This window comes from Myripristis murdjan, chromosome 9, assembly GCF_902150065.1.
Source record: "Myripristis murdjan chromosome 9, fMyrMur1.1, whole genome shotgun sequence".
Taxonomy (NCBI): Eukaryota; Metazoa; Chordata; class Actinopteri; order Holocentriformes; family Holocentridae; genus Myripristis; species Myripristis murdjan.
This window is the reverse complement of record NC_043988.1, coordinates 36131113-36275291: the sequence shown is the minus strand read 5'-3', so window position 1 is coordinate 36275291 and position 144179 is coordinate 36131113. Positions and strand designations below refer to the sequence as shown.

General features: G+C 43.2%; 6 protein-coding genes across 7 annotated transcripts; 4 read left to right on the top strand and 2 right to left on the bottom strand.

Moving 5' to 3' along the window:
* Nucleotides 1-4921: 4921 nt before the first annotated feature.
* Nucleotides 4922-16581, top strand: LOC115364897 (protein FAM240B). Its single transcript, XM_030059572.1, has 3 exons — nucleotides 4922-4950; nucleotides 11944-12065; nucleotides 16476-16581. The coding sequence occupies exons 2-3, from the start codon at nucleotides 11944-11946 to the stop codon at nucleotides 16579-16581; spliced, it is 228 nt and encodes a 75-aa protein (XP_029915432.1). The 5' UTR covers nucleotides 4922-4950.
* A 2145-nt stretch (nucleotides 16582-18726) lies between these two features.
* On the bottom strand, nucleotides 18727-24843 carry srp19 (signal recognition particle 19). Its single transcript, XM_030059564.1, has 5 exons — nucleotides 24658-24843; nucleotides 23420-23495; nucleotides 21795-21866; nucleotides 21413-21521; nucleotides 18727-20106 (listed from the first exon to the last, which is right to left on the bottom strand). The coding sequence occupies exons 1-5, from the start codon at nucleotides 24693-24695 to the stop codon at nucleotides 19976-19978; spliced, it is 426 nt and encodes a 141-aa protein (XP_029915424.1). The 5' UTR covers nucleotides 24696-24843; the 3' UTR covers nucleotides 18727-19975.
* A 6328-nt stretch (nucleotides 24844-31171) lies between these two features.
* LOC115364881 (serine/threonine-protein phosphatase 2A catalytic subunit beta isoform) lies at nucleotides 31172-45980 on the top strand. Its single transcript, XM_030059546.1, has 9 exons — nucleotides 31172-31257; nucleotides 31454-31595; nucleotides 36232-36270; nucleotides 38260-38430; nucleotides 40708-40881; nucleotides 42297-42386; nucleotides 42804-42965; nucleotides 43701-43819; nucleotides 45325-45980. The coding sequence occupies exons 2-9, from the start codon at nucleotides 31494-31496 to the stop codon at nucleotides 45395-45397; spliced, it is 930 nt and encodes a 309-aa protein (XP_029915406.1). The 5' UTR covers nucleotides 31172-31257; nucleotides 31454-31493; the 3' UTR covers nucleotides 45398-45980.
* A 1149-nt stretch (nucleotides 45981-47129) lies between these two features.
* Nucleotides 47130-50048, bottom strand: LOC115365019 (vegetative cell wall protein gp1-like). The gene is made up of 3 exons (XM_030059729.1): nucleotides 50039-50048; nucleotides 48456-49928; nucleotides 47130-47233 (listed from the first exon to the last, which is right to left on the bottom strand). Exons 1-3 carry the CDS (start codon nucleotides 50046-50048, stop codon nucleotides 47130-47132), a joined length of 1587 nt encoding a protein of 528 aa, XP_029915589.1.
* shld3 (shieldin complex subunit 3) lies at nucleotides 47864-52842 on the top strand. 2 transcript variants are annotated; one of them, XM_030059547.1, is made up of 4 exons: nucleotides 47864-47975; nucleotides 49963-50303; nucleotides 50860-51377; nucleotides 51826-52842. In XM_030059547.1, the coding sequence occupies exons 2-4, from the start codon at nucleotides 50114-50116 to the stop codon at nucleotides 52027-52029; spliced, it is 912 nt and encodes a 303-aa protein (XP_029915407.1). In that variant the 5' UTR covers nucleotides 47864-47975; nucleotides 49963-50113; the 3' UTR covers nucleotides 52030-52842. The 2 variants fall into 2 exon arrangements, with proteins under 2 accessions (XP_029915407.1, XP_029915408.1); XM_030059548.1 differs by having other exon boundaries at nucleotides 47890-47975; nucleotides 49966-50303.
* Nucleotides 52843-54713: 1871 nt separating this feature from the next.
* On the top strand, nucleotides 54714-91841 carry LOC115364852 (phosphatidylinositol 3-kinase regulatory subunit alpha-like). Its single transcript, XM_030059494.1, is given in 18 exon segments — nucleotides 54714-54921; nucleotides 57094-57612; nucleotides 59257-59386; nucleotides 63401-63493; nucleotides 64944-65015; nucleotides 66648-66664; nucleotides 66666-66765; nucleotides 68238-68436; nucleotides 69125-69207; nucleotides 78450-78552; nucleotides 82867-82965; nucleotides 83677-83857; nucleotides 84702-84827; nucleotides 86853-86995; nucleotides 87777-87953; nucleotides 88522-88596; nucleotides 89193-89363; nucleotides 90345-91841. Coding segments are annotated over 17 exon segments (2151 nt in total). The 5' UTR covers nucleotides 54714-54921; nucleotides 57094-57420; the 3' UTR covers nucleotides 90535-91841.
* Nucleotides 91842-144179: the final 52338 nt, after the last annotated feature.

Sequence of the window (144179 nt, the reverse complement as noted above, 5' to 3'; positions counted from 1 at the left end):
AGGCGTGCGTGCTCTGCAGCGCCGGGGGCCGACAGCAGGAGGCGCCGTCATCCTCAAATATGTTTCCTAAAATTAAACACAGCACCGCTCATATCCACACTCAGCACATCCATGCTGCACGAGAGAAAATATTAAATATAATGAATAACATCAGAAAGGCGTGGCAGTAACGTGCCTGCAACATGAGCGCCACCTGGAGGCACACAGGTGTAATGATTTTAAAACGAGTACATTTACTTCTGGCGTGAAAACATAACATGAGCAGTTTGATATTTATAATTATGTATTTCGGCTAATAGGCCCGTCCTCCTGCTCCACCCTGAACATGCATATTTACATATTTACATGTCGACACCTTCCTAAAATAATCGCCTAAGTCTTTTTTTCAGGTTTTTCACAAAAAAATTCACCAAAAATTAACTGGATGATATTTATTGATAATTTCACTCAAAAAGGTTATAAAAAGATGACTACTGACATACTAAAAACAATGTCAGTCAATTTTGTAACATAACAGAAATAAATTGACTTAGGCAATTGTAATATGTTATATGCCAATATTATACTAAACCTCATCACTTACCAATTGAGGATGAGCCCTGGATCATTGAAATAACTTCACTGGCAGGGAAAATTTTCTTTCTTCTCGATACCGCTGCCATCCTGAAACGCTTAAAACAGCCTAAAATAGCCTAAATAACGTAAAATTGCCTAAGTCACATTTTCTTTTGATTTAGGCAAAATAAAACTGCCTAAGTCACAGTTTTGACTCACTCTTGATTTAGGCAGTTATACTTCCAGAGGTAGAATGGCATGACCTGTTCACCTGAGGATGCTGGCGATTTTACCATCAAGAGGAGATGATTTCGGCAAAATATTCATTTTTGACAAAAAATGACTTAGGCGATTATTTTAGGAAGTAGGGGTGTAACGGTACATGTATTTGTATTGAAAATTTTCGGTACTGGTCGTTGGGTTCGGTACAGAGGTGTGCAGCACAGGTGAGTTACCACACGAGGATAACAGGTGGTGGAACATAAGTTTCGTTTATATTTATCCGTATCCACCTGCAGCTGCACGTGCGAAACAGCAGAGGGCAGCAGTACACCGGGGAAGTGTCTAGTCTCTCGAAGACGAAGCATAATAAACTACATCTGAAGCCTGAGCACTGTTGTCATGGCTACGGCTGATGCTACCGAAACCGGCACCAGCAAGAAACCAGAGCCTGAAGAGCGCCCCCTGTCGTTTAAATCTCCTGTTTGGGAAAACTTCGGCTTCCTGGTCAAATATCGCAACAGACAAAGGCAAGTGGATAAAATGAAGGCAGTGTGCCGACGTTGCTCAGCTGAGCACGGGTACGTTCATGGCAACACAACAAACAGGCTATTCAATTTGAAACGGCGTCATCCAAGTGTGAATATCTCTGGTACAAGAAAAAAAAAAAAAACACCCTCGTGCAAACACAGCTGACTTCGGCATTCAAGCAGCCGCTCCCTACCATTCAGATCGGGCCAAAGCCATTACATCTGCCATCGGAGTTTTTATAAATATATGTTTTATATATTTTTTGTTTATTTGAGAATATTTTATTTATTGGAAAACTTATTTTATATGTATATTTTGTTTATTTGAGAATATTTTACCTATTTGAAAACGTATTTTATATATATTTTGTTTATGATGAGAATATTCATTGGAAAACTTATTACCAGCACTTGGCTGCAGTATTCTATTTTTTCTCTATATTTTGTATACTGTTACAATAAAGTTCCTAACAAACATAAAATTGCTTGTTTAAAGCAATTTTATGTTTTGCATTTTGTTCCCATACTGTATCGAAAATGTACCGAATCGAGACCTCAAAACCGAGGTACGTACCGAACCGTGATTTTTGTGTATCGTTATACCCCCATTAGGAAGGCGTCGATATGTAAATCTATATTGTCTTCATGTGTGTCATCATGCTGAGCACTTTCTGAACAAGTTCTTCCTGATGAACTCAGTTCAGAAAGCGCTCGGTGTGATGATCCTCACATGTTAATCTGATCAGTGGCTAAAGATCCATGATCACATCAGCTCAATCAGCTGCAGGGTAACTGATGATCAGCTACTCTACGAATATTGATTAGGAGTTACCAGCAGTTAGTTCCTCATTTGTTCCCACTACTCAAAATCGCGTGAACCTTTTTGTAAAGTGCTACTCATTTTGTAATATTTCGAGAAAAACCTTAAATATTCTCTGAGATTAAAGTGATAAGTTTATGAGGAAAAAAAACTCGAAACTTAAGAGATTATAAAGCGAGGATACCTTTTCTGTGCTTCTCTTTCTGGCTCCACCTGTGCTGCCCCCTGCTGGCCGTGTCTCAGGCCTGCAGCTGATCCCCTCAGCAGATTCTACTCTGACATGGGATTCAGGAACAAGGAGATCCTGCTGATCTGAGCCCAGAATCAGCAGATTGTTTTCCTCTGAATCGGCCCAAGTCACAGCAACGTCTCTTCAGAGTCCAGATGCTGAGGAGGAGGTTGGGGTTCTGGACTCAGACCAGCAGGATTTCCTTCAGACTGAAGAGAACAGCTGGTTTTTACTGTTTGTTTTCCTTGTAAATTTATGACTTCATTATATCAGAATTTTCAAGTTTTTTCTCATTAATTTCAGTTTTTTCCTCATAAAATTATGACTTTAATCCGATAATTCTCAATTTTCAGTCATTTTCCTCATAACTTTACCACTTTTATCTCAGAAAAGATCATTTTTTTCCCTTGTAAAATCTACGACTTAAATCACAAAAATTCAGTTTTTTTTTCCCTGGAATATTACATGATTTGAAACACGATGTTCGCCGTGGTGCTGGTGGGTTTTTTGTTTTGCTATCGGCTCGATGTGGCTGCTCGTTATTGCTTGACGGCTGCGGTTTGATGATCTGAGTGGTGGATTGTTTCGTCTTTCACAGCAGCCGTTTATCTGCACAGCCTTTAGCCTGTGGCATGTGCAGGATACCAGAGAGAGAGAGAGAGAGAGAGAGGGAGAGAGAGGGAGAGAGAGAGAGCTTACTATATGAATATATCAGGCGTGTATATGATATAAATATAAGGGCCCACTCCAAATCCCTCGCCGGCTCGCCCCCCCGGTCCCTGCGGCTCCTCTGGGCGGTGGCGGCCGCTCACTGCAGGCTGTTTCTGTCAGCAGAGGAGCAGCTGGAGCCCCACGGAGGCGGAGGACGCCGGGACGCTCCCCGGCCTCCGCGGGGCAGTGACGGACGGCGTCCAGCAGCTGCTCGGGACGCTCGGCTCCCTTCGCTGACCTCAGGACGGAAAGCCGCCGCCTCGATCACTGAGGTGCTGCTGACGGTCCATGACACGACCCAGGAACTCTGTGTGTGTGTGTGTGTGTGTGTGTGTGTGTGTGTGTGTGTGTGTGTGCGTGTGTGTGTGTGTGTGTGTGCGTGCACCCCCACCCCTCCTGAAACAAACTAAACTGCAGAGTAATGACCAGCGATGCCGCCATCTTGCAGGAAGTCCCGCCCTACATTCAAAATGCTGGTGTCCCGTGTCCCCAGCGTCTTCATTACCCTGCGTCTGCGTTCATGCGTGCCGATGATGTCGTCCCGGTGGCTTCACCGAGCTGTGAGTCCCAGCATGCACTGGGGCAGTTTGAGGATCAGCACCCGCTTCTCTGTAGGAAACTGATATAAAAATATTTAATGATAAGGTTAAACTCTGGTTGAAATCCAACCAAATGTGCGAACACTAATTTTTATATTTTAAATTGGTGATGACACAGCTTTTATGACTGTAATTTGGTGTAATTGATAATTTTTAATCATATATTGTAGATATTTGTATAGAAAGGCCCAACCAGGGACTGGGGTCGCAAACTAGCCTTGGCTATAAACATGTTTTATAACTTGATACATTGTTTTTTTTTTTTGTATTGTCCCTGTCAAATAAAAATAAATAAATAAATAAATAAAAAGGTGGTTTGTCTCCTCTGAGGTGGGAGTGAGTTTTTGTCCCAAGTGGACGAAGTCAAGCATTTCAGGGTCTCGTTCACCAAGTGAGGGTCAAACAGAGATGGACAGATGGAACGGGGCGGCGGCGGCGGCGGCGGCGGTCTGTCCTGGAGAGGAAGGAGCTGAGCCTGAAGACAAAGATCTCGATTTACGGGTCGATCTTCATTCCAATCAGGAGCTGTGGGCGGTGACAGAGGGAATGAGATCGTGGATATAAACGACAGAAATGGGCTTCCTCCGCAACATGTCCCCATTTGTGTTCTGGTCCTGAGCCTCAGAGAAGAGAATTAGGGATTATTTTGTCAGAGGCGACGACTTAATCTAGCAACTAACATCTGCTGCTAATCTCATCTTCTTACTGAGGAGATGAGCTCCCTGTGCCGCTGCGCCTCCATGTTGGAAGGAGCCGGTTGAGGTGGTTGGGGCAGTGAGTTAGGACGCCCCCCACCGGCCCAACATGGGACCCGGTCAGACAGTTTGATATCCAGAGGTATATAACACACCTTGATTCCCTCTCCGGCCAATCACAGCTGAGTATTCAGCCGGGTAACACAGAACTGTGACTATAAATAACTTCACACACGCCTTGTCTCCCACTCTTTATCCATCACTCTCTTTTCCTTGGATCTTTCCTCTTATCCTCCCCCTCTCTCTCTCTCTCTCTCTCTCCGCCCAGCTCTGTCTCTCACTCTCTCACTCGCTCTTTCTCTCATCCCCCTTTCCATTAGAGAGAGAGAGAGAGAGAGAGAGAGAGAGAGAGACTGGTGTGTTCACATCTACGATATTTATTTCTGCAGCTCATTGGCAGAGCAGAGGAAGGAATCTAGAACTGACACCACATCACACACACACACACACACACACACACACACACACATCACACCCGTCCGTGTCATCTCCCCTGCAGGACGCTCAGCTGAACCTCCTGAGAGTCTGAAAGGTTTGTTTCAAATCTTTTTTTTTCTCCTTTTTCATCTGTTGGTGAAATTTGTTCAACCAGCTGCTGATCATAAAATTACATTTTTATGTTTGGGTCATTTAACTGACTGTCGTATGCAGAGTGTGTATTCCACCGGTCAGGAAAGCCTTATCTCATCTGTCAAGTCGTGTCGCTGTAATAACCTGCAGCTTCAGTTACAGCCAAGCCCAAGCAGAGATTTCCTCCTCTGATGAATTATTAAAAAACGACAAAATCTTCCAAATCTGTGTGTGCTGCTCTGAGGCGGCAGCTGCTAAACAGACATGAGAACACTCAGTCAAACTTTAAAAAAAAAAAACAAAAAACAAAACACCGGTTTAACTTGTGAAATGATTCGTTTCTATTTAGAGATCCATTCTAATTTCCACAGCTGCTGCTTCACCTGCCTGTTCCTCAGAGCAGCAGGAGGCTTTCTGTGATGGTAAATGATAATAATAAATAATGATAATAATACTAATAAAGTGTTATAGTGGTATAATGTCAGAGCAGTGTGAGTTACACACATGTGACCTGAGCAGAGCAGACAGGTCGAACCTGCATGTGACCTTTAAACCGATAAAAACATAAAATCAGAGAGATCCCGGCTCGTATTTCACTTTGCAGTTTGACAAAAGGGCGTGGTGGGGATGATGTGTTAGGTGTTCATATTTATGGTGAGTGCTGACTGCAGCCGGCATTTTCCACCACATCACAGAGAGTTATTACACTGAATATTGACTGACTTTATCCTGTTTATTACTGATCCCAGTGAAGGCTTCTTTATTTGATGATGATGATGATGATGAAGATTATGATGATTAGCGGTAGTAGTTAGGTGATCAAATCGGTGAAAAAAAAAAGAAAAGTCATATCTAAGACTTGCAGACTTCTCTAAGAAAAAATAAATAATGTTTTCTGCTTGCATTAAATATGAGTGTTGAGGCTCATATATGATGTAAATTTAAATTTATATGCATTTATATATATTTAAGTATATTTAGATACGCAAATTTATTAAAAGCACAAATTAGTTGTGTTCTAATGACATAATAGGCTCTTTAGAGGTTCTTGACTTGCTGTTAAACGGTGTATTTTGTAAGTGTAAGTGGGGGCCGGGGGCCTCCAGGGGTCGTCCGGGGGGGCCACAGTTTGATTTCAGAGTAATTTAATTCACTAGAAACTGTTAGAGTGCAGAAAATGTGTGAGAGATCATTTGAACATTTTCTTCTTTCTGGTTTAATCTCATCAGGATTTGTCAAAGTTCAAATGTGACATCAACACAACAGGATTTTTAAAATGTTGTTTCCTCCTCTTTCCTTTATATTGTAAATGGTCAGATCAGTGATGCTGGACCAGATTTCTTGTGTTTGCCTTTCACACGTATTTAAGACTGAACACAAACCAAAATATGTCTGTATCAGGGTCCCTGCTGGGTAAAATCACTACAAATGGGGGTCTGCGATTTATCTGAAGTGAAGTTTGAGGTCCGGAACATGAAAACGCTTGAAAACCCCCTGATTTATCCCCCGTGCACTGCAGACACGAGCAAGGTCATTTTTCACTCCGTGGAACATGGTGTATTTGAACACATTTAAATCTTAGAGACCACCAGCAGTGAGTTCAGGATCTCAGAAAGTGATATGTACGATAATCTGCTTCTGCCAGCCGCCTGTAAAAGTCGCGCCTCCCATTTTACCTCTTAAATCAATGATTTGCTTTTTCCCACTGGAGTTCTGGGTGAGATATGCCCACTTGGTTAAGTTCACGGTTATGGTTGGCTGATGGCTGCTGTCAAGACTGTTTGAGTGAATTTTCGGAGCAATCACACCGTATTATGCCCAGAACTCTGGTGGGATTCATAATAACGTTTGAAATCACCGGAAAGGGGCATGTAAGCCTCAGTTTGATGAAAGCAGCAGCTCAGAACCAATGAGGACGCAGTCGCTTCACATCTGATGGACAATGAAATCGAGCAGAGTCATCATCATCATCATCGTCGTCATCTACTGGCAGCTTCACTGTTCAGTATTTTAATCTGCACACCTCTCACCTCCGTCGACGATGTGTCCGCTGATCTCACCGCCTTTTCCAAGCAGGGAAACGGCATTTAAACAGAGAGCCAACAACACCCACCGCTGCATCTGGCACACAGTCAGAGCACAGCCTGTTTGAAAATAACTGAGGTCATGAAATCACTGGGGGGGGATTCGAAATGCAGGACGTTTTTTTTTTTTTTTTTTTTTTTTTTTGGTTGCAGGACAAAGGGTTAAACTGCAGGACTGACCTGCACAACCTGGAACATGGTGGAGATTACACTCCTGATACAGGCAGCAGCAGCAGGAACAGAGGTAGAGGCAGTGTTACTGTAGTGTTATTGTAGTAGAGGCAGTGTTATTGTAGTAGAGGTAGTGTTATTGTAGTGTTATTGTAGTAGAGGTAGTGTTATTGTAGTAGAGGTAGTGTTATTGTAGTGTTATTGTAGTAGAGGTAGTGTTATTGTAGTAGAGGTAGTGTTATTGTAGTGTTATTGTAGTAGAGGTAGTGTTATTGTAGTGTTATTGTAGTAGAGATAGTGTTACTGTAGTAGAGGCAGTGTTATTGTAGTAGAGGTAGTGTTATTGTAGTGGAAGAAGTGTTATTGTAGTAGAGGCAGTGTTATTGTAGTAGAGATAGTGTTACTGTAGTGGTATTGTAGTAGAGGTAGTGTTATTGTAGTAGAGGTAGTGTTATTGTAGTAGAGGTAGTGTTATTGTAGTGTTATTGTAGTAGAGGTAGTGTTATTGTAGTAGAGGTAGTGTTATTGTAGTGTTATTGTAGTAGAGGTAGTGTTATTGTAGTGTTATTGTAGTAGAGATAGTGTTACTGTAGTAGAGGCAGTGTTATTGTAGTAGAGGTAGTGTTATTGTAGTGGAAGAAGTGTTATTGTAGTAGAGGCAGTGTTATTGTAGTAGAGATAGTGTTACTGTAGTGTTATTGTAGTAGAGGCAGTGTTATTGTAGTAGAGATAGTGTTACTGTAGTGTTATTGTAGTAGAGGCAGTGTTATTGTAGTAGAGGCAGTGTTATTGTAGTAGAGATAGTGTTACTGTAGTAGAGGCAGTGTTATTGTAGTAGAGGCAGTATTATTGTAGTAGAGGCAGTGTTATTGTAGTAGAGGCAGTGTTATTGTAGTAGAGGCAGTGTGATTGTAGCGTTATTGTAGTAGAGGTAGTGTTATTGTAGTAGAGGTAGTGTTATTGTAGTAGAGGTAGTGTTATTGTAGTAGAGGCAGTGTTGTTGTAGTGTAATTGTAGTAGAGGTAGTGTTATTGTAATGTTATTGTAGTAGAGGCAGTGTTACTGTAGTGTTATTGTAGTAGAGGCAGTGTTATTGTAGTAGAGGTAGTGTTATTGTAGTAGAGGCAGTGTTATTGTAGTGTTATTGTAGTAGAGGTAGTGTTATTGTAGTAGAGGCAGTGTTATTGTAGAAGAGGCAGTGTTACTGTAGTAGAGGCAGTGTTATTGTAGTGTTATTGTAGTAGAGGTAGTGTTATTGTAGTGTTATTGTAGTAGAGGTAGTGTTATTGTAGTAGAGGCAGTGTTATTGTAGAAGAGGCAGTGTTACTGTAGTAGAGGCAGTGTTATTGTAGTGTTATTGTAGTAGAGGTAGTGTTATTGTAGTAGAGGCAGTGTTGTTGTAGTGTTATTGTAGTAGAGGTAGTGTTATTGTAGTGTTACTGTAGTAGAGGTAGTGTTATTATGGTAGAGGTAGTGTTATTGTAGTAGAGGCAGTGTTATTGTAGTAGAGGTAGTGTTATTGTAGTAGAGGTAGTGTTATAATGGTAGAGGTAGTGTTATTGTAGTAGAGGTAGTGTTATTGTAGTGTTATTGTAGTAGAGGCAGTGTTATTGTAGTAGAGGCAGTGTTACTGTAGTAGAGGTAGTGGTATTGTAGTAGAGGCAGTGTTATTGTACTGTTACTGTAGTAGAGGTAGTGTTATTGTAGTAGAGGCAGTGTTATTGTAGTAGAGGCAGTGTTACTGTAATAGAGGTAGTGGTATTGTAGTAGAGGCAGTGTTATTGTAGTAGAGGCAGTGTTACTGTAGTAGAGATAGTGTTACTGTAGTAGAGGTAGTGGCATTATAGTAGAGGCAGTGTTATTGTAGTGTTACTGTAGTAGAGGTAGTGTTATTGTAGTAGAGGCAGTGTTATTGTAGTAGAGGCAGTGTTACTGTAATAGAGGTAGTGGTATTGTAGTAGAGGCAGTGTTATTGTAGTAGAGGCAGTGGTATTGTAGGAGAGGCAGTGTTATTGTAGTAGAGGCAGTGTTACTGTAGTAGAGGTAGTGGTATTGTAGTAGAGGCAGTGTTATTGTAGTAGAGGTAGTGTTATTGTAGTGTTACTATAGTAGAGGTAATGTTATTATGGTAGAGGTAGTTGTATTGTAGTAGAGGTAGTGTTATTGTAGTAGAGGCAGTGTTATTGTAGTGTTACTGTAGTAGAGGTAGTGTTATTGTAGTAGAGTTAGTGGTATTGTAGTCGAGGCAGTGTTATTGTAGTGTTATTGTAGTAGAGTTAGTGGTATTGTAGTAGAGGTAGTGTTATTGTAGTAGAGGCAGTGTTATTGTAGTGTTATTGTAGTAGACTTAGTGGTATTGTAGTAGAGGCAGTGTTATTGTAGTAGAGGCAGTGTTATTGTAGTGTTACTGTAGTAGAGGCAGTGTTATTGTAGTAGAGGCAGTGTTATTGTAGTAGAGTTAGTGGGATTGTAGTAGAGGTAGTGTTATTGTAGTAGAGGCAGTGTTACTGTAGTAGAGGCAGTGTTACTGTAGTAGAGGTAGTGTTATTATGGTAGAGGTAGTTGTATTGTAGTAGAGGCAGTGTTACTGTAGTAGAGGTAGTGTTATTGTAGTGTTATTGTAGTAGAGGCAGTGTTATTGTAGTAGAGGCAGTGTTATTGTAGTAGAGGTAGTGTTATTGTAGTAGAGGTAGTGTTATTGTAGTGTTACTGTAGTAGAGGTAGTGTTATTATGGTAGAGGTAGTGTTATTGTAGTAGAGGCAGTGTTATTGTAGTAGAGGCAGTGTTACTGTAGTAGAGGTAGTGGTATTGTAGTGTTACTATAGTAGAGGTAATGTTATTATGGTAGAGGTAGTTGTACTGTAGTAGAGGTAGTGTTATTGTAGTAGAGGCAGTGTTATTGTAGTGTTACTGTAGTAGAGGCAGTGTTACTGTAGTAGAGGTAGTGTTATTGTAGTAGAGGCAGTGTTATTGTAGTAGAGGCAGTGTTATTGTAGTGTTATTGTAGTAGAGTTAGTGGGATTGTAGTAGAGGTAGTGTTATTGTAGTAGAGGCAGTGTTACTGTAGTAGAGGCAGTGTTACTGTAGTAGAGGTAGTGTTATTATGGTAGAGGTAGTTGTATTGTAGTAGAGGTAGTGGTATTGTAGTTGAGGCAGTGTTATTGTAGTGTTACTGTAGTAGAGGTAGTGTTATTGTAGTAGAGGCAGTGTTATTGTAGTAGAGGTAGTGGTATTGTAGTAGAGGCAGTGTTATTGTAGTAGAGGCAGTGTTATTGTAGTAGAGGCAGTGTTACTGTAGTAGAGGTAGTGGTATTGTAGTAGAGGCAGTGTTATTGTAGTGTTACTGTAGTAGAGTTAGTGTTATTGTAGTAGAGGCAGTGTTATTGTAGTAGAGGCAGTGTTACTGTAATAGAGGTAGTGGTATTGTAGTAGAGGCAGTGTTATTGTAGTAGAGGCAGTGTTATTGTAGTAGAGGCAGTGTTACTGTAGTAGAGGTAGTGGTATTGTAGTAGAGGCAGTGTTATTGTAGTGTTACTGTAGTAGAGGTAGTGTTATTGTAGTAGAGGCAGTGTTATTGTAGTAGAGGCAGTGTTACTGTAATAGAGGTAGTGGTATTGTAGTAGAGGCAGTGTTATTGTAGTAGAGGCAGTGTTACTGTAGTAGAGATAGTGTTACTGTAGTAGAGGTAGTGGTATTGTAGTAGAGGCAGTGTTATTGTAGTGTTACTGTAGTAGAGGTACTGTTATTGTAGTAGAGGCAGTGTTATTGTAGTAGAGGCAGTGTTACTGTAATAGAGGTAGTGGTATTGTAGTAGAGGCAGTGTTATTGTAGTAGAGGCAGTGTTATTGTAGTAGAGGCAGTGTTACTGTAGTAGAGGTAGTGGTATTGTAGTAGAGGCAGTGTTATTGTAGTAGAGGTAGTGTTATTGTAGTGTTACTATAGTAGAGGTAGTGTTATTATGGTAGAGGTAGTTGTTTTGTAGTAGAGGTAGTGTTATTGTAGTAGAGGCAGTGTTATTGTAGTGTTACTGTAGTAGAGGTAGTGTTATTGTAGTAGAGTTAGTGGTATTGTAGTCGAGGCAGTGTTATTGTATTGTTATTGTAGTAGAGTTAGTGGTATTGTAGTAGAGGTATTGTTATTGTAGTAGAGGCAGTGTTATTGTAGTGTTATTGTAGTAGAGTTAGTGGTATTGTAGTAGAGGTAGTGTTATTGTAGTAGAGTTAGTGTTATTGTAGTAGAGTTAGTGTTATTGTAGTAGAGGCAGTGTTATTGTAGTGTTATTGTAGTAGAGGCAGTGTTATTGTAGTAGAGACAGTGTTATTGTAGTGTTATTGTAGTAGAGTTAGTGGTATTGTAGTAGAGGTAGTGTTATTGTAGTAGAGGCAGTGTTACTGTAGTAGAGGCAGTGTTACTGTAGTAGAGGTAGTGTTATTATGGTAGAGGTAGTTGTATTGTAGTAGAGGTAGTGTTACTGTAGTAGAGGCAGTGTTACTGTAGTAGAGGTAGTGTTATTATGGTAGAGGTAGTTGTATTGTAGTAGAGGCAGTGTTACTGTAGTAGAGGTAGTGTTATTATGGTAGCGGTAGTTTTATTGTAGTAGAGGTAGTGTTACTGTAGTAGAGGTAGTGTTATTGTAGTAGAGGTAGTGGTATTGTAGTAGAGGTAGTGTTAATGTCAGTGTGCTGCTGTCGTCCTGCAGATGAATGTGGCTCTCATCCATGACAAACTGTTCATCAAACAGTTCTGGGAGAAGAAGATCGACGCTCAGACGCAGCATGCAGACAGCGAAGAGGAGAGGAGGAGCCGCAGCGCGCTGAGCAAGTCAGTCCAACGCCACAGCATCACCTCTGACATCACGTCTCATGTCTGACATCACATCTGACATCACAGCTGCATCACGTGACACAGATTACATGACATTAGACGAGGCTCCATGGAGCTACATGATGTTACACGGTGCTGCACAGTATGACTTCACAAGGCGTTACATTATGTTACATGACAACGGTTTCAAACCTGCGGCGCTGCGAGCACAGCGCACGGTGTCGGTTACAAAACCCCAAACGAATGTGAATTAAGTTCTGGGAGGCATGTGATCATCCAGCAAATAGACACATCTAAAAACAGCCCGTCTCATTACAAACAGCCTCCAGGGCATGCCAGGACACACACATACACACACATACACACGTGGCACACACACACACACACACACACACACACACACTGACTGAACCCTTGTGGACAATCTTGTTGTAAAAGGTCTTGGTCATAATGATCGCTAATGACTGAGCTGTAAGATCAGCTTGGCTGTAACCTGAACTCACTTTGTCAACTCACTGACAAAAATAAAGCAGAAATGAATGTGCATCTAAACTAATAAAAATATACCATTGCAGCAATTCAGCAATATTAGCTTCTAGATTGCAGCCTTTTGAGTGTCAGACACTTTATAAAAGAAATAAAATAAATTCTGTTTGTTGCTGCATCTCAAGATGATGGCTCCCTGGTTTCTGATCTGATCAAAAACTCCCTCCCTCGCTGCCACAGCACAGAGAACACACTGCCGCTCAGTAAGAAGGTTTAATGGTTTTTCTGCAGTGCACTTTTTCACATTTAATCTGTTTCCATCTTGAGCGGGCCACAGTGGGAAAAATGACACCAGCGTTTGAAGCTTCCCTCATTGGTTTAATCCAAAGCAAGCATGCTCTCCTCATACTCTGGCCTCCGACATCAAAGTTCCTCTAATGCTGTCTGCCCTCAGAACATTGTAATGAGATTTTTGGAAGTATCCACCCACCCAGCCGCCCCACCATTTATTTATTAAGCCTATACCCCCTATAGCCTAAGCCAAACTATTAGCTCCGTCCCCCCTAACCCCACAGTTTTCTATTCCTCTATCCCGTCTTAACCTCACAGCACCTCTTCAGTCGATCCCGCCTAATTCCCCAGCTATTTATTACCCCCAACCCCACAGATATCTGCGCCCCCGTCCACTCCATCCCCTCTAACCCCACTGCTATCTGTGCCCTCCATCCCCTCTAACCCGAGCTCTAGTCCCCGCTAATCGTGTACGTATGTGTGACCTGGAAAAACCTGCTGCAGAGAGCCGAGGTGATAATCACACAGCGATGACTGATGACTGATGCAGCGACTCTGCACAAAGAAACAGAAAGTGCAGAGCGGATATGAGGCACAGAGAGCCTGAATATACTAGATCTGCCCCTGGTTTTATTCTCTGTCTGAGCGACACGGTAATGAGCCAAACAAACTCTTCTGTGTCTGAGTGTTTCTGTTTTCTAGCGGCACAATAATGCACATCTGCAGTGTGTTGATTTGTGCTCTTGTCCTGTAAAACATGATGTCACTTTCTTCGCCCGTATACGGGACTCTGTCTGCGCTTTTTTCAGTCCAACATAAAAATGAATTGAGATGTATGAGGATCTTAATACCTCGAACACATATCCTCAAAATGTGTAAGAACTCAAAAGTGTAAAATGAAAGTTGTGAAAATGTGAAGTCAGTCAGAATTTTATCCACTATCGATAGTCATTGAGCTAAAATTTGCATAACCCCTCCCACATCTTCTCAAACCCGTTCCCAGGGCAGCTTGTGGGTTGATCTGGACTTCACACTGACAGTCGCAGAGTTTTCTCAAGAATAATAATTACTAATTAATTACTGCTGCTGCCATGTCTTTCTATGATGCTTTGTTTTGGAGATTTAATCCGAAATATGACTTTTGACCTGTAGCTGACCTTGACCTTTGGCCTAGATAATCCAAAAAAAGGAATCAGCTCGTCTTTCAGTCATTATCTGTCCCTCGGTGAAGTTTCATCCAAATCCCTCATTTAGTTTTTGAGTTATCTTGCTAACAGACAAGCTCATGTAGTTATGTTTTTAACCTTCATTTTCCCATCATTAATACCCATATTTTGTTATGTCATGTGATTTTATGTCATCCTCTAAAGACGCATCGTCTTGTATTGAAGGTCCAGAGCTGATAACAACTGTTTTAGCTTCATGTCTGTATTCTGCATTTCTTTATTAGTTGAGTTAGTTTCAAAGCTGCGCTGAGAACGTATATAAACACAACAACCAGACCATGGAAGTTACCATATGTACTTTAAAAACTTACTAAAACAAAATATGTCATAAACTCATCTCATGTAATTCCTTCTTGCATTATTTTCACTGTGTTAAGAGCAGACTGATACAAGGTCCCATTCATTTTCACTGTAATGAGTGAATGGACCTGGACAGAGGATTAAAGCCTGACATGATGAGACCTTTTCAGGGCTCTCCAGACTGCAATCACAGGGGAACCTAAGTAGGCTCCTTGAGGAACTCCTTCAGGTTATTTCTGGTGCGATTTCCACAGCCCTCGAGCACAATGGGATTCTTTAAAGGTTGTCTGTCTGTCCAGCTAATTGTCTGCGTGTGTGTCAGTCTGTCCATTTGTTTGTCTATTTGTCCGCCTGTCTTCCCCGAGGTCAGGGGGATTATCAGCAGCTGAGGGAACAAATGGAATAATCCAGAAAATCCAACAGGAAGGTGGCAGAAAGACAGGACAGCTGAAACCAGAGATTCAGTTACACACACACAAACACACACACACACACACACACACAGCAACACATACCAACATGTGCGAGCATATGAGCATGCAATCATGCACACGATTCACTTAATAACTAATTTATGTACTGTCTTTGTCTTTGTCTTGCACACACACACACACACACACACACACACAAACACACACTTGCATATATATTTCTCTGTCTAACACACACACACAATCTCCTGGTAGAGACTGATAGCAGCTTATATTAGCTTATATTTGATTGATGGTGAAATAAAGGAGTGCAGTGAAATGCTGATGTGACGGCGATAACAGCCCAGCTGTCACCGAGACATCAGATCTGCTTGGACTCTGATGTCTTGCTCTGACACACCAGGAGCCGAGAGACAACACTGCAGCGCCGCACCGAGACACTCAACATCACACTCTCCTCCCGGGCTCTCGTTTCCTTCCCTGGCGTTTCTCTGAAATACTTTCCAAAATGCTGGAGCCACATTTCAGAGTGCAGCTCCTGGGACGCATCAGTCAGGATTTGAGGATGGTTTGGAGTATTTAAGCAAAGTTCTTATAAAAACACACCAAGATTTTCAAAGTTTATTGGTCAACTTGGCCATTAGGTCCGGCTTTACACGGTGCAGCTAAAACACAAATTCGTTGCACGTTGTGGAGCTGTGGTGGCCGTCATGTGTATCCCATGTGGGTTTAGTGACTCAGTACTAGTGTTAGTACTATTCTGTTCTATTACAAGTCACTTTTGAGGGGGATCCCAGGGTCTGTTTCCATGTAGCATATCTCACTCCTGATTGGCTGAATCAATTTAACAACTAAGAAAAGGTGGGATTTCCGGTGCAAACCCTCTTTTGGCTTTGAAAAGTGACGTTAAAAAGTTTTACCATCCCGGCTCAGGAGGCCTCCAGCACCTAGAACTGGACACTTTTTAATTACATGCATGTATGTTGCTCTGTGACGCTTCCATTCAAAAACATGAAATTAGGACTACAGCCAGGGGCGCTGTATAGTTAGGACAATTCCAAGGGCCCTTGCCTGACAGGGGCCCCAAAATATAGGTAAAAACTAATATAAAATTATTAAACCATCATCGAGTAAATATATCTATATATTTTTCATGGGGCCCAAAATTCCTGGCGGCACCCCTGATGACAGCTAACAATTCTTTTCCTTGTGGATTAATGTGCAGATTATTTACTCTGGATTAATGTGTCGCTCTATAAACCATCAGAAAATATTTTTAATAGCTCGTCTGGAACCCAGTGAAGGAACGAGGAACGAGGAACCAAAAATGGTTCTTCTATGGCAGGGGTGTCAAACTCGTGCCATGGAGGGCCAAGAGGCTGCAGGTTTTCATTCCAACCAACAACTCCACCAGGTGATTTCACTGATTAGTCCCGCCTCTCTGTTTGGAGGTAGGGTGATCAGTGAAATCACCTGGAGGAGTTTTTGGTTGGAATGAAAACCTGCAGCCACTTGGCCCTCCATGGCATGAGTTTGACACCCCTGTTCTATGGCATCACTCTGAAGAACCATTTTTTGGTTCCACCTTTATTTTTTGATTGTGAGTGAAGGTGAGCTGATCTCGCCTGAAAGTGGACTGAGAGCTTCCTGTGTGTGTGTGTGTGTGTGTGCAGGCTGCGGGCGGAGTGGCTGGTCCGGCTGGAGAACCGAAACAAACACCTGAAGAAGCTCAACGACGCCCGGAGGGTCCGGATGCCCAAAGCGGCCGAGCAGACATGAGCCGCAGAACGACGCCAGCGGCTCGTCTCTGTGTTTTCTCAAAGGAATAAAAAATGTTTTTGTCAATAAGTTTGTGGATCCAGCTTCCTGCTGTGTGATGGCTTGAGTGGCTTTAGCTGGTTCTTAATCTGTTTGCTCTGTTTTTAAGTTTTTAGAGCCACACTGCCAGGTTGCTGTGCAGGTTTACAGGATGGAGTGCCTTGCTCAAAGGCACTCTGTACAGAGATGTTGACAGATGACAGATGCAGCTGCGACCACGGAAAGGAAGGTAGAGGCTGGACAGATTCCCATCATGCAACCTGACAATGTGCACATCAGTTTTGTCTGGTGGCTGTTAGCATCTGTTCCTGTGCTTCTCAAGTTTTTTTCAGTCATGTTGAAGGAGGTGCTGCAGCACTCCCTGCTGAGGAGGGGTGCCGATTAATTTTTCCACAACAAATGTACTATTTGAAAAATTATTTTACATTTTAAAGAGCATACGATGAAGTGCCCAACCAAATATATATATGAAAAAATATATATTTAAAAATGTTTAGATAATTAATTTCCTGAAACATCAATCTACTGCACCTAATGCAAGGAAAATGAAAAACATGTAAACCGCATGCAGAGGGGCAATCACGCCAAGATGCATCACAAGACGCATGCAGCACCAACAAAACCATGGCGCCCCTGTGGCAATGCGTCCCTGCGTGGTCGCCTCATCATCCTCATGTGCGCACATTCCCCTGCAGGAGCCAAGGAGAGGAAAACGATGGAGAGGTCATTGAATCACTGAATCTCACTTTGGCGCCAGTTGTATTGGAGTCAATGGAGAGCGTATGAAGAAACTCATTACAATTCAACACATCTCAGTCGTTTGAGATTATTAGATTATAAATAACGCCAAACTGGAGGGATGTCTTCATCCCATGTCAAACGATAGAGATATGTTGAGTTTTAATGGTTTTTCTCCATGTGTCCTCCACTGACACCTTAACTGGCACCACAATGAGATTTAGTGACGTCATGACTTTTCCTTCATTTTACCCTCATTCGCAGCGCCCCCTGGCGAAAATTAGTTCCCGCGTGCATGATGTTGAAATATTCTTTAGCACCTCCTGACCAGAGAAAAAAGTAGAAAAACAACCCAATATGAATGTCTACAACCCAAAGATCTCTCGCTTACACAGTTTGGAGCCGGTGTTCTTCGCCTGGCCGTCGAGGTTTGGCCGAAAACAGATGGAGGCGAGCGAGTCCCCTTGTCTCTGTTCGGGACGACCCGCCATGAAATCCCTCAAGAAAACCCCTGAAAAATTCTGGTGCTCAGATGAGCTGGAAAAACTGGAGTGGCTGTTTAAGTCTGTGTACTTTAAACAAGGCAGGATGCTTCAATTAATATTTACTTTGACCTGTTATTGATATCTGTGATTTATGACTTTTGTCTGATGAATCTGCTGTAGTCGTCTCTTTGCTCTGCAGGGTCGTGGCGTCTTGTGAGTCCAGGCGGGGCGGGGCTACGGCCTGCGGGGCGGGGCTACAGCCTGCAGGGCGGGGCTACAGCCTGCAGCGCCACACGACGACATAAATATGATTCCTATCGTCCAAAGCCAGGGGGATCCGGGATCCTCAGAAACCTCAGGATCTCTTAAAATTTTAAATAAAGTTTAGTGGGATTGAATAAAGCTCAGCCGCACAGCAATCATGAACCCAGCCGTGGGGATTTGAACAGCGTATTAGGGCCATTGTAGAGAAAAGGGAGCAGGGTAATAGTCCAAGAATTCCCCAGATTGAAGTCGTATATCTATGAGGAAAAAAACCTTTAAAATTCTGAGATTTTAAAGTCACAAATTTACAAGAAAAAACTCTTACATTTCTTATACTTTAATCAAATTCTACTTTGCAGTGGGATTCAGGAACAAGGAGATTGTTTTCTTCTGAATCGGCCCAAGTCACAGTCTCTTCAGAGTCCAGATGCTGAGGAGGAGATTGGGACTGTAAAATTACTGTAAAATAATCTCAGAAATTCACAACTTTAATCTGAGTTTTTTCCTTGGAATATTATCCCCCTCCGCAGCTCGATGACTTTTTTTTTCCCACCCCTAACACACCGTTGCAGACAGAAAAGTTGTACAAGTTAAAGAAAGAAGAACAAACGCACCCGACTTGGAGTTTCATGCCACATATTTATATTTTTTCCAAAATTAAAAAAAGTCATAATCAGACTGACAACCATGGATTTCTGAAGCTTTACAAAAAAAAAAAAAAACAGGGTCCCTGCGATGTGAAACTCAGACACTCCCACAGACGAGCAGTGTGTGTGTGTGTGTGTGTGTGTGTGAACCTTTAAACAGGAAAATCAGGAGCAGTTGAACCAAACTCCGCCAGAAAAACAAAAACTCTGCGACTGAGAGCGCAGACGTCGACAAGAGAGAAGAAAACAGTCTCATGATTTTTTTTTGTGTGTTTTTTTTTTTAACACTAAGCCGTCCTACAAGTTTGGTTTTATTTTTCCTCTCAGCTCCTTAAAGTCCATTTTGACTGGAGCCAAAACGCAAAAACTGAACATTTACTAAAAATAAAACAGAACTGCCATCATAAAATATCACAGCTGTCAATCAACTGGTTGGTTCTAATCAGTTTGCTCAAATTCTCCAAACAGGTTAATCATTTCTATGTTCATTCTGATCTAAAATATAAAGAGTGATTACAAAATATGGTGCGTGTTTAACCCTTTGTAGCCTGGATCAACATCAGATTTCTTGTGTTTGTCAAAGTTGGTCAAGAAATGCCTTTCACGAACATCTGCAAGAAATGACTAAAATTATGCAAGAAAATGACCCAGAAAAAAGGCAAAAATATTCAGAAGCTATGTAATAATTATAATTATTATAATAACACAAGAAATCTGTCGATCCAGGTTTCAAAGGGTTAATTTGAACAAAGATGGACACCGTCCTCCATGGCTTCACATCTGCTCTCCCTCCGTCTTTCTGCTCTGCTGCTGTCGAACAAAAACCTCGTAACTCCACGACGCCTCTTCACAGGAATCAGAGGAAAATAACTCCGTTTCTCAAATCGCTGCCCGGGTGTTTCTGGAAACATCATAACGCGTTTCCGTCAACGTGTTCAGTGTCTTCAGAATATCGTCAAGATTTAAAGAGAAAAAAAAAACAGCCTCATTTTAAATAAAACTTTTTTTTGAAGCTACAGAGCCTGTAAAACAGAACATTAAAATTAGTTTTAAAAAAAAGAACGACTGCAGGATCAGGAAATATTCAGTCTGAGTGAAGCAGACAGAAGTGGAGTTACGAGGGTTTCGCTCTCGCTCAGGTCGGCCTGAACAATCAGCTGATGATGATGATGATGATGATGAAGGCTGGGAGGAAGAAAAGGCGGCGTGCGCTCAGCTTCATTATTTCTTCTTCTTCTTGCTCTTCTTCCCTCCCTCCCCCTGCTGCGAGCTCGTGTCTCCTCCTCCGCTCTTCTGCGTCCGAGTCTTCAGCTTGGGGATCATCTCGGCCACGTAAACCATCACCTCCTTACCTGAGGGAGAAGAGCAGAGGCCAGGTGAGGAGAGCCGGGCACACACAACATTTTTCATCTTGTTTGCTTCAATTTTGCTTTTGAACATTTGTGATCTTCACCAAACTGGAAAAAAAAAAAAACAGTTTTCCAAGAGTTAAGTGAAGGCTAAGTAAAGTATGGAAACTAATTTTCTGCCCACATGGCCACTAGCGATGGGAGAAAAAAATTTTTTTTTAGATGCATCGTGATGCGGACATGGGGCGAGCCGGCATCGATGCATTAATGTCAATAATCGATGCTTTTAAAATGATTAAAAAACGCAGAACTGAAGTGTATGAGCAGCGTCGCACACGACAGAAAACAGTCAGGTGAAGAAGTGAAGCTGAACGAGCTGAAGGAAACATCAGACCGGCTCCCTCTGCATTAAAAGTGAGTATTTGGAAATATTTTGGATTTTCTGAAGAGGAAGGGACCAAAGAGCTGGATAAGAGCCAAACAGTGTGGAAGTTATGTCACACAACACTGAGATATTTTGGCAACAAGAAATTACAATAAATAACAGTAAATTAATTATTTAGCGTTCTTTTTAATCATAGTTCACTACAAACACACCTTGTTTTAGTTGTCGCACAGTAAAAAAAAAAAATTGTCTGAAAAATGATGCAAAAAATGATTCAATCACAATCACAAAAATATGCATCAAAATGCATCGATAATCGCATCGTTGCCCTCATAATTGTAATCGAATCGAATCGTTAGGTGGCCAAAGATTCCCAGCTCTACCGGCCACACACAGCTGCACAAACATTCAACTGAGGATAAAATGTTCTTTACCAAACTGACATTTACATCTTAGTGAACTTATCACGGCATGGGCTGATATTTTTTTTTTTTTTAAATCAACATCTTAAAAAAGAAGCTCACATGCCCCCTGCAGTACTCCAGCGTACCACTAGAGGGATGCAGACCCCCATTTGAGAACCACTGGGTTAGTTTGATACCACGCACACAGGCAACAAGGCACACATTAAATCAGTTACTAATACATTTTATTTACTTATTTATGTTACATGTTATTTTGAAAAGGGGAAAATGAAGGTTTGAGTTGCTGGTCTAAACTGTACGTCTTAAGAAATTAAATCAATCTGCTCAGGTTTCAGAAGGATTAACCCTCATCTATTTTTGAACAGTTTCAGTCTGAGGACATGTGTGTGCTTTAGAATGTGCATTATTTATTTATTTGTTTGTTTATTTGTTTGTTGGGCCTGATCAGTAAAAGGTGTGTTATCGTCTATTCGATGAGGAAATGACGGGCTCTGCTTACGGGACGTGAACTTCTCCTGACAGAGGCTGCCGTCTTCCTGTTTGAGCTGAACTCTGACGCGACCTCTGAACTGGACGTCCCGGTTCCACTCCCGGGGGTGCATCTTGTTCTGCAACACACACACACACACACACACACACACACACACACACACACACACACACACACACACACACACACACACACAGCGTATCATGGCACTGTATATTAAGTTTTTATCCCCGGATGAGATGAAGTGTTTCCCTCCTGTGCTGAACGTTCACCATCTGAGACAAACAGGCAGTCGTAGGATTTGAATTTAACTGATTCATTTTTTTTTTTTATTCAATTTAATTTTTGACAGTTCCCCTCCCCCACACACACTGTGTGATGCTGTACCTACCTCCACGTAGACGTTCATGCCGGCAGCGGTCAGGACGTCTCTGATCTCAGCGCAGGACGGATTCTCCACCGCCTACACACACACACACACACACACACACACACACACACACACACACACACACACACACACACACACACACACACACACACACACACACACACACACACACACACTTTTAGAAGCTGTGTATTAAGAAAACATGTTTGGTGGCCGCAGACGTTCTTCACAGTGGAATCAAGTCCTCCACAGGAGTTTCCTAAAAGCAGCAGCACTGTTGTGTTTTCAGGACTTTGCCAAACTGGACGGAGTGACATGAACAGATCTGAAAGCCCCGTGGTGTGTTCAGGGGGCGTCTGACAACAGTAGACTACAGTTCTATATCCTTTTAATCATTATAACTATTGTTTTCTTATCATTTTATACATGTTTTCTTGCAAATTTTCAGACAAGTTATTTATTTTTGGTAGGGTTTGGGTTGAGGTTGAAAAGGATCATAAACACAGCACTTTTAAGGCTTGAGTTGTAGTTTAAATAGAGATGTTTTTGAACTTTTTCCTGCAAATGACAGATTCATTTTTTCCCCATTTTTGAAAGACAAGTGGAGTTTGGGTTTAGCACTCTGAGAATCATTTTGTTGAAGCTTCCCTTCCCTTCCAACCCGCTCTTCCTGTAAACGCCTTTAAAGTCCCTCCATTTTGGACACCAACACCCACATGAGAACATTTTGTCTGAATCATTTTCCAATGAAATTCACGAGCTATAAACCTAACATCAAGCATAAATGCCACAAAAATATTGAAAATATGATTAAAATGTTATTTGGATTTTTTTTTTAAATTAAAGCGGCCATTAAACTGTTGTTTTTTCCCCTCACATTTTGACAAATAAAACAGAAACACACAGCTCCAGCATCCACTCCGACCTCGGAAGTCCTCAAGATAAAAGTGCTTATTCCAGAAAGCTTCTAGCATTAAAGGGCCATTCCTGTGATTTTGAATGTTTGGCCCATTCGCTACAGCTCCTCCACAATATCCAAGCCAACAAACCATTTACAAAGTCCTGCAGGAGAACTTAAGATTTCACAACACAGAGTCAAACTGTGAGTTTGTGGTTGAAGCAGCCGCCTTATAATGTTCTGCTTCTGCGGCGAACAAAGTCCTCAACATCCAGAAACCACACAGCTGATAACTGGATGTGGAAAAGGAGGAGGAGGAGGGAGCGTTTTAATTTTAAAAAGTCCTGAAAACACAACAGTGCTGCTGCTTTTAGGAAAACTCATGTGGAGGACTTTATTCCACTGATGGAAAACTGGAGTGAAGAAAGTGTGAAGGCTCTGAAAGTTCATGTTCATATCGTAGTGGAATGAATGGAAACCAGCGGCTGGAGGAAAGGGAGGAGGAGTGATGTGGCAGCTCTGAAAGCCCACTGCTTGCTCTGGGAGGAGAGCAGAGGAACGTTCTGGAGAGGAAACCCTGGACATGCAGAAGCTCTGGGACGGAGCTTTAATGATCTACCGGGACCACGAGGATGATTTGGGGGTTTGGGCTTTTCGTCTGAAAAACCTGTAAAATAAATCAAAATGCAGCTTCATTCAGACTCGAGTGTGAAGCGTGAGACGTCACCTTCTCTGACGGGATCCTCCGTCCTTCAGCCAGAGTCTTCTTACTGTTGATGTAGACTGGGTACAGGCAGATAAACCTGAAACACACACACACACACACACACACACACACACACACTTGTTGACACAGTATCTGACAAATGTAAAAAGTGTACATGGGACAAACTAAGAAGGCCTGTGGGTCAGATGACATGACTTGCATTTTTGTCTCGAAATCTAACGCATTTCCCAAAAACAATGAAAAAATTTAAAAAATGAAGTTTGCATAATGTGACAGTGGATTTGGGCCACTGTGGGGAAAAAACAATTACAGATTCTGGAGGAGTGGGGGTGATATTTTTTTTTATTAAAAAACAAACCAAAAAAACTCACAATTTCTGAGATTAAAGTGGTAAATTTACAAAAAGAATAATAATTATGTATAAAAGTATTACTTTGTAGCTGAACTAAAGTGAAGATAAAGCCAACAAACATCAATAGGCTTTGTCTACTTACAAAAACCAAAATACTTTCTGAGTCATGTTTAAACAAATTCACACTTCGATTAATCTGATTTCAGGAAAGTTTTTAGTGCGTTAGGATTTTAATCTCATGTCGACTTCATCTGATAACCTGTTTAGCTGTTAACTGATCAGGGATTATAACCAATAATCGATATCCGAACGGGTAAATTTGAAGGGACTTTTACACGTCACGCTAGGCAGCAAGGCGGCTAAGCTAGCTAGCTGGAGAGCCCTGCTGAACCTCATAAGGAAACCCTGCCAGATTATAAAGTTGCACTGGGTCTCGGAAAGCGGATTAACTCGTAAAACGCGATTAAGAGTTTTGACTTAAACGTTGGATTCTGTTTGTAACTTCGGCGTGAACGTGATCCACCAAGGAGTTTTTATTCCGACAGAATTTCGACCTTTAAATCGGCTCTGCGTTCACTTCCACGGTCTTCTTCCCCTGAGCTGCGCCGCGTCGTGCCACATTAAAAGTTGATATTTTATCCACTTGCGGTCTGTTTGGTGGCTTTTTATACACGCCGAACTGAAGAGCTGTTCCTGGCGAGTGGAATAAACGTTTCAAAACAGTTTTCAGTGCAGGCGAATATAGTTAACTAATGTAACCCCGTTTGTTATATAAATGTTTGATGGACCCTGGCGTCCCGCTGCGTCCGTCAGCGAGCAGCGGCTCAGGACCCGCAGCATGTTAGCTTAGCCGTGGCTAACAGGCTAGCATTACGCATGGCCTCACCTCTCTTTGTCGGCGGGGTTTTTGCTCAGGTGAGCCATGGCGGCACCGCGGGCTTGTTCGTGCGGCTGCGGAGGAGAAGATCCCGGCCTGATGCAGCAGCTACGCTCCGGTGTGTGCCGTGAGACGATCAGCCATATGGCTCCGCACGCACACTGACTCCGACTGTTGACAACCGGCCGGGGCGCTCGCTTTAATGCACCAAGCGTCCCGGCCGGAAGCAGTGACCCCACCCGGCCAGCGTGGTCTCATGAATATATCAAACTAACCCACTCTAGTTAAAGAATCCCATTTATTATTATTATTTAATATGATTTTAAGCTCCTCAGAGAGAAGAGGACAAAATGAACGTGTCTATATTTAATTTTATTATTATCAATCAATCAATCAATCAATCAATCAATCAATAAATCAATCAATCAATCAGTCAATCAATCAATGAAAACTTTATTTATAGAGCACTTTTCATGTCAAAGGAGCAGCCCAAAGTGCTTTACATAAAAACACATAGAAACAATAAAAACAATGCAACACATAAAAACAATACAACAAACAATAGATATAAGATATATCCTCCCCTTCTCCCACACATAAATACACACACACACACACGCACACACAGACACACACACACACACACACACACACGCACATACAACACACACACACACACACACACAAATTTAAAAACACTAAGGAATTAAAAACACTGAGGAAACGCTATCCTACTCTCGCCACTTCGAAGTGAGGAAACACTAGAGAGAAGATAATCCATATTAAAGATTAAAATTCAGTAAATATCAATAAAAATTAAAATAATAAAAAAAAATAGGAGTAAGTAAAATACATATAATTCAGTTAAAAGCAAGACTAAAATGGTAAAATAATCAAATAAATAAAATCCAATTGAAAACCAGTCTAAAAAAATATATATATATATTATTATTATGTTTTATTATGTCTTGAACACTGCTGACACGCTGTCATTCCTGCTCCTTACACAATATATTTATTGGCAGTGTTTTTAATTGTCTTTTAATTGTCTTTATGTTTATATTATGTATATATATTATATTATATTATTATATTATATTATGTTCATATATTTATTGTTTTTATTGTTGTTTACTATTGATGCTGGTGTCGACGGAAGGCAAGACCTAAGATTTTTGCTCTTTTGTATATGTAATTTGATGAAGATGCAATAAAGTGAATCTGAATCTGAATCTGAATTCGGACACACTGAAAAACCTGCTAGAGGAGAGGCTACTCATAACCCACGAGTCCAGCCAGGAGCCATGGAGGCCAAGAGGCTGCAGGGTTTGTTTGTTTTTTTTTCCAACCATAATCTCCACCAGGTGATGTCACTGATCAGTCCGTCCTGTCTGCTGGAAGGTGATCAGTGAACTCACCTGCTGGAGTTTCTGGTTGGAAAAAAAAAAAAAAGAAAACCCCTGCAGCCTCCCCTCTTTTGGTCCTGCTTTCTTTGGTTAGCGTTCCCTCTTTGGATTTTGTATAATGTCCTTCACTAATTATTAATGGCATTTCACAGTGTCGTTTGGTTAGTCAGGTTGTACATCTTTCATCATCAGTAGCACTTTATCTTACTGCTTACTTAAAATGTATTTTTATTTTATTTATTTCCTTATGATTTTTCTTTAATTTTATTTTATTTATACTATTTTGCCACCTCATTCAATATCAGTAATTATTGCAATTACTTGGGTGTATGTGTGTTTATCTGTGTATGATTATATGTGTTGACATAAGTTCTGTGGGACTGTATGTATGTAGGCTATTTCTTCTTTGGTAGATGTTGAGTTTAAATTCAATTACTTTGTGTGTAATGCTTACTTCTTAGGAGCCACTTTTCCCTCCTATATTTCACTCAGGGGCGCAAATCCGACTCCACCTCTGGGGGGGTCAAGTCCTCAGTTTCTCAAGAGAGGGGGGTACACCAATATTAACCAAAGTACAATATAGAATGCACACGCTGGAATAGTCGCATACTATACACTACACCAGGGCTACTCAAACTGCGGCCCGGGGGCCACATGTGGCCCACGTGTTATTTTTATGTGGCCCGCCACGGTCATATAATAAAAATATTATTATTCTATCTAATTATTCACTTTCAGTCTCTGGACAATTCATTTCTATCACTAACCACAAGAGGGCGATAATGCATAGGCTATTGCGCTGATGTCATGAACCTGTTTTGACCTTTTGACCAGAAGTGGGCGTGCCTCACCTTACACCACCTCCCGTCCCCCGACACACCGCCTCCCAACGCACCGGCCACCGACACACCGCCTCCTGACACACCGGCCCCCGACACACCGCCCCCAACACACCGCCCCCCCAACACACCGCTTCCTTCATTGTGTATGTGACCGTGGGGCGCAAGGGTGCGCCGAGCTGAGCGCTGCGCCCAAATTGAAGATGTTTTAAGTTGGGCGCAGCGCACTGTGACGACACCTCGGCGTGTCCGTGTCGCGTGTATGCGAGAAATGATTTCAAAAGTGGAAAAGTTTGACATAGATATGAATATTATTTTCTAACTCATTAGGCCCATTTCCACTGAAAAGTTCCTGGTAGTGTTTGGGGGGCAGGAGCTGCTACAGGAACATCCTCTCTCTCGGCCCGCTCACCTGCCGTGTCTCCACTGAGAGGCCGAGGAGGAGGAAGGTTCCTGTAAAGTGACCGGCTCTGGATGTCAAGTAATCGTTGCGCGACCATTTTGACCTGGGCGTCAAAATTCGTGTTGTTAAAAAGCGTGTTGTTAACGTTAGCTAATGTTAGCTAGCACGTTAGCGTTAGCTTGGTAGTGTTGGTCGTGTTGCTAGGGACGTTACTGTTAGCTAAAGCTAACGCTAGCATCCCGGCTATTTTGTTGCTTTCTGTTGACGTCACATCTCACCTTGGCTGTGTCCGAAATCACTGTCTAATCGCTATTTAGTGCACTATATAGCAGTGGTGAGCGGTGATGTTTTTGTGTAGTCATGCTGTGGTCCCAATTTCATGCAAGTGCCCGCGAGGGCTCGAGCTCGAAAATTTTTGGGCATTTATTTATTAATAAAAACGCATAATATGGATTTTAACTATACTCAACTCGACAAATCGATTTTGATAGACACGCGTGTGCATTTTGCGCCAATGTTACCAACAATAATGTGTTGGAATTTACAGTGTAAATGAAAGTGGAAATTATTAGAACGGCTGGATGATGCAGTAATAACCAGTTACAGAGTCAAGCAAATGACACATGAACATGCTCACAATGTTACCAACAACATGTTGGAATTTACCATGAGATCAGAACTATTGGGACGTGCCACGGGGTGAAAACACACAGCAACGTCACCAGCTAGCCTACAAACACACAGCAATGTCACCAGCTAGCCTGCAAACACACAGCAATGTCACCAGCTAGCCTACATGGTCAATGAAATGACACACACACATGCCCAACTGCCCATCAGGCTACGCACCAAAGTGATAAACGTCAGAGAACTCCTCTTTTTCAGAACACCTGCAACAGCCTAAATCAATGAAACATGCCAGGTTACTCAATTGAAGTTGTATTTTCACCCATTTTGATTGGCACGATGCAGATGAAAGAACAAACTAATGTTAACGTTCCCGTACCAGCTAGCCAGCTAACGACGTTAACGGTAGCTAGCTGTCAGGTGAATGACTTGCTGTTGCCGCTGAACATTTTAAGCGAGCTGCTGCGTAGCTGCTCGTGTTGCACATGCGTCTTCTGAAAAGCTGATTCGCTTATTTTCCATTCAAAACGCCCACGGCTACAAAACTACTGTGAATACTCGGAATCACAGAGCACATGCGCATGTCAAGCTGTCAACTTTCCAGCATTTCACTAGCAAATTGAGATAGATACGTGTATATAGGCCACGGTTTGCAACCAAAATGATAGAAATGAGGTATATTATAAAAGGACACATAGGAGACCAACATTTTAAAGATTTTAATTGAAGGGCTTGGGCATGTGCTGCATTTATAGCTTATTATGACCGCTCGCCCCTGCTATATAGTGATTACATCATTTTGTAGGGCTGTCCGAATGTTTAGTGATTATTAATGTTCACTATATAGTGCACTGGATGTATCCCACAATCCACCGCGAAATGTAGTGGACATCCGATGGTCACTAACCGGTCACTAACCAAGCAATATATCCCATCATGCATTGCAGACCAGCCGAAGCGTTCTACCATTGAGTTCACCATATAGCCCACTACACTGAATTCCGTATGTAGTGAGTAGGGAGAAGTGAATGAGTGAGTGATTTTGGACACAACCCGTAAGTAAATCCAATCAGCACCAAGTAAACCCCAAGCCCCACCCAGGAGTTTTTCGGGGCCGTTCAGAGTCCCTACCCCAAGGCAGGGACATGTTTAGCCCTGTAAAGGTTCCTGAACTCTGTCCTTCGGGGTAGTTCCAGCGGTGGAGACACATCAACGGCCCCGGCCCCATAAAATTACCCCGAAGTTCCTGCGGTGGAAACGAGCCTATGGATGGGGGGTGGTGATTTAGTGATGTAGTGCCTTAGCATTTTTGACTGCCACTATGCTGTTGAATGTACGAAGATGCCTTTCAAATTCAAATAAAAACATTTGATCACAAAAAACCTGCAGCTTCTTGCCACTGCTATAAGAGTCTGGTCCAAACTACATGCAGACTTCAGCACAGGGTCAGATCTATCAGGTTTTGCAGCAGCATCCCCACACCAAAGCCCGGGCTCTCCCCAGGCAGAGGGGACCCTGGCTTTACACTTTGGCCAGAGAGAGGGATTAGCAACTTTATGGATATGTCTAATGACAAAGATCTTCTTTATTGTTTTAATGATTTGCAAAGAATTGACAGTATCCCCTCAAAACACGTCTTTCAGTGCTTTAAAAATTAGGAGTTGCATTTGAGCAGCAGTGCAGCGGCTCCCATGTGGCCCTCCTCTGTCCAGGCAGATCATCTTCAAGGTGGTTTCAATCTTTCCCTTTGTCGATCATCCTAAAGAATCCTCCAACAGCAGCCGAGCGGCTCGGTCTGGTGACTCAGGTGCAGAAGTCTCTGCAGATGGCTCGGAGATGTGTGCATGCATCACTCCCTTCCTGTTATGCTGCTTTACTAATAATAATGATGATTAGAATAATAATCCTGATTCATAGTGTTATCTCTATTGTTATCTCTATTGTGTCAAACAGTGTTTTAAACGTCTGTTTAACTGTGGAAAACTGGCATATGACCACAAGGGGAAAATATAGTTGTTGTTGTTTTTTTTTATAAATATATTTTTTAAATATGAGGACAATTTATTAAATATCTTGACCATCAATTATCAAGATGTTTGCTGAGTATCTGAAAATGAGCATGTTGTTTCTCTCTCTCTCTCTCTCTCTCTCTCTCTCTCTCTCAATTCAATTTTTTTTCTCAATTCAATTCAATAAAGCTTTATTGGCATGACTGTATCACATACAATATTGCCAAAGCATGTTTTGTTGAACAAATAACAAAGGAACATAGAAACATTAAAATAAAACAGAGCAATATTCACACTGTCATCACATGTAAAAGAAAGAAAAAAGAAAAACAGGAGGAAGCAGAGTGAGTGAGCAGGCAGAGCTTGGGTTGTGAGCAGACTGTCCTCATGTGTGGAGCAGCTTTTCTCTCAGGCTGTGACAGGCGTCCACATATTTTGCTGCTTCTCTCTCTCTCTCTCTCTCTCTCTCTGTGTGTGTGTGTGTGTGTGTTGTGTGTGTGTCCAGTCGGTGGTAGTAATGCCTTAAGCGCCCTAAATATTGGCAGAAAAAGAAGTGAGACGCATTCACTGACCTATATTAAAAAAAATAGTACAAATCAATAGGTTGCAGATCATTCGGTGCATTTGCCAAACGCTCTGGAGCGTTTCACTGCCTTGCTCAAGGGCACATCAGTAATATTTGTAAGGGACCCAGAAACTGGTTGTGCATGTTTCACTGCACACTGAGAACACAGTCAAGTCTGCAGCTCACCACTCTCACCTGAAACAGAACGGTGTGTGTTTGTGTCTAAAATTTTTTTTTTCTTTTCTGTAATTAAAATGGACAAAAATATTTTCTGTCAGTTCATGAGGGAGAAAATATAGGAACCCAATTCTACATACAATTCAGTCGTGAGTACTAGAACTTGAACTTTACAAAATGCTACAGTGCAATACCCCGGTGTATATATGGTATATATAGATGCTTTTTACATATGCTCTATTTAGCACGCTCTCAGCACTGCCCCCAACTGACAAAAGACTGTACTGCATTGTTTTTTTTTTTTGGGTTTTTTTTGTCTCATAATCTGCACTCTGTCGGTTTGAAGAAACGAGCTTACAGGGAGCGCCTGAACGCCGCACGGCAGGAACCGGCCTGCCTCTCTGCCTGCAGTTCCCTCTCTCTTCCACACGGTGGCGCCTGTGCGGCCATTCACTCCACTGTGAAATGCCCGGATGTTATTGTAGCTAGCTCCTTTAGCAAGTCGGCTAGCCGCTGCGACGCTGCTGCCTTCTGCCGCTACGCTCCGCCGCATCGGGGACTTTCGACCCTTTCGACCCCCCGGGTGACAACCACTCGTTTTTTTACACCAATAACTGTCGTATATGTATTTATCATGATAGAAGGTAACTGAACGGCTCGTTTCTTAAAGGTCTTATCGTTAATTTCGGATCCGATTTGGCGGGACTAGATCGGGCTAACAATACGGCGAGCTAAGGGCTAACGCTGCTAACGCGTTTTTTCTCACATCGCATCGGTAGGCAGCTAACACAGCTAGCTTAGCAAGCTACCACGGCTGTCATGGAAGACAAATCTTTCACTAAAGAGTTAGACCAATGGATCGAACAGCTAAACGAGTGTAAGCAGCTATCGGAAAACCAAGTCAGAACACTCTGCGAAAAGGTGAGTGGGACACGGGCAGGGGTTTTCATTTTGACCGGAACGGCCTTCCCCTCCGTTTGGCCTAGATTGGAGTCAGCGGGTCCGACTAAACCCTGGAAGGAAAGGGACGACCAGGCGGCTGTTTTCATCTGGTTTTGGCCAGTCATCCCGAGGCTTGCATAACAAGCTTTGTGTTCTCTCACAACAAAATCAAGGGTAATTCCATTCTGATTTATTTAAAAAGTGTTCATGTACGCCATGAGCTGTTCACCTGAGCGGACCCAACATTTTCTTTTATTGTCAGAGGACAGGCCAAAGAACCGCATCTTCCCATACCCACCCAGCAAGTAGTCGGACCCGCTTTTCTGTCAGGCTATTAATAGGCTTGCATTGTACGCAGCTCTGGATTAAACGTTTGATATTGTGTTTATTGAGATGTTCTCACCGCTAAACAGAAGATTGTCAGTAATAAATGAATGAGTAAGGATTCCCTCTGCGATTGAAAACATTGACCGACCATTTTATTGCACAAACTTGCCAAGCCTCTCAAGTTCAAACGTCACTTCATTGTAGGTTGCACCATAGGAAACTGGTTCGGTGGCTTTTCTGCATCGATCTGAAACGTCAGGTGATAGCTGTCTTATCTGCTAGTTCCTTTATTTTTTAGAAAACTGAGGCTGCAAACTGGTTTTGTTGCTGTAGGAGGAAAAATGTGAAGAAGAGGGTTGGGTCCTAGTAAATCAAACGAATGAATGAAAACAGTGTTTTTTTTTAGTCATCAATGAACGAATAATCTGTTTGGCCGATTATTCGGAGCTGACAGGACTGTTTATCTGGGCTGTGGCCGGTGGCACAGACAGGACTCTGTGCTCTGGCAGAGGGGGTGAAGAAACACACAATCTACAGGAATTACATAATATTATAAGTGCAGTTAACAGTAATGAAACAATTTTCTCAAAATTTAAGTCTGCAAAGTCAGTGAAAGTGTTCAGACTGTAAAGTAAATTTGGAGCAATTTTATTATATATGTATGTATATATATATATATATATATATATATATATATATATATATATGAGAGAGAGCTCCAAACTTTCTTTCTTTTTTTTTTTTTTAACATATTATTTATTTATTCATTTATTTACGGTTTAATTTTCAGTTCCAGATTTATTTATGAATATTTATTATTTTTTATTTATTTATGTAATTATTTAGATATTTGTTACTTTGGCTGAGATGGTCAGTTCAACTGTTTTCTAGTTTGTAGTAAAGACAAATGTAGTTAATTTCCGACAGTTTCATTTTTGAAATGTATTTACTTTTTTATTTTTTGCGTGGTGCGGTGTTGGGTTATACTAATTAATTGGCTGTCAGCCTCCAAATTATCTCCATTGGATCATCTGTTAGAAATCCACTGTCGGTTGACCTCTGCTGCAGGTGCTGTGATCTCAAAACATTTCTCACGGTTAAGGCTGCAGCTGATGATCATTTTCATAATTTATTCGCCATTTCATGTGAACACAAAATGAGAACATTTCTGTAGTTATGTTTAAACAGATCCCTTGTCATTAGCAATAACAATGTTATTTTGTTCTCTTTTTTTCCATCTGTTTGTTGATTTTGAAAAGTGCAGTGCAACAACAGTTACACAAACACCCAGGAAAAAAGCAGCAATAAAAGAAAAAGTTGAAATATAATATCAGGGTTTTGTTTGTGGACCGACTGCACAGCAGCTCCGACCAAACAATGGCATCTTAATTTTTTTTCTTTCTAGATTAATCCATAAAGAGAGCTGAAAATCAGTTGTTGTTTTTTTGGGTAATTTCATGGCAATTTTTTTAAATTTAATTTTATAGCAAATTATAAATGTGCTTGTAAAAATTATTTCTTTTTTTCCTTAAATTTTTTTTTTTTTTTTTTTTTTGCATTTTTTGGGGTAAATGTAATTATTTTTAAGGATAATTTTGTAATTCTTGTACGTCCGATTTGCATGTCATTGGAAATGAAAATGGAATCTGCATGTTGGTTTAAAAAAATGGATTAAGATATTTGTTATTTTTTTTATGAATAATTCTGTGAATAAAGTGTGAAAGATAAACGTTTTCCTCAGTCTGACCTGCAGCCAAAAATAAAAGCGCCCAAATATTAATGATTTTAACGATATTAGCAGAGAAAAATACTCTTAAAATGATTAATTCTTTCAACTGTGGCTATAGATATATACACACAAACACACACCACGCCCCTGTAGTTAATCAGGTAGATCCCTTTGAGATCAAGATCTCATTGTCAAGGGAGACCTGAGTTCATTGTATTAACAAAACAACAACTTAAAGTGTTCAGTATTGATTACAATAATGCCATAAAAGAAACCCAGTAAAAAAACAAAAACAAAAAAAAGTCAGGCTGCCCTCCAGCTAACCAGATGTCAGTTTGAAAGTTAATTAGTTAATTAGTTTGGCTGGAAACACAAGATGGAATTTGACTGATTATGGAGTTTCATGGTTGATAACTGATATTAACTGATGTTTGTTGTGACCTGCACTGAAACAATAACTGATCCATTAACTCTGCCTGCGGGAAAATGTGCAGAGGACAGTAACGGCTAACTTTGTAGATCGAGCGGTTTATTTGCTCCATGTCGGTTTAATTTGAACACAAAGGCCACTTTTACATTCTTCATCAAATATTTCTCTTTCTCCGCTGAAGTGCTACCAGGCAACGATCAAATCAATGAAACAGAAAACCTTTTCACATAAAACACATACATGCACTAAACAGCAGCCGCCATGTGGTGCTTGTCAAAGGAACAGTATCTGATAACACACTGCAGGTAAACACCAGTGACTTGAAATACAAAATAAAAACTTCTGGGCTCTGATCACTTCCTGTCAGACTTGGGCTTTATTTTTCACACTTAAGACACTAAGTTATTCATCAGTAAATTGAAAATAATTAGTTTTTAATGTTCACCGTGGTGGGTTGCAGCTGTAGAAGTGACATGATGCTTTACAACGTGTTTGGAAACGCAGCCCTCGTGCGTTCAGGCTGAGAGCTCAGCTGCAGTGAAAATGAGAGCGCTGCAGGTTTTATGGATATTCTGATGATGAGCCATCGCAGTGATCAGTTTGGTTATTGAAGAGGAAGCTGCATGGACTCCCGCCGCCGTGCAGCTCCTCACAACAGCCAACAGGAACGCAGCATGGAACTCAAAATAGAACCAACCACAAAAATAGAACATAAAGTGAGCAGCAGCAAACACCAAAATAGAATGTAAACAGTTTGTGGGCTTGATTTAAAAATCTAAACAGAGCAGAGTGTGTGACGGGACGGCCGGGGTCCCGCAGCAACACCTCCGCTGACGGGGGAGGAGGGGTTCAAAAACACCTGAGGAAAAAAACTGCTGCCACCAAATCAGAACTGCACCTGCTGCTTCTTTCCAAACCCTCCTGGATCTACCACAACCAACAGACTTTCATACATTCATTTTTACTTTTAAACTTTATTTAGTTACCCTCACAAGTGTCTGCATAAATAAAATGGATTTAGCTCTCCTAATACCTACGGGTCTTTCACCTTAAAAAGAAAGGCCTTTCATTTCCATATTAAATGGAAACTTTTAAAGTCCCCATGAAACGACCTCACATGACCTCTACTTCCTGTCAAACAGGAAGTAGAGCAAGCAAACAAGCAGTCTTAAACGGTGACATCATCCTGCTCTAGTGGCTACAAATTAAAATTTCAACCAATAAAATCTGCGCACATCTTTAAACGTCCTCTCTCATCCACCTGTCCCTTCAAAATAAAACTGTTTTTTTCCTCCCAAATCGATATCTACTTGTGAATGATGCTTCTCTGCATTGTACCGCGCCCAAAACATCCTGGTTTTACATCTGTTGAATCACATGTAAAAAACAACAAAAAAAAAAACAACAAAAAAACAAAATGCATACAATTTCTTCTATATTTTTAGTTGTGCTTACACACTCTCTTGGTAGCTGTTGAATATTATTTTTCATTTCAGTAAATTGCACTTTTTTTGTCACTGAGGGCAAACAGCCCCTTCAGCCACCAGGGAGACGATGATTCAACATTAAAGTTTATCATATTTCAGTAGAATCACGTCGTCGTGACACTGACTTTGGGAAATCATAACCGTGAAATTGATAAGCATATTTTTATTACAACAAGTTTGGCATAAAACATTTTAGGAATATTACTTGGCATTTTTAGCATTTGACATCACACGCAACTTCACCATCCAGTTCAGGGGGATGAACATTAATCTGACATCAATTAAAATTGTGTTTTTGCATTTGAGTCATATCCTGGTATTTTGATTTTGGAAAAAGAAAATCCTAATGACTGTCGTGACGTTGATTTCAACTCTGCTGTTCAGTCCAACACAGAAACACAAGCAGCAGGACCGTGACAACAACAGGAAACACACGGTGGCTCTTGTTGTTTTTCTGTTTGTGACAGGTGTGTTTCACATGGTACGGTGTCCTGTGAGGCCACAAAGGCCCCTCACCTTCAGAACAAGCCGTCAGTGTGGAGTTTAAATGAACCTTCTGTTGAGTCTGGTTGGAGCTTTTCTTGGCGTTGTGGTGTTTCTGTAAAAATCAAACACATTTCTGTCTTTGTGTCTCCCCTCCAGGCCAAGGAGATCCTGACCAAGGAGTCCAACGTCCAGGAGGTGAGATTTTCCCAGCATGCCCTGAGACGGTTATTGATACCAGCAGAGTGGAACAAATCATTATGAACAGATTTCCAATAGAGTGTAGCTGTCAGACAGGAAATAAGATCCGGGAAATGAGAGAACAAAACAGCAGACAACAAAATGGAGACAAATTCAAATGACATCTGCAGTATCTTTGATTTGTAGTGAAGGAAGAAAACTCAGAGAAATCCTTTAAATTAGGAACAGAAATAACCAGCAGTCATTGCTGAAGCTGCCAGTAACTGAGAATTTGTGCTGATGTACAGTAACTTTAAATTCAAGAGAGATATTAAACAATGTAAAATCTTTTATTATTTAGTGATTTATTTAAATAGCTAGAGAATAAACTGTTTACCAGTGTAAGCTGTTAACCATTTTTCAAAAAAGACAGACAGCAGCCAGGATCTCAGTTCTCTGCTGAGTCCGGCTCTAATTTGTAGCGATAAAACAAAACAAAGGGATGAAAATGAGAGCGGTGAAACATCCACGTGCAGCCAGGTGTGTACAGGTTCACAGTGTGAAGCGGTTTGTAGCTTTTCACTTAAAAAAACGAGAGGACAAGCCAAAGCAGACGGCCCAGTGAGCGGTGTCGACGCCACACAGGAGGCCAGGAGCTCAGCCGCCGCGCAGCCGCAGAGCTGCCACGACTCTGCTGACGTTCCCTCAGGCAAGGCAGCGCTCAGTTTCCGGTTTTCTCTGGAAAAGAACTGAAGAAGAGTCGCTTTAGAGCTGAACTTTAAACGCTTTAAAACCTAGAAGAACATCAGATTTCTTCATGTTTAAATGCATGTGCCTTTGACAGGCATTAGAAATAGAAAGATTACCTTAAAGTTACCTCGTTACCTGAGAGCTGCAACAACAAAAGAGAGAAAAATATTAGAAAATTCTCCCAGAAAAAAGAGGGAAAGAGGTCCATAAAACTATATTCATAATTATGTATGTTAAGTTATTTTACCGAAAAACACGTTTTTGGGTCGGGGATTAATTTTAATTTTCATTTAATTCTTTTTTTATTATTTAATTTTATTATTTTTATTTTCATGACTTTTTTACTTATTTAATTTTTAGATATTTCCTTGTTTATTTTTGTGTTTCGCTTTTTGTCAAATTAATTTTATTTTTTATTAATTTTTGAGGTCATTTTCCTTTAATGCATTGGTAATATTTGGGTGATGTTTTGTTTTGTATTTGCTCAGGATTCAAAGGGTTAAATTATTGCTGCATTAAGCTGTAAGAAGAACTTAAATGTTGCTCCATATCCTGTTGGTTATTTTTCGCTGTAACACTGCAGCGTGTTTAATGTCAACCCTGTTAATTTATTAATTATCAACAAGGAAGCTGACAGTCTGTGGTAATGAAAGGAGGTGTCGGTGAGAGGCTCAGATGGTGGAGGAGACGTCTGTTTACACTGAGCAGGGTGTTTATTCTGCGTATCGGCCGTGTAATTTGATTTTCCCTGATGAGGAAATGAGCGTGTCAACACGTTTGGGCGGTGACGCCTGACGGAGTGGACATTTTGAAACTGCACGCATTGAGCAGCTCGTTTTCATGTCACTGACTGAGTAAAGACACTAACCCTGATCAGGAAAGTTGAAATCCTCACAGAGTTTTGGAAATGATTGGAAATAATTTGATTGTCAGAGTATCAGTTTTCCAAATGATGCAGAATCTCATCTTTAAATGAAACTTTTTGTTTTAGGAAATGTGCCTTTGCTTCATTCAGATGATGAATCTCTCTGTTGGGAGGAAACCTTCCCCCTGTAAATCCCTTTAGGCAGACTGCAGGTCTTAATGGGCTCGTGGAAATGACTTCATTTATTTTGGAATAACAGAGTATGGACGGTGTTTGTGTGCTCATGTTTTGGATGACCCGTTTTTGAGTGACGTGATAAAACAGACGACGTTGGTTGAGTGTGTGTTTGTCTGACCGTCCCGTCCCGGCGGCGTGCTGTTTCCTGTCGGCAGGTGCGATGCCCGGTGACGGTGTGCGGCGACGTGCACGGGCAGTTCCACGACCTGATGGAGCTGTTTAAGATCGGAGGCAAGTCGCCCGACACCAACTACCTGTTCATGGGAGACTACGTCGACAGAGGCTACTACTCTGTGGAGACGGTCACGCTGCTCGTCACGTTAAAGGTACCTGTGTGTGTGTGTGTGTGTGTGTGTGTGTTACATGGAGTAACAGTCAGATATGATGAACAATACACAGCCAGTAATCTCTATTTTGTATTCTTTTTTCTTTTTCATCCCATTTATCATCCTCGTCTTGCATGATTCTCCATCACTGACAGATTGTTGTAAAGAGGGTTTTTTTTTGAGTTTCACTAATTAAGATTTTTATTGAAGCAAATTAAAACTAGAGGAGCTAATGTATGGGTTGCTTTCATTTTAGAGCTGACAACTACGGCAGAAATGAAAATCACAGTCGTCGTGGTCAATATTAAGATTATTATTAGCACAGTTACTCATTAAGGCGCAGCGCCCTCCTTTGCCAGGGAGGGGAATGCAGGATTTTCTTTTTTTTTTTTTTTTTTTACGCTAGAGAAAAAAAAAATGTGACTAACGGTGCAGCACTAGTTTATTGGATAATTTGATCACAATGGACTGACTGTTGTGTAGCACTTGTCAAATTAAACTTAGTTTTTTTATGATGACGTAAACAACACTTGAACCAAAAAAAAAAAAAAATCCTGCACATCGGGCTTTAACATCAGCAGAACAGTTGCGGTTAAACACCAGCAACATCAGGGGAGGTCAAAGGTCACAGTGTATAAGGGGTAGAACATTATGATGGCACTGTGTGAACCATTTCCATGTTCAGTTATGTGCCATGAGTTGTTGCAGCAATTTTTATGTTGATGCCATTTGTTACACAGATTTGATGCCAAATATAACCATTTTTGACCAGTGGACAGTCAGTAAAAATGGTCAAAAATGCCACATTAGACCTCCAAGAGCTTGGGCAGCAGGTGAACCTGAAGAGACGAGTCACCAGGTGCTGCCCTCTGAGCCGACAGGAGCCCGGCGCTGCTCTGTGCACACATGAGGAAGTGGCAGCTGATTGGCGGAGCTGCCTCCGTGCCTCTGGGTTTGGTTTTCCTGGGAAACTTTCCTGCGTCACCGAACGCCTCAGCTGACTCAGGAATGTGCTGGTGGTGGTGCGTTCAGGTTCACAGAAACTAGGGGAGATGGCAGCACTGATAGCAGTGTTTATCACATAAACACACTGTGGACGTGCTGCAGTGTGTGTGTGTGTGTGTGTGTGTGTGTGTGGTTGTGGTTCACTAACCAGGCCTGATCAGCTGAAACTCGGCGTGAGACTGTCAGTGCAGTTTACATGTTATGATCATTTATTAAACTGAATATTTGGTGCTGCAGGACGTTGTTGTGCGGCTCCAAGCTGAAGACAAACCGATCAGTCTGAGGCTGTTTTTGTCTCCAGCTGACAGACGATGATCCGCTCGAGGATCATCGTGCAGGATTTTCTTCTCTAATCTTTTATTTAGCGCTTGGCTTGTAGCTGTTTTCCCACAGGTGATCGGTGGAAAGTAAAGCTGGATATTATATCAATATTAAATCAATATTGTCAATATGAAACTAGATCTGCGGTGGGATTTTGGATTTGGTGTTACGACATAAATGTTGTTTTCCTGGTTTAAAAGGGATGACGTTTCCTGAACTTACTAGACTGAAGTAGACCGTTTGCTCTTCATCCACATCACCAGTGACAGTGTGGGAACGTGTTGTCATCACAATATTGTGGCTTTCTGTCAAGCATATTGTGATATTTGGGTTTGTCCTTATGGCCGAGCCTTAATGTAAAGTTTTTTTTCTTCATCTAAACTTTACATTTACATTTGCTCACATGGAACATCTTTATCCACCCAGCCAGCCAACATAAACGCTTCAATATCATCTGATTATCTGATTATTAATTGTGGAAATGATTTCATTGTGCAGCTCTAAAGGGAAGTGTGACTCATTACCTGGGGCAGGAAATGGGAAAAGGAGGAACAGCATTTTTAGAGAGTGGTGATAATATTAACCGTGAAGGTTCTCGAGTAGTGCTCGATGCCTCATTTGATATTTTAACATCAGTGAATCATTCCTGATCTAACAGTCGATCCACAGTCAGGAAGCTGCTGTGGTCCCTGTTCCCTGGCTGTTCCCATCCTTGTGTTTATTTCAGTTGAGAATTTGGCTTCATAATTTGCTCTCACCGTCACTAAAAACTCTCATTTTACTTTATACGTTTGTAGATGGTTTTTGGTCGACTTGTGTTGTTTCTGTTCTGCCTGACGACAGCGGCTGTACCAGTACCTCCTCTAATCAAGACCCTCAGGTAAACTTCATTTTGACAAATGCTTCTGTAACCTCTTGTTTTCTTCCCCTCCGTCTTTCTCCGTCTGTCAGGTTCGTTTCCAGGAGCGAATCACCATCCTGCGGGGAAACCACGAGTCGCGGCAGATCACGCAGGTGTACGGCTTCTACGACGAGTGCCTGAGGAAGTACGGCAACGCCAACGTGTGGAAGTACTTCACAGACCTGTTCGACTACCTGCCGCTCACCGCGCTGGTGGACGGACAGGTGAGACCCTCAGAGCGTCTGCACTTCAATAAAAACACAGCCGTAAAACCTAAGGGTGTAGTTTGCAGAAGTCTGCTACCGGACTGCACTATACTGAGAGGGCTTTCTCACTTTTTGCCCTCCTTGTTTTAGGGCTGGGCAATTAATCGAAAAATAATCCAAACCGACATTTAGGGCCCTTAACTGACATAATCCTGCCCATGTCGGTTATTCCGGTTACCACACCACAACACGGCACATCACAAAATGCTCCTGTTGTCATGGTAAACACGGCCCGTTCCTCCTCACTCAGGCTGCACACTGCAAACTTCCAGCAGTTTAAGCAGCACAGATTAAAAAGAGACGCCAAAAGAGCCTCACCGCATCGTTTAGCTCACAGCCAGCACACACAACAGAAGCTCACTGACGTCATGACATCATACGTCCGTCGCTCCGTGATTCTGGGTAGTGAATAAGAATAATATAGATATGATAATAATATATAGCCTAGATACTGATGGTTAATTATTGTACTACCACTACTACTACTACTACTACTACTAATAAAGATTATAATAATCATTAGGGAGCAAAAGTGTGAGAAATAAATATAGCCTGCTTAGTATGCAGGCATGCTATTTTATTATTAGTGCATATATATACTATTCCTAATAATAATATAGCAATAATATTACTTGAAATGTTTGTTTAGAAGAGATGCAGCTTTTTGTAGTTTGACGTTGCCGTTTTTTTTTGCAAAAGAGTCAAGCTATAATAATCGTTCATTAATCGTAATCGAGGTAAAATGTTCAATTAATCGTGATTTTTGATTTCTGCCATAATCGCCCAGCCCTGCCTTGTTTATGTACAATGAGGGGGGACAGAATAGTGGAAACAGCTGTCAGTAAAGTGCAGCACTAACTATGAGCTCAATGCCAAACACAGAAGTGAATGAACACCTCTGTTACCGTGACAACAAGACAAGCTGAGCATTATAGGCAGCAGGAGAGGAACCTTTAGGGCACAACAGCTGGATTAGATTAGATTAGATTATACAGGTGGAGCTGATAAAGTGACACTGAGTGTGTGTGTGCAGATACACCTGCCATGAAACATCAAGTTGCTGTACTGTAAGTGCATTAGCACAGGAGCGTTTAACATTTAATTACCTGATTCCCTTTGAAAAAGCCAAATTCAAGCAGGTATCAGTTTGTTGCATTTGGCTGATGTGTGTGTGTCTGTCTGAGTTTCAGAGTCTTGAGTTTGGTTTAGTGGAAGCTGCAGATTCTGTTTCCTTTCTGTTGGACGGCGTGGGCTGAGAATGAGACACGTTCTGTGTGTCATCTAATTATTCTCATGAGGCTTCTGTTCCTGTGTGTGTGTGTGTGTGTGTGTGTGTGTGTGTGTGTGTGTGTGTGTGTGTGTGTGTGTCTCAGATCTTCTGTCTCCACGGAGGTTTGTCTCCCTCCATAGACACTCTGGATCACATACGAGCCCTGGACCGCCTGCAAGAAGTCCCACATGAGGTACACACACACACACACACACACACACAAACACACACACACAAACTTAGAGATTAAATTCCACGGATTTCCACATGCAAAAATGAAAAGGACAAGTGAATAAGATGTCAGACATTCAGCTTCAAAACACAGGAAAACATCAGAAGACACAAAAAAAAGAACACTATTCTACATTTTGGGCCTTAAAGAAATGTGGAAATTCTGTGAAAGGAGCTTTACTTTGTTTGTTATTTTTATTTCTTGTCCATCAGAGTTTCCAGAATCATGTTAAGTCTGACTGACTGGATAGTTATAAATGACAAAGGGTCATGACGGCCAATTTATATCAGCTTCTTGAAACCAAACTGTTTCCATTCAGGAAGTATTCAGTCTCTCTCTCTCTCTCTCTCTCCCTCTCTCCCCCCCTCCCTCCCTCAGGGTCCCATGTGTGATCTGTTGTGGTCGGACCCAGACGATCGCGGTGGGTGGGGCATTTCTCCCCGAGGTGCCGGCTACACCTTCGGACAGGACATCTCCGAAACCTTCAACCACGCCAACGGCCTCACTCTGGTGTCCCGCGCCCATCAGCTGGTCATGGAGGTAACACACACACACACACACACACACACACACACACACAGACAGACAGACACACAGACAGATGGCCTGACAGGTGTGAATGCACTGAGAGTTCCTGCAATAATAAAAACACCAACAACCAATCAGGTTAGCAGGAGGGCCGCTCACCTCAGACATAAAGCTGACCTTGAGTCATTTTCGTGCATCCGTCCACTCGCCGTGACGTACCCAGCATGCACTGCACAGATGATATCCTAGCTCTGCATAGACAATGAACAGAATGTATCCACATGACAGATTTGGTGTGTGTGTGTGTTTGCACCTTTAGATCACAAGGGAACTCAGAAAAATTGTTAAAGGAAACAGAGCAAAGTGTACGTGGTGATCCTGCACTGCAGTCTGAAAATAGCAAAAAAAGAAAAAAAAGCAACAAAAAACAACAGCAACACTAACAGCAATATGTAAATAAATACGTAAGCAGTTACCATTCAGGGCGTGCAGCTGAAAGTGATTTAGAATAAAGTGAAAAAATGAGAATAAAATGAAAACAGGCATTTTAATACGAGTACAGACTCTGTGCGATAAAACCAGGCAAGCAAATGGAAAACAATTGAACGCTTGTGATTGATCTTTAATGATTATCTGAACATGCATCAAGACATTTTCTCATACATGACGCTTGATAGTGAGAACTGCAGATGTGAACAGTGAACCCTGGCTGATGATGATGATGATGATGATGCTGTTGTCCCTCAGGGCTACAACTGGGGCCATGACAAGAACGTGGTGACCATCTTCAGTGCTCCAAACTACTGCTACCGCTGTGGAAACCAGGCGGCCATCATGGAACTGGACGACACCCTCAAATACTCTTTGTAAGTTCATGTTCCTGTCGTGACCGACTCCCTCTGCCTCCTCCTCTCTGCTCTTCACACCAGTTCAGCACACATCAACAAACAGCTAAATTCTTCCCATAATGCTTTGTATTTTGGGCTGGTTGGGCATGAGCGCGGCTCAGAAAAAACGATGTGAATGTAAGGACAGTGAACGCAGCATCAGATACTCTCTGTTCAGCAGGCGCTGCTCTTGATGTGGTGATGATGATGTCAGCATTATGTAATTAACAAAGCCGCTATCTGATTATGTAATCGACATCTTTGTTCTGTATGAGAACCGATAACCATTGATTATTATTAGAGTTCAAGGTGTTTTAGTGGCTCAGGCAGACGGTTGGAGCTGGAGCGGCACTTCAGCATCAAATGAACCACATGAGTCAGGACTACATTTCCCAGCAGCCTTACAAGTTCACCATTAACACACTCTGGCTTTTGTTCTGAGTGTACACTTGTACAGGAAGTGTGGTGAGCTTTAAAAATAAATAAATAAATAAATAAAACACTCAGCGAGGTCTTGTAGGCAGGTGGTGAGCGACGGGACGCCCTGTTGTTCCCCAAAACATCAGCTCTGTTAATCCACTCCAGCCTTTTCTTTTTTTTTTTCTTAAGTCAAGAAAACATGTGAAAGTGGCTTTACCTTTGGTGATTTTACTTCTAATAACAGTTGATAGTGAATGTGTGTGAACGGGGTGACCTCGTTTCAGCTCATCAACAAGGAGCTGTCCTGTTTCTAAATGTTATATTGGAACACAGTTAATAAGGTGCTGTGAGGAGGCAGAGGCTCAGTGATGGGTTTGTACGGCAGCTCACAGCTGGCAGGACAGAAATCTGCAAAGCAGCAGTTTGGACAGCGGAGAGCGAGAAGCCACGACGGACACGGTGTGACAGCCGCTGGCGCTTTGGAGTGAAGCTACGGCAGCACGATAGGGACAAAACGTCATACCTCAACATTTGTGCCATATATCTTCATAGTGATGCGAAATCACTGCGGATTCACACTTACTTGAAATTTAAAGAGCAGCAACAGTGAAAATTGAGCATTCTTCCAACAAAAAACAAAAAAAAAACCATAATAATTCTCACTGGATGTGAAAATGCAGTTAGTATTTTATTTATGAGAAGAAAAAATAAGATATTCCTTTATTAGTCCCACGCAGGGGAAATTTCACGTATTACAGCAGCAAAGTGGATAGCAAGATATGAAGCATAATTTACACTATAAACAGTATATACAGATAATATAAACAGTATATACAGATAATAAGTACCAAAGAGCAATATAAACATTATAAACAAAGAATGGAGAAAAATACTATATGAACAGATCAGCAATAACCCAGTGTGATATCGTCCATATCGCTGCCTTTTCAGATGTTAATATCCTGCATGTTCATATCTGCGTGATGATGTCATGAGAGATGAAGCTGTTAAAATGTGCTGAGGTCTGAAGCCTGTTACTGACCCCGCCCCCTCTTCCCCCGCAGCCTTCAGTTTGACCCCGCCCCTCGCCGCGGTGAGCCCCATGTGACCAGACGCACTCCCGACTACTTCCTGTGAATGTCCAAAGCCATCCCTGTCCATCACCCATGAAGCTCCGCCCCCTTTGGATTAAAAGAAGAAGACGATGATGATGATACTGTACCAGGGAGAATAGAAACACATGATTTGGCAGAATTTGACGTAAAAGAGAAGCTAAACGAGCGCCCCCGCCCCCCCACAGTCGTGTTTTCAGTACGCTGTCATTAATGCAACACATTTACAACGATCTGTTGAACATATATTGTTTTTTTTTTAATACATGTTTGAAACTGAGATGATTAAAACTACCAACGTGGACCAAATGTGCCATATTCTGATCCTTTACAACATGTACAACGCGCAAGGTTTCTTTTTTCTCTTTCTTTTCCTTCTGCTTTTCTTTTCTTTTCCTCCTTCTTCTTTTTTTCTTTTTTTTTCTTTTGTTAAGCCAGCAATATAACCTTCCTACCTGACTTCACCACACCACATCTCATGGCATCTGTGCTTTTTTCCATTGCAAGATAATTAAAAAAAGGAAAAAAAAAAAAAAAAAACAGAAAAAAGATTGCTTTAAGTAGAACAGCTGTCATTTTTAGCTGTCAGGCTGCAGCCGGTGGTCATCTCAGCAAGTATAATACTGTAATTTGAATAAAGACAACGGATGTATGAATAAAATGTCCTATTGACAAACTACTGGCCTGTCGCTCTGCTTTCTCTTACTCCACCTCACTGTAGCCACGGGGCTTTTATTTTGAAATGATTTACTTTAACTCCCACAGCAGATTTGTCTTTGATTTTTTTCAAAGGTATTTTAAAAAAAAATTAAAACTTTGACAGATGAAGATGCAAAATTTTTTTTAACACTTTTGTCCTGAAATTGGTTTAAGTTTTTGTTTATTATTGAAAGATTAGCAATATATATTTTTTGGTTAAGTGTTTTTAGACCAAACTCGACACACATGAATATATACATTAAGAAAAAGCTCATTTACTGCCCAAACTTTTTGTTAATGAATCCAGAACTGAAAAGATTGTCATCACATTAATTCAGTCAAACTTAAAAAAAGATTTTAAAAAATTACCAGCTTTGGAGCGTCACTTTTTTCTTCTATTTTAAGATTGGATTTTTTTCTCAATGTTTTTAACAAGACTACAGTTAATACTAATATCTATATCTAGAAACAGACACACATATATATATAGAGAGAGACATTCACAAACAATTTCCCCTCATGGATCAATAACATCTTTCTGATATGATAAATATAGATATAAATATAGATAGATATGATAGATAGATAGATTGTATAGAAAATAATTTTATTTTCTATACAATCAATTAATCAATCAAGAGGGAACCACACTTTAATTTCATTATTCAACCTGTTGTATAATGACAAATAAACTTCCTTGTATCCTTGTATCCTTGTATAGATATAGAATGATAAATATAGGCAGTTATGTACATAAGGCACTTTCACAGGCCGAGGGTATTTTATTTATGTAATTTTTTTTTTTTTTTTAATGAATCCAAAACTGAAAATATTGTCATTACATTCATTCAGTTAAGCTTAAAAATTTTAAAAACAATAAAATGAAATAACCAGCTTTATTTCTTTTTTTAAATTTTATAATTATTGTTATTATTGTTGTTATTATGTTGTTGTTGTTTTTGTTTTTGTTTTTTTTAAATAAAAACTAACAGATAAAGACTCAAGTACTTTGAGCACACAGAAAAATAAACATCAGAAAGCGGGACGCCCCCTGCGGGTCAGCTCTGCGGTGGAGAGCGAGCGCCCCCTGGTGGTGAGGGCAAGTTTTTCCAGCAGCACCTGAAGGCACCGCGGGCCACAGCGGCAGCTCGTGTCTCGGAGCCTGAAGGCAACACCAGCAAATAAATACAGAAATACTTGAACATCACTGATCTGATTCCTTTTTTGCAGGGATTCCATGGTCAGTTTTTTCCCCGTTTTTTTTTTTTTTTTTGGCATCTCGATGGAAAACAGTCTTCAGTCCGTCCAGTTTGGCTGAACTCCTGCTCACTTTGTGCTCAGATAACTTTTCTTTTTCTTTTCGGCTGCATGAGGATGAAAAGACAATAAAATCTTCACTCGTGGCTCAGCGACAGAGACAGAGACTGGGGTGTTATCGGGAAATGTTTTCAGCAGCCATGCACAAAACTCTATGTAACATTAAGGAAGTCTGTTGTGAAAAAAAAAAAAAATAATGAAAATAGTAATACTTTAAAAAAAAAAAAAAAAAAAAAAAAAACCTTTGTCCTGAAATTGCTTTATTATTATTATTATTATTATTTTTATTATTATTATTATTATTATTATTATTATTATTATTATTTTTTTTTTTTTTTTTTTTTTTTTTACTTATTTTAGGGCTAGGACCACCCCACCACCACCATCACCACAATATTTTAAAGACATAATTTAAATAATATAAAATAATATAATATAATATCACTGTTCTGGGCATTCCAAGGTTATGCCAAGTATCGCGAGATCCCACTGCAAAGTTCACACAACTGCTTCCGTGTTAGCTTCTTGTAGCTAGCGCGTTAACTCGTTCGTGGCTAGTTGCTAATGGTTACGCCACAGATCTGAAGGTTGGTATTGAAACTTATCGATTTATCGGCTTTGATATTGTTTCTGATCAGTAACTACACGCGACGGAGCGGATAAAAATCAGCAGCGCCCGTTTTTTTATTGGCTTACAAGCTAGCTGGCTATGCTAGCTGTGTTTAGCTAGCATAGCAGCAGCGGCTAAAAACACAGCAGTGTGTGTGTGTGTGTGTGTGTGTGTGTGTGTGTGTGTGTGTGTGTGTGTGTGTGTGTGTGTGTGTGTGTGTGTGTGTGTCAGTTTAGTCTGAATTAGTTTTTAAAGCGGGTGTTCAGCTTCATGTTTTGAGGTTTTATTAGTTTGACTGTTTGTTTTAGTCCCGTTTTGTCAACAAAACATCATAACGTTACCACAAGCAACACATGCACAGCACAGAGGGAGTTAGTTTTTTTTATTATTTATTTATTTATTTATTGTAAAACCTCGTTGTTATTTTGATTTGAGGTGATGAAGTTGTTTTCCAGACTGCAGATCTGTGTGAGCTCTGGGTGACAGGAGGGAGGACGGGGGAGGACGGGGTGGGTGACAGGAGGACGGGGGACGGGGGAGGACGGGGTGGGTGACAGGAGGGGGGACGGGCGGGTGACAGGAGGACGGGGGAGGACGGGCAGGTGACAGGAGGACGGGGTGGGGGACAGGAGGGAGGACGGGGTGGGGGACAGGATGGGGGACGGGGTGGGGGAGGACGGGGGAGGACGGGGGACGGGGGAGGACGGGGTGGGTGACAGGAGGACGGGGTGGGGGACAGGACGGGGGACGCGGGAGGACGGGGGACGGGGGAGGACGGGGTGGGTGACAGGACAGGAGGACGGGGTGGGGGAGGACGGGGGAGGACGGGGGACGGGGGAGGACGGGGTGGGTGACAGGACAGGAGGACGGGGTGGGGGAGGACGGGGGACGGGGGAGGACGGGGCGGGTGACAGGACAGGAGGACGGGGGACGGGGGAGGACGGGGCGGGTGACAGGAGGACGGGGGAGGACGGGATGGGTGACAGGAGGACGGGGAGGACGGGGGATGGGGGAGGACGGGGGATGGGGGAGGATGGGGTGGGTGACAGGAGGGGGGACGGGCGGGTGACAGGAGGACGGGGGAGGACGGGGCGGGTGACAGGAGGGAGGACGGGGTGGGGGACAGGAGGACGGGGGAGGACGGGGCGGGGTGACAGGAGGACGGGGGAGGACGGGGCGGGTGACAGGAGGGAGGACGGGGTGGGGGACAGGACGGGGGACAGGGGAGGACGGGGTGGGTGACAGGGGGACGGGGGAGGACGGGGTGGGTGACAGGGGGACGGGGGAGGACGGGGTGGGTGACAGGAGGGAGGACGGGGTGGGGGACAGGACGGGGGACAGGGGAGGACGGGGTGGGTGACAGGAGGACAGGGGAGGACAGGACGGGGGAGGACGGGGTGGGTGACAGGACGGGGGACGGGGGAGGACGGGGTGGGGGACAGGAGGACGGGGGAGGACGGGGTGGGTGACAGGGGGACGGGGGAGGACGGGGTGGGTGACAGGAGGACAGGGGAGGACAGGACGGGGGAGGACGGGGTGGGTGACAGGACGGGGGACGGGGGAGGACGGGGTGGGGGACAGGAGGACGGGGGAGGACGGGGTGGGTGACAGGGGGACGGGGGAGGACGGGGTGGGCGACAGGACGGGGGACGGGGGAGGACGGGGTGGGGGACAGGAGGACGGGGGAGGACGGGGTGGGTGACAGGGGGACGGGGGAGGACGGGGTGGGCGACAGGACGGGGGACGGGGGAGGACGGGGTGGGGGACAGGAGGACGGGGGAGGACGGGGTGGGTGACAGGAGGACGGGGTGGGTGACGGGGACGGGGGAGGACGGGGTGGGTGACAGGAGGACGGGGGAGGACGGGGGACGGGGGTGGGTGACAGGGGGACGGGGGAGGACGGGGTGGGTGACAGCAGCTGGAGGTGAATCTGCTGGAAAGGACTGATGTTCCTCTGATTTCAGCAGGTTTGAGCGGCTCAGTGGCAGCAGAGCCTCAGAATCATGAGGAAGAGGAGGAGGAGGAGGAGGAGGATCCAACTGGCAGACATCTGAACCTCGTCTGAGTGTGTGTGTGTGTGTGTGTGTGTGTGTGTGTGTGTGTGTGTGTGTGTGCATGGAGGATGTGGTGCTACATCACCGTCCGGACTCTGCCTCTGGGCTGCGCTGTCTGCTCGACACCACACAGAAGCTTCTGGAGCCTTTCCCCCGGCGGACTCCGCCCACCTTCACGCCCTGGTTCCCGCCCTCCGCCGACCGCCGGCTGCCGATCAGACCGGGCCGAGCGGCGCCCGTCATCACGGCAGGTCGGCCCCTCACACACACACACACACACACACACACTGCTGGCATCTGATGGAGAAGTTAAAGTGATGAGTTTGTCTGAGGCTCTGAGGACAGGAGCGCCTCCTGTCCAGCCACGTTTTCAGTGTTGTTGCTGATGTTTGGTTTAAAGGGACAGTACAACCAGTTTAAAAACATGGCTTTTCTTCCGTAGTGTTATTCTTGATTTCTGTCTTCATTGTCCAGCAAGATGTGGGAGTTCCTAAAAGTCACCGGCTGTAATAAACCTCAGTCTAAATCATGGAGCAGGGCTGCTGGCTTCAGCTCCTCTTGTACAGAAACAATATTCTGGCAGTGCAGACAGAGCGTCAGCTTAGTGAAATAATCCCGGAGAAAACAGTGGATTTCTCTCCAGCCAACAGATCCTGTTGCTCTCGAGCGTTTGATGAGAACAGCTGTCAATCGAATGGGGGCGGGAGGGATACACAATCGCAGTATCTGTCATAATTGCAGTTTGATTTTATTACCACATCATTCAACCCTAATTTAATTTTTTTATGAATCATTTTTGGATTTCAGCCATCATCCAGGAAACAGCAGCAGAGGCCCAAACGCCTCGGGGCTCCTCGGTGTGTGAAAGAGCCGCAGCGCCCGTAGGATGGACGCCACAGACCGCGGGAAGAGACGACCGGCTCGCCTGTGAGCGCAGGCCGGAGCCGGCGGCGACTAAACCCCCTGAAGAAGACGAAGAGCCGGAGCTCAGAGACGTCCACCTCGTCACCGACAGACCAGCGCGGCCTGACCCACAAGCGGAAACACTAAAAAAACCGAACCGCCCCGCACCGGCGGCGGCGCTCTCTGGCCGAGCAGCGAGCGCCAAGTCTTCGCCTGAGAAACAGCCTCAGAAGGACGGCGGTGACGCGGGAGGCAGGAGGTCGTGGAGCGTCTTGGCGCAGAAAGGCACGGCGGCGTGGAGCTCGGTGTCTCTGTCCAGCCACTTCCTCGGGACGGTGTGCAAACACCGGCTGCACCTCCACCAGAGAGCCAAGTGGGTGATCAGCCAGCACAACTGCGGGGCGTCCCGGGACATCGAGCAGGTCAGGAGCTGCGAACACCCACCTGAAACACCTGTACCCCTGAATCACCCACTGACATCACTTTTTAAAGGGACACCTCACCCATAATGCATCATTTTTCTATCAAGTTTTCCTTCCAAAAACATCAGCCGGCTCGGTCTGTGCACGTTTCGCTCATTCGATTTTCCTCTCAGAAATGGGATTTAAAAAAAAGTTATTGGTTGTTTAATTTTTGTTTTTAAAATACATAAAATAGAAATACTAAGCATTTTTTTTTATCATGGCCAACAAGGGAGGAGTGAAATTTAAAAAAAAATTCTTGCTCTTCTCCCTGCTTCCTCCTCGTTTTTTTTTTTTTTTGTCTTTGTTCTTCAACTTTTTTCTTTTTCTTCTTTGCCTCTTTCCTCCCTTCTCCCCTCTCCTCCTTTTCTCTTGTTGTCCTTGTTGCTCCTCGTCCTGCTCCCTGCAGGTTTGGCGGGCGGTGAGCCGGGCGATCCGGAGCTGCAGGCTGCCCACCTGTAACGGGAACATCCAGCGCTCCCAGGCGGAGATCTGGCTGTTCTGCGACCTGCTGTACTCGGAGCTGGTGGGAACGTTCCTGAAGGACGAGCTGCGGCTGGCGGGCAGCATCAGCCTGTCCGTCCACAAGCTGGGGAACATCTTCAGCCTGTAGACGCCGCCGCCGGCACGGGCGCTGAGACTGAGGCGGCTGTCATGATGATAAGACTCACAATAAAGTAAAACCAGTTTACAAAATGCTGTGACAGACACAGCAAAAACAGCCTAACAACTTGAAGACATAATCACCATGTGAGGTTTCAACAGGCAAACCAAAGATGCAAAAACACAGAAAAGAGAAAACAGAAGGATGTTGAAAGATAAAGACAGTAAAAGATAAAAAGGCAATAGAAGCAAAAAAGCAAATATAGATTAATAACTAAAGCTACAAGAATAAAAGCAATAATAAATAAATAAAATAAAGGCAGGTCTGAAAAAGTGGGTTTTAAAAGAAGTCACTGACTGTGCGTGTCTTACCTCCTGAGGCAGGACGTCCCAATGCTGAGGGGTCCTGATGGCAAAAAGCTCAGTCGCCTCCCATGGGGCGGTGATATTTTATGATATTTTTCCTTTGTAATTTTTTTTTTCTCCCTACAGTGGCTCTAATACACGGATGTATTGAAGTGTTTTTTATCGGCGTCACTCTGGAAGCTGCAGTGATGAACTGAGCAGCAGGACGCAAACATCATTTCATCTGATGATGAACATATGAAGGTGTTTTTTTTTATGATCCACCTCCTGAATGAAATGAACTGAGAAGTGAGTGGAAACTACTGACGACAGAAGATTTTGATCTCTGTGCCTGTTTCTCCTCTGTGTTGTATAATTTATGGATTTGAGAATGTGTTTCTGTGTTAAAGACGTGTATCTTTCATATTGATCCATTCGTCACTTTTATGTTTAAATAAAGAAATATTTTTTTAATGGACATTCATTCTGTTCTTTTCTCCTGCCGGCGTCCATTGGAGAAGTTTATGGGGTCGCTGCCTTGCTCAAGGGCAATTTAAAGTGAAACTATATTTCATTAAAATTTCTCCTTCTAGATAAACTACATGGACTAAAGTCCTGGTCCACCTGCAGGAGCTTCTCTGAGCTCCATCCTGAACCCAGAGGCTTTAACATGGAGTTGATCCCTTTGCAGCAGAACAGCTTTGAGTCACAATTAATGAAATGTTAACTTTGATGCACCATCATTCTCCTTATTTTTTCTATGATCTTAACTTGGATATGCCCTTAAACAGTTGAGGCATTAATTTTTCTGACGTGAACCACCCAGTGGGAGATACCTGCAATCCATGCATCAAACAGCCTCTGCATGATGGAGATACAATAAGGCAATAATATATAAAAGCTGAGTTTATTGAGATGATTGACAGGGCTGCCGTCCAGCGTATTTTAACTGTAAAACGATCCCTCAGTAAACCAAACCTACTGAAGGTAAGAGGCCAAACTGAACGGAAATATGTTATTAAATATGTTATTATGGCACTGAACATTGTCTCACCAGCAAATATAGAGCGGCGTTTTGTGACAGAATGTCAGTCTTTTTTTTTTTCAATCACTTTGGGAGGTTCATGGGAAAATATAGACAGTCCCTAAACACATCCAATTCATCGCACCATGAGAAAGGCCGCATGGCTGAAACATGTCGGTGGTTTTAATGTATAAGCCCTATTAATTAAAGGCATTTTAACCTATTAATTCACTTGAGTGCCTGGATTTCTTTTTTTCCTTTTTTTTCCCCCTTTACATCCAATTCATGTTATATGTATTTAACAATATATGTGGATTAAAGCGGTTATTTTTAATCCTGTGAGCCGGGGGGAAGGAGGCTGAATGTTAGCATTTGGAGCTTCCAGCCAGGATCCAGCGACGATGACGATGAGAGGGAACACATCAACACACTGCCCTACATAACAGCGAGGGGGTGCATAATGAAGCATTTTTCCAAACGGGTGAACTGTCCCTTTAAACCCTGCATGTTCGTCTGACTGTCCGTCTTTGTAAAGCATCAGAGGTGCAGCGATGTGTGTTTTGCAGCAGTCACATGGTGAGGGAGACACCCTGGCTTTCACTGACAGAACTCAACACACACACACACACACACACACACACACACACATACATGTAAACTCATTTTCAAAGGGCTCCTTGAATATGGCAGGAATGAACTGGGTTGGGAGGGGGGTGTGTGTGTGTGTGTGTGTGTGTGTGTGTGTGTGTGTGTGTGTGTGTGTGAATACAGAGCAACCCCCCACTCTTTTGTTGCACTGCTCTCTTTTCTTTTGACAGCAGCTCGCGGTGCTTTGAAATGTAGGTTACCGGACGTGACGTCACGGCCGTGCCTCCCTGCTCTGCTGAAGCCCCAGATATTTACATGCAGGCCAGACTGTGTGAATGTATTTGAACAGCTATTTCAAATAAATTATTCAAAAACAAACAAACAAACAAACAAAAAACATATTTTATTGCAACTTTACGACGGGCTGCACCTCTAAATATATTCTGTCTTTTAATCTCGGCAGCCTGTGACACACAATGGATTTTATTTTCGAAAATGTAACCGGAAGTTTTATTTTGGATTATGCTCGCTTGACACCGTTATGCAACACGTCTTTATCTGTCTACTGATAACGGGTTACTGTTAAAAAATGCAGCAAATGCAAACACTCATTTATACGATATAATCTAAAATATTGTTTAATTTTACTTCGGTACTCTGTAATATTGACCCACATAAACCAGCTCAACGTGCCTTCGTCAAGGAAAACTTTTACTTTGACAATCCGGAGCGGAAGTGTTCGTGTGCAGTCGCGGCGGCTTGACGCGGGAACATCCTAGAAGCCAGACGGCTGATCCACGAGTGGCTCCGTCTCGGACATAATCGATGAAATAACGGATTAAAGTCGACGCAGGACATCTCCGGACTTTCGTTTTCGCTCCGCAGCTCCGTCATGGCCGCAGTTCGTCTCTCCGCCGAAGGTTTTGGCCGCGGAAACCAATAAAGGTGAGGCAGGGAGCGACTGGCGGAAGCTAAGCGGCTAACGTTAGCATCGGCGTGCATTGTCGCTTCCCGTTTCCTGGGGACATTTGTGCGCCTGTGTTTGTGTTTGTGTCGGTGTGTGTGTCGGTGTGTGTGTACAGTGAGTGTGTATAATGTCTGTTTAACTGTCGGTTATGGACAACATGTCGCTCTTCTTCATGAGGTTCTAGCTTCAAAGATGAACGCGGAAGTGTCGGTGTTATGGAAAATCATACGAACACTTCCCTGATGTCGGAGCTAAACACAGGACCGCAGCTCGTATGTGGTATTTATATTATGGCAAATATCTCGATACGCAGTGTGACTGTGGGTTCACACTTTTTTAAATTTTAAGTGTAACAACAGTGAAACTTGCGCATTAAAAAAAAAAACCAAAAAACCAGCATAATAATCAGAATCAGAATCAGAATACTTTATTGATCCCCAGGGGGAAATTACTTTTTGTTGCAATAACAACTCCCACTCAAAGTGTAAAGTAAAAAGAGCAATTAGTCAAGAAAAATAAAGAAAGGAATATACATATAAATATATATAGAATAAAAAGAAAGAAAAAATATATGTACAAGTGCAAACATGGACAGGAGTTATTGCACAGGTTATTGCACATAAGTGTGGTATTGAATATGGATTATTGCACAGATTATTGCACAGAAGTGTGGTATTGAATATGGTTTATTGCACAGGTTATTGCACATAAGTGTGGTATTGAATATGGGTTATTGCACAGAGGGAATTCCACCCGTATCGTCGCCTTTTGAGATATTAATGTAATGCATGTTCATATCGAGATAATGGTGTACTGTCCAGGAGTATCTTACAGTCTCATCTGTGCTCTGATTCTCCGCTGTTGACCAACACACACACACACACACACACACACACACATGTTGGTTTCCATCACTTCTGGGGACATTACATTGACTTACATTCATTTCCTGGAGATTTATCCTAACCCTACCCCTAACCCTAAAGTTATCTTAGCTTTAAATCAAGTCTTCACCCTAACATTAATGATTTTCACTAAGGGGACTTGCTTTTTGTCCCCATAAGGGAGGCGAGTCCCCACAACATGACTGTGTAAACAGATTTATGTCCCCACAACATTAGCAATACCAGGTACACACACACACACACACACACACACACACACACACAAGGGGAGTAAAACCGAGCCCTTCAGTCACACACTGCACCCTACAAAGTGCAGAGTGACACACACACATCCTCAGTGTGAGAGCATCTGACCACACACACACACACACACACACACACACACATTGAGCTGCTGAATTCATGAACCTACCGGAGGAATTACTATATTTGATTTAAATAATCAAAGCAGACCTTTGCATTTAAAAGCCTTTCTCTGAATAAAAATAAGACAACATACAGAGAATACTGGTAATTGTATTGTTTTTCTCCCTATAATGTACAAAACAAACAGAACTGAAGTTGTGACCCAGAAAGCGCAATACACACTGAGCCGTTTATTGAACCGTTACACTCTTGTGTGTCTGAAATTACATCTTTAAAACAGTGAAATATTATATATTATACACTTTAACAATAAACTTTACTATCCAATATGACATTCACTGGGAAATTAACAATTATAAATGTGTATAATTTAAATAAATAAATGGAACTACGTATTTAAATGCATTAATTACACTTGTAGTAATAGGAAAAACAAACAAATATTAATTTCTAAATCGCCTAAAGCATCTATTCCTGCATTATGTTCTGTAAAAATAAATAAATAAATAAATAAAAAAAAATAGACGCATATACCCTGATACTGATTATATCTGTGAAGGGCCAATATTGCACATACTTTGATATATCTTTATACATAATTCACATCTTTTTTTTTTTTTTTCAAATTTGTAAGGCATATTTTTATATTTATTTCTTTTTCTATTTCTTATAATGTAATTCTTCTCCTGAGAATGTGAGCAATTGCAGTTTGCCCCTCTGGTGTCAATACATTCTTTCTGATATTTGGGTCTGGCTGTGTTATTCAGTGTTGTATTATTTCTGTGGTCTTGTGTTGTGGCTCTCTGGCTGTTTATTGCTGCATCGCCCCAGTTTTCCCCCGTGTCGCTCATCAAAGATTTATCTGCTCTGCTCTTGCAGCTCGAGCCGCCGTCGCCCCAGATGTGGCCCTTACCTCTGCTGAGACTGCTGTTCATGAACGCCGGGGACGTTTCCGTCGACAGGCTGCGGCCCGGCCTGGAGGGATGACAGGACATTAGCGGACATGGAGACCCGGGCAGACGGACAGCTGGAAACGCCGCCACGCTCTGTTAGTCTGGACGCTCCGCTGCAAATCCCCACAGCGATCTCAGGCGAACAGTGAACCCTGGTCTTTTTAAAAAGTCTTAGTTTGTTTTTTTTGTTTTTTTAAAATTTGATTTCTCAGTGAGTCGGCGCACAGCCGTAAAGCCATCGACACATATCACAATGAGCTCAGAGGGCTTTCAGTACCGAGCGCTGTATGACTATAAGAAGGAGCGGGAGGAGGACATCGACCTGCACGTGGGCGACATGCTGCTGGTCAGTAAAGGAGCTCTGCTGGCGCTCGGCTGCAGCAGCGGCGCCGAGGAGCGGCCCTCCGAGATCGGCTGGCTGCCCGGCTTCAACGAGACCACGCAGGTGAGCGGGGGGCGGCCCGCTTCCAGATCTGTCAACTAAACATTTAGTCAATTGACGGAGAATTTTTTTGTAAAAACACCAACCATCATCTGATTCCAGCTTCACTAAAATCACCTGCATGCTAAAATCGTTCATCCATATCTCTATAAAATTATTATTTTGGCTTTTTTGGTTTAAGAACACATCACTTTGGGCTCTGATCACTGGGCCTAAATCAGTGGTTCTCTAATAGGGGGTTGCTTACCCCCTTGGAGTACTGCAGGGGCCCATGAGATTTATAAAAAAAAAAAAAAAATTGAATTAAAAAAAATACCAGCCAATCATAATTCTTAAAAAAAAAGAGGGAACATTACTGAAAAAGTTTGAGATCCACAGACGTAAATAATTGATCAAAATGGATTATGTGACATTCAATACAGTCATCAGTCTCAGTCCTGGTTGGGCGTTTGGGGGAAATTTCTGCTGTTTTCAAACAAACTTTGTGTTTGTCAGTTTGAAATGCGCTACAGTCCAAAACACGGAGGGTTTCCCCCTGCGCTTCACTTACAAGCTGATTTTCTTTTACAAGCAAAGACGTGTTGATCACAGGGAGGGCGGAAAAAAAAAAATCACCCAAAATCACCCAAGTTCATTTTTTTCTGCTTCCTGTCACAGGACTGTGGCAGAGAACAAGACCACCTACATTTTGCTCACCAACAGTGAGTGATGTAACACAGCGCACAGCCCAGTGAAATACAAGGAAGTGAAACCAAAGACACAGAATCACCAGCCGGAGAGACGACTTAACCCAAATAACTCTGAAGGATTAGACTCTGAGGAAACTCTGACAGAATCCATTCAAATCCCATTAATATGGAGCGAAAATGCATGTGGGTCAAGCTGAAAATACAGCCAGCGTGAACAACAAAATGACCCTGTGAACACGTCATTATTAATCAGAATATCATCAAACTCGTTAAATGGCCGAGTGCAGAGTGCAGGTTGGAGGAGCTGCAGTGTTTTCATGGTGAAAAGTGACAGAATAGGTGATAAATGAAGTGCTGAGGAGCCACACGTGATGAATGAAGTATGACCTGGCAGCTGTGATCGTCACTGCTCCTTCAACAGCTGTGATTCGGTTTTTGTGGGAAAAAGCTGCGAGGAGGAGGAGGTGTTTGATTTTAAGGAGCCCGGCCGCGTTTGTCCTCTTTCCTGAGGATCTTATCTCAGCGTGTGTTTCGTCAGATGACGTGTCTTTTCTCCTGAATCCACACCGCTGACTGATTTCCTCCTCCTCGGCTTTATCTTCAACGCTCGCCATTATTAGCACAGTGCAGGCAGCAGCTAGCTTAGATGAAACAGCAACATAAAAACACACCTTGAGAATTTCAAAATAAAGGTGGCGTGATCTGAAAGATGACGATGATGATTGATGGTTGCACTTTGCGTTGATCCTGTTGCATCGTTGAACGTTCAATTGATCGTTTGATATAGATCCATGGATCTTTACCACCCCAATGTTAACGTGGTAAAATGTTGGTATGAGGCGCAAAATGTGTCAGATGATCAGGGCTGATAATTGTGATCAATAATCAGATTGACAGGCGGTCTTGCCGTTGCTGTGGTTTCCTATCCTGATGTGTCTCTGTGTGTTTCTGCCGACAGGAGAAAGGCGACTTCCCGGGGACGTATGTGGAGTTTGTCGGCAGGAAGAGGATGTCCCCGCCCACTCCTAAGCCCCGCCCTCCCAGGCCGCCCTCTGCGGCGTCGGCGAGGGCCGACTCAGAGTCAGAGGGTGAGTAAAGAAACACCGAGTGGCACAGGGATCTAACAGACTGTTACCTGTGTTTTTGGCTTGAAGCCTTCAGAAGTCAGCATTTGTGACAATATAGATAGAGAGATAGATAGATAGATAGATCTTTATTGTCATTGCACAGTCATATACGGTATAATAATGCAACAAAATTAGGGCTCAGTGCTTTCGGTGCAGGGCAGAATAGAAAGCATCGTGCAGCCTGCTAGTTGAATAGCCGAGTCTCTGATATCAGAAAAATTCAACAGTCACTGAAACACTTGTTGGATGCGATGTGCAGGCGGCGCAGTTCGTCGATTTTGTTAGTTATGGACCCGGCGTTGGAAAATGTTGGGAGCCGGCGGCTTAAAGGGTCGTCTTTTCAGCCGTGCTACCGCTTTTGTTTTGTTTTGGTGTCCTCCGGAATGTCCTGGTAGCGATGAAAGTCCGGTGAAATTGGTGTTTCGCAGCGTCATCCCAAGCTCAAAAGGTCCTGATGACTGTACGCGTACATTGCCCAACATATGGTGGTGTTTTCAGCTAAAAACACAACCGTTCACACACACAAAAACACAGAATACGGCACCGAGAGTGGAGAGCTGTAAGCCGCTGCGTCTATGCGTGCCGCCCAATATTTAATATAAAGTAGTTTTTTTTTTCTTTTTTCTTTTGAACATGAACAAAATAAAGACATGAACAAAAAGTAAAGAGAAAAAGCAAACAACAACCAAAGAGCCAAATAAATTTGTCACGTTCAAAAGGCAGCGGGAGGAAGTCCCACCCCTTCACCGCACTCTATTCATCAATAATTAACCCGCTTCCAAACAATAATAATAATAACAACAACAACAACAATAATAATAATAATAATAATAATAATAATAATAATAATAATCACGACATAAACAAAACAGACCAAATACTAATAATATAATAAAAATAATAATAATAATCAAGAGAAGAAAGAAAAAATAAATACATAGGTACATAAAAATATTATACTATATAAAAGTATTTAAATTTAACCTTCATCACTCTGATTCAGAAGATCTCTGTCCCACATGAAAGGCAAACAAAACATCTGATTGACCCAAACTCCTGAGGAGCTGCACGTTGAAGCTGCTCGTGCTGCTGCAGATGAATATTCCTTTTATCCTTTTATCAGCAGCTCTTCGTCAGTAGATTTGTATTTAAGTTGGACTCATTCTGATGCTTATGGCTGTGAAGTTGCTGTTGACTCGCATCCAAAGTGGAATAAAAAAGGCTTTAACCCTCTGAACCCCAAGCAGTTTTGGGGCGTTTTCTGCTCCCCTCACATTTTGGCTCACTGTGGGGGCTTGTTTTTCACTGCAATTACAAGTGCTGCACCTCTATGGAAACAGCACAGATGTGGCTATCACCTGAAGCCATTCAAAAATGTCTTTCACAAGGTATGAAAGAGTTATAGTGCCATAAATAATAAAAAAATAAAAAGGGCAAACTGATTTTTTTGGATAATTTATTTTACAAAAATCGAGAAAAACTGGAATAAATGTACAGAACATTTTTTCAGGTGCCCACAAGTGTCACTGATCCAGGAAAAAAAAAGTAGGGCTCCACATGATTTATTTCCTGAAATATTAACATTTTTCCAACCTGTATAAGCTTAGGCGTTTTTACTGCCTTGCCCCCTTCCATGTTACTACTGTTGCCTACACACTGAAATTCAGTGAATTTTTGTCACACGACTGTTGGGCTCACCTGAATCAATCAAGATTTCTCAGATCCGCTGAAGACCGCAGAATTTTCTGTTTTTTGAATGATCTGGATTGAGTAAACGACTGTTTTTTGGCGAATTGTTGAATGAAGCATGTATAATAAAATGATTCGAATGAAAATCGCTTTTTTAGCCTTAGTTTCGTCCTTTTTTCTACCGCTAAACCGAAGTCGGACATGTTGCATTCAGGGACCGTCGGAAAATTCAAATTCCGACGAAAAAATAGGTTTTTAAAGCTTCCAGCTATGATAAACGGTTGAATTTTGGCGATTTTTAAAAAAATACATGTCTTTCTATCCCGCCCGCGGGTTTGGGGTTCAGGGGGTTAAAGGCTTAGATTTGTCTTGTTGAGGCCTGCAGATCCACTGAATGAGCGTCCGGTCCATCAGGTGACGTTGCTCTCACCTGGGCCGACCCCGATGTGAACACGCAGGGTGTGAACGCAGCCCGGGGGGGAACCGGGGAACCGGTTTACACCGGAACCCGGCAGAACCGCCTGGAGGAAAATTCATAGAAATTCAAGAGAAACACGGAGCAGAGATTCAGCCTGAGAGTGACTCAGAGCGACATGAACCACTCACTTCAGCTGTTTCCTGATTCTCAACCCCCTCAACACACACACACACACACACACACACACACACACACACACACACACACACAAACAAATGTACACAGTGTTCTGCAGCCTGTAATTATTCAGGTTTGTGGTTGCTGACTGAACAGATCTGAGTTCTGATCTGCCACTACCATCCTTACCAGAGAACACAGGAAGGAAGTGTGTGTGTGTGTGTGTGTGTGTGTGTGTGTGTGTGTGTGTGTGTGTGTGTGCGCATGTGTGTGTGTGTGTGTGTGTGTGTGTGTGCGCATGTGTGTGCCAGCAGCAGGGACTTACCGTACGCAGCTGGTGTGTTGTGATGTGTTTTTTGTCTTGTGGCGAACCTGCAGGGCGGTTTTCTGCTCAAATTCATGGCCGCAGCAACACTGTACACACACACACACACACACACACACACAGTTTTACCACTTTTACCCCAGGTAAACAGATTTTACAAATGTTTGTTTTCTTTTTTTTCATTGAGACTACCCACAGAAACTGGCTCTCTCAGAATCTCAGATTAGTTCTAATCTGAGATCTAATCTGCTTTAATAAACCCGAGTCCAGTGGTTCAGACTGAAGTTTAGTGCAGAATGAGTCTGATGAGTTGTTTGTAAACTCAACATTCAGGGATGGCCGCTCCAGTTTTCCTCTCCTAGGATGGCGACGGAGTAAAATGTCATGTTGCCGTCCTCGTTGTCCCGCCGACGCCGTCCTGTTGGACAGGAAACGGTCCAGCGTGGCGTCGCTCTTCATCCTCCTCCTCTCCCTCAGTGCTCGCCGGCGGCTGAAAGCTCAGCCTCAGATTCTCTCTCGCAGCTTCGTCCGCTCGCCGTTCTTCCTCGCCAAAGCTCCCTTTTCCACCGCCCGTGATTTTCGTAGCTTCCTATTGGTTGTGGTGCTGTCAGTCTGGCACCGTGCTGCGCTGTGATTGGCTGAGAGGGACACACCCGCTGCCCATCAGAGTCCCGAGCTCAGCAAAACAGGAAGATCCAGGCAGAGGGCAGGGCCTCTGCAGTCACACACACACACACACACACACACACACACACACACACACACACTGCTAGTGACAGTCGTGATGGAGAGGATTAGTTTTGTGGGAGTCTTTACTGTTTTTTTTTTTTTTTTTTTTTTAAATCCAAAAGACCTCTCCTCACTCCACAGCGCTCTAGCTGGTGTTCAGAGTTTTCACAAAGTCAGAGTTTGTTGTTTGCAGGAGTGAAATGTTGGATGGAGTCAAAGTGGAAAGAAAAAAGAGACGTTCTGTCAGATTTCAGCAGCGTCGCGCCGACTGCCTGGACCCGCCATTTTCACAACCACCAGCTCTTTTTGCGCCGTGTGTGTGTGTTTTTATGGAAATTCTCTCTGCAGTATCCAGTATCTCTGCAGTAACGCCACCATATGTTCTCACACACACACACACACACACACACAAACACACACACACACATTCACGGACAGTATGACCGCAAATCTTACATGAATCATGAAACTCCGCTTTTCCTGAAACGACAAAAACCTCTCAGATGAAAAGCAGCACTGCGATAACAAGTTTGAGTCTGTAAAGCTAGAGAATAAAACGTGTGTGTGTGCGTGTGTGTGTGTGTGCGTGTGTGTGTGTGTGTGTGTGTGTGTGTGTGTGTGTGTGTGTGTTTTGCAGGAAACTTGTTGCCAGACCTCCCAGAGCTGTTTGGACCCCCGGACACGGCCCCTCCCCTCCTCAGCAGACTGATGGAGGCCATAGAGTCCACAGGTGGGAAACACACACACACACACACACACTTTACAGACAAACCCTGTCTATGTAAATCATCAGAGGCGTTTTCAGACCCCAGGACGTGCGTCTGACTTTGAAGCAGAGACAGCCCGCGGGGCGTTACGTGATGCACAGCGGCCAGAAACACTCACACTGTGAAAGACGTGTGTAAATCAGCGGCAGGCACATCAGCTTCCCGCGACGACGACTTTTACAGCAGCCGTCGGCCCTTCTTTAAATCACGAGGCCCTAAACGTTGTAATGTTCACTAAGAGCCAAACCTAGAGTTAATTTTCTAGGCAGAATGAACGGGCATCAGAGCCGCATGACGGCGCCACCCAGTGTTCGTTGACGACCTTTCTATAATCGTGGATGTGTCGGCTGTTATTCATAAACTTCATTATCTTAACATCCATCCACGGGCCGTGTGTGAAGCCTGGACTGTTGCTGCAGAACCCAGAATCAGAATCAGAATCAGGGGCCAGATTCTCCAAAAAGTTCTTACTAATAATCTGAAGATGTTTCGTAAGAGGAAAAAATGAGAAGTTCATAAGAATGTTCTCAAGTGCTATTCCCCATTATTTTCTTAAGAACTGCACATTATCTTAAGAACTTCTTAATTTTTGCCACTTGCGAACTTCTCAACTCTCTACCTTTATGTAAACAAACAGCCTCGAGCTGCAACCCACAGCAGCTCCATCTAAAATCCAACAAAACAATATCCATTATAGTCTCAACTTTGATTTGATGTTATAAAAGTGTTTTCTCAAAAATTGAGATACATACTTTGTATTGGACAGCGATGATATTACTAACCTATTAGTTAATAGAATCTAAATATAATTGACACTTGAGTGGTGACTGGTGGCTAAACAAAATGTCCTCATATAGACTCAGAAACAATATATGTGCCTATATGTGTCTAAATACTGGTTTAGATATTAGGCTGAATTACAGTTTAGATAACGATTATCACTATGTTAACATATAGAGTGTAAAATTATTAAGGCATTACTACATTAATCTATGTTATATAATCAAATTTGGCTCTAAATTAATCAAAGATGTTTGAAAAATAGCTTACCTTCACACAGCATGTGGTTACTTAAGACGACCTTTACCTGTCTTAAAGTTACGATACTACTTAAGAAAAATAGTAAGATCATTTATTTCAAGAATCCCATTTATTTCTTAAGAAAAATCTTAAGAATAAAGTTGCGAGCATTCTTAAGATCTTTTGTTTGGATTCTTAAGATATTTTGTTTGTGAATTCGAAAATATCTTAAGATTCTTCTTAAACCCAAACTTAAGAAAAAAAATGGAATTTAAGAAGAAATTTAATCTTAAGAACCTTTGGAGAATCCGGCCCCAGATCCCTAAGTGGAAATTGGGTAACATGAAGTGCTGATATTGATGCTGATGCTGGTGTGTTGGTGTGTTGCTGCAGGCCTGGAGAGCTGCAGTCTGTACCGGAGCCTGGCCGGAGGAGCTCTGGACGCCCGGCAGCTGGCCGACACCGGTGAGACACACTTCCCGCCGCGGCCACACTCCCTGTCTGCCAGCGACGGCACGCACGATGCAGTTTGTGTTGTTTGGAGGAGCGGCTGTCACGCTTAAATGTTCCCCTCCTCCGATGGATCCTTTTCTACAGACGGGGCTGTAGGCTTTCCACCGATCTGATCTGATCGGCCGATATTTTGCATTTTATACAATTTGTGTGATCGGCTGTCTCGGCTGTAATGTCTTAATCCGCCGATCCGATCAATGACGTCATTGTCGTGTTGAAACTTTTTGCAGATGCTGCCGTTGCATTTTTTTATCTGCCTCATTTACTCCGAAAACGTTCCACACCACCGCCGTGTTAGTTTTGAGCCCTGTCACTAAAACCAAACCCGGCATTTTTAAAAGAAAACGGCAACAGCGACCGTGCGCGTTGATCATCGCTGAAGTTGGCAAAGTTGGAAAATGGCAAGCAAACCGGCACCGCGGTCAAATGAAGAGGCGGAGACTTTTCTGTGCTTGGCGGTGGAGCCACGTTGCTATGACGACTCCCCCGACGGCGAGGTGGTACTCAGTTGTAATGGAAAACCACCGAAACCGAGGCGAGGCGAGTCGAGTCGAGTAGGTGCTGGTGGAAAAGCGCCATATGTAATGGACAATAAAGTTTTTTGAATCTTGATTCAAACAAACATGGCGGTGGTGTGGGACTCCTTCAAGATTTGGGGCAAAGATTGTTAAACATTGGCAAAAAATGCTTGAGAATACTTTTGTTGATACTCAGTAAACGGTACATAATATACAGTTAATAAGCAAGTTATTTAAATAGACATATTGCTCCCTCATGTGATCGGATCGGTGATCGGTTTATTTAAACTCACTGATCGGTGATCGGTTTATTTAAACTCACTGATCGGTGATCGGTTTATTTAAACTCACTGATCGGTGATCGGTTTATTTAAACTCACTGATCGGTGATCGGTGTAAAGCCTACAGGGCTGTGTCCCGAGTGCCGGTTAAAGTAAACACGCGGAGTTAGCGCTGTGCGGCTTTACCCTCCGTGATTCTGCTTTGTAAAATTCAATTTAAAATTAAGTTACTTTAAATCCTGTATAACATCGATTGATATTAAGTCAGAGTTTTGATATCGTGAGTTAACCGGACAGTAAAAAACCTTAGAAACCTGCACGGATGTCAGATTTGTGTTTAACTGCTTGTGAGAGGCGCCTGAGCGCAGCCTCACAGGCGTTTTACCCCCGGAAACCCGAGCAAATGTCCAGGATTTCTTTCAGACGCGGGGCAATGAGCAGCTCAGCAGGACACTTACCAGAGGGTTTCTAGAAAATTACCTGGAGATTAACTTTAAAACAAACAAAAGAAACTTACCTGATCATTGCTAAATAATAATAATGATGATCATGAAAAAGGAGACAGATTTATTAACTAAAGATAGAAAACCAGAGATTCTCCTCAGGACTTTTTTGTTGCTTTATCTCAGCTCACTTCATCTGTTGTTGTTTTTTATGCTTTTTTTGGCTAAATTTCAGGTCATTTTCTCGTAACTTTTTCCTAATTTGGTACTAGATTTTTTACAAATCCCACAGCGAGCCGCCGTCAGGCCCCGCCCCTCTCACGGAGGTGTGTTTGTTTTCAGACCTGGAGCAGCTGGAGGGTGTCGTCTCTGTGTGACGGGGTGGTGAGGTTCCTGCAGGAGCTGCCCGGTCCCGTCCTGCCCGCCTCGCTGCAGACCGACATGATCCACGCCGTGCAAGGTCAGAGCCCCGCCCGGGACACTGAACCGGATCAAACCAGATCCAACCGGAGCAGACTGCATCACTCTACCACACACTGTCCACACACACACACACACTGTCCACACACACAGCTAACACCCCGCCACATCAGTGACCACCTGAGTCAAACATCAGTCTGATCAGTATCCTGACATGAAACTAGATCATGTGGGATTTCAGATGCTGTGATATTGTGACAGGCAGGCTGTTCTCACTGTGCCTGATGAAAAGCCCTTTGAGGCTAGAAATACATTTAATTTACTGGAAAACTCCCAGCGTCGCAAAGGGGCGGAACATTTCGGGTAAGAAACTTTCTGGACATTTTCCAGAGGAAGTTAAGCTGGGGGGTTTTGTAAATTTTGTTTTGTCATAAGCAGCCGTGCGTGCAAACCAATACACATTTAAAAAATGACATCATTGACTTTGATTTATTTGTGAGTACAACTTTAGTACAACCGAACAACAGAAACATTAATGACAGTATTTTCTCTTGAGCTTCTCCAGCCTCTGGCTTCTGCATGTTTCTGCATTTTCCCTCGATCCTTTCCAGCCGATGCTGGACACAGAACCAGAGAGCAGCTCTCCTCAGTCACAAGTCAAACTAGAACCTCAACTGGAACTAGAACCTTGTATGAAAACAGGAACGAGGCAGAGGAACCTCACGGCACCATGACTGATTAATCAGCTGCTCTGTCAACACGTTAAGATTTATTTTCTCCAGTTAAATTTTAACACTGCAGATCAAATACCTTCAGCCCAGCAACATCATCAGACCTACCTGCCTGGATACAGGCGAGACAGGTGCATGTGATGGAGGAGCTCCGCTGAATCTGCGTTAAATCTGGTTGTTTTAATCCAGATTATGCTGCAAGATGTTTTTTCAACTACATTTAAATTCCCGGTTACAGGCTAACCTGTAAATTTGTTCATTTCCAGTTTATTCCCATTAATTCCCATTAATTCTGATGGAAAGTTTCCAATTTGGAAAATTCCTGGAATTTTGCAACCTTAAATCCTCCAACACTTTGGACTAAATCCCCCAGACTGAGACCAGATGTTGGACACCATTTTCACCTCTGGACGTCCAGTGGTTCAGTTCCCTTTTCCTGTTAGCTTAGCATAAAGACTTGAAGTCTATGGGAGTGGTTAGCCTGGCTCGGTCAGCCTCCCAGCAGCTGTGAGGCGTCTGACTCACTCAGCGAATCACGAGGCTCTGAAATCCACGTCTGGAACTGGAGCGTTTTGAGGAGAAGTTAATCTGCGGTGGATCCTGTAGTCAGAGATTACAGCACCACCACCTGACCTCTCCTCACACCACTCCAGTTTAAAAAAAAAAAAAATCCCATGATGCATATTGGATGAGTCTGACAGCATCATAACCCAGCCGCTCAGTCATGCTAACCAAAGCCTCTGTGTGTTCACGCTGCTTCTCCTCCTCCTTCCCCCTCCAGAGGTGCGCGACCCGGAGGACTGCGCCCAGGTGCTGCGGGGCGTGGCCAGCTCGCCCGCCTGCCCCGCCCAGTACGGCCTGACGCTGCTCAGCCTGGTGCGCCACCTCGCCCGGCTCTGCCTGCACGCCTCCAGGAACCAGCTGAGCCCCCGCGGCCTGGCCGAGGCCTTCAGCCCGCTGCTGTTCAGACCGCCCGCGGGGTCAGCCTCACACACACACACACACACACACACACACACACACACACACACAGACAGAGTAGTCGAACAGTCAAGTCAAAGCTCTGGCAGCACACAGCAAATGTCGTGTCACTGGTTTTTATTTCATTTATGTCATTTTTTTTCCATTACCTTTACCTTTTGGCAGTTATTCAGTAACACAACACGTTTCCCAAAAAATAAAAAAAACATCCATAAAGGTTAAGTCAGTCTCTCTGTAAATAAAAACACCTGTGATAGAGCAGAGCAGTCCTGTGAGCTCGTGGTCACGAGGCGGCGTCAGGAAGTGAGAGAGACGATGACTCAAACCGTGAATCTCACATGATCGTCAGCATGAAGGAAACTGACTGTGTCTTCCTGAAACAGCGTTAGTGAGAAAATCACCTTAAGTATCCAGAATGACAAAAAAAAAACTCTTTGATTTTCTCAACATTTGAATTTATTTTGACTTCATTCTTTTAACTGATTTATCCTTTTACATTGATTTGATCACTTGTCTTTTTTTGGGGGGGAATTTAGTTTCAGAGAGGTGCCATATGAGTAAAGTTGTTCTCATAAAGTCATTAAAGCTTGGCATTTTGGTGTGTGTGTGTGTGTGTGTGTGTGTGTGTGTGTGTGTGTGCTGCTGTAAGTCTGTTAATCTGACTGGGTGTTTTGTTCTGTTCACCAGTTCTGAGTCCAGTTCAGATCTGCTGGTTCAGGTGCTGGAAGTTCTGATCACCAGCGAACTCAACATGAACCAGGCTGCACCAGGTAATACACACACCCCGTCTGTGTGTGTGTGTGTGTGTGTGTGTGTGTGTGTGTGTGTGTGGAGGGGCTACGTCCCGGCCCATCGTTGATTTGGCAGGTTCAGTTTGTGTGGTTCTGCTCCCCTCACTGGTCGGGTCACTGGTGTTCCTGGGCGAGCGCCGTGTGCCCGTCCATCTGCGTCTGAGGCTGTGAGCCTTCAGCTGCAGCGTCCGGTCACATGGGCTCTGAGGTCTCATGTGATTGGCCGACTGACCGTCTCTTATCCCTCGCTCCAGTCGGTTCCCTCCAAGATTCAAGATTTATTCGTCACATGCATGAATGTACAGGTACAGCAGCAGTGAAATGTAATTGCAACAACTCCAGCACTGTGCAAGTAAAAAAAATAAATAAAATAAATAAAAAATAATAATAATAATAATAATAACGATAATAATAATAATAAAAAATAAAATAGATTAAAATAAAATAAAAATAAAGATAAAATAGAAAGAATATATGACATTCCTATATACAATGAACAACCTGTATACAATATACAGCAATATACAAAAAGTACAAATAAGTAGAGGGTAAGTGTACTGTGTCAGTCGTCTCATGCAGAGCCGCCTCCTTCCTGTCGGATGAACTGAACGCTTCCAAACGTCATGATGATGTTCAGCAGGGCCGTCCTGAACGATTATTTTTCTCCTGATTAATCTATCAGCTATTTTTACGATTAGTCGATCAGTCAAATGATTAATTTTTCAAGTTATCTAACGTTTTTTTTTTGTTATGTGCCCCGTATGAACGTGCATCGTTAAGTTTCTCAGTCAAAGTGACCTGGTGCTGCTTTAACTCCTTCATGCTGCCGTGTTGCCGTAACTTCACGTTAGTTGGTCATCAGTGAGTCAGACTGAGGATCGTCCAGCTGTTTGCTTCCTGTCGTCCTCCAGCAGCATCAGGACGTCCCGCTCCAGCTGCTCGCTCGTCGCTGTGGAGCCGCTGAGGGACGCCGTCTCCGCTTTGCAAAGACGACCGAGTCTTCTGGCTTCTCTTTAAAAGATCTGCACACTTTTCAGTTCAGTTCAGTTTCAGTTTCTTTATTTACCTCGATGCCGTAAAAAACAACAATCACAAGACACAGAGTCTATACACAGCAAAAAAGAGATTAAAAGAAAAAAAAAGATACAAAAAAGGCTGGAGGAAGCATACCTTATTTGTCCCCCCCCCCCCCCCCCCCCCCCCCCCCCCTTTTCCAAATACAAGAGTACGCTCCTCAATGTCGTGTTTCCCCAAAAATGGGAGTGCAAAGGTACAAAATAGCGTATATAAAAAAAAACCTTCTGATGTGTCACAACAGTGAGTATGAAAGTTACAAAAAAGCACTAAACAAGTCAAAGTGCTTAGACTTTACTGTATATCAATGTAAAAAAAAGAAAAACAGTTATCATATCGCACATCACACCTGTACAGTACGACAAGCAAGTCAGCTAGTGCTTAACCAGCTCCTTTTCACGTCTCTGACCGTCTCTTTGGCTGTTTGGTGTCGCTGCTGCCCTCTGCTCCGTCTGAAAGGCTCGGACCTGCAGCCTCTGACGTTTTTTCCACTTCTGTTCATGAACGTCAGCGTCTGCTGTACGCCGTTTGTGTAAACTGCGTAATCGACAACAACTGGACGGTATGTTGTACGCGTCGACATAATTATGTCACCGATATAATCGATTAAGTCGATCGATCGGGACAGCCCTAATGTTCAGTCAGATGTTCAGCAGGAGAAAATCGACTAGTTGAAGGAGGCTGATTCAAAACAGGGCGACTCACCTGGCTCACCTGTCAGCTCAGTCCCAGCAGAACCGCTGCCTCCCACTCACACACACCTGGGAGTTGTGCGTCAAGTATTCATTATGCGAATAATTCATATGACGTCTTGTACACACTCATTTTCAAAAAAAAAAATAAAAAAACTTCCAGTTGGCCAGTGTGCGGGAATCTATCCTTCAATTACTTCAATGGACTGGTTTGTCCTTTTCCGATGCACCTGCCCGAGGAATAGATGTGCTAAGTTTTTTGCTGTTCCCCAAAAAAATAAAGAAAGAAATAAAAAAACCTGCCAGCTAAAGTAGCGTATCCTCCTGCCGAAAACGAAATGTAACTGGGTGTTTGGGTGCATTTGTGGTCAACTCCCAGGTGCCCCGTTGTGACGTGGGGCACCTGAGTGTCTTCGTTTACTCGGAGGAGAGCAGAGACACTAGAAAGACCGTCAGTCAGTTACTATAGTTCTGTATTCTTCATCGGTTTTTATTTTTATTTTGTTTTTAAGTTTTGATGTCAGTGCAGTCGAGTCTCCAGACGGGGTTTGCTGGTTCCAGTTGAGTTGTTGTTGCTGTCAGTGGGAGTTGGTTGTTTTATTCTAATCTGGCCGCTGTTTGTCAGAATAGCTAAGAGCGCAATATCGTTCCAGTTAGTTTTTGTTTGTTTCTAAAGACTAGTTTTTAATTTTATTTCAATGTACTAAAATGTGTCTTCACACCTAGTTTTAGTGTTTAGTTTAGTTATAGTTAATTACACTAACTTAGCCGTAGACAGCAAAACGCAGCAGAGCCTCTGACTCTGCGCTGCAGCAAAAGGCGCGCCCGTCCGAGGCGACGTCAGCGGGAACACGGGGCTTTTCCGTTTGCAGACGCCTCTGTAAACCTGAAGTAAGGTCAACACTTTATTACGTTCTGCTGTCGTTCAGTGATCACAGTTGTTTTGTTCACATTTGTAACAGCGGATTGTAATCTCGCACGCTGTGTTGGTAAATTATTTTTCCAGTCAGCACAAATTATTATCTATTTTTAGGGGCAAATCAAAGAGGGAAATGCCCACACTGTAGAACACTGGTGCAGTCTTTTTAATGCAAACGGAGGTCATGTTATTTTGGATCCGAGGACATTAACATTTTTCACTTCCTCTGATCAGAATGAGTCGCAGTCACAAGGCAAAGGTGTTGCTCAACTGCACGGCCTGAATGTCACATCCAAGCGTCATTCGTGCATTTCAGCACACACGTCATCTCTCCGCCGGCCGGCCCGCTGAACAGCACAAGGAGAACAAAAAGGCTTGTTACCTGATTTGGAAATGACGGCATAAACTTGTTCATATATTGAGAACAGGAGAAGAAATGATGGCCTGTCATTGGGGGTTTGCGATACAGACGCACTCAGAGTCGCTTCCTCTGTGAAACCTCAAACCACGCTGGGTCGTTCTGTACCGCCACAATAAACCAATAATAGCAACCAGCGGGTACAGATGGTTCCTAAAATAAATTCATCATCTGTACCATGGAACTGGTGTAGATTTTGCAAAATGTCGGCAGTGTCAGCCTCTGCGGGTGTTTTGACACAGGCAGTGTTTCGGTCGGCCCAGGTTCCTTTGGGCCTCTCACTCAGGTGCGCTCCAAAACGGCCGCCCCGTGGAGGTGGTCTCTGTACGGCTGCAGGTGAACTCTGGTGTCACCGTTTGTGATGTGAAAGGTGGCCGGACCTTGAGCCGCCCAGCTTCCTGCTCTACTCCACAGGTGTGAGCTGAAAAGGTTTAACTTACCTGGGCGTTCGTCTGATGAAGACCTCACAGCTCAGGAGGATTCATGTGGCCTCCTCCTGACTTAGATAGATAGATAGATAGATAGATACTTTATTCATCTTGAAGGAAATTCACTTGTGCTGATATTTGACTTTAGCGTATCCGGTGCATCAACATATTTTTTTCAAGTCGCGGCCACGCCTCATTTTCAAGCTCTGTCATTGCCTGAGACTGATAAATACAGACAATATGGAATAAAATGACCATATTGACCAGTCACACACAGAGACTATGGAAAAATATGCAAATCAACAGTAAAATCTCACTGATTGACCTAAAATTGGAAAAAATATTAATTTGTGGTGTTTTAATGGCTTTATATTATTTCTAAGTACAGATTTTTGTTATTTATAACCGATGCGTTACAAAGTGTGTACAGGACATTGAAAACACATCATCATGTGAATTTCATGTTTACCCGGTAGAACCCATGACATTAGGAAAACTCATTAAAAATGAAGCAAAAAAAAAAAAAAATGTTAATCATTTATTGAGAGACTTTAAACACTGAGTGGGCTCAAATTGACCGCAAACATAATAAGAGGGTTAAGAAGCACAGTTTTCCAAAGATTTTGATGGCAGATGGGAATTAGCATTGTGCTGTGTCTGGTGCGATACATTTACTGTACTCTGTTCCTGTTTTAAATGCACCATTAAATAAACAGAATTTATTAGATAAATATTTAGACTGTATATGTGTGTGTGCACACGTACTCAGGGACTCACATCTCACAATAGCACACACCACCAAAATTACACGCTAACCCATGTCTACTACACGAAACGGCCGCTGTCTCAGTAGAATTAGTGAAGAACCCATTTTCATCCACACACCTGGAGGTCAGAGGTCAAGGGACCATGCCAGTTTTTCCCCTCGCCAAAATTTAGCCGAACTTTGGGGCGATGTTTACTCCCCTTGCCGACAGCTGAGCACGACATGGTGCAGATGGATTCCTTAGGTCATCTAGTTTCACACAATACAACCTTTCATCTTATCTTCACTTTAAATGAATTCAGTTATAAGAGAAGATTAAAAAATGTACAAAAAATTGCGATACTTGTGTGTGTGATTAGCCGATTTAAATCAATTCAATGTAAGAAATAGCCTAAAAACAAGGAGTTTAAAAAAAATAGTCATACATAAGTGAGTCATTTTTTTAACTATAGGAATACCACAGGTGGAACAGTGTACCTGTCTGACTCTTGCTCTGGCTGTTTGCCGCTTTTAATCTCAAAGGTTTGTCGTGGGGGAAATGTGCTGTATTTAGTTTGATAAAACTGTAAAAGTCAATCTTACTTTTGTGGCCACCACAGCAGGGAAACGGCTAACCAGCAAAGGTGTTCACAGAGCATCACGCTTTCACTGGCGGGGCCGAACATCTCCATCTTAACAATGTCGTTTAGTCAAATATAAATGTGGTGAAACAAGGCAGATCAGCCACGAGGATCAGGAAAATGACACTTTGTTTGTGGAGATTGTTTGAGTAAAATCAAGATGTGAACACTGAAGATCAGACCGGAGGACTTGTCAACATTTTTCTGATGCAGGGTTTCATTCAATCAGCCGTCAAGACTCGTATCCGGTCATTTCTTCATCCATTTAGTCCGCCAGTCAGACACCAGCCGGCTAAAACGATGACATCATCCTCCCTGAGCATGAAGGATGCAGCAGTGGAGGAGGGGGGGTGGGGGGGTGGGGGCGTTGCCTCAGTGATATCACTGCCATCGCCGGATTGGCCGGGGGCGACGGTGATGTCACACATCTCCAAGCTGCTCTCCTGAGCTTTGAACTGAGAGGGAGAGAGAGAGAGAGAGAGAGAGAGAGAAAGAGAGAATACATGCAAGTAGCTGTAGATACTAAAAACTGAAGACGAGAAGCCAGACAGCGGCTGTTTAGGGTTCGTGTGAAGAAACTAGTTTGACGTGCCGTTGCTTTCTGCACAGATCTGATTTCCTGACCTGCTTCAGTTTCATGTGCAGCGGCAGAGAGAGGAGGAGGAGGAGGCACACGCAAAATAGGATATCTGGCAGATTTTTGTTGCTCTATTATCATTCTCCTTTTGTACACAACGTGCTCGAATGTACCGGAAAATATTTTAGACGGCGGGGAGACAGCATCAGGACGTCCGCGTGATTGACTGCAGGCGGATAAATCAGAGACTCGGGGAGCCATGAGAGACCCAGACAGGGATTCACAGAGTGGATCTGCTTTGCCGATCACAGCGGCTCAGTAGTGGCGTGGAGGTGAAGGAGGTGGTGGTGGTGGTGGGGGGGAGATGGAGCGAGAGGAGGCAGGGAGGGCCGAGGCCGAGCCGCCGCTGCGTGGAAGAGAGAAGATCCTGTGCTACATTAACATGCAGAGTCCAGGTAGGGCTGCAGGCGCTCAGCAGGACAAAGGACACCCAATCTCAGCCCTGTTTTCATCCTTCACTTTCATGCAGTTTCAAATGGCACAGAAAACAACTGCAGAGGCTTGTGAAGGGAGTGACATTTATCCTTAAGTCAGTTCTGAGTGTTTTTTTTTTTTTTCCATGCATGCACCACTGTCAGATTTTTTATTTTCTCATTTGTTTTGCAAAACCTCACAGACTCTTTCTCCACAGAGAGCAGCTGTGGAGGCTTGTGCAGGTAATCTGTCACTGTGAATGATTGTGCTCCAGAACGTGAAGAAGGCTTGACAGTAAATAATTAAAATCATCAAATAATCAACAGTAAATAATCATTTTAGTAGAAGCTGCCCTCACCGCGAAGAGCTGGCTTCACACAAGGCATCTTTCAGGCGCTGAGCTGCAGGCTGCAAATGAAACTTTTATAGCTCATACATCAAGGAACTCGGCCTGGGCCTGGGCATTTCGGCTTCATCCCTCCGTCCATCAACACCTCTCAAAATCTACAGGATGTTTACCATGAAATTTGCCGAGTACGTTCGAGCCCCTCAGAGGATGGACCCTATCCATTTTGTGGCCTCACAGCCTTTCCCGTCGTACCACCATTAGGCCAAAATGTCAACTTTTCACACAAGAAGTTGATATTGGATAAAAGATTGCCTTGATATGTAATGAGTGTGTTATGCTCCCCGAAGGAAGATTCCTCTTGATGTTGCTGGCCTCACACAGACAGGCTTTGTGGCTCCGTGTTTACCTGGTTGCTCGTAGCGGTGCAACGGATCATCGTTGATCCGTGATCCGTACGGATCCCTCTCCGCGGTTCGGCACACGCGTGGTCCGCGGATTGGTTGATGAAAAAAAAAAAGTTGTGCGCGTTCACATGAAGGGCGCAGGTGCAATCCACACTGGTCAAGCGCTGCGGTAATCATGGCTAGCGGAGGAGCAGAGGAACTTGAAAAACCTCCTGCATCATTTAAGTCGCATGTATATGAGCATTTTGGTTTCCCTGTAACAGACAATGATGGTGGAAATAGGATGTAGGACAGTGGCGGTTCTGCCTATGTTGCTGTCCTAGGCGAAATTACTGGCTTGCGCCCTTCCATGTTACTACTCCTACCGCGGCACCAGTCCCGCCTGGTGCAGGCCGGTGGCTTTTTTTATTCAAACAAGATTTTGTCCATATAAAAAGTAGCCTATTTTTCCAAAAAAGGGTCTTGAAAAAGAGGGGTCATCTTAAAATCAGGTTTTTTTGGAGTTTTTTTTTTTGAGGGCGCACTTTTCTTTTCTTTTTTTTTTCTTTTTTTTTGGAGGGCGCTCTTGCGCCCCCAAGTAGACTGCGCCCTGGCCGGTTGCCCACATTGTCCATAGCAAAAACCGTCCCTGGTGGACAAAACCATTACGGTGTGTAGGCACTGTGGCACCCGAAATTAGAAGGTATCACGCCTTAAATTGCACTTTAAGTTGTTTTTATGTAATTTAAAATTTTAATTAAACATTGGATGGACATTTTTAGTTGAATGTTTTTATTTAATGGGCAAACGTGTTTTACAAAATAAATGGAGGACAAAGTTATATTTGTCTTGTCTTGTCTTTTTTTTTTTTTTTTTTTTTTTTTTTTTTTTTTGCTGATCTGAAAAATTATCCGATCCGATCCGTGAGTTTTTTGATCCGTTGCACCCCTAGTTGCTCGGTTAGAATCTCTTTATTGTGAAAGATCATGTGGCAGACCCATCTGCCCTCTGATTGGCCGTTGCTACGCCACATCACGTTAGATTTGCATAAATTTGAGCTGTTCTCTCTGTGTTGCGTAGTCGCTCAGGTCTTGTCGCCAGTCGTCCTACCGCTCTCGGTGTCTCCAGGCTCATTTTCAAACGAATGACAAGCGGTCGCTCACAACAACAACAACAACAACAACAACAACAACAACAACAACCCCCCCCCCCCCCCCCCCCCCCCCCCCCCCCCCCCCCCCCCCCCCCCCCCCCCCCCCACTGGTCATGGAATTTCTTAAAACTCATGGACTTTTGAAAAGTCTTTCCCAGTCAGGGAATTAAATAAGGGTGGGGACAAAAATCAATAGTGCGGATGCGGGTGTATCACCGCAAATCAATGCAAAATTTGTGACGCTTTCATGACAGAGTGAGTCTGTCTGTCCCATTCTGCTGCAATAAAAGTGACTGAAAAGAGATGAACACAGTAATTAAACACTTATTAGATAAACCAGATGTTGAAAAAGCTTTCCATTGGGGACAAAACAATAATTTGCAGTTGATAAAATGTAAAAAATTGTAACACGTTATCGCAATAGTGTGCATATTGCAAAATATTTAAATTGCAATACTGCCATATTCTGACTTCAGTATTGTGGTAATATTGTGTTATTGGGCCTTGAGTATTTCCCTAGAATTAAATGAATTGTTAGCACAAGTCGTGGAATTTTTTTTTAGACCTCAGCTCCAAAAAAAAAAAAAACCTATAATAAATCAGTAGCTAGTTATTCATCAAACATAATTTTTATTCTCCATTGTGTTGATGTTATGTTCACTTCCCTGGCAGTAACACAGTAATAAACTTTAATACACCCTTTGAATCTGAAGTGTGCTTAAGGAAGGATTTTCATCGGGAAAAGTCCTGGAAATTTCAGGGAATTGTGCATTTGTCGCGGAGTGGGAGTCCTGGTGAGGTCATAACGTATAAACCCAACCAGTTCTCCCATTCACCCAACATGCCTGGAGCCAGTTTTTTTTTTTTTTTATGTAATTGGCTGTCGACTCCAGATGAGTCCAGCTGTGTTGACGAGCGTATCGAGTGTCCGTCCATCTCCTGAGTTTCCTGCTCGCCGCGCTCCGTGGGAGAGGAACTGACCTTTGGTGACTGTTTGCTTTCAGTGTCAGAGCAGCTGAACCTGCTGGAGCTAAAATGGCTGCCACTGGTGCTGGTGTGCTGGTGTTGGATCAGTGAATATAATGACAGCGAGCTGAGGGCTGTTTGGACTTGGGTAGATCCTGAGTGGAGGTGGGAGGGCTGCGTGGGCCGGCGCTGGCTGGGGAACATTCACCTGCTCCGGTTGTTGGAAAGCCAACATGTGAAGTTATTTTTGTGCACGGAGGAAAAAACTGGCGAAAAGTGTTTGATTCATCCTGACTTATCTCACAGGCTGGTTTCTTCTGAGGATTTCATGACTAATGTAGCTCTCTCTCCCTCTCTCTCTCTCTCCCTCTCTCTCTCCCTCTCCCTCTCTCTCTTTCTCAGCTTTGCCTCCTAAACCTGCGAAGCCGTCCACTCCAGTTCCCAGCAGCTTCAATAACAGTATGGCTCTGCAGGACTCTGAGTGGTACTGGGGTGATATATCCAGGTAATACACACACACACACACACACACACACACACACAGAATTTATACATGTATAGACCAAATTACAGAATTTGGAGCAGTCGAATGGTGATTGTTTATTTTCTTTCGCACAGAATAAAATGCCAATTACGGTTAGTTGCTATGGCGACCACACGAGTCAGTCGGGCTGTAAAGTGCGTCACAGCTGCTGGAGGACGGCGGGGATATGTTGTTCTGTGGCTGTCGTCTAAAAACAGAGCTAAAGCGGTGAGGCTGGAAATCAGATACAGCGGCGACGTTAGCATAACATAGCATCGCACTGTTAGCTCCTCCAGCCAAAACGTGCAGAGCAGCAAACCTGCTGCTCGGCATCATCAGACAGAGCCTGCGTTCCAAATCGCATACTTATACTTTTTACTTTTAGTAGGTACTGCAGCTGCCCTTACAAAGTATGCAGTTAAGTATGAAATATGCATGCATATGCATACTATTGGGACACACTACATACATCGTCCCTGAAGTCCGGCCCTCTCGCTCACTTCCGCCGCCGTCCGTAGCGGCAAATTTGAATGTTGTTGTCAAAATGCCGGTGCTGTTTCACACTGCGCTGTCCTCTGTCATATTTATTATCTTCTATCTTCCTGTCGCTTCTGCTGTCACTGAGCGAGTTTTGTGCGATATGTGTGTTTTGTTGTCGTCCGTATGTGGGCATGGCTTGTACACGCAACTCAGTCAGTGCGACGTAACGTCCACTGCACAAAGGATTGTGGGTCAGAATGGCCAGAGCAGCATGCTGAAATCCATACTGCGAAATCTGACCGGATATAGTAGAACATCCTGGTACTCTTGGCATACTGCATCTGACATACTATGTATTGGGACATACTAAATCTTTTTTTTCCCTACTAAATAGTATGATAGTATGAGTATTGGAACGCAGGGAGAGTCTCCATGAAACGACCTCACATGACCTCCTCCTCCTGTGAAGCGGAGCGTCTTAAACCAGGGTATCTGCGGGGCCTTGAAAAGTATTAAAAGGTGATAAATCAATTTTGGGAAAATTAAGACCCTTAAAAAGTATTAAAGTCTTATCACGACTTTATAACGTCTTAAATTTTGAAAGTATTTTTTCTGAATTAGCTGTCCAAGAGTTTGTGTCCCAAAAACATCGTAAAAGTGTGTGAATTTATTCATTTTTATTCAAAAACAAAGATGAACAGGTACATAAAAAACTAGGCTATCGTGGGTGCGTTCATAAATTGTCTCTGAGAGCGGCAGAGCGAGCGGGCGGGTGGAAATTCAGAAGCACAAAGTACGCTCTGGCGCTCCCAGTGCGTATTACGAACGCACCGTAATGTTAAATGAAGCCACGCGAAACATAATGGGAAAGTGCAAATTTGCAGCGTCCTGGTTGGAAATGCCGGACTTCGAAGACTGGCTGCAGCCGGTCGAGGGGAATGTCAGGGAATCATTGTACATTATGCAAGAAGAAGATAAGCATCGTGTCAATGGGAATTAACTAACTGAATTTTGTTGTGTCACAGTGGTCTATAGTCTTTGTCACAAACTAAAACTGTTAAGTTAAAAATATCACTGATGTAAATGGTTACAGCTTGAAGTGGCTGTGAGGTATTAAAAAATATTGAGAAGGTCTTGAAAAAGTCTTAAAAGGTATTAAAATTAACTTCAAGATTCCTTCATATACCCTGTAAACAGTGATGTCATCCTGCTCTGGTGGCTGGAAATTAAAATTTCAACAAATCTTTAAACTTCCTCTCTCACCCACCTGTCCCTTCAGATGTTTCTCCCCCAAACTGAGGTCCTGACGGTTTGCACCTGAGACTGATCCTTCCCTGCACCGTGGGCCTTTCTCAGTTCGCGTTCTTGTCTGTACTCGTGTTCTTGTGTTCTTGCGGACTCGTGCAAACGGCATCAGTCGCGACCCGAGTCCTGCTCCAATTCCAAAGTTCTCACCTGACCAAGTTCGGTCCAAATTCCCGGATGTGTTCTTGCTGCGCCCCTTTTAGCGAGGATGCATCGCTCAGTAGCCGTGTCCCAATTCAGGGTCTGCATCCTTCGAAGTCTGGGTCCTCCCCGTCAACCAAATGGGACGGTCTAGCCTTGGGAGTATTTCCAGGTCGCGTAACCGCCGTTCCCATGACAACAAACTCCGGAGACAGAACTGTAACGTTTCTTTCTGTCAGACAAGACAGAACAGGAACTGAATTTTGGAGTTTTGGTTTAACATAGATGGCGTTGGATGTTCAAATGAGTAAAAACCGAATATTTATAATGTGAAATCTGAATATGAATTCCGACTAGATGCTGCCGTCGCCATTTCAGTTAACTTTTTTAGATTGAGCAGCAGCACGCAAAGCATTTTGGGATACGGGAGCCTGAGAAAGATAGTCGCGTTGCATCCTCCGAATCGGTTACCAGCAGCTGAAAAGGAGGACGCATTTGAAGGATCCTTGGACTTTGGATGGATTGGGACAGGCCTTCGGGCAGTGTTGTGACGTAACTGGCCTTCAGATGCGTCCTTTGAAGGATGCAGACCCTGAACTGGGACACAGCTAGTGTCTAGTGTGGACTTGGAACAGCCAGGTATCCCAGCATGCATTTCAGACCAACCAGTGGCGATGGCTGCAACTCCAGAGGAGAGAACTCATAACTGTAAAACTGATAAATGAGCCCATGAAGACAAGAATGAGGCGGGGTTGTTGTAATTATTATATAATCAATCAAATCAAATCAGGGAAATCAAATATCAATAGTACTTCTTTGAGCTGTAGGCTATAATTTATTTAAATTAAATTAGCTAAATTAAATGGAATTTATTTATGAAAACGGAGGAGGCAGAGTAGTGTTTATATCATTTTTCTTTTTTATTATAAACACTACAGGATATCTGGTTATATTAAATATTACCGAGACAGATGAGATGAAGTCATCAAGCTGCTGCAGAGCGACCGTCCGTCCTCCAAGTCCGTTCTCCAAGTCCGTTCTCCAAGTCCGTTCTGCAAGTCCGTCCTCCAAGTCCGTCCTCCAAGTCCGTCCTCCAAGTCCGTCCTCCAAGTCCGTCCTCCAAGTCCGTCCTCCAAGTCCGTTCTCCCGAGTCGACCTCAACAAGTCCCAACTTGGCGAACTTGGTGTTGAGGAACGCTTCATGTCCCACCCAAACTTCCTGTTTCAACAGGAAATACATCAAATCAAGAAAGTAAGAGTCCACTTCATGGGCTCTTTAAGTAATATGACATGCTTTTTTTTTTTTTTTTTTAGAGTTAAATGTTGCAGTGTGACAGTCACCGCCGTGTTTCCTCTTTCCACCGGACAGTTGACAGTTTGTTATTTCCCACTCTGATCTTTCTAATAAGCTCCTCCTCCTCTTCCTCCCCTCGCCTCTTCAGCTTCATTCAAAGCGTCTCTGAAACGTCTCGTTCTCCACAGAAACAGAGCCAAATTTCCGAGCGGTGGTGCGATTCCCTGGTAAACGGACGGCCATAGAAAAGGTTCATTCAAAGCAGCGCCACCTAGTAGCTGAAAGTCTGCAGCTTCACCACATTTTCAAACTCAAATAATCCAAGTTAATCCCACAGGAGCCTTGAGAGAGTAACGTGTAGCCGTCATTTGCATCCAAACAAACACTTTTTTGCTTTTATTTATCTATTTTTACAAGACTCTGTGCTCAAAAGTTATCCTGGGATGTTGATTTGAAAGGGAATGACCATTCCACTGCATGCATTCAGGTGCACCAGGATGACTAGAGTTAAACTGAAACTGAGATGAAAACAGGGCAAATGACCAAAAAATGACACTTTGGACAAAATAACATGAACTGGTCTCCTTGTAAAAGTAAAAATATATGGAAGATATAAGATGTACTTGTCCTTTCGGTAATGTCATGAGTAAGAGATTAAATTTTGGGATATTTCGTACATGCTGCAAACATGGCATTATTCGTTTGTTATGCTGCTTTGGATTTCTGTATTGAGTTGAGGTAGAAGGTGCTTTTAAAAAACAAATCACTGCCAGGCATACTTCATCATTCCAGCAATTTTTGGCTTCGTGAAGCGAGGATAAGGCAACACCCACACCAGCGTTTTCAGCCAGATACATTTCCGGAAATTTCAGAAACATTTCAAAATGTGTAATAAATAAATTCACTCATGTTAGTAAGAGAAAGGCTGGGAATCAGGATTCAGAAGTCCAACTTATTGTCACCTAAGCAGAAGACAAAGCCTCAGGGTATAATCCCAAAGTCCAAAGATGTTCTTTGAGAGGATGATGTGTTGAAGGTTTTTGTAAAAGCCGTTTCTGTTTTCGTTGTGTTTCCAGAGAGGAGGTGAACGAGAAGCTGAGAGACACTGCTGACGGTACGTTCCTGGTTCGAGACGCCTCCACCAAGATGCACGGAGACTACACTCTGACTCTGAGGTAAACAAAGCCACATGGCCTTCATATTAAATATTATGAGAGGGTGGTGGGACACAAAATGGAGAAAAGTAATTTTCAGTGTTTACAAACAGGTTTTTACAGCCGTGGATTTGTGCCACCGAAGGGAGGGGAAAAAATCTGTAGCTTTAGTATATAAACTTTAGTATATAAACTTTAGTATATAAATATACATTTACAAGAAAAAAAACTCTGAGATTCTCTGAGATTAAAGTAGTAAATTTATGAGGAAAAAAGCTGGGAAAACTAGCTGTTCTCCTCCTGTGGGATTCTCCTCAGCATCTGGACTCCGAAGAGACGTCGCCGTGACTTTGGCCGATTCAGAGAAAAACAACATGTTAATTTTCATACTATTTCTCATAAATGTGAGAATTCTTTCTTGTAGACATGACACTTGATTTTGGATAATCTGAGTTTTTTTTACTCAAAATATTTCTCCCCCTCCCCTGGCTACGGATTTTTTTCTCCTCACAGTGGCCCTGATATGCCGTCGTAGATGATAAGGAGTTAGTGTTTTTACTAATAGTGGGTTATGTCACTATTTGTTCCACAGTGGAGTTATTCAGGAAAGTAATTGACTTGACTGACTTTATTTATTTATTTATTGATTAATTCATTTATTTGTTAGAAATATCAGTGTTCTGTGCAGGCCTTGGGTTTAACTCGTCTTCTTGTGTCTCGTCCGTCCAACAGGAAAGGAGGCAACAACAAACTGATAAAGATTTTCCATCGGGAGGGGAAGTACGGCTTCTCCGACCCCTTGACCTTCAGCTCCGTGGTGGAGCTGATCAACCACTACCGCCATGAGTCCCTGGCCCAGTACAACCCCAAGCTGGACGTCAAGCTGCTCTACCCCGTCTCCAAGCACCAGCAGGTGAGCTCCTCACTCACCTGGATCTGTCATGTTGCTCCACCCTGAAGCCAAACACATGTCGGTGTAGTGGGTTTTTTAAAGGCCGACATAATGACTCTGTCGGAAATGAACCCTTTGAGGGAACAACACTTTGTCTGCAGGGTTGAGCTTTACAGGGGGAATAATTTCACAGTATTACTTTGGCAGAATTATATTAAAGTCCCCATGAATTGACCTCACATGACCTCTATAAAACAGAGCATCTTAAACAGTGACATCATCCTGCACCAGAGGCTGTAAATTAAAATTTAAACCAATAAAACCTTCAGGAATCTTTTAACATCCTCTCTCACGTCCACCTTATCCCTTCAAAATAAAACTGTTTCTCTCCCAAATTGATCTCTTCGTGGTTTACAGTGATCCTTTCCATCAACAGGAAATAGATCAAATCACAAATTAAGAGTCCATTTCACGGGGGCCTTTAACTGTTGTATAAAATTGTTTCATTATCGTTGTTTACAGCACTTGAACAATTATTTTATTCATATGTGAAGCATTTAAGTGACGTATTTATATCCGCTTTGCCCCAGGACAAAGTAATTTTTATGTAGGTTTATGGTTTTAGTTCCTACCTGTCAGCCATCGGCCTCCATCAGAGCCAAGATACTGATAGTTTGTGAAACGTCCTGTTGGTTGACCTCTAGTAGCTATGACTGTCTTGCTTCTTAAGTATTGATACAGTAAGTACTGAACATTAAAACCCATAGACATTGAATGGGAAGGACCAGCGGGGGGCCTTTGGTGCAGAAGTGTAAATGCACTTGGTGTGTGATGCTGATGCTGTGGCGGTTGTCGTCTGGTGCAGGACCAGGTGGTGAAGGAGGACAGTATCGAAGCTGTGGGGAAGAAACTCCACGAGTACCACCTCCAGTACCAGGAGAAGAACCGAGAGTACGACAGACTGTACGAAGAGTACACCAGAACGTCACAGGTACAGTACATAACCCTAACCCTAACCCTAACCCTACACCAGAACGTCACAGGTACAGTACATAACCCTAACCCTAACCCTAACCCTACACCAGAACGTCACAGGTACAGTACATGGAGGCTGTCAGGAGCTGGTTACTGTTCCCCCTGAGCTCATATCAGCCCCGGGAGGAAAACACCGAGCCAGAAAAATATCACAGCCGGAAAAAATGACACAAGCCATTTAGTCCAGTAATTTTAGGCCAAAATTGGGGTCAACCTAGGACAAATTGCAAGAGAAGCAAACTCAACTGATTTTGGATCCTCAGTTTGTCCTGAGTGAGGGGAAAAAAAGTCCCAAGAAATCCCATTGGTGGAAAGTTTTGAAAATCACCTATTTATGACCACATATTACCAAAAAACACTGTTTTTAACACACAGGGGAAAGGGGGTCAACATTTTACTTTCAGATATCACTATAAAAATTCACAAGTTGATTACACACACAAAGACAAGAAAAAAAGTCAATTACAAGTTCTTTGAATTATTCTGTTTACACATGCATATCACACATTATCTGATTTGATATGCGCTAATAAGGAATATCAGGAATAAATGCCAGAAGAGACATTTAAACAGTGAATTAAAAGGTTACTATATATATATAGTAACCTTGAATTAAAAGGTTACTATATAACAGTCAATTAAAAAGTTACTACATATATAGTAACCTTTTAATGTTGAACCCCTTTCCCCTGTGTGTTAAAAACAGTGTTTTTTGGTAATATGTGGTCATAAATAGGTGATTTTCAAAACTTTCCACCAATGGGATTTCTTGGGACTTTTTTTCCCCTCACTCAGGACAAACTGAGGATACAAAATCAGTTGAGTTTGCTTCTCTTGCAATTTGTCCTAGGTTTTTTCATAAAATGACTGGACTAATTAGAACATGCAGCTTTTACAGTCATAGAACATCTAAATCAGGGACTTTCAAACCGCGTCATGTCCTGGACTCTTCTGTCAAAGACAAAACTGGTTTGTGATTCACAAGAAATCTGATCCAGAATCACTGAGCTTTTTAAAAATAGAACTTTTAATTCCTGTAAATGTAGTTTTCTTGTCATTTGTAAAAAAATTGTTTTAGCTCGTTTTCTGGTCATTTTGGGGTATTTGTATGTATAGATCCATGCGTTTATTTATTTTTAAAGTGGAATCTTGTCAGGTTTCAAATGATTAAATTGTTTGGATGTCCTATTTGAACTCTTGAATTTGAACAAATCGTGCTAAGATTAAACCAGAAAGAAGAAAATGTTGAAGTAATCCTCAAACATTTTCTGCATTCTAACTGTTTCTAGTGAATTAAATTACAACCAAAGACTTCTGGAACTACCCTCTGAAGGACCTTCAGGAGCCCACTTTGTATTGTGATTTATTACCTTCTGCAAAAATGCAAATTATTGTTATGTTATGGAAAAATTTGTCAACATGTGATTTATCTAATAACATAAAGTTTTCAGTCTGTTCATGTCACTTGAGTCATTTTCATTGCAGCAGAATGGGACAGACTGACCCACTCTATGTTGCATCAATCTTTTGATATGGTTGCATTGCTGCACAAACTATCATTATACAAAGCTGAATCAGTTTTATTGACCACTTTGTATTCTCCACACTGCCCCCCAGTGGACAAAGACTGAATTGCACTGTTTCTCTCTCTGATCAATCAGTGGTTCATCTTCTTCTCTCTGTAGGTGTTGACATGTTGACTGGTGGCTTGTTTCAGTTTGGCTCACAACAACTTCTCTCTCCTCTCTTTTCTCCCTTTTCCTCCTCCTCTGCCTCATCTCTTACCTCCTTTTGTCTCTACTTTTTCTCTCCTTCCCTTCCCCCTCTTCCATCTGTCTTCTCTTCACGCTTCTCTCTACCTGTTCCTTCGTCACTCAACTCTTTTCCCTCTGTCTCCTCCTACTGACGATCCTCCATCTCTCTTTCCCTCCATTTCTCCCTCGTCTCCTTCTCCTCCTCCTCCTCCTCCTCCTCCCCCCAGGAGATTCAGATGAAGAGGACGGCCATCGAGGCGTTCAACGAGACCATCAAGATCTTCGAGGAGCAGTGCCAGACCCAGGAGCGCTTCAGCAAGGAGTACATCGAGAAGTTCCGCCGCGAGGGCAACGACAAGGAGATCCAGAGGTAGGCGGTCACCACGGCAACCGCATCACAGACCTAGAGAACATGAAAAAAAAAAAAAAAAAAAAAAAAAAACAGGCTCTGTTGCCATGGCACCAGAGCCTGCGGGGTGGGAAAGGAAGCTGGTCTTTTTTTTTTTTTTTTTTTTTTTTTTTTTGTGTGTGTGTGTGTGTGTGGGAGGCCGGTCAGTCAGGTGCTGCTGAACCGGGGGAGGCATCTGGAAGATTTGGGAGAGAATTTGGTCTGAACCTGTCGATCAGCAGCAGATTCACTTAAGTATTGCAATTATTATTTTTTTTTTACAATTTGTTAACTTTTTGGGTGATTCTCCTAGAGGTCACTAGAGGTCATTTTCTCCAGCGACGTCCAGTTGGACAAAAGTCTCTGCCTGCAGTGAAATGGCTGCTATGGGGGCCAACATCATCACACAGGAATCAAATGTGGCTCATTGAATCCACAAGAGTCTCAGCTTTCCAGTCAAAGCCAACTGATGCAGCTCCAAGACTGTTTAGGCCCCAGTCTGCACACACACACCATTTTACAACAGGCCACAGGAACACATGTGGACTGCAGGCTTTGGGGCCCAAACTGCATGGGATTAGCAGAAGGTGGGCATGTCTGCAGAGGGGAGAGAACCCATTTTCATTCACACACGGCGCCGATTTGCCCGTTTCCTTCCGCAAACAATTTTCTTCGCACAAATAAACACCAAACTCTCACTTTTAAAAGTATTTAATGTAATTTCTCCTCATTGTTCTCCCCTCCCCCTTCCTTCCTCTCAAAGAATCATGGGAAACTACGACAAGCTGAAGTCTCGGATCAGTGAGATCGTGGACAGCAAGCGCCACCTGGAGGTGGACCTGAAGAAACAGGCCGCCGACTACAGAGAGATCGACAAGAAGATGAACAGCATCAAACCAGACCTGATCCAGCTCCGCAAGACCAGGGACCAGTACCTGATGTACGGGACATACACACACACACACACACACACACACACACACACAGAATTTTACAGGCTTGGAGTACACAAATATACGGCTGCAACTATTGATTATCCTCATTGTCAGTTCTTTTTGTTTTTAGGGAAGTTGGGAAGTGATCAGAACCCAAAATGATGATTCAGATTTCCTCCTCAGTCTGACCAGCAGCCAAAAAAAACAAAACAAAATAAAGTATTAATTTGATAACGATATGAGCAGAGGAAAGGAGGACATTCTGAGCAGCTTAGTGATTTTAGTGGAGTCTTTTCTAAATAGTTATAACTGTTAAAATCTCTGTTTATCCACTAATTGAATGCTAATTGAATATTGTCAATAACAGGCTCTGTCATTCAAAACGATCCAAAAACGTTCTCAAAGCCCAAAGTGCAGGTGAGTCCAAGCGGTTAAAGCCTCCTCTGGAAGTCTGTTCACCTCTGAGGCTCAGTCACAGGTTAGGGAAGCGTGTCGTGTGTCATTTGTGTGATATATGGTAATAGACGTACGTGTGTGTGTGTGTGTGTGTGTGTGTGTGTGTGTGTGTTTCAGGTGGCTGACGCAGAAGGGAGTGCGGCAGAGGAAGCTGAACGAGTGGCTCGGCCTGAAGAACGAGACCACAGAGGAGTAAGTGAACATTTTACACACAATCTCACAATCTGAAATATTCTCATGAAATATGTGTGGGAAAATCTTTTTTGTGTTTCAAAAGGTGTGGCTGTATTAGACAGATACAAACAAACACAAATTATATTTTTTTGTTTACTGTTTACAGGAAAAACTAGTCAAACTAAATTCTTGACAGTGTAATCTTTATCCTCAGGCGTGTTTCCTGCGTTAGGTTCCTTGTTTTAGCCATTTTTGTGTCTGAAGAACTTTCAGATGTGCTGCTTTATTTAGACATGAAGCTTGACAATGAAAATTATGTCTTTTAATAAAAAGAACGACCTTCATCACTGGTACCAAAATGAGCCAATACTTCAAATTTCTTCTGTATTTTTATGGAACCAATCAATTTGAAGTTTTGAATGTCTTTTTTAGGATTAGTTTAGTATTTTGGCTGTGACTGGACTAAAAGAAACTGCACTTGAAGACCTAAGAGTGATTTGTTAATGGAATATTTCACAAATGCATGGGGGGGGGTCCCAAAACTTTTTTCCACCACTGTACTTCAGTTCCGTGTTTTTTTTTTTAAAATCATTTCTCGTGCCTCGCTCCTCCAGTGAGTACAGCATGGTGGAGGACGAGGAGGACCTTCCTCACCACGACGAGCGGCTGTGGCGTCTGGGCAGCATCAACCGCGGCCAGGCCGAGTCGCTGCTGCGCGGCAAGAGGGACGGGACCTTCCTGGTGCGGGACAGCAGCAAGCCGGGCTGCTACGCCTGCTCCGTGGTGTAAGAAACACTCCCTGTCTGTCTGCCTGCCTCTGTGTGTGTGTGTGTGTGTGTGTGCTGCATTCAGGTTACATGGGAAAGTGCAAAAAGATCCGAGTTGTGAGTGCATAGACAGATTGATGGATGTGCTTTATTGACCCCTGATCGGGCAGCAGCTCACAGCATCGAGCTCTCAGCTCTAGAAGAGAGAAAGATCTTCAGAGAAATAAAACACCACAGCAAACTGAAGCAGGTCAATACAAAGAATATAAGAAAGAAAAAAATATATATATACTGAAATATTTCAGTGCAATATTTATAGACCTTTGAACCTTTGAACCTTTGCATTGACTGTATGTGTCCTGAAATATAAATGTAAAATATCTGTAGAATAGAATATGTACATACAGAATAGATGTGCACTCGTATCATTTATAATTTAATTTCGTGGCGTCCCAGCCACTTCCACTGAGCCTGAAGGCGTCGCTTTGAATGCTCAGAAACATTCAGAGATTTATTCCCGTGTGACCTGAACGCAGCATCAAGCCTCCCTGCTCTGCCAGCGTCCTGTTCTCACTGACCTCTCTCTCTCTCTCTCTCTCTCTCTCTCTCTCTCTCTCTCTCTATTTCAGTTTTCAATGTAAACAGCTTTATTGGCATGACAAGGCAGTGCTTATATTGCCAAAGCAAATATCAGCGATAATGACAATAATATTAGTAAAAATAAATTAAATAAACAAATGGGTAATCGACTAGTGATACAATGTACTCTCTCTCTCTCTCTCTCTCTCTCTCTCTCTCTCTCTCAATTCAATTCAATTCAATAAAGCTTTATTGGCAAGACTGTATCACATACAGTATTGCCAAAGCATGTTTTGGTGAACAAATAACAAAGGAACATAGAAACATTAAAATAAAACAGAGCAATATTCACACTGTCATCATCTCCCTCTCTCTCTCCTTCCCTCTCTCTCTCTCTCTCTCTCTCTCTCTCTCTCTCAGGGTGGACGGCGAGGTGAAGCACTGTGTCATCAATAAGACTCACACGGGTTATGGCTTCGCTGAGCCCTATAACCTGTACGGCTCCCTGAAGGAGCTCGTGCTGCACTACCAGCACACGTCGCTGGTGCAGCACAACGACTCGCTCAACGTCACGCTGGCCTTCCCCGTCTACAGCCAGCAGAGGCGGTGACCCGCGACCAAACGCCCCCCGCCCCGCCCGCCCCCGTCCCCCGTGCCCCCGCCCCCCGCCCCGTCGCTCCCTCACTTCATCCCGCTTTCTGTCAGACGAGTGCGGGAGCAGGTGGACGCGCTTCCCCCTCAGCAGATTCGCCAAATCAGGGTAACACACGAACACCTGAGAGATGAAATCAGGCGTTTTAATCGCCCCGGAGACCAAACCCAGAGCGGGGCGGGGCACTCGGCTCCCGCCTGACTCCCTCTGTCACAGGGCTACGAGCCTCACGTGTCCCCCCCCCCCACCTCGCCCTGCACACATGGAGGGAACTCTTCCACCTGACGTGCCATACAGGTAAAACACGCCCCGGCCCATTGCCGCCGCCCGGACGCAGCTTCCTTTTGGACGGCGTGCGGTCGCGTCCAGCTGCCGAACTGCCCGCGCAGTCGCAGACGGAAAAACGGCGAGTGTTTTCCCGCTCGGCCGGTGCTCATTTCCTCTCTGCCGAGATCAAAGGTACAGCGACGTGACGCCCCGCGGCTTCCTGTCACCTGGAGAGAGCCTGTCACAACAAGACTGTGCTGTGCTGTGATGATGATGATGATGTCAAAGGTGTCATGATGGACGATGATGATGATGTCATTGGTGCAAAATGACGGACAATCGAGAGACAGAGAGACTTTTCTTGTCATGCTAACACTGTGAGGGACTGAGCGAGGCGGCGTCCGATCCAAAGCCAAGAAGAGGCAGCCTTCAAAAGACATGACCCCCCTCCCCTCCACACACACACACACACACACACACACACAAGCAGAGTTTGCTTTTTAATGTTTCTCAGTTTCCTGTTTCTTGTCGTTCGTGTCACGTTCTTTCATTTCAACACGAAGCTGCAGCAAAACGAGGGGACTGGAAAAAGTTCAGGACAAAAACAAAAGGCTTTCTTTACACACGGGTGTCCACCTATTTCTGGAATTACACAAAGCATTTGTAAAAAAAAAAAAAAAGAAAGAAAGGAAAAAAAAGACAGACAGTTTCATGGAGCCTGAGTTTGCAGAGTGCAGCTGTCGGCGTCCAGCTGAGCGTCTCTGCGGGTTTTTCTGTTTGCTCATGGAGAGAAGCGTCGCTCGAACTCATCAAACAACACGCCAAACTCGCTTTACTTTTCCAACTTTCTCACTTATGGAAACTGACACAGATTTAACCCTTTGAAACCTGAGCAGATGCACCCGATTTCCTCCACAGGCAGAAGAAATAAATTCAATAATAAATACCAAAACAAAAGTGAATAATCAATCTAAAATTTAGAAAAAAAAAAAAAACATGATTGCAAGAAAACTACCAGAATCAACAAAATGTTGTAAAAGCACAGGAAAGCCATATTTCTATTGATGTATTTAAAAGTCAGATGGGTGATGCTGGATGGACGCCAGGCGCCTTTCGCAAAACATTTAACCCTTTGAAACCGGAGCAGAGTGGCAGGATTTCTTTTCTAAAACATGAAACCAAAAAAAACATGAACCAAAAATGTGCAAGGAATTAGTAGGAAGTTACGATAAATCTACTGGGAAATGACCAGAGAGTTACCAAAGAATTAGTAATGACAAAAAATGCAAAAACAAAAAAATAATAATTTGTATAAAAAGAGAGAAAACTCTTTCCAATAGTATAGTATTTAGAAATACGCTTGCAAGAAAATAACTTCCCAAAATGAATAAAAATAAATAGAATCTAAACTGAATTTTGCTGAGAGGTTCATTTAAAAAAAAATAAGACTGAAAGCCTGCCCGTGGGCTTCAAAGGGTTAAAGGGTTTTGGAAATGTCCTGATCTCCTCTGAGCCGCGGCCGAGACCCGACCCGGCCGACCAGAACCTGCAGGACTAAACCAGAACCTGCTGGACTAAACCAGAACCGGCTGGACTAAACCAGAACCTGCAGGACTAAACCAGGACCTGCAGGACTAAACCAAAACCTGCAGGACTAAACCAGAACCTGCAGGACTAAACCAGAACCTGCAGGACTAAACCAGAACACGGCCTGGAGAAGTCCTGCACTGTTGGAATCATTGGATTTATTTGCCGCAGTTTTCCAGGAGCCAGGATTGTGAAAGCGATTGGTGTGAATTTCAACGCGCCCTCGGTGTTCGACGTCTTTGTGAAATCGCTGATCTGCACTTTTTTTTTTCTTTTTTTTCTTTGTTTGCTTGTTTTTGTTTTGGTGCAAATGATCATCCAGTCGGCTGCAGAACCCCACAAACACTGAACTCACACATCCACAGACGTCTCCATGAACATTTCTCGAGTGTATATTAAACCACGGTCTGCAGTGTGTGTGTGTGTGTGTGCGCGTGTGTGTGTGTGTGTGCGTGCCAGTCTTAGTGTTGAGTCATTCCTGTTGGTCACTTGGAGAGAACGTGTCTCGGACTGACCCGTGGAGCTCTGGAGGCCTGCGGCTGATCCACTCCCTTTTTTAAAAGAACTTTCAAAATGACATCTCAATCTTATTTTATTTCATTTTAATTTTTTTTTTTTAAGGGGAATTGACCAGTCTCTTTTTTTTTTTTTTTTTTTTTTTTTACCTGAAAGTGAAGCACATTCTGGGTTATAATTAATGCTACAGCTTCTAAAGACCACATAGGTTAGAGGGCAGACTTACTTGTGTTTTTAAAATGTTGACAGCAGTCCTCTGGTCTGATTCTGTGGCGTCAGCGGCCCACAGATAACTTGCTTTGTCTTCATATAGGATGAGATATATTCTGAATCAGTATATAGCCATTTTGGCCAAAGAAATATTTGCATCAATATCATTAAATATCTCACAGTGGTTTACAGCTGCCCTCTGTCCAGTTGAGTTTTTTTTTTTTTTTTTTTTTTACCAGCAGGCAACTTCTGAGGTGATACCACTGTTTTCAGATGATAGTGGTATCATATTGAAGTTTTTATTATTATATATATTTTTTAAATTTCCTATATGTCAGGCCCATATTTTCATTTTCTCAGGTGCGAACAGAGTTGACGCCAACACTGAGGCGTCTGAGCGGAGAGGACGGCAGGTGAAGCAGCAGCTCCTGATGCTCGTCTCTTCTTGTTGAGGTCATCATGCGTTTCTGATGTTGTGCGATTTTAATGATTCTCGTGACGATGCAATGTGTGACGGGTGCAAAAATGAACCAAACCCCTTCCTCCACACGCGTGTCGGAGGAAAGCTGAGCCAGTGCTGAGAGCGTCGTGTGTGTTATTCTTTTTCCTCTTGATTCAGTTTTCTCAGTTTTCATTCCATAGAGGCCATATTTTCTGTATCAGAAATCCAGCTAGTTGATGTCTTTTTCCTCCCTCCTTCTTTCCTTCTTTCTCTTTGCTTCTCGTTCATGCTGTAATGCCAGTATCAAGGACAATAAAGCACCAGGTTGTTGAAACTGTTGGTTGTGTCCGACTGGTTTGTGGGCACTTTCACGTGAAATGACCATGTATGGTTTTAAATACGGTGAAAACCCTGTTTCATTCAGTTAGAATTCACAACTTATATGAACAAGATATATGAACTGCATGGTAAAAAATTAAAGGCATTCAGAAACATCTAAACTGCCAATTTTTTTTTTTGCATCAATTTACATATGCAAAACAATGTTCTGGAGAGGACATTCTGTTGGACATGACTTTCTGTCACATTTAGCATCAAATTAAAAGGTGCAGTTCCTGTTATGTGGTCATAAAAAGGCAAGGGAACTTCTGTTCATCATAAATTCAATAACACCAGGGAGCAACTGGGAGGACCAGCAGTGAAATAAAAGCAGCTGAAAAGACAGAACAGTAGGATCATTGCCACCAGAAACAGAGTAAGTAGCAAAAAATAGTGATCAGAATTTAGAACAAAGGTAATAGCAGAGAATAATACAAACATGCACGTTATCCAAAAATATGTCCCCTCCAGAACATTACTGGTCATTTGTTTATAGCTGATAAGTAGAGCACAAAGCTAATTGCAGCCATTATGTACAATCATATAAATGCTGTTGAAATGAATGAAAGCAGTTGTTTTTGGCTAAAACTAGTCTGTCAGTATGAGGATATTAGCTGAAGTGGACGGCTGCTTAAAAGCATTATGTTTTGTGATGCTGATCATAATTTAACCTTTGAGCACAGAAAACTGGAATTTGAACATGTTAAGACAAAGTAATTTACGAACAAAATTAATCATAATATGCATATCCATGACGTTCAAACATTAAATCTAATGACACACATTTTGTCCTGGAGAGGACATATTGTCCAAACTACATAAAAGCTCACATAGCTGACAAAAATGACCATTCTCATGAATGTATTTGGTTCAGAAGTATATCTGATTTTCATCGCTAAATTTTGTGTTAATTTATGTCACTTTCATTTTCCTGACATTAGTGAGGAATAAAATAGAGAGTGTGCTGGAGAGGACTGGCTTTGGACGGACATATGTACCATACTTGACATTAACTTGGTACATGTGAACAAAACGACTCCTTAACCTCTTCCACGTCATTAATAATCATAATCCTTTGTAAAACATAATTAATGTCAAAATGTGAGGTAGCGGTTGTATTATCTTTTTGATAGGCATTACTCTGGAGAGGACATTATGAAATTCCTTTGGATGGACAAATTGTTGCTTCACAAATTTTGTTGTAAAATCTTTATTGGATGGTGGATTTTCTTCAAATAAACTTTGTTTTCATGAGTTATGTACTATCACAGATCATCATTGGAAAATACATGTAGTAATTTATATGTGCAGGATTGTATTGTACTGGTAATAATGACATAATGAAGATGAAATCAAGAAAAACTGAAAAAAACATGTCCAAAAACAGGATTTCCACAACATTTTCGCTCCGATTGATATGAAATCTGTGCTGCAGCTTGAGATTCATACTAGCTTTAGGTAACATAAGTAAAATTGACACTGCTGAACATTTTCACAAATAAGAGGACATAAACTGATTTTTTGGGGAAATGTCATTTTACATAAAAGCACCCTTGTGTCTTCTCTGGTTCTGCCTCAGTTCTGCCTGTCTGAGACACGGTTACCACGACAATAATAACAAATGTGGCCTCAAGCAGCCATGAAAGGGGGTCAAGTTCCTGTGTGGAACGCAGGACACAACAAGTCCATCCTACAAGAGTAATCATCATGATGGCAACAGGAGACCCAAGCCAAGTTTTTCTGTGTGTGTTCTTTTCTACAGCGCACATGGAATGAAGCGTCTGAGACGTTCCCTTACAAAATTATGGCAACTGCGGTTAATTTCCACATTTAAACACTCGGTGAAACAGCATTTTTTTTCTTTGCTGGCAAGGTCCATGAATTGAGGTGCAATTAAACGTCTATACCACAGGTTTCTGCACCACTATCGCTGAGCTCATTTGACAAGGCACATTTTTTTATGAAACAAGTAAAATGCTGCTTTCTTTTTACTTGTTCTGTGGATTGATAATCCGAATTTTCAGCTAAAATGTTAGAGTCCATGCCCACTGGAAGTAATTTGGACCAGCTTTGGAATTTGCTATTATATGGCTCCTAGTACAGCATGTACCAGGTTTCATGACATTTGATCAAGCCAATTTTGAGAAAGAAAATGTTTGATGTTTTGTTCGAGCTTGCTCCCGGTGGTGTTGGACTCTGCCAGGGCTGCCCCTTGTCCCAGAAACGGTGTTCTGGTGGAAAAAAGTGGTTTGCTCTCTCCAAATGGGGAGTGAGTTTCTGCCTCAAGTGGAGGAGTTCACATGTCTGAGGGTCTTGTTCACGATGGAGGGTGGACTGGAGCAGGATATGGCCAGGCAGATCAGGGCAGCTGCAGCAGTTGAGTCAGAAGGCAAGGCTCTTGATTTACTGGTTGATCCTGATACCAACCGCTCATCAACGGTCACGAACTCTGGGTAGTGACCAACAGAATGAAATCGTGGAAACAAGCAGCGGAAATGGGCTTCCTCTGCACAGGGTATCCGCGGGGTCTTGAAGTATTAAAGTATTAAAGTATAAAGTATTAAGTATTAAAAGGTGATAAATCAATTTTGGGAAAATTAAGACCCTTAAAAAGTATTAAAAAGTCTTATCACGACTTTATAAAGTCTTAAATTTTGAAAGTATTTTTTCTGAATTAGCTGTCCAAGAGTTTGAGTCCCAAAAACTTCGTAAAAGTGTGTGAATTAGGGTGACCACCTGTCCCGCGTAGCGCGTGCATGTACAGCGTTTGAAGCCCATTCCGCATAATCAACTCTCAAAAAAAAAAAAAAAAAAAAAACTCGTTCGCCCGGGGATAGGGCGATGCGTGTTAGTTTTTCTCCTCCTGCGCTGCTGTGTGCTCATGCCGGGGCGTGTGTGTGTGTGACTGAAGGCTGAATTATGCTTCCACGTTGGAAGAGCGTACGGAGGTTGTGCGAAGCTTACGGGGGTTGTGCGACCGCCACAGAGCCTTGCCGCGCGCCTCCCAAAAATTGCAGCACACTGGCTTAGCTTGTCTATTCAGAGAAGAGGTATCACTTCGTCTTATTTTTCAATCTATGTTATCACATGCATACTACTGCTCATTCATTGGTAGCTGAATTGTTAGGTCTGTTTGATAAGCAATTTACATTTTTAAAAAAATAATAATAAAAAATGTTGTTAAATTTTACAAAAAGCCAACATGATGCAGGTCAAAGACTAAAAAAAGACTATTGACTAAAACTATTGACTAAAACTAGACTAAAATACCTTGTAATTTAGTCAACTAAAACTAGACTAAAATACTTTGGATTTTCTTCGACTAAAACTAGACTAAAATGCCAAGACTTTTCATCGACTAAAATGTGACTAAACAAAAAAGAAATCAAGTTGACTAAATATGACTAAATCTAATAAGGGCATTTGACACAAGACTAAAGGCCAATTTATGCTTCTGCGGACACTCAACGAACGCGCACGCAGTTGCCACGCTGAGCAGTTCTCCGCCAAAACGGTGTGGGGCGCGATTTTTTTTTCTGCAGACCTACGTAGACCTTGTGATGTATGGTCGCTCCTCTACCTGTTTTGGTGCCGGCAGTGCTGTTTTTAAAAGGAGCAGCAGTAGATCCAGATCCAGCATGATCCAAACTTTCCAAACAATTTGAAATTAACTGATGAGAAGATGCGATCACAGCAGTTCTTTTAAAAATGACGCTGCCGGCACAACAAGGACCAATCACAGCTCTTGTTGTCAGCTGGGGGCCTGTGTTGGGGGCTACGGGGGTCTGCGTAGTTACAATTTTTCGGAGGTGCGCGGCAAGGCTCTGCGGTGGTTGCACAACCTCTGTACGCTTCGCGAACGCAGAAGCATAAATTGGCCTTAAGACTAAAATTAAATTGAAAAATAGCCGACGAAATTACTGTTATAAGCTATTTAATTTTATTTATATTTTCCATTACAATTCATTCATTTTAAATAAAAACTAAATCTTAAGTGGAAGTTCATCTGTCAATTAATTGAAATGTTTAAAATATTATGAATATCTTTTATTTAGAAAAAAAAAAAACACATTGAAAGCTAAGGGCTCATTAACAAGGGTGGCTTATTCATGAGCATACAGCAGCAATTACATATGTTAGGGGAACAGGGCAACATTAATATACCATGTAAAGTGGTATCTGCTAGAAATCGGTAAACCGGTATCGGTGAGTCTGCCCGCCGAGTGGGGGCGCCGCCACGCCAGGCGGTGTCCCACATTGTCCCTCAGAATCATACCCCTTGTCCCCCATTGGGCTTATTAGCAGGTGGTCACCCTAGTGTGAATTTATTCATTTTTATAAAAAAAACAAAGATGAACAGGTACATAAAAAAAACTAGGCTATAGTGGGTGCGTTTGTAAATTGTCTCTGAGAGCGCCAGAACGAGCGGGCGGGTGGAAATTCAGAAGCACAAAGTACGCTCTGGCGCTCCCAGTGCATATTACGAACACACCGAAATGTCACATGAATCCATGAGTTCAACTTAACTAGGACCGAATCGCGGATGGAATCACGGAATTTGCCAAATAAAAAGGAATCTATTTTTAACGCGGAATCTGACATAATTTGAATGAAATGCTGTTTTTGTGCGGAATATGAACATCTGTCTGGGGAAAATCACATGGAGGGAAGCAAATCTGGGTGGCACAACCGCTCCAGTGGTTTCACCTGCACCACCAAGAAACAAAATTACAACACCTGCACCGGCACTGTATGAGTCCAAAAGGCAGAGAAACTTTCCAGGCTACAGCAGCGCACTGACATAGATTGTGTAACAAAGTGAAGAGTCGCCACTCCGAAATATTTTCACTGGCTAACAGCAGCACACTGGCTTAGCTTGTCTATTCAGAGAAGAGGTATCACTTCGGATTATTTTTCAATCTATGTTCACATGCATACTACTGCTCATGGTAGTTGAATTGTTAGATCTGTTTGAAAAGTAATTTACATTTTTAAAACAAATAATAATTTAGCATCTACTCCTTCAAAATAATTTATTATGTTCTACAACTCATAAACATACACTAACACTACATACCGAGTGTTTGAGCAACATATCTCCTCTGTTACAAAAGATCCGTGGTAAAAAGTACTCTGTTGTTGTGCGGTGAGGTATTAAAAAATATTGAAAGGGTCTTGAAAAAGTCTTAAAAAGGTATTAAAATTAACTTCAAGATTCCTGCATATACCCTGTCTGCAGAGTAGCCAGACATACCCTTAAGGATAGGATGAGGAGCTGAGACTTCTGCACCAAGCTCAGAGCAGAACTGCTACTCCTCCGCATTGAGAGGAGCCAGTTGAGGTGGTTCGGGCATTAAGTCAGGATTCAGACCATCTGAGCTGAGTTTCTCAGTCTGCTGCCACCGTGACCCAATCCCAGATATGCAGCCGAAAATGGATGGAAGATGAATGGACTGAAGGAGGGATGTATATGCATTATGTTTAAAAGAACCTTCAGGGAAATGGGAGCAAATTTGGACATCAAAATATGATGCCTGAAAGGTGCTTTCTTCGCACTCAGGAGTCCATGCTGCACCCAAAACCTGACCCGACCCCTTCCTGGACTTAGTACCGGCAAGTTTAGCGACCAGTTGGTGCAGAGGGCCCGCCAGCTTTGCAAAGCCCTCCACAAAACGGCGGTAGTAGCTGGCAAAGCCCAAAAAGGAGCGCAGCTCTGAAACATGACAGGGACACTGCCAGTTTGCCACGGCCTCAATTTTCTTGGGGTCAGTGGAGACTCCCTGGCTAGAGATGACATGCCCCAAGTAACCAACCTCCTGCTGAAAAAACACACACTTTTCCAGTTTTGCTTTCAGGCCCTCCTTTTGGAGCCGACCAAGCACCATTTCCAGACGCTGCAGATGTTGTTCAACAGAGGATGAAAAGATGATGATGTCATCAAGATAGAGTAGCAGGGACTGACCCTGCTGATCACCAAACATCCTCTGCATCAGTCGCTGAAAGGTGCTTGGGGCGTTGCACAAACCAAAAGGCATACGATTAAACTCAAAAAGGCCAAAAGGGGTGCAGAAGGCAGTCTTGGGCCGGTCCTGTTCGGCTACAGGAACCTGGTTGTAACCACTGGCCAGATCAATTGTGGAAAACCAGCGGGCCCCCGAGAGTGCATCCAAGCTCTCCTCGATGCGAGGGAGAGGGAAGGCATCCTTCCTCGTCTTGCTGTTAAGAAGGCGATAGTCAACGCACAAGCGCAGGCTTCCATCCTTCTTCCTGACCAAAACAATAGGAGATGCATAGGGACTGCAGCTTTCCCTAATGACCTGTGACTCAAGCAGTTGGTTGATGTGAGCCTTCACTGCCTCATAGTCAGAGGGAGGGATGCGACGGTACCTTTGTCGGACTGGGACATCGTCAAGCAGAGGAATGTCATGTGAGATGAGGTTGGTACAGCCCAAGTCGCCGTCATGGGCTGAGAAAACAGAGTGGTACCTGTGCAACAAGGACCTCACACCTGCCTGGTCCTGCTCAGGCAGTGCCGACAAGTCGAGTGTCTCCACCCTATCTGGTACTGAGGGGGCGGCTGTTTGGGAGGAAACAGTCGCCACTGTGGACCCCACTTCAGTCACCCCTGCAGGTAAACTGACAACCTGAGCAGCACTCAAAACACCAAGACCAGTCCGTGGATACAGAAGAACCTCCGTTGTCCCAACATTGACCACTGGGACATAGACTGTGCCATGGACAACCTTCACCAGGCAGGGGGAAGCTAACAGCCCAGCTGGTAAACCTGACTCAGGAGGCTCAAACAACACACTTTTGCCAGAAAAGTGGTCAGAACAGGTGCTAGCAACCAGTTTCATTACACCGCCAGGTATGCGCACTGCGCGCTTCCCTCGAACTCGCACAGTACTGGCGGAGTCACCTGACGCATGGACAACAGACTGGTGGCACTCCTGTAGGGCTTCAATGACTGGACCAGGCGCCTGTGACACAACAGGCGAGTCAAAAAGAGCAGCGCCAAAGGTACCAAAGAGCTCACGATAGCACCGGCGGATCACATTCATCCCCAAGATGCCAGGGACTGGAGACACAGCGCCAGGGGGATCCTTAACAACCAGAATGCCACAACGGGGCATCGCCTTGCCACAAAGCTCCACATCAAGCTCCAGATAGCCAATGCAAGGAATTGCTAAGCCATTAGCTGCTCGCAGCTGTAGCCAGTGACAGGAACGAAGGCGATCATGGCCCCAAGGTGCAAACTGCGCCAAAAAGAAGCTTTCAGTGACGGTGGAAACCATGGAACCAGTATCCACCAAGCATGGGACAGTGACTCCCCCAATGGAAACATCAATATTTGGACAAGCAGCAATTAACTCAGCCGATGCACCTTCCTGTGAGCCTGTAGACTCCCCAACTGAGCTGTGGCTCGACAGCTCAGTGGGCTTCAGTTTTCCGGCTGGTGAGAGGAACGGGAAGGCCCTGCTAAGTTGGAATTCAAGCCCGCGACAGAACTGGCACGCTGACGAGGGAGAGTCTGCTCACCACACTCTCGAGCAAAGTGCCCAGGCTGCCGACATCTCCTACAGATCACGGGGCCAGCACGTGAAGTCCGACCTTGGGAGCGAGGAGCCTGCAGGGAGGCCACAGTCTGGGTCAGTTGGTTAAGCTGTTCCTGTTGTTGCTTCAAGAGGTCCATCAGTTCACTGAACCCCGGACCTAGTGAGGTGGCACTAGCAGCAGGTTGAACACGGCCCTGCACTCCATACTGGAGGCCATAAGCAGATGGCAAAGAAAAGCTACGCCCTCTAGCGCCCCCTGGAAGACCCTCCCGCTCCCACCTGATAGCCTCACCACGAAGCTCAATCAAGGTAGCGGTAGGCTGGCGACGAACAAACTGCTTAAGCTCTCGGCGGAGAGAACTGTCAAGAACGTGCTCAATGAATTGGTCGCGAAGGAGAACATCAGCATTTGGCATACCTCCAGGTGCGCACTGTTTTGTCTGTGCCATTAGAGACATAAGAGCTAAAGAAAATTCCTGTAGTGTCTCCCCTTCAAGCTGGCGCCGAGAAAAGAAAGCTTGCTGTAACGTAACATACGACTCAGAACAGCCATAGAGCTCCTTTAGAATGGCAAAAATCTGATCGGGGTCTTCCCTCTCAGTATGAGAACGAAACTTAATCTCCTCCTTAGCTTCTCCCTCCAAATGATCACAAATGAAAAGGGCTTGGTCAGCAGCAGAAAGGTGGCGGGCACGCACACATGCCTGAATCTCCTCTACCCACTCAGCAATTCCTAGGCCTGTTTTACCATTGAACATAGGACACTTACGGTCTCTGGGCACAACAATCAGCCGCTCGGCGACAGCACCACCTGAAGACGGGACATGACCAGCCGGAGCAGAGGAAGAAGAGGCCACCCCACTGGAGGCCGCCGGGGCAGCAGCCTGCTCTTGACGAAGTCGCTCATTGTCAGCCTTGAGCTGCGCCACCAGCTCCCTGAGCTGCTGCATCTCCCCCTCCATACTAACTAAAGGGAAGCTGCACCAGGGCCCTGCGAAAGGTTATGAGGAGCTAGATCCCTAGAAAACAGCTGCTGCCTTGGCTCAACCACAATATGCACACACATACATACAAAACAGTAAAAAGAGAGAAACCTACCAAAAAAAAGAAACTCAAAATAACCGAACCAAAAAAAAACAGAAACACGTCTCTACCCCTTTAAACGTGACGTCCTGCCGACAGCGCCAGAATGTAGCGTGAGGGAGGCTAGTACATCGGGTTGCGACAACGCCACCTGGGGAGTTTCACCCCAGGAAATTCTTAATTAAAGGGTTAATGCACAGGGGGGCCACTCAGGTTCACAGCATCACAGGCAGAGACGGTTTACAATAAAGAAATATTTATTAACAAAAAGAAATAACAACGAATAGAGCACCAGGGTAAAATCACATCACTGTCTTTAAAAAGGGGCTGGTAGAGGGACAACAGTCGGACAGGGCTGGGGCTTACCGTGGCAGCAGGGGAGTAAAAAAGGGAAAAACAAAAGTCCTCAAACTATGCACCCGTGTCACTGCACACCAACCAAGAAGGGAACGTGAGGGAAACACCACCACCAGGAAACCGGGCTGCTGCAGCAGCAGCAGCACGAGGCCTTACCTGAGTGGTAATATGACCTTCGTCGATTGCCACGCCAAACAAAGGCACCAGCTGCCCACGATGCTGCAGCTAACCCGGAAAATGCTCCGGGAAAGAGGAAGACCCAGGCATGGGCGCACCTGGCTTATATAAGCTCCGCCTAAGGCTCAAGATGGCACAACCTGGCACAGTGCCACACAGTGGCCAGGAGGGACCGAACCACTTGCCACACATCCATACTGCCATGATGACCAAGACGCCATGATGAGAACCTCTGCACAACTTGTAACTGCACACAGTAAGTATACAGTTGTACGCTGACATTTCCCTCGTATGAACGAGATAGTTTTAAGTTTGACATGTTTCTAATTAGCCATTGCCATATTTTCCTTTAGATGTGATCCCTTTCCTCAAGCCATACCTTTCTCTTTGTGTCCATCTCCATCTTCCAACCTCTCTCTCCAGATTGTTCCAGCATAAATGATGTTAGTATCCAGACCTCCATCACCTCCAGCTGTCTCCCTGACTGCCTGCCTATGTGTGACCTGGGTGGGTGAGTACTTGGCATCTTTTCACCCTCTCTTTCAATCCTCACCACTCCTCCATTTTCCATCTCTGAAGACCAATGTCACTCAACACTAATGAACTGAATACTAATGAACTGAATAGTTTAAGTAGATGAGACTGAGAAAACAAAACAAGATACAAGCAACATGGACAAGAAATTGCAACGTGATGATACGGCTTAACGGAACTCCCGAAGAAGCCAAAGTTGTCACAATAAGAGAACTCAAAGACTTGGACCAATACAGATGAGGACAAATAGAGTCTTGCCCACTGACGCTGAAACCATGACTCTGTTGGAAACGATTCTGCTCTCGAGATGCAGATGGTTGAGTTATTTATGGATGTTTGTCTTGACTGTGTGGGGAAGATCTTTGAATGGATAACTTCTTGCACGGACTTCTGCATGGATTACTATGGCAGATTTTAGACTTAGAGAGACTTAGACTTAGACTTCTTTTATTGTCATTGCACAAAAAAACACAGCAGTGAGATTTTGGCAACGAAATGTCGTTGCTTGGCTTCCGGATTACAGCAGAGATGGAATTGTGGGACCGTTTAGGTATATATAAATATAAATATTGCACAAATAGGAGGTAATTAATTCTCCTCATCCCAGGGGTGTTTCCCGGACTGGGCTACACACCCTGGGCCTGAAGAAACCATACCTCCATAAAGATATATTGCACAGAAATGTATTGTCCATATGACAAGTTATTTGGCATTGAGCAGTGTGATGGCCAGGGGGAAGTAACTGTTTCTGAGTCTGGCTGTTCTGCAGCAGATGCTGCAGAACCGTCTGCCAGACGCCAGTCGGGAGAACAGTCCATGCTGGGGGTGGGTGGGGTCAGAAATGATCCGGTGGGCTCTGGATAGGCAGCGGCTGTCTGCTACGTCCTGGATGGGGGGGAGCGGGGTCCCAATGATCTTCTCCGCCGTCCTCATCACTCTCTGCAGAGACTTCCAGTCTGAGGCCCTACAGCTCCCAGACCAGACGGAGATGCAGCTGGTCAGCAGGCTCTCGATGGTCCCTCTGTAGAAGGTGGTTAGGATGGGAGGGGGGAAGGAGGCTCTTCTCATCCGCCGTAGGAAGTGCAGGCGCTGCTGTGCCTTCTTCGCCAGGGAGGAGGTGTGGAGTGACCAGCCGAGGTTGTCGGTGATGTGCACCCCCAGGTACTTGGTAGTGCTCACGACTTCCACGGCTGTGTCGTTGATGAGGAGGGGTGTGTGGCTGGGTCTGGATCTCCTGAAGTCCACGATGATCTCCTTAGTTTTATCGACATTCAGGACCAGGTTGTTCACCTTACACCAGTCCACAAGGTGTTGCACTTCCTCCCTGTAAGCCAGTTCGTTGTCGTCCTGAATGAGGCCCACAACTGTTGTGTCGTCCGCGTACTTCAGGATGTGGTTGCTGCTGTACCTGGGGCGACAGTCGTGGGTCATCAGGGTGAACAGCAGGGGGCTCAGAACACATCCCTGGGGGGAGCCGGTGTTCAGGGAGATGACACTGGAGGTGTTGTTCCCCACACGGACAGACTGGGTTCTGTCGGTGAGGAAGTCCAGCAGCCAGTTACACAGGGAGGTTTTGAGGCCCAGGGGCTCCAGTTTGCATATCAGGTCCTGGGGGATGATCGTATTGAATGCTGAGCTGAAGTCCAGGAACAGCATCCGTACGTGGGTGTTCTTTCCTTCCAGATGCTCCAGGCTCAGGTGGAGAGCAGTGGAGATGGCATCCTCCGTGGAGCGGTTTGGCTGATATGCAAACTGGAACGGGTCGAATGATGGGGGGAGTATGGAGATGATGTTGTCCTTAACCACCCTCTCGAAGCACTTCATGATGGTGGATGTAAGTGCAACGGGGCGAAAGTCGTTAAGGCATGTGATGGCTGGTTTCTTGGGCACTGGAATTATTGTGGCCGACTTGAAACACGGGGGGACAACAGCCAGGTTCAGTGACATGTTGAAAATGTCTGTGAGCACATGGGCCAGCTGGTCTGCACATTCCTTGATCAGCCGTCCTGGAATGTTGTCAGGGCCTGCAGCTTTCCGTGCATTGACCTTCCTCAGGGCTCTCCGCACTGCAGTGATTTCAAGCCTGAGTGGCTGTTCATCGGGGTGGGGGGTAGCTTTCCTCGCAGGATTTTTATTTAGAGCTTCAAACCTTCCGAAGAAGTTGTTGAGCTCATTGAGGAAGCTGATGTCATCCTGGCAGGGTGTGGGTGTGGCTTTGTAGTCAGTGACAGTCTGGATGCCCTGCCACAGTTGTCTGGTGTTGTTGGGGTCCTGGAAGAAGCCCTGGATCTTCTGACTGTGGGCGCGCTTTGCTACTCTGATGGCACGGTTCAGATTTGCCCTCGCTGATTTGAGTGCCGTCGCATCACCAGATTTGAATGCAGCATTGCGCTCCCTCAGTCTTTCGCGCACCTCCTTAGTCATCCAAGGTTTCTGGTTGGCCCGTGTGATGATAGTCTTGGTGACTGTAACCTCCTCCAAGCACCACTGTATGTAGCCTGACACAGATGCAGCATACTCCCCCACATTGTTGTGTTGACTGTCTGTTGCAGCCTCTCTGAACATGCTCCATTCGGTGCATTCAAAACAGTCCTGCAGTGCAGACATGGCTCCCTCAGGCCACACTCTCACCTTCTTCACAGCCGGCTTTTCCCTGGTGAGCAAAGGCTGGTATGCAGGAATTAGCATAACAGAGAGGTGGTCTGAGGAGCCCAGGTGGGGGCGGGGGGCTGCTCTGAATGCCTTCTTGATGTTTGTGTAAACCAAGTCCAGTGTATTCTCCCCTCTAGTAGCAAAATCCACATGCTGGTAAAAATTCGGAAGCACAGTCTTCATGTTGGCCTGGTTAAAGTCCCCAGCAACAATAAAAACTCCCTCCGGGTGTGTGGATTGCATGTCGCTGATGGCACGGTAAAGAACACTCAGGGCTTGTTTACAGTTAGCGCTGGGCAGAATGTAAACAGCAACAATGGTGACGCTGGTGAATTCCTGGGGCAGGTAGAAGGGTCTGCATCTCACAATCGTAAACTCTATGTCCACACAGCAATGACTGGAGACCAGAGAAGCGTTGTTACACCAGCTGTTGTTAGTGTAAATGCAAACACCACCTCCCCGTGTTTTACCTGTGAGAGCATGGCTCCTGTCGGACCTGAAGGTTGTTAGCCCGTCCAGGCTGATGGCGGTGTCCGGGACAGAAGAGTTGAGCCACGTCTCGGTGAGAATGATAATGCAGCAGTTTCTTGTCTCCCGTTTCGTGATTAAGTCCAGCTTCAGGTAGTCCAGTTTGTTTTCCAGGGAGCGTACGTTGGCGAGCAGGACTGATGGAAGCGGCGGTCGGAACGGGTTAGCTTTTAGCTTAGCTGTAAGTCCACCGCGACAACCGCGCTTCTGCTTCCTCTCGCACCGCCTCCGATGTCTCCGCGGGTGGCCTGCGCTGGGGGGAGACTCCGCTGTTCTGTGATCCGCTGGATCTGACCGGCATAGCAGACCGAGGTTGTGTAGAACGGTCCGCGTCTCTGGGCTTACAGGGTTTACGGGGTCTACGTTGCTAAATTTTCTAAGACTAATGATAAACTGCTGGTCATATACTATTCTAGCACTGTTTCGCTGAATTTGTGATGCTAAAAACACTGAACTAGATGGCGAAATTACCGATAAAGTGGCTATGTTACCGGGAGCCGAAGCAGCCGCAGCCGGACAGGGCGCCGCCATCTTAGAGTTTTTGATGAGGATTATATTTTTCCATACACAGACATTGAGGAGGAGGACTTTGTAGACACTCACAAAGACTGTTTGAATGGTCTGCAAAGTCTGTATAGTACGTATGAAAACTTGAACCTTAGAACTTTTGGCTACACAGAGCACAAACAATATGAGATTGAAAATGAAATTGATCCAGAAAACCACTTTTACAATAATATTGACAACAATTGTGAGTACTACACTGATGACTAATTCAACTGTCATGTGAAAATGGAAGATGCCTTAATACACTTCAACAGTAGAAGCCTCTATAGAAACTTTTCAAAAATCAAGGATTACTTGTGTCAGTTTAAAAAAATTGATGTAATTGCTGTGTCAGAGACTTGGCTTGATAATGAGAAAACTTGTGATGTTGAACTGGAAGGATATGAGTTGTTTACAACTAACAGGATTAATAAAAAAGGAGTAGGAGTTGCTCTGTATGTTGATACAGCTTTAAGATGTAGAATGGTTAAAGGCATGTCAAACACTATAGAAAATATTATGGAATGTTTAACAATAGAAATTGATCGTGACAAATCTGAAAATATAATCATTAGCTGTGTATATAGAACACCGGGAACCTGTCTTGATATGTTTAGGGAAATATTAGCTGGACTGTTTGACAAATTGAAAGATAATAAGGTACAAATAGTATGTGGAGATCTGAATATTGATTTGTTAAACCCAAATGGACACAAAAGGACAACAGACTTTATTAAGACATTGTACAGCAATAACCTATTTCCTGTGATTATAAAGCCCAGTAGAATAACAAAAGACTCTGCTACACTGATAGACAACATATTTACAAATAAAATTGACAGTAAAATAGTAAGCGGTCTACTTATTACTGACATAAGTGACCATCTTCCCGTTTTTGCAGTTTTCCAAAACTTTTTCAAGTTAAAACATGTTAATAGGTCAAATACTTGTAAAATGACATGACACAGAACGCCCTCAAGATGGACTTAAGGAAGCAAAACAGGCATGATGTGTATGCTAATGATAATCCCAACAAAGCGTATGAGGCCTTTCTGGCCACATTCATTGCGTTATATTATAAAAACTGTCCATTAAGAAAATACACAAGAAAATACAAATATGAGGGTAAGCCATGGATAACCAAGGGGATAGAAAATGCATGCAAAAAGAAAAATGTTTTATATAAGAGATTCCTAAAACAAAGAACACAAGAAGCAGAATACAAATATAAGATGTATAAAAATAAATTAATAAGTATTATGAGATTAAACAAGAAAGAGCATTATTACAAACTACTGGAACAGTATAGGAGTAACACTCAAGGAACATGGAGAGTGCTTAACAACATTATCAAAAAAGGTACTGGTAAAGCAGGAAATCCAAATTATTATGTTAAAGATAACAATACAATTATAAATAAAACAAAAGAAATTGCTGATGCATTTAATCATTATTTTGTAAATATTGGATGTAATCTGGCAAATGAAATTGTGGAACCAAGAGATAGGGATGGTGTGGAAGATATTGTTGATACAAACCCCCACTCCATCTTTATTAGGGGGTACTGATGAACAGGAAATACTGAATATTGTAAAAACTTTCAAGAATAAAAAGTCCACTGATTGTACCGAAATTGATATGTCATTAGTTAAAATATTATTGAATGTATAGTTAAACCATTGACATATGTATGTAATCAATCTCTTCAAACAGGTATATTTCCAAGCAAAATGAAAACAGCTAAAATAATTCCAATTTATAAAAGTGGAGATAGACACCTATTCACCAATTACAGACCAATTTCTCTGCTTTCCCAGTTCTCAAAAATTCTGGAGAAACTATATGTGCAAAGACTTAATAATTTCATTGAAAAACACAATCTACTGAGTGATCATCAATACGGTTTTAGAGCAAATAGGTCCACCTCAATGGCAGTAATGAAACTCATAGAAGATATATCAACTGCAATAGATAATAAGGAGCATACAGTTGGGGTATTCATAGACTTAAGAAAAGCATTTGACACAATTGATCATAGTTTACTAATGAGAAAACTGGAGAGATATGGTATCAGAGGAACAGCACATACATGGTTAAAAAGTTATCTTGAAGACAGATATCGATATGTACAAATAAATGAAGTCAAATCAGAGTTGTTGAAGGTTACATGTGGGGTTCCTCAAGGTTCAGTATTAGGCCCTATACTGTTCATACTGTATATTAATGAGATTTGTAAAGTTTCTAATCTGTTAAAATATGTTTTATTTGCTGATGATACTAATTTATACTGCTCTGGTAAAAGTTTGGAATGGCTCCTGAATACCGTGGAAAGGGAAATGAAGGTCTTAAAGATATAGTTTGATATAAACAAATTATCACTGAATTTAAGCAAAACAAAGTCTATATTATTTGGTAATCAGCAAATCAATAAGCCAGTAAAAATTATAATAAATGATGTTGAAATTGAAAGAGTGTATGAAAACAAATTTCTTCAGAATCAGAATCAGAATCAGACTTTATTGTCCCTAGGGGAAATTTGTCGTGGACTCCAGTACTTCAGCTGCAAGTACAATACGTCACATTCAATACAACATTTTAAAATACAGGGAAACAAAACACGAAACATAAACACGAGTCCGCGCCTAGCTTCACACTAAGTCATAATATTGCATCACCCCACTGCAGTAAAAATGTGTATGAGTCCTTGCACCGCGAAAGCCCTTGATGAGCCTGGAGATACTTGGAAATAATTACAATTATAAACATGGTAAACCATGACAGCATTAAAATAAGTTACAAATCATAACAGTCGAAGTTGCCCGCCAGCGGGGTCAGAGGAAGAAAGAAATAGCACCTAACTCATAGCAGGTAGTTTGTTCAAAAGTGCTATGGAAGTAGGGAGGAAGGATAGCTTATAACGGTTATATTTATATCTACTTGCTCTATAACGTCTCCCTGAAGGAAGTGCTTCATATTCAGGGTACAAGATATGAGAAGGGTCCTTCAGAATTTTTTTGCCTGATTTACCACAATGTTCTCAAACATCAGATTAAGAGACACAGAATCTTTTTTACCAATGATTTTCTGGGCCACTTTCACCTGCTTTTCAAGCTTAGCTTTGCACTGGACAGTGAGGGGGCCAAACCAGGATGCCATCCCGTATCTAATTAAGCTAACCAGTACAGCATTGTAGAAAGTGAACATGATTTCAGCGCTCACACCAAACAATCTTAATCTACGTAGGAAGTGCAGTCTTTGAGCCAGTTTTGCACACAGAGCATCTACCTGCACATTCCATTTAAGTAAGTTATCAAGATGGATTCCAAGATACTTATAGGAGTCAACCTGTTCAATTACACTGTTACCAATAACAACAGGGTCGTGGGCTGTCACCTTCCGCGGATCAAACACCATCTCTTTGGTTTTGTTAGTGTTGAGAATGAGATGATTTCTTTCACACCAGACGTGGAAAGAGTCAATCTCTCTAAAGTAACCAGAGGGGCAGTCACCAGCATGTAACAAACTTAAAATAATGGTGTCGTCCGAAAATTTAATAATAAAGTTGTTAGGCTGACTGCTTTTACAATCATTAGTGTACAGTGTGAATAAAAGAGGCGAGCTAACTGCTCCTTGGGGAACCCCAGTGTTACATTGTTTGACCATAGAAAGTGTACCATTCACACTGACTTGTTGTGACCTACCGGTAAGAAGTGAATAATACCAGTTGATAAGTGAAGGATTTACTTGCATGTCTATTAACTTCTTGACAAGCAAGTTCGGACAGACGGTATCAAATGCAGAACTAAAATTGGCAATAAAACTCTCGCATACGCTCTAGAATCTTCAAGATGCTTGCTAATTAGATGAGACACATAGATAACAGCATCCTCAGTGCTTCGCCCCTTCCTATATGCAAACTGTAGGGGGTCAAGGCAAGAAGAGATAGACGGCTTGATCATACTAACAATTAATTTTTCAAAACACTTCATGACAGCACAAGTCAACGAAACAGGACGAAAATCTTTGTTACCAACAGGGCAAGAAACTTTAGGTACAGGGATAATTATAGATTTTTTCCAAAGCGCTGGAACAGTATGACTCTCAACGGATCTTGAAAGATTGGGAGCCAAGCCTCAGTTAATTCGGATGAACACTGTTTCAACAGAAAGGCAGGCAACCCATCAGGACCCACAGATTTCTTGTTTCTCACTTTACTAAAAATTGAAGAGGATGGAACAGTCAAAAACATCAGTCACCCCTGTAACCACACTCTGTGAATCAAATCTTAAGTAGAAGTCATTAAGCTCATTTGCCCTGTCTAGATCATTAGAAGTGACCAGTTGTTTTTTACCAGAGGTCATATTGGTTACTTTTTTCATGGAGTCCCACAGTGATTTGTTGTCCATAGAGTTGAAGCGTTGTTCTATTGCATCACGATGCTTTTCTTTGGCCTTCCTCACCAGCCGGTTGAGATCTTTTTGTGCAGCTGCTGCTCCCACCCGATCCTTATTTTTGAGAGCCAGCTTCTTTTTATTAATACACGCTTTTACCTCCTTACTGATGTAAGGTTTATTGTTCGGGAAGATAACAACTTCCTTTTTCGGGACTACATTGTTAACGCAGAAGTTGATGTAATCAGTGATAGTTTCTGTGGCCTCATTGAGTTCCAGGTTGTGGAATATGGATTCAAGGATTCAAGGATTCAAGGAACTTTATTGTCATACCAGTTCACACTTACATGCTAGTGGTACGAAATTAGCACTCCAGGTCCCATGTGCTCCAGTCTGTGCAAGAAAAGCAGCCTCTCAGGGTCTCTACGCTGTCATCAGTCCACTGCAACACCGTCTTATACAGGGGCTTACTGGACTTAAGCACCGTTTTGTATGTTGGCATCAAGTGGACAGTCAGATGGTCGGAGGTAGAGAGAGATGGGAGAGCCATAGCTTTATAGGCACCCGGGATATTCCCATAGCATTTATCCAGAACATTGTTTTTACGGGTACCACATTTAACATACTGGTAAAAACCAGGTAGGGCAGACTCAAGACGACAGTGTTAAAATCACCAAGAATTGGTGTGACAATTGACCATAAGTTATGTTGGAAACCGCACATTAATAATGTTAAAACAAAAATGTCCAAAACCATTGGAATATTGCACAGAACTAAACATAACTTGAATAAAAAATCACTGTATATACTGTATTGTTCTCTCATAGTCCCATATCACCTACTGTGTGGAGATATGGGGAAACACATACAAAACCAACACTAATCCAGTTTACCTGCTACAGAAGAAAGCAATACGAATTGTAAATCGATCAGATTATTTGGAACCAACCAATGCATTATTTATTAATTTATATGCTTTGAAATTTTTTTGATTTAGTGGATTACAAAACTGTGCAGATAATGTATAAAGTACACAATAACTTGCTTCCTGACGGTATTCAGAGGCTGTTTGAAACAAGAGAGAGTCAGTATGAATTCAGGGGATTAGGAATTTTTAAAAAACCAAGAGCAAGGACAAATATTCAGGGCTCTATTTTCCCGGCACAGCGCAGGGTGGCGCAGTGAGGCGCACCCCACGCAAAGCTATTTTCGACCAGCGCAACCCGTGGGGCGCACAGTTTCGTATTTTCGCAGACGGAGGTGCACTGAGATGGGAGTGGCGGCGCAGCAGGGGGAGGTGCGGACAGATTCAGCTTGGCACAGTGACATTTTCGTGCCAAAAAGCTTCGCTGAGGTGCGCCAAAAGCTCGCCGTCCTGAAACCACGTCTACTTTCAGCGCAAGGCGCAGCGGGGCGGCGCAGTGGAAGTTTGACTGGCAGGCGGGCAGTGCGCACACGTCACCACAACCTCACAGATTGTTAGGCACATTGACAATGCAATAAATACCCACAAAAACCACTATTCAATGCTATAATCTCAATCAGCACATAAATGTATCTCCATATCGACTGTCCCGTCACAACTGATGTCAGATCAAAGGAGATTGGCACCGTTTGGCAGCGTAATGGAAACCCAACCTGATCACCTGTCAGTCAAACAATGTGTCCAGTAAGGTGATGTCTTTTTTCCAGTCATGGTGTCTGGCGCTGCTCCTGTTAACTACACAGTTCTTCTTCCATATATATAAATATTCCACTCTGGGTTTCCGTTATCCAGTAATCACCGGACTATGACTGGTAGCCTAAAATCTGCCAAAGTCCGGTAATTTTTAAATGTCCGGTGAAAATATTCCCTCTAAGCACAATTTGAATTTTATTAAAACAGTCAATTTTCATGTAATTTTATTTATTTTATTTATTTATTTGTTTATTTATTTAAATAGCCTGCGTGATCCCTGTCTCCAAGGTACCAGAGAGAGAGAGAGAGAGAGGGTTTTTTTTCCTGCAGAACCGGATCAAAACAGCGCAGCGAAGTCGCCTGGGGGAGAACAAGGTCACAAGACTGATGCGCATTGCAAGTTGCGGAGAGACACTTGAGACTTTTGATTTTAATTCAGCTGCTGAATTAAGTTTTTATTGCATCTATTTGATTTCAAGTTGGCAACACGCCTTGTTATTAAAATGGTATGAGGCAGTTTTTTTCTTTGCAAATTGTAGTTGCATTTGTTTGCAATTGTATGCAATGTTCATGTTAAAAGAGCACAGGCCTGTGCAATATTTATTTATTTATTTATTTTAGATGTTACGCACGTGAGTCAATTGATGGCACTCATTTTATTTGATATAGCCTACTTTTCAAAAAAAATATTACGCTATAAATTGGCATGCCTTGATATCATTCTTATATAGCCTGCATATAATTTTAAACTCAATAAATTCAGATAATATTTGACCGGAATTTCAAACATTTGTCCGGTAAATTGAAAACCTGCCGGTCACGTTGTCCAGTGCCAATTTTTTCTAACGGAAACCCTGATTCCACACACGAAAATGTAAAATGCATCAGTTCCTTGTCAGACACTGGGCGTTTAGAACAGCGAATGTAAAAGCTTTCATGAACCGGATTTTGTTTTAATCTCAAGTGTGTCGTTGCATCAGTAAGTGATGGAGTCGAAAGTTGCAAAACAAACATGTATTTATATGAATATGGCGAGGATTATCCTTTGAGGTAAAAACATTCATCAAAAATGGGGGCTTCACAGTTAATTTAAATAAAAGACAGGGGGATGAGGAAGACGAATGTAAGGATAGATGCATGGATGGATGGATGGGTGGACAGATGGATGCAGGTAGCTCCAGCATCATTCCAGCAGCCCAGACTGGCCTCTTTGTCCTGAGTGTGTGTTGCTGCTGCTCTCTTCCTCCATGTCAATTGTGCAAACTTTCATTACGCCTTCACGCAGCGCATTTTAAAGGCGAGGACAGGGGCTCATTTGATTGGTTTAAAGTGAATCGGCTGTGTCAAACCCACTCCACGCCTTCTCTCCTCCCTTGCGCCGGTAGGAGGAACGGCACAGTAGTTGCGCCACGGCGCACGGCGTGCCAAAATTGCAAAATCCACTTGGTCACACCCAGTTGGCGCAGCGCAGCTGCGCTGCGCCTCCGCCTCGCCAGGTCTGCGAAAATAGAGCCCTAAGAGTAGATGTGTATCCGTCAAAGGGGTGAACCTGTGGAATGGTTGTGACGAGGAATTAAAAATGTGTAGCTCACTTTGTGTATTAAAAAGAATGTTCAAAAACAAGGCGATAAACAAATATAAAACCCAGGTATGATTAGCCCGTTTATGAAAATTATTCAGAACTTTTGTTTTTTGTTGTTTTGTTCATGTATGGACTACTAAAAAGGAGCTGCTCACATGATGTGTAAAAAGGGTAGGTAACATAAGCTTAAGCTTCAGCCTACACCTTTTCGGTCAATATAATTTTGTTGTCGATATATCCTTTGTTATCTATTGATTTCTATGTGTATACGTACAATTATGACCGAAATAAACTAAACTAAACTAAACTAAAACATGGCAGAGGGCTAAGAGCAATGTGTGTACAGGTTTGATTTTTGTAAAAGAAGGGCAAATTCTTAATGTGTAAACATGCCTTTTGTTTTTCCACTCTCTTAAGGTGTGTACCAGGTTGTTGCAGTAAGCCTGACACAGATCACCAATCGAACAAAGCTGACAAGAGCCTAAATCAGAGGGTCTCACACACACACACACACACACACACACACACACAGGATGTTGAAAATGGAAGATGAACATTTATCCAAAGAGACTAATGAATTTTGTCTTAAAAGAATTAAAGATTACTTCATTTCTTGACTTCTTCTAATTGACTGAAGGTCATTTGAAAATCTTAAGTTAGAATCTGGGGGTGGGCTTTACAGGGGTTCTGCAGGTCTGAAAGAGTCATAAAATGTCTTAAATTAATTTCTATAAATAGTAGGCATAAAAAGTTAAGCAAAATAGAGAAGGGCCTCATATTGGACTTTATCTGGGGCCTCATTAACCCTGCCCCTAGGTGCAGTTCTTGAGATATTGACACCTGAAAATGGAGGAAAAATAAGGACACGCGAAAATCGAGCCAAAATTGACACATAACCCCCTCACTAAATTGTCCGTATCTCAAAAAGTATCCATCCGAGCAAACTAAAATTTTACAGTGTGCCTGTTGGATAAATAAGGAACACTTGAATTTTTCATATTTTTTTGAGACCCAAGTGTGTGGGCCATTTGTTGAAATGACATGGAATGACCCATAGATTATAAAAATATAATACACTGCACAAATTTCTCTAGTTTGCCTTTACAGGACACTCAACTTTGTGAAACTGAGCATCACATCAAACAGAAGATACAGACTATTTCTCGTTAGCATAGGCTGCAAATTTAATATATTTTTATACAAGGTCTTTAACTAAGACCTTGTAAAGCAAAAGACAATGTCTTACCAAAGTCCTTTCTGGCACTCCTCCCGTAGCCTGTCCACTGACCACTTCTTCTCTTTGTAAACCAGCATCAGATGGCCACACTCATTTCATCATTGACCCAGCCATGCAGAGTAACATTAACACTGGTGGTGCGATCCTCTCTGTAAAAAACAAACTCAACTCCATTCGACACATTTTGGCAGTAAAACTGTGGTGAAAATCCCCTTCTCAAGTACAGTACATCTGTGGCATTGTCCTCTGCACAGTTGTCAATGGTGACTGAGCCCTGTTGGAAAGCCAACATGTAAATGTCATTTCCGTCGCCCCCAATCAGGTAATCTCCACCAGTGGACACCAGAGTGTCGTTGCCATCTGAGCCTTTGAGGAGGGCAGCTTCGTAACCCGATACCAAGAGATCAGAGTAGATGGTGCCGATCACAATCTCCACATCCTTCAGCTCGTCGCCTTCTGCATCAGCTCGGTAGCATTTTCCACTCAGCAGGTTGACATAAACCCCCTCACCTTTCTTATGATCACCTCGGTACAGGACAGTGTCTCGGCCTGGACCGCCATCCACCAGATCAGCCCCTGGTCCGGGAATGAAGACGTCCCAGCCAGAGTTTCCCATCATGGTATCATTTCCGTCCTCTCCGTAAAGCGTGTCATCTCCCAAGCCGCCAACCAGAATGTCATTTCCATTGCCTCCTATCAAGGTGTCTTTTCCTTCACCTCCTTCCAAGGTGTCAACTTTCCATCCACCAAACAATGCATTGTCCTGATCATTACCTAGGATATGATTGGACTGGGAAGGACAACCTTGGACTGTTTGGACCTTTGATAAATTTCTCTGAGCTCCAAGATCCAAGCGACAGTCAACCTGTGTTTGTTTCAGAGTCACTTTGAAAGCTTCGGGCCGGATCAAAGGAACATCTCTAGTTGTCTTTTGAACTGTTAAATTAAAATGTACTCCATCAGTGGTCTGAAAGTTTAGGTGCTGATATTTGGGATCATAATTGTAATTGAGCAGACTGATTTTTAACTGTTCCCCATTCATAGTGATTGTCACATTAAGATCTTCCTCATCCCACTCCGTTTTGATTTGATCACCACTAAGGAAATCCATGTCAACCAAGATAGTATCTACAATTTGATCCTCTGCAAAGTTGTCAATCACTACCTTGTCTCCATACCCTTGTTTGACAATGTAAGTGTCTTTCCCTTTACCCCCATGCATCAGTGCACCTCCAGTATAAGGATCTAGCAAATTATTTTTGCTATTTCCAATCATTATATCAAAACCAGAAGATCCATACATTTGTTTTACCGAGTCAGTATCACTAGCCATCATCACATGGCCATGATAGCCACAGAAGCGTTTCTCCTTTGAATTTCTGCTTTTATATTTGAAACATCCATCCTGGGTTGGTGGCACTCTTGTTTTATCAGAATGAAATGGCCATGTTGGCTGTTGTGTTTGGAGCGAATCAAGGGGTCTAGCTCCGTATTTTCTTAAATCAATAGTTAAGGGCAGCTTTAAAGATCCACCACAACTATTGATGCTGGACATTAGTTCAAATGTTATACCATCACTGGTCTGGATCTGCAGGTGCTGAGACCTCCTTGAATCAAACCAGCCATGTAAAACTACATCTCTTATTCCATTAACTGATAGTATGACATGCTGTCCTTCACAGGAACACGTTACATGCTGATATCGTTCTTTCAGGAAGAGGGTATCTTTGACCAGATCTGGTGACTGATTGTTGATGGTTTTTACTCCTTGGCCTGGTGTGACAACGTACCAGTCCTCTCCTCCTCTGCCCTGAAGAAAGTCATGTCCTCCTCCTGGAACCATGACGTTGTGTTCCTTATTTCCCTTGATGACATCATTAAACTTTGATCCTCGAACCTCAGTCACACTGTGGAGTATCTTGTCCTTCTGAAGGTCCACCTCCAGAGGAGACTGGGAGTGGGTGTAGTCAATGCTGTGACTTCTTAAGCAATTGGTGAATGGGTCATCCTGATCCATGCAATCAGTCTTATTATTTGAGATTGTGAAAGTGATCAGATCCTTTGTAACAATAAGTAAGTGTCTATCTGCCTCTGATCGGAACCAGTTCACTAATATCGCCCAACAGGTTCTGCCTGGACAAAAAACCAACAGAGACAGATCGTTATTGGCCACTGAAGCAATGAGAATCTCTGAGGAATTTGCCTCTATGATGGCCAAGTCTGTTTTATTGTCTCTGGAGAAATTTTCGATTTCCACCCAAGAGATTTCTTTCCCATTCATTGAAACCCCAGGTCTTCTCCATTTCACCATGTATATGTCCTCTCCCTCACCACCTCTTAAAGAGTCATTACCTCCTCCTCCATCCATAAAATTATTCTCTCCATTTCCTATTAGTTTGTCATCATGTGTAGAACCAAAAATAGTTGTCACAGTACGTAGGAGTGGCTGTGACGCATCTACTGTGACACCATGTTTTTCAGACATCTTGTTAATTCCTCTGGCCACCAGCTGGACAGAGGAAATCACAGTGGAGGAAACTTCAAACAAGACTCCATCTCCTGACATCATGTTCATGTGACGATACACCTCCCCTACAAACCAGTTTTGTACTGTTACAGTGTGGCTTTCCTTATAGCTGAATACAACATCGTTTCCTGATTTAGACACGGAAATCTGACTATATTCAACACTAAAATGAAGTGTATCCAGTAATTTGGAAGGATCATAGTTGTTGATGATGGTTTTCCCTCCATTCTCAGGAATAATGATTGTGTCTTTGCCAGCAGAGCCCTCTACATAGCTTTTTTGTGGTCCAAGAAAGAATATGTCATCGCCTGGTTCACCATAAAGCTGGTAATAGTAAGTTAACATGATTTCAATCGTGTGATTATCTGTTGCATTCTGCACAGCGAAAAAACGATTTGATTCTCTGTTGCCCTTGTATGTTCCATATCTTGAATAGGACAGGGCTTTATAACCTGAAACCACTTTCACAGAGCCTGCTGGTATGAACATAAGCACTTTTTTCTGAAGTTCCTTGTATTCTAATCGGTGTAACTCTCCCAGGCCAAGAATAACATCTTTACTTCCTTGTGTGTCAATATCCAAACAATTGTACTCAGGACGCTCATCGTTTGACACAGAATAATTCATACAGAATTTCGACTTACCCTGATCTGCAAGGCAAAAGCTTATGCCCCCTCCATTCCAAGAGGAGTCACCATGAGTGAAATCAATGGCTTTTGTTCCATAGCGAGTCTTTATAACTCTATAATACTTGTGGTAATCTGATATCTGTTCAACAAGCCTGTGCCCCTCTTCTATTTCATCATGACGCCAATTATAAAAAAAGCTTGCCAGTTCAATTCCCACGTGACGTATTCCTTTACCAAGGCCAACAAAAACAGCTCCGATTTTGTCCAAAACTCCAGCATCCTGTGGGAGGCTCGTAAGTTCATGCTGTATTCCCATATAAACATCATCAACGACCATTCGGATTACAAGAGTAGCCACTTGTAGAGGCACAATAACAGGTGCCAGTTCAGGCTGAACAATTTCAACAGTATCCAATGCTAACAGTCCAGTATCTAAGCCTGCGTCAAAATATCCCAACGCATCACCTCTCTCTAGGTCTTGTTTAATGAAGTATAATCCAAATCCAATCCCCACAACTGGTATAATACTCATTGTGGCCTTTGTTACAGGGTTTCTCATGACTGATAAAGCGGCTTTTCCGATTCTGGTCTCTGAAGACACAGCTTGTTTAGCGACAACAGCCAAGGTCATACCTGTTACTCCATGCAGTGTCTGCAAAGATGCTGTTACACCATCCTTTATGTCTCCCTGTTCAAATGCACGAACAGCTCCTCTCATCCCTAGCATGAGACCCAGAGCTCCAACAGCAGTCCCAGCACGTTCTGCATGCTCATTGACCTGATGGGGGGAGAGCAAACCCTGCGTCTCCAGTTTATGAGCTGCTGCTTCAATTGTCTTCAACATCTTTTCATTGTACTGTTGGCCCTCTGAAGCTAAATCAACCCTAAACTCAGTGGGATGAGCATTAACATCGTCCGATACAAACTGACATATGAATTGTCCGTTCTCGATCCTGGCACTGCCCTCCTGGACATGTAGTCCTGCTAAATTCTCACCATACGTTTCCTTAAGCTGACTGTGGATTTGTTCGGAAATTGATTCCGATGTTCTGGAGAAATAAGATGTCAGTTTGACAGTGTTTTCCACTTCAGAGGCAGACGTTAAGGCTCTGGATGTTACATAGCCATCATCTGAGCCTCCTAAAGTGCCGGATGTGGATGGTCTTTCATTATCCACTGATAATACTGGCTGTTTCATGAACTCGCTGTGGTGTCCAGTGAAAGACTCAGATAAATCAGGTGTAAATACCCCATTCTCTACTGCAGTGTCAAATATGCGAGATGGTGGTTTGTTTTTTGGATCATGAGTGGCTTCAAGCCATAATCTAAAAAAACTGATTTCCCTCTCTATCAGTTCTTTAAGGGCAGTCATAGATTTCTTCTTTTTTGGCTCATTGTCCAATTGAACGGATGCCTTAGGTGCAGATGCGCCTTTAAACCCCCGGCTTTCTTGGTCAATCCAAGTACCTCCTCTTGCCATTGGAGGGTTTTCAAAAAAATCCCACCCTTGTTGTCTGATATTGTTGTCTGGGTTCTGGATCAAATCTAGGGCCATCAGGACCAGAGGAAATGTCCGAAAATTTCTGGCAGATTCAGATATAATTGATGCTGCAATATATGTGTTAAACCAGGCCTCTTTAGACAAAGATGTGGGAGTTTTGGGTTCTCCTCGAAAAGTATCTTTCACATATTTAGCAAAGGTCTCTGCTTGAGCACTGAAAACTTTTGGTTTTATGTCATTATATGAATGTTTGCCTATTTGTTCAACAATACAATCCTTAATGTTCTTTTTCAGCTTCGTATTCCTTTGATTGTCATTCAGCCTTTTTCCAACAGGATATACATACAAACTTTTACCATCAATCAAAAATATCCAGTCATTGAGCATCAAATATGTGTCCTTGTTTTTTGTAGTCTTTCCATAGTGATCAATAACATTCAAAATATCCTGCCCAGTATTAATCTCATAGCAATCAGAAAGAACTTTTTTCAGTGTGCTTTCATCCTGTATCCATTCTATCGTCTCTTTCTCCTTGTTTCCCTCCTTCTTTGTTTTTTTTTCTCCAATTATAAAATGCTCTTTAATTTCTATGTTGTTGGTATTAACTTTCGAGGGAGATTGGTGGTCTGGGTGAAATATCGCCCAGGTCAGCGCCTCAAGTTCATAGCAGGCTCTGTCTACAAATGCTCGTAGCTTGGGGTTCGTAAACTCCTCAAAAACCTCAGGTGTGATAAATCTCTGTGGACCTGTTGGGCTGCTGTTTTCGCTATTACCTGGTGTATTCGTATCCATCAGGAAATTTCTTTCATTAGTAAAAATGGCCTCTCCTTTATTGCCCGACTGTTTTCTAATGACTACATCTCCACTTCTGCCGAGGGTTGCCACAACTTTCTTACTGTTATCTTTATTTCTCCATTCCATTCCAGTTGGAGTTATTTCTAGGGTGATTTTCTTCCCTGTGTGTGTGACCTGCAGTACAGTGTTCCTCAGGTGCAGCTCTGTGTTGATGCCAGCAGTCACATGGAGTTCTTTCAGGAGGGTTGTGATGAATGCTTTATCTGATCCCACCTTACAGCCCACCACACTTGTTGTTTTGATTTGGTTGCCAACCCTAGAGGTTCGCCCAATGATTCTGGCCACCTCTTCAGCTTTGTAACCCGCCAGTTTAATTTCTCTTGTGTCTGTTTCTCTCCCATGACCTACAAGTACCAGTCTGCTGTTCTCTGACAGAGGCACCGAGTTACCATGAATCAGTTTGGGATTTTGATGCTCATCAAGTACATAGACAGAACTGACAGCAGGGTGCTTCTCATAAAGATAAGCAGCAGCTTTTCTAACAACATCATCATCTTCCATTATGAGGATCTGCTGGTGGTCATACTGTGTGGTGTGATCAACTGCTGCCTTTGGACTTGTCGTTGAAACCACGTCATTTTTACCCATAACCTGGTAAACCTGGTGATCCTCCTGGCTTGTTTCCAAGACCACTTTAAAGCCCCGGTGCAAGAAACCCTGTAGGAAGTCAAGTTGAAGGTCTGCAGTCGTGTTGCCGTCCAGGGAGAATACCAGTGCTGCTCTCAGGGATGGCCTCAGCATGAGCTGTGCAAGCTCTGAGCCAGAGTGACCCGACACAGTTTGTCCATCTTCTGAAACACTTCCAAATACCTTCACCACTGTGTGGCTATCTGCTTCTGGCAGGCAGGAATCACGGTGTAGACAGGCTTTACTGACTTTTACTGAATAATGGGGATCTCTGATGTATTCCTGTTGGACTCTTTCTTTGGTTGACCTTTCTTCGTCAGTCATGACCAGAAATTTCATGTTGTAGCTGTGTGCAATCTCTGCAGCAGTTAGCAGCCTGTCATCTATCTTCTGTTCGTCAATATGTGCCAAGAAGGTCTCAAATTCCTGAAATGACCAAAAAATAAACCACCAAAGTGATCAGAGTGGAATGTGTGTGTGTTTGTGTGTGTGTGTGTGTGTGTGTGTGTGTGTGTGTATTTGTGTATGTACTGTATGTACATAAATACACAGTTAGGGATGCACCAATTCCAATATCTGCATCCAGTATCAGTCCAGTACTGTCCTCATACAGTAGCACTGTTTTCTTGTAAAAAATGCATCTTTTTAATGCTGACTGACTGACCAATAAAACAGGTAGACTGACCCATTATTTAAGATTGACTGGCCCTTTCAGCTGCCTTTGGCTGCTGTTGTGGTCTGATCGTCCCATTATTCATAATTGACAATGGACTGGCCGAATCACAGCTGTGGGCTTATTGACACACAGAAGGACCCTGGCCATCATGCTTATTCATTGGTTTAATGTACTGCTCAGACTGGTGTGACCAAACTCATCCTTGCAATAACCTCTTCCTCCTTTCTAGTGATAATATCAACCCTTATTTCCTCTATGCCACTTTTCCTGCCATTTCTTTTTGATTTTTGACTTGATTATACTTTTAACTTCAGCCTTACTATATTTTACGACCATATTGATTCCCCCTTGGCTCATTTTGCATATTTATCTGCCAGTGCATTTCCTTACATACCATACTAGTTTGTGCAGAAATTCACATGAATTTAGTTTCTGTTCCTGCCCCCTTAATTGAAAGTGAGAAGTACTCAGGTTAGTACTTGATATTGGCAAGTACCTTTAAGTAAGTACTCAGTACTCGTACTCAGTCTTAAAGAAATAGGGTGTATCCCTGCTTTTTATTTTGAGATATTAAGTTGTGTAACATAGTCATAAATGAGTGACCTAATTATGGTGCTTTCAGTTATTCTAAAATCAGTGCTTCTTTTCATTTTGATGTACAGTTCACCTACCATCTCCTTTTGAATCACACAGGTTGTGAAATTTTGACATTCTTCCATCCAGCCAGTCAGCAAACTCATTGTGTCTCGATCAGTGTGCATCCTAAAAGTGACAACGGTTAACATGTTCATGTCATGTAATAACAGCCTGGCCTCGTCAGAAAAATGACAACAGTGCTTATTTGTTCAAGCTGGTTAAAACAACCCATTTTCACATATAATTGGCATAACATAGGTGGGGTGATGCACTATAAAGAGCAGAAAGTCCACATTAGGTGGATTTACATGAGGAGGTTGGGCGGTGGTTGGCCTGAAAGGTTACAGGAGACGTTAATGACGGATGGTGGATAAAGTGCGGGGCAAGTCAGGTGCACTATGGGACCACAATTCGGGCCGACCGAATTAATGTATTAACTTCAATTACGCAACCTTTTCTTCCACCTCCTCTCCTCTCCTCCACAGTCAGACACACACGAGTCGCGACACCCCCTCCTCAACATGCTGCCTGTTTACAACGGACTCGGACTGTTGGGGCGGGTGTTAATCAAAACAAACTAATCATGTCTTGATCTCTTCACAGGTTGGCCTCTGATTGGCCTGGCCTGTCTCTCTGACTTAAAAAAAAAAAAAGGTCAGACTGGCGAGGCCAGCCGGCCAGACTGGGAAATCTCCCAGTCCGATGTCCAGTCCGGGCCTGCAACTGGGTGATGTTATATCTATTAATGTGCTAGTAGCATACCATAAGGTATTATGTGGTTATAAAATCAGACTGAAAAATTATGAAACCATACATGGTTATTTATTTCTGTTTATATTTCATTTTCAGAAATATTTATTGTTTCCAGAGCAGATTTGCGTTATTGGCTATTGCACTCTGCCAGCCAGGATTGGCTGGAACTGAGTGTGTCAGACCCTCCCACCCTATAAAAAGGGTGTGACACTACACTGCTACTCAGTCATATTGGGAAATACTCTCAGATTGTGACGTAGATGTTATTACAAGACCAGCTGTCCTGAAACAAGTCCTTCTAAAACATACAAAAGCACTGAGTGAAGCTCATCAAGCCTATAGAACCTGGCAAAGGTGTGCAGGGAGGTCCAGCTTACGCCCACACATATTTCCTGAACAGAAATCACTTTGAAGAGAGCTTATCAGGTAGAAAGACCCCTGCTAGAATGTGCATGCAGCCTTTCTAGCGGTCGTAAGCTCATAGAGATGTAAGCTGATGTGTACTGAAACGCAATGCATCTCACCCATTTTTTTTTTAGCTGAAGCAAGAGCCAGTAACAACACTATCTTTAAAGCCACCTTTTTCAAGTCCACCTGTTCCAGTGGCTCAAAACGCAGTGCCAAAAGGGCATCCAACACAGTTAGAAGGCTCCAGGATGGACCCAAGGGTTTGGGAACTGGTAGCTTAAGGCATACGCCTCTCATGAAGCAGCAGACCAAGGAATGCTGACCCACAGCCTTCCCGTCAGAAACGGCTGCCAATACACCTTGATGGTGGAGAAAGCCTTACCCTTGTCCATCACATGTTGTAACTAAGTGAAGATTACAGCCACCGAACACCAGAAGGGCACCTGTAATTCTGAGCGCTATCTCTCAAAAATTTACCATTTACTCTCGTAAAGGAACCTAGCTGAGGGAGGCCTATCATTCTGGATTTACTCCAAAAGGGAGATCCACAGTTTTCACTTTAAATCCCTCATGAGCCAGGCCCATAGAGTCAACCTGTCTTGAATTGGCAGCAGCAATGGCTCCTGGTACAGGAGCTGGGTTATCTCCTGTTCTTTTCTTCTCTTTGGGTGGGGAAAATCAGAGCAACCTGAGGGTGGGGTTGGGTGTCCGGGAGTGGGGGGTCCACCCCAGGGGTGCATCCTGAAGTTTCCATTCTACATAAAGGTTTCCTCTGGGCAGAAGATCTACCCCCCGATTCGGTATCCCTGGCACATGGGTGGCCTTCAGGGACAGAAAATGTCTGCTGTACCACCTATGAAATTTTTTTTTCAGCCAAGTACCCCCTAACCAGCACAAAGCATTTTTGGTGGGGATTTTTCAGGATGATGAAATTGAATACTTAATATAAAATTCCATTTATGAACTTCCATTTATATTTTAATGAATATTTATTAGCTTAAATAATGATTTTTGAGGAACCTTGCATGGATACTATTTTTTAATATATATATATATATATATATATATATATATACACACACACACACATATATATATATATATATTCAAGGATTCAAGGATTCAAGGAACTTTATTGTCATACCAGTTCACACTTACATGCTAGTGGTACGAAATTAGCACTCAGGTCCCGGTATAAGCCAAAACCCCCCCCCCCCCAAAAAAGACCAGAAAAGAAGTGTAAATATAAGTGTAAATATAAAATATAAGATATATAACAGTATATAAATATATATATATAGGTATAAACAGTATATATAAACAGTATGTGTGGGTATAAACAGTATGTAAACTATAAACAGTATATGTAAGTAAAGGTAAACAGCATATGTAAATGTAAATAAAAATATAAATAGTATATCTATAAGTATAAACAGCCTATATATAAGTAAGTAGTATATATATAATAAATAATAAATATAATATATATATAAGCAGTAAATATAAAAATATAGAGAAAAATATAAACAGCCTATGTAAATATAGACAGTATATGTATATATATATAAATATGTATATATAATATAGACAGTGTAATATAGAATGGACCAAGCCACAGAACCTGATGCCCGGGACTGGGATTCATGGAACTGTTGGACTTGGTCAGTGCAGAATTAGCTTAGTGCTAAACACGCATGTTAGTGATATTGCACTTATGGTGGAAAGTGATTTGTGCAGGAGAAGGGAGAGAGAGAGAATGAGATGGGAGACTACAGAGCATGGCTCGAGTTCAACAGTCTGACAGCTGCAGGGAAGAAGCTGTTTCTGAGCCTGGTGGTCTTGCTCTGGATGCTCCTCAGCCGCCTGCCTGAGGGGAGGGGCTGAAACAGACTGTGAGCGGGATGGGTGGAGTCCTTCAAGATGCGGAGGGCCCTCCCCCTGCATCGTGAGGTGTAGAGGTCCGAGGTGGTAGGAAGGCTGCTCCCCACAGTCCTCTGTGCAGCCTTCACCACCCTCTGCAGAGCCTTCCTCTCAGCAGCAGTGCAGCTGCCGTGCCACACGGTGATGCAGGTGCAGAGGACGCTCTCCACCGCACAGCGGTAGAAGCTCCTCAGGACGGAGCTCCCCAGTCCAGCCTTCCGCAGCTTCCTGAGGAAGTAGAGACGCTGGTGGGCCTTCCTGACCAGACGGGAAGTGTTGGCGCTCCAGGTGAGGTCACTGGATATGTGCACACCCAGGTACCTGAAGCTGGAGACCACTTCCACAGCTGCTCCTCCGATGTGCAGGGGAGGGAGAGGGCGCTTGTCCTTCCTGAAATCCACCACCATCTCCTTTGTCTTTTTCACGTTGATGCAGAGGTTGTTTTCACTGCACCACTGCACCAGGTGTTCCACCTCCTCTCTGTATTCGGACTCATCGCTGTTAGTGATGCGTCCCACTACTGCTGTGTCGTCCGCAAACTTCACTATATGACAGCTGGGGTGTCTCGCCGAGCAGTCATACGTCAGCAGAGTGAACAGGAGGGGGCTCAGCACACAGCCCTGTGGCGAGCCAGTGCTGAGGGTGATGGAGGAGGAGACGGTGTTGTGGATCCTGACAGTCTGAGGTCTGTTTGTCAGGAAGTCCAAGACCCAGTTCCCCAGTGTGGAACTCAGTCCGAGGGAGGAGAGCTTCTGCACCAGGGTCTGAGGGATGATGGTGTTGAAAGCAGAGGAGAAATCCAGGAAGAGCAGACGGACGTAGGAGTTCCTGCTCTCCAGATGGGTGAGGGTTGTGTGGACCACCGATGAAATGGCGTCATCAGTGGAGTGTTTTTTCCTGTAGGCATATTGATGGGGGTCCACAGTGATGTCGATGGAGTCCTTGATGTGGGCCATGACCAGCCTCTCGAAGCACTTCATGACTACCGGGGTTAGGGCTATGGGTCGGTAGTCATTTAGACATGTCACTGTGGAGCACTTGGGGACAGGGACAATTGTGGCAGTCTTTAGGCAGGTGGGGACAGATGACAGTGACAGTGAGGTGTTAAAAATGTCCGTCAGCACCTCAGACAGCTGGTGTGCACAGTCCCTCAGTACCCGCCCTGGGATGTTGTCAGGGCCTGCAGCTTTGCGGGGGTTGATTCCCTGGAGGGTCTTCCTCACGTCTGCAGTGGTCACACTGAGGGGCGTGTCACCGGGTGGTGGTGTGAGTCTGGTGCTGGGGGGGGTGTCAGGGTCCTCAAAGCGGGCGTAAAAGTGGTTGAGTGCATCTGGCAAGGAGGGGTCCCTTGGGCATTGTGCATCCCTGGTGTTGTAGTCTGTGATGCACTTGATGCCTTTCCACATGCGCCGGGGTCACTGGTGGTGAAGTGACCCTGGATTTTTTGAGCGTATGTGGCTTTGGCCCTCACAATGCCTGCATTCAGTCCTTTCCTCGCCTCTCTGAGTGCTGATGCCTCACCTGCCCTGAACGCAGCATCCCTAGCTTTCAGCAGCGCTCTAACCTCAGCATTCAGCCAGGGCTTCTGGTTCGAATAGCAGGTTACTGTCCTGGTGGTGGTGACATCATCAGTACACTTAGAGATGAAGCCGAGGACGGAGGAGGTGTATTCCTCCAGGTCCACCTCTCCCTCATACGTAGCTGCCTCTCTGAAGACCTGCCAGTCTGTGCACTGAAAACAGTCCTGGAGCACAGAGGCTGCATCCCTGGGCCACACAGTGACTGTCTTCTTTGTTGGCCTGATCCGTCTCAGCAGGGGGCGGTATGCTGGCACCAGCAGGATGGAGATGTGGTCGGAGAGGCCAAGATGGGGGCGGGGAAGAGCTCTGTATGCACCGTGTATGTTGCTGTACACACAGTCCAGAGTGTTGTCTCCCCGTGTGGGAAAGGTGACATGCTGGTAAAAACTGGGCAGAGTGTCCGTCAGTTTCACGTGATTGAAGTCCCCCGCAACCACGTAAAACGCCTCCGGGTGCTTTGTCTGCAGCGAGCTAATGGTGTTGTGTAGCTCCGTCAATGCTTCGTTAGCATTAGCTCCCGGCGGGATGTGAACAATGGTGACGAACACCGCGGTGAACTCTCTAGGCAAATAGTACGGCCGACATCTCACAGTCATCAGTTCGCCTCAGAGCAGTGTGTTTTCACCAGTCCACTGTTTGTGCACCAACCTTCATTCACGTACACACACAGTCCTCCTCCCCGTGTTTTCCCCGACCGGTGGTCGCGGTCCGCTCGGAAAAGCTGCAGACCGTCTATGTGGAAGGCTGAGTCCGGCATGTTGTTGTTTAGCCATGTTTCTGTGAGGCAAAGAACAGCACAGTTCCTCATCTCTGCAGAAACACTCAGCCTCAGACGTAACGAGTCCACTTTATTATCCAGTGAGTGGACGTTGGCCAGAAAGAGAGTTGGAATCGGCGGTCTGCTAGCCTTTAGCTGGGCTAGCGCACCCGCCCGCTTCCCCCTCTTCTGTTTACGGGCACACCGCTTCCTCTTGCCCGCTGCTTGCCGTACTCTGCTGCGCCACTCCGTTGTCCTGAGGAGGCGCTCTCTTCCGAGTGCAGATTTCAGCTTCGGTGAAATTGTAGAAACCGAACTGTCTCTGATGACCATCAGTTCGGTTGAGCTGTACCTTACACGCGAGTTTAACACTAAACTAGTGCTAAAAGCGGCCTCAAAGGTCGGTAAAAAAAGACTTAATCCCGGGAGCTCGAGAAGCCGCTGCACCACTGCGCGCCGCCATCTTAATATATATATATATATATATATATATATATATATATATATATATATATATTTATATATATATATTTATATATATATATATAACAATTGTGCGGGCATAGAAAATGTAGAAGGGATGCATGTGTTAACATCCTGAATTTGTATTTTCTGAGGCGCTCGTTTAAATGTCTGAGACATAAAATCACATGCATATTGCACACACCTTCTTTGGAACCAGGAAATATCTTGAATAAAAGCCACTTTGACTGTATTTGCAAGGTATAATTCTTATTGGTCTTTTCTCTAAAATGGAAGAAATTTCCTCGCATAGAAAACAAGCTGCTTCACCTAGAGCTTTTGGCTGAATTACTCCCTTAAGTTGTGGGGATGTTACAGCAAACTGAAGCCTGTATCATAATTTTTTCATAACTCTGAATTTGTGTAGTGACAGATGGCTGGCTGGCCACGCTGTCATGCATGGAGTAAGCGCTCCCTCTTATGGAGGCAAAAATGCCTCCGGCAGAATCATGTGTTAGCAAGAGAGGCGTCACTGGGGATTGAATGACTAAACCCCTCTTGTTCAGTACTGCAAATGTGCGTGGTGAGCCACTCATGGCAGGATTGTCTCTGTCCAAGCAAGGGGTCACTCACCCTGGGTAATGGGTGGCCAAACTGTTCTGCAACCATGGTTTTGTTTTGTGGAATGAGTTGTGTGAATGCAGAGTGTGTGGAAGGAAAGTGCATGTATAGTGACAGCATTGACAAAAATTTCTCTTGGGCATCCGTATCAAAGTCTGTTGTTGCGACAAATGCTTGCTGAGTGTACTGGGCAAGTTTGGACTGCTACACTGCGCAAACCTAAGCTAGCCTGTGGTCACATCTGGGGTACCATCAGGGAGGAATCACCACAAGCAGTGTGACAGGACGTGGAAGCAGGACAAACACAGAGGAGATCGTGCGAGGCTAGGTGCTAATCACAATCACAAACCAGTGACACCTATACTCCTGCTGACTGATGTTTGCTCCCTCGACAATAAGATGGACTACATCAGGTCATAGATTATTGCTATGGATGCTATGCTTTTCTTTGGCCTTCTCTTCAGCCTCTCTCCTACCTGCCTTCACTCTTAGGGGGTGGAGGGAGGTAGGTTCAAGAAGACCAGTCCTGCGTTCCAATACCCATACTACCATACTATTTAGCAGATTTCGCAGTATGCATGTCAGCATGCTTCTCTGCTGTAGCTGCAGTACATACTAAAAGTAAAAAGTAGAAGTATGCGATTTGGAACGCAGCCCCACTCCCTCACTCTGACATGCAGACACCCGCCTGCAGGGGCGGGTCCAGAGAATTTTCTTGTGGGGGGCACAGGGGGTAACAACAATTAATTTGGGGGGGGGGGTACACAGTTCTTTACAGTAAAAACAGATAAAACAGAACAGTCAGGTGACTGTCAACATCATAATCAATATCGACATCATCACCAACAACAACAAAACATCATCAATAATAATGCCATTGCAGTGTGCAAGAGTCAGTGCGAAAAAAAAAAAAAAAAAAAAGGAGCCCGGAGAGGACGTAACCTCAGGCGTATGTTAAGGAGGCTTGCTGGGGTACCATTAAGCTTGACTCCAATAATTTAACAATATGTTAAATTATTATTTGTTGTGAAAATGTAAATTACTTATCAAACAGACCTAACAAGACCTTTGTTTGTCCTTCCCTCAGCACACCCTCGTTGTTAGGTTTTGTTATTTTAGTTTGGGTTGGAGGTTTCCGGTAGTCTACCTATTGGATTTTGTTTGGGAGAGTTTAGTTACCTTTTTTTTCTGTTTTGGTAGTATAGGGGGTGCTGGGTTTGCATGGCCCATTGCGTGGCTGGTTTCCCGTTCCTTTTGTTTAGTTCGGCTGGGACCTCCAACCCCTTTTGATTCGTTTCTTTTCTTAATATTGTTTATTTCTATAACAAACTTTTGTTTAAATGTCAATTCAGTTGTGGCGTCCATCTTTATGTTATGTCCTCTCTGAGCCAATTGTGTTTGTGTTGAGAGGCCGTAACAGTTATGAATGCTGCAGTTTAGTTAAAGCGAGGCAGCCTGGCTGTTTACATCAATAAATCGTGGTGCCAGTGTACAGGGTTGGAAAAGAAGAGTATATCATAAAAGTGGTTAAAATACAGACAAGTAATTTTGTGATGTAAAAGAGTGATAATTAGCTCATGGATAAATTGTGATGAAAAGATAATGAATAAATAGTTCATGGTTAAAAAGGTTAAAATGATTTAAAATGTTAACTGTTGAAGGTTAAAAAGTCATTTATAAGGTTAAAAAAATGTTGAGACAAAAAGAGAGCTTAGCCAGAAGGCAAAGCTCTCGATCTATCAGTCAGTCTTCATTCCTACCCTCACCTATGGTCATGAGTGATGGTTCATGACCGAAAGAACAAGGTCGCAGATCCAAGTGGCCGAAATGGGTTTTCTCAGGAGGGTGGCTGGCCTCTCCCTTTGGGATAAGGTGAGAAGGTCAGTCATCCGTGAGAGACTCGGAGTAGATTCGCTGTTCCTTTGCGTGGAAAGTAGCCAGTTGAAGTGGTTCGGGCATCTGGTAAGGATGCCACCAGGGGGCCTCTCAAGGGAGGTTTTCCTGGCACGTCCACCTGGGAGGAGGCCACGGGGCAGGCCTAGGACCAGGTGGAGAGATTATATCACCACACTGGCCTGGGCTCGCCATGGTATCTCCCAGTCAGAGCTGGTTGATGTTGCTAGGGAAAGGGAAGTTTGGGGTCGCCTGCTGAAACTGCTTCCTCCACGACCCAAATCCGGATAAGTGAATGAGGATGAGAGAAATGAGATGAGATGAGAGATGAGAAAATAAGGAAGACCGCATGTGGGAAAGCTGACATAAAAAACACCCCCTATATTTTGTTTTATTTTGTTTTAAATTGTTGCAAATGAGTGGTTTTTCTTAGTGCGTAATACCACAATAGTCCACACGGTGGCACATCTTACTGTGGCACTGAGGCAGGAACCGCAGAGTAAACTCATCCTCACATCCTGGTCAGACAATGTGGTGATATCTTTCTTCTTGAGAGCCTTCTCTGTCAGTGCCGAGTACAATGCTGCTTGCTGCTCAAGGTACCTCTCAAGCATATCATAACTTGAGTTCCAGCGGGTGGTGACGTCCTGAATAAAGGTGCGTTTTGGTACATTAAGCATCTCCTGTTTGCTCTTCAATATGTGGGCAGCTGTTGGGCCACGGTGAAAGAAAGACACAATCCGTCTCACTTTACCAAGTAGTCTGTCCAGCAGTCCAGCATCACTCACTGCATTGACCATACTCCTGGCATTGTCTGTTGTGACTGTAATTGTTGTTCCTGGCTCTAGTCCCTCTGCCAGATTTGCGCTCATATGTTGTTCATACATGGGCCGTGTTTGCAGAACATGGCTCACCATTTTCCACTCAGGGGTGATGTGATGGGCAGTCACCGTTATGTAGCTCTCATTAGCTCTGGATGCCCATCCATCAGTCGTGAGTGCTACTACATATGCCTTGGACAAGTCTTGGACAACAGCAGACTTCTGGCTGAAGTGCGGATGAGTAGGTACTTCATACCGGGGCTCAATCACCTTCAGCATATGTTTAAAACCGGCGTTCTCAACAACTCAATACAGTCTTAGATCCGCTGCTATAAAAACTCCGATGGCAGCTATAATGGCTTTGGCCCGAGATTAATTGCTAGGGAGCGGCTGCTTAAATGTCGTAGTCAGCTGCGTTTGCACAAGGGTTGTTTTTTTTTTCTTGTAATTGAGATACTCAGTCGGGTGACGCTGTTTCAAATGAAAGAGCATGTTTGTGGTGTTGCCATGAACGTAACCGATCTCAGCCAAGCAATGTCGGCACACTGCCTTCGTTTTGTCCACTTGTCTTTGTCCATTCAAATATTTGGCCAGAAACCTGAGGTGCTCCCAAACAGGAGATTTTAATGACGAGGGACGCTCTTCAAGCTCTGGTTTCTCTCTTATGCTTGTTTCCGTAGCATTAGCCGTAGCCATGACATCAGTGTTCAGGCTTCAGGTCATGCTTCAGGTGTAGCTTATTATGCTTCTTCTTTCAAAGATTAGATGCTTCCCCGGTGTACTGCTGCCCTCTACTGTTTCGCACGTGTAGCTGCAGGTGGATACGGATAAATATAAACGAAACTTATGTTCTGCCACCTATTATACTCGTGTGGTAACTCACCCGTGCTACCTCTGTACCGAACCCAACGACCTGTACCGAACCAAACACCCTGTACTGAAAAATTTCAATACAAATACATGTGCCGTTACACCCCTAGTCAGTACATCATTAAAAATCAGCTGTCTGTAATATCACTCTCTCCTTATGAGTTGTTTTGCAAACACATTTGGTGAAACCTGACTGTGACTAAATATGTCCTCACCTTCTGGTGGATCTTCCAAATCTGGTCCCATGTCTGGACGTTCCCCTAGGTGAAATACAGTCCTCATTAGCTTTTTGATGCACATTTCTTTGAGAAAACTCCCTCAGTGGCCCATGCAGTGGTCCTAATGTAACGATGAGGACAGCCTCACCTCGCTTGTACTTTCTATGTTTGCAGTCAATTTATAAAAGGTGCAGGAGCTTGACCAACATGCATTTCTAACAGCTTAAGGTCTACTTTATACAATGGATATGGAGTTCAGTGGAAAATCTCATTTTTTTGTGTGTGACATTGGGAAGTCTCAATGGCACTCTATACTGATATTGACTCAGTGGTCCTAATGTAACGATGAGGACAGCCTCACCATCAAAACTCACTTTCACCTCCTCCAGTGAGGTGGAGGCTCTGGCTGGTGGTTATGTGAGCTCCCCTGTCCATCTGTCTGTCCGTCTATCAGCAGCATAACTCAAAAGGCACTGGACAGATTCAAACGAAACTTAATGGGAAGGTTGTTCATTGGCCAGCAAAGGAGTAATTAACTTTTCAGACCAATCACCCTTAAGGGGGTGTGGAAGTGGGTGGGGCTTAACATCAATAGGGCTGCATTTCCCAAGTGCATCCACTGTATTGGCTGTGTTTTAGCACAAACACAGCCAGAACCTCCAGCCACATTGTTGCTTAAAATGACAGAATCTCTCATTTTTTAAAAAAAGACCCTAAACCACCTAAACACCTAAACACCTAACCACCTAATGTCTGAGGAGGAGATTTCTGAATGCCAGAAATCTCAGCAGCTGGTGAAGTAATCACTGAATCATTGGTATCGGTGTTAGTTTGTGATATAAAGCTTTCAAAACCAGACCTTTGAGAGTTGGGAAGGGGCCAGTTCCTAACATACCAGAGGTCTGGAGGATCCTGGAGGCTTTGATAAGTGATGTGTTCAGACAGTCCTTTGAGGCGGTGCAGCGCAGCAATATCAGGGCTCAGCTCCTCCCACTCGTCATCCTTCACCTCTGCAAAGTCACATTCACACATTTTACATTTACATTCACAAATAGTGGACACAAAAACAATCGTGTTTCAGAAAAAAGTAAACACAGCAGATATTTTTGTAGATGCATATGTTCCCATCAGTTACATCAGGCTGTGGACTTTCATCCACATCGCACCTAATGTTCTGCTTGGCCAGATTTGTTGGATAACAAAAGTTTGTGTTAGAAATCCAGCTTTGGTGTGGCTCTGCTGTAACACCATGACTGGCATGTATGGCTGCAGTGACTGTGACCTGAACAGTGTCCCTCCACATGGGGCATTTAGTCGCCTACAGCAGAGATGTGACACGACATCACGTGATTTTCATCCCACATCTAGAAACATAATGGAGCTGAATGAGGCCGATATCTGTGACAACAGAATATGCAGTACGGCTGCACTAGATAATGGTCAAGAGGAGAAAATGTACAAGAATCCATGACTTCTTAGAGCACAAATGATAGCAACAGCAGCAGAGAATTTCAGGTTGTTTTATCGCTCAAGGATTTTACGTAAATAAAAACAAAGTGATAAAAATGGTTAGTAGTAATGTGTAAAGTGTGCCTGGAGTGTACCTAGTGTGATAATGTATGCAAAAACACTGGAATGGTCCTTTAAAGACAGAGGACGTTCAAATGTGTCTCACCAAACTCTTCAGTCAGGCTGAGGAGGCTGAAGAGGATCAGGAGGGTCTTCACCTGTCCTGCCATTTTCTGCCAAACATTAGAAATACAGATGTAATGATCAAAGCCTTTGGGGACGAAATGACTTTAATTTGAAAAAGGGAACTTAATCAAGATGAGCGCTGATAACACATTTATAAAAACTAGGTTAGTTTGGTCCAATATTTCTTTTTTAATCCTGTGTGTTTACAGTGAGTGTAGATAGGTCTGTTGGGGGTCTGATTATTTGCAGATGATGGGTTTATGTGGAAAAGAGCAGAAATATAGAGTTTTTAATTAAAAATTTACATCAAGCAGCAGAGCAAGTGGAGGCTTTCTCTACTGCTCTCCTGCTCTACTTTGCAAAAAATGATAATTAGACAAAGAAAATAGATAATCATTTTGGTTTTAAAATACATGCCAGGAACTGTTTCAAGTATTTGGGTTGGATTTGGTTTGTCAAGAGGCTCACTTGGAAAACATGCTGAAGGAATAGTGGGAAAAAAAAAAAAAAAAAAAAAAAAACTATTACATTTTTGAGGGCCAGAGAGTGGGGAGCACACAGGTTTGTTGTAAAATCTCTCGGCTATACACCGGTCTGATCGGGTCAGTTCTTCATTATGAATGTATAATCAGTGTCAAAACATTATCAATAAAGTTGGACACAATTCAATATCAAGTGTCAAGACGACTCCAGCTTTACAGGTGGAAACCACAATTTCCGTGAGGGAACCCGCCCAAAGGGATCAATAAAGTTTTATCTAATCTAATCTAATGGATGAAATATGTATATTATATATTCTTTTGCCATGAGAACCCAGCTAGCATTAACACAATGGGCAAACTTGACGGGGCATATCGAGAATAATCTGGCTCAGAGAAGATCAAAACTGTTTCAAGAGACAGAAGGAGGACGGACACACAGTTTGGGTTGGGCAGTAGGACAGGAATAACAAATCTGAAGCCCCACTGTGCCGCTCTGTTGTCCCACCATGGACTCCAGAGGAAACAGAGGCATGCGTCTAAAAGTTGGTATTGCAAGCTGCCAAAAAACAAAAAGAAGAAGAAGAAGAGGGAGAGATGGGCCCTGCGTTGTTGTGACGTCAGAAGACCAAAAATTATTTTCCATGCTCTCGTTAACAAATGTAACACTCATCATACTAATAATTATGATGATAATAAAAATCAAGAGACACATTTCTTACATTTCTTTTTATGCTTATTTACGTATTTATGAATGGCTTTGGCGTAACTTTCCATGCTGTAAAACGCTTGTGTCTCCTGTCTTTGTGACTTTCTGTGTTTCCGGCGTCAGATAAAGGAAAACACTCAGTTTCTCATCGTCCCTTGCATTACTGGCCCTTCCTGATGCCATGACGTCGTGATAGTAGCAACAGGTGGCAATGAGGGAGGTTTTTTTTTTTTTTTTTTTTTTGAGGAAGTTTTAGCTCAATAACTGTGAAGCCAGATCTGAAAATGATCAGTAATGAGGGATTCTTATTTCCCAGACAGATGTGCCAGCACCTGAACGGACAGCGACACCCTCCGCAGCATTATAACTGGGCGAGTGGAGAACTGATCATCTCTGTGTTCATGAAGTCTGTGTGTGCTGGACGGACTTATCTAGGCCCGTGGGACTAAAACATCGTAAAATCACTCACACAGACATTCAGTTAACTTGCTTCTCCAATAGCGAGGAACAATTAAGCTGCTCTTCCTTGAGGACCTGCAATAGTTTCACTAAATAAGGTAAAAAAAAAAAAAAAAAAAAATCTAAGGCATTTCTTTCTGCTGTCAAAACTATAACATTTAACCCTCCTATTATGTTTGGGGTCAATTTGACCCCAGCCAATGTTAAACGTCTCTAAATGAATAATTAACATCATATTTTTTGCTTCATATTTAATGAGTGTTCCTAATGTAATGGGCACTACTGGGTAAAGATGAAATTGACAAGATGATATGTTTTCAATGTCCTGTACACACTTTGCAACGCATCGGTTATAAATAACAGAAATCTGTGCTTAGAAATAATATAAAGCCATTAAAACACCAAAAATTAATATTTCTTTCCAATTTCAGATCAATCAGTGAGATTTTATGGTGATTTGCAGATTTTTCCATTGTCGCGTAATAGGAATACTGGATGTATAAGGGGGTTATGTTATGTTTTATTTAAAGGGCTATTTAGGTCGTCAACAAAGAAACATAAAGTACCTGACACATAAACTTTGATAACAATTTTAGTTATAATAATTTTGTGGAAGTTTAAACTGCAGGGGTCAAACTGACCCCAAACATAAAAGATGTTTAAAAATGTGAACATAACAGGAGGGTTAAAAGTTTAGGGTTGGAGAGAAAGGAGGAAGCAAGAAAGAGAGAGAGAGAGAGAGAGAGAGAGAGAGATGGAGAAATATTCTCACCTGCTCAGCCTCAGTTGGGTCACACAGCCGCAGTGATGTTGCCCTGTGTGTGTGTGTGTGTGTGTGTGTGTGTGTGTGAGGGAGTCGATGCCAAACAGTGTGCAGTCTCCAACAGAAGTTTGTGAAATGTCCCTCCGTTTTTTTATATACCTTCCCTGTGTCTCTGGCATAATGTCATTAAACCAGGGCGAGCAGAAGCCCCTTCACCATCTATGGTCACTGCCACTGCCGCTCACTGCCTGTTTTACTGCACTGGGACAAAGGACTGTCTGTAATGATCTGATGTCTGGGAGCGGGGCAATTCACAAAGAGTCACGTTTACATATTGAGTGTCTGTTATTGCACCGCGCTGTAAAGTGTTCATGAGAGAGATGGCCTTTGTATTTCAAATCCACATGATCCACTGTGTAAATACGACGGCTTCAGAGCTGCTGGAAGTTTTTTTTTTTTTTTTTTTTTTTAAATATTACTTTGACACCGCCAGGCTAATGACTCCCATAGACTTCAGGTCTTTATGCTAAGCTAACAGGGAAAGCTACCCATAGGAAGTGAATGAGTGGACGTTCAGAGGTGGAAATGGTGTCCAGCATCTGGTCTCAGTAGTGGTGAGGTGGACCACGCCATTGGGAAATGTGATGATGATGTGATGTGATGATTTTGTGTTTTTTTTCTCCACACCGTTTGGCCAGTGGGTTGGCCCACACTGAGTCCAAAGCTTGGGATAGAAGGAGAAAAGTAACTTACAACAGATAATTTCCTCAAATTGTATTTATTTTTGTGGTATGGACTGTTGATTATTATTTCATGAGTTGGATCAAAAATTTGATAATTAATGGCTGGTATTAATTTTATTTTATTTTATTTTGGACCTGTGCATTGGGGGGCTGTGTGTGTGTGTAGGTCTGTATACTCGTGTATTCTGTTGTTTCCTATTGTGGGATATTCTCTGAAGTGTTATTTATTTGTGGGAGGTTTATGTGTATGTTTGGATCATATCTGTTTATGTATATTATTATGCTATCAGATGAAGGTGGTTTACATGCTGGAATGTCATGTTTTGTTGTAATTAATGTGTCTGTATAATCCCATGAGGGATGGGTCATTTAAATGTCCAGACACGAAAATTCATTCATTCATTCATTCATTCATTCATTCATTCATTCTCAGTCTGTGGTTGTCAGTCCACACATGTCTCACACTGCTCAGGTGCTCAGGTGGCTGCAACCAACCAACAACCTGCCGCCAGAGCAGACAGAGAATACAAAAGACAGCAGTCAGACAACAGTCAGACAGCAGTCAGACAGCAGTCAGACAACAGTCAGACAGCTGTTCCTCCTCTCTTTTCACTGAGACACAGACGAGCCTGCAGCAGCTTCAGACCTCAGCATCGTTCAGGACTCTCACAGTTCATCCATAAACCTCATTTTTCACTCAGTTACATATTGTTTTGTTGTTGAGGATTCTTCCTAACTACAGAACTCACCTGCCCACTTGTGTTCAGATCTCCCTTTCCTGCTCTGTATGCAAATTAACAGGTAAAATGTCAGAGAGTGAGAGAGAGGGAGGGAGGGAGGGAGAGGTTGAGAGAGAGAGAGAGAGTGAGAGAGGGAGACTGTAAAAGGAAATTCCCACTTTGCTAGTCCTCCTTCCACTCAAAAAATAGAAATAAAACAACATTTAAGAGGCAGCAGGTCTTTTTAACAAAAGGAGACGTCCTCTCTCACTCCATTTTAAAGCTCCGTCAGGTACTGCTCTTAATATGCTCTTTCTTTTAACCTGACTTTTATTTAATGTTCTTTTTATACCCTATACCTTTTGTTTTGGCTCTTAACTAAATGTTCTTATATGTTTACACATGCTTATTTTAGCTTTTATTAATGTACTTATATATTTTTATTTTATATGTTTTTATTTCTCTATAGACTTTTTATATTCTTATCTTATATGTTTTCATTCTTTTATCCCATATATCCAGTGGTTCCTCAGTGGGGGCCCTCTGCGCTGGGGGCTGTTCTCGGCTGGGGCTGGGATGTCTCTTCTCGTGGGGCTCACCGGCTGGGGTGGATGGGGGCTCTGTGGCTCTGTGGCGGTGCCCCGCTGCAGTGCCATGGGTCCTCTGCCTACCTGTGGCTTGGTGGGCCCCTGAGCTGTGGCGTCCTGGCCTGGGCCGTGGGCAGCCCCCAGCGCAGATGGCAGCGCTTCCTGACCTGGTTCCTCTGTACTCAGCCAAACAAACATTATATGTGTGTGTGTGTGTGTGTGTGTGTGTGTGTGTGTGTGTGTGTATCTGTGTGTGTGTGTATGAGAGAGAATTGTGGGGTGGGGGTCTAGAGGTTGGGGTGGGGGTGGGGGGCAGGGGGTGTTTTAACATGTAAAGCATTTTGTGCTACATTTCATGTATGAAAAGTGTTCTACAAATAAAGTTTGATTGATTGATTGATTGACTGAAGACGTATTTCACAGCTGCTACATCTCGACCCGATCACATTCAGCCTCAGATTAAAGTTTTATACCAGCGGGTCTAAGAGGGTTCTGCGAGGCGCTCGCAGCACGGCCGTTATCATATTTCAGTTAGTAGCTCATTTCTAGGGTTAGACAGAATGTGTTTCATCACACCGGGCCATGATTAAACCTCCTCTGAATTTCATATGGAAGAAAACCCAGCTGCATGTTGTCAGCACATACTTTAGAGACCCCCCAAAATGTCTTGCAGGATGTTTTTAGGGGGCTGGTGTGTTGGTAAGGGGGGGTTCTTCATGAAGCAGCTGCTTTCCAGCCGAGCTGCTCTTCTCTTTGATTTGATCCCTCAGCTGACAGTTCAGCTGCTGGCCAGGAGAGTTTCTCTGCTGGAAAAGAGACGGGCTGGTCGCTGTCGGGGGGGCGGGCCGGACCACAGCTGAAGACAGAGGACTTCAGGTGAGGTGGGCGGTCCTTTGGTCCATCCTGGGTCACCTGTCTGCTTACACCTGTAATGCCATGTGGATAAAGGCGTCCCAGGCCTCAGAGTGTGTCCTGAGGTGTCAGCTTGTATTCAGACTTTCAGGATGGTTGGCAACACCAGGAGGGAACAGCCTCACAGAGAAAATTCAAATTACAGCCCAGATAGCAGATAACATGTGCAGAGCCTGCAGACTTGAATGTGTACAACAACTAGCTGGTCAGCTCATCACAAACATCCCAGTGAATTAACCAAATGTACCAAAAATGACAGTTTCCAAGACATGTGCTTTAATATGGTGAACTTACTGGTTACAGGATATGAATAAGTCCATCGTACAATTATGAAAGACAAAGAGGCCATTACTTTTACACTTCTTTCAGCACATCTACATTTAATTTATTCACAATAACTTCAAAAGCAGTTTTGAATACAACACATTTGTGTTAGAGAGGCTAAAATCTTTTAAAACCAAAGAGCAAACGTTCAGTCAGGCAGTGAAAAACTCAGCCTAAGCCATGGCCATGATCACGGGTTTGGTCAGAGACATGCACTTTCAAATTAAAAGACTTGGTAACTGGTAAATGGTGAAGAAAAGGTGTAAAATCACCAATAATCATAACCATGTTTACACCAAAACATTTACATCAACAGCAGAGGCACTAGAATGTATTGAAATAATAAATATTTTTACAATGTGAGCATATCGCAGTAGAGCCTGTTATTGTAGTAGTTAAACAAACATATTCATTCATAAACATATTCATATGACAGCACAGAGCCTGCAGACGTGAGTACGTGCACAACCAGCTGGTGAAACCATATCAGTTAGGACTTTGAGTAAATTCAAATTAGAGCGGCAGATAACACGAGCACAGCCTGCAGACTTGAGTTTGTGCATTACGAGCAGCTTGACCCATCAAAACCATCCTAAATGTACTGAAATATGACACTCTCACACATGCACTCATATGTGCTGTGATGAGCATGGATGGCCCATACATGATTTTTATTTATTTATTGATTTTTATACATTTGGTCACAACTAAAATGAAAAGCCCAAATAGAAAATTAAAAGAGAGTTGCTTTCAGTGCAATACTTGGAATAATCGTGCCGAATTAAATTGAAAATTGAAAATTGAAAAAACAAATTAATAATGTAGTAGTATAATTAATAATTAAGTATAATTAAATATAGTATATTATTATTGGCACTGCAATGAAAACTGAACCATCTGTCCTCCTTATCCAAGATATGAACGTAATGGTCAGTTTTTTTTTTTTAAATAATAATAATAATAATGAAAAACTACCAACAAACACATGACTGAGCACAGGAGGACCAACTCCTCAGTCAGGACTCAGCAGTTCACCTGCACCTGAAAGAAACGGGAGCCAAAGATCACATCTTGGACGGGGAGGACAGATACCTCAGACAGATACCCCTCATGACCCCAACAACCATGCTTCACTCCTACAGTCAGCTGACTCCACCGACACTGATGATGCTCGTCTCCAGCGACCTGGAGAACGTCCCCACAGGTGAAACAGCTGGGACTCCCCTGCAGTCTGTTGGAGCTGAAGGAGTGAAACGTCTTCAGGAACCTACACACAGTCCAGCTGACCTCGACTTGAGTCAACTATGTTGATAACACCCAGAGAGTAAAGCCTTCACTGAATCAGACCCGCTCAGTGAACGAGAGAACCAAGGCTTATTGAGCCTCAGGTTCCAGTTCAGTTCAGTTACTTGCTCGCTGAGTGACTCGGTGTTCAGGAGCCACACGACTCTTGTGCTCTGAGGATTTGTACTTTACTTGAGTATTAGATTTCTTTGATACTAATTACTCTTACTTGAATACATTTCCAAGACAAATATTTTTACTCTTACTCGAGTAAATTTCTAGGAAGGCTGAAAAGTACTCGCTACGTTAAGGTCGGCTGTGTTTTTTTTTTTTTTTTTTTTTTTTTGAAATACTTTTGGACACAAGCTGTGTTTCTCACTGGGATCTACGTAAAAGTGGAAATACATCATCCTTTGCCCATATAAGGAGAACGCCAAAGTAACCACGCCCTTTTGACTCCCAACAACTCAAAACAAGAGCGTCACGATGGCGGCAGCAGGAGAAGAAAGAGATGAACCCGCTGACTACGAGTCTCAGTCTGATGATCCTCTGATGATCTCATTCATTTGATTTGTTTTTGGAGGTGTTTCTGCAGGCTTTGGAGAACATTGTGGTTCTACACACAAGCACATCAGTGCAGGTGGTTTCAAAGAGTTCACTCTCTGAAACAACAGTTACAAGGTCCTATACACTGGAAAAATTACAGTAATTCATTGATGTCATCACAAACATCCCAGTACAAGTACAGGGGTCGAGCTCTCTGTCCATCTCTGAGGACCGCTGAACAAACTGGTGACCGAATTGGTGAATGAATCATCAACTGTGGCGTCACAGTTTCACCCTAACCCCCCTTCATGGCGACCGTCACCATGTAGCCTGCACTTTGGTTTGCTGACACAGACACACAGTTTTAAACACTCGATAAATAGAGCTGGGCATCAAAATTCTGTACCTTTATGCTACCTCAAATGCCTCACTACTACAGAGTTGTCAGCTGGACAACAATGGCAGCGTCAACACACGTTGGTCTACCCGAGAAGTGTGTGTGTATTTTGTATGTGTGTGTGAAAGAAAACTGCAGGGAAAAGCAAGGTGAGAAATAATTTGAGTAAAACATTTCAATAATAATGAAATTAAAATTGTCAATTAAGAAATACTAGAAATAGGCTAATGTATTTTTTTCTCATATGATTACAGTAGATCATTATAGACAGAAGAGAGAAGAGAGTCTGCTGACACACTGACCCATCTCCACACTCATGGGTAAGCACAGTATTATTTATTGATCATGTTGACTATAGAGGGAGTGATGAAGCAGAACCTGACGTCTTGCTTGTACAGATGGCTTCAAGAAAACGGATCAGGAAATACCTGGGAAACAAAGCAGAAATGGGAATTAGAAATGAATATTTGTATCACAGATAAAATGTGGGAGCAGACATGCCTTCATGGTC

What these genes read in the sequence shown, in the direction of transcription:
- srp19 (XM_030059564.1), bottom strand. Translation starts at nt 24,695, where the DNA reads ATGGCTCACCTGAGCAAAAACCCCGCCGACAAAGAGAG. An exon ending in GGAGGATCCCGTCAGAGAAG is followed by an intron (nt 21,867 to 23,419) that starts GTGACGTCTCAC and finishes GTGTGTGTGTAG; the next exon opens with GCGGTGGAGAATCCGTCCTG. An exon ending in GCATGAACGTCTACGTGGAG is followed by an intron (nt 21,522 to 21,794) that starts GTAGGTACAGCA and finishes TGTGTGTTGCAG; the next exon opens with AACAAGATGCACCCCCGGGA.
- LOC115365019 (XM_030059729.1), bottom strand. An exon ending in AGAGCTCACACAGATCTGCA is followed by an intron (nt 47,234 to 48,455) that starts GTCTGGAAAACA and finishes TGTTGCCTTCAG; the next exon opens with GCTCCGAGACACGAGCTGCC.
- LOC115364881 (XM_030059546.1), top strand. Translation starts at nt 31,494, where the DNA reads ATGGAAGACAAATCTTTCACTAAAGAGTTAGACCAATGGATCGAACAG. An exon ending in TCAGAACACTCTGCGAAAAG is followed by an intron (nt 31,596 to 36,231) that starts GTGAGTGGGACA and finishes TCTCCCCTCCAG; the next exon opens with GCCAAGGAGATCCTGACCAA. An exon ending in GACACCCTCAAATACTCTTT is followed by an intron (nt 43,820 to 45,324) that starts GTAAGTTCATGT and finishes CTTCCCCCGCAG; the next exon opens with CCTTCAGTTTGACCCCGCCC.
- LOC115364897 (XM_030059572.1), top strand. Translation starts at nt 11,944, where the DNA reads ATGAATGTGGCTCTCATCCATGACAAACTGTTCATCAAACAGTTCTGG. An exon ending in AGCCGCAGCGCGCTGAGCAA is followed by an intron (nt 12,066 to 16,475) that starts GTCAGTCCAACG and finishes GTGTGTGTGCAG; the next exon opens with GCTGCGGGCGGAGTGGCTGG.
- shld3 (XM_030059547.1), top strand. Translation starts at nt 50,114, where the DNA reads ATGGAGGATGTGGTGCTACATCACCGTCCGGACTCTGCCTCTGGGCTG. An exon ending in GGCGCCCGTCATCACGGCAG is followed by an intron (nt 50,304 to 50,859) that starts GTCGGCCCCTCA and finishes TTTGGATTTCAG; the next exon opens with CCATCATCCAGGAAACAGCA. An exon ending in CGTCCCGGGACATCGAGCAG is followed by an intron (nt 51,378 to 51,825) that starts GTCAGGAGCTGC and finishes TGCTCCCTGCAG; the next exon opens with GTTTGGCGGGCGGTGAGCCG.